Genomic DNA, 144,179 nt, shown 5'->3' with positions numbered 1-144,179 from the left:
TCACAATAATACGAGTAATATGAGATAGTATGAGAAATACTAAGTTGAAATTTGTACATTTGTAAGGGATTATCCTTATTGTTAATTAGAGTTTTATTGTAAATTATTGATGGATTATATATTTTTTTTAATGATAAAGCTTGTAGATAGATATTCGAAAGAAATATGATATGTTTTTTTACATAGTGTATCTATTACAAGTGATTGAATAACTGTTGCTAGTTATTAGTAGTATTAGTAGTACTGATAGCTTTAAAAGTTATTTATTATATATATACTAGCTGACTCGGCAAACGTTGTCTCGCCGCTAAACGATATTTAAAAATAGGGCTTGGTGGTAGAAAAGTGAAAATTTAGAGTTGTATGTATTTTTCAACGCCAAATAATAATAAAATAAATAAAAATTATCTAAAAATTATATTAGATATAAATATTGAAATAAAGTTTTTTAAAAAGTAATTTACTTGAAATCCTAACCAAACAAAATAGTACTTTTTTTGTGTTCATACAAGTAGGTACTACTTTCAAAGGTTGAACAGATGTGCACATTGCATGTATTTGAAGTCGTTATACATTTAGAAATAGTAAAATTTATTATATATAGTTGTTAACAACCCAAAATTTAAATAATTTAAAGATGTGTTAAGGCAAATTTAGGAAAAAGAGAAACCTTTACAAGGTCAAATACGAGAGATAATTTTCAATGTTTATAACTATTTTGTTACTGAAACCGTAAGATTAAAAAAAATATATGAAAATATAAGTAATTATTTTAAAAGGTTCAAGAGCGAGTTTTAAATACTACTGGAATTACAAGAAGAACTTTACAAAATAAGGTAAGTTGCAATACTTCGAAGAAAAGTTGAAGGGGAAATTGGTGTAATTTAGACAAAATATAAAAATTTGTCAATTTCCCTCTATTCTCCTAATAGATATCGGACTGTTAGTATTTTTAATGACATATATATAAAGTAAGATCCAAAACATAAGATTAAACCACGTTAAAATAACTAAAGTTAGTACCATTTTTACGTACATATAAGAGCTAATATTAAAAAATTTATTCTCAGCCTCAGTTGAGTGTATATGTTCACAGAACACACTTCAACTACTATATTTTATACACTTTGTCTATACAAAATAGAAAAGTCTAGCTGAGGCTGTGGGATCATGGACCATAACGCTTAACGAAGTCGGAATTATAGCCGTTTGTCTCTTTCTAAAGGTCCATGTGCAATATTTATCGCCGGGTACTGTATGTTAGTGGTTTGCTTTTAAGCAAAATAATATCAATAACCATAAATACGTTTAGGTTTTAGAAAAGTTACTTAATTAACTAAAAGTTATTTGTAATATATGCTGTCTGCTGTGTGGTTAAGACAGTAAAGAATATAGCCACCCCTCTCTTCCCGTGGGTGTTATAAGAGACGACTAAGGGATAACACAGTTCCACTACCACCTTGTAACTTAAAAAGCCGACTCATGGCTGGATAACCGTTCAATTGCTGGCTCTGAAATACACAGACCGAAGACGGGTAGCAGCGTCTTTGGTGCGACAAAGTCGCAGCCCTGTGGTCACTAACCTACCTGCCCATCGCGCCATTTTTGGCGCGAACTTGTGGAGGTCTATGTCCAGCAGTGGACTGCGATAGGCTTCAATGATATATTTTGTAACATATTTTTACTGAGATAGTAGTTCGGGTAGAGGCTTTAAAACGTGTTTTACAAAGACAGTCCTGATCGGGACCGGACCGGGTCCTGCTCCAGTATGCCTTACCATACTTGATTATATTTTACATCAGGCTATCCTTGACTGGACCAGACCTGGTCCTGATAGAGCTTGCCGGATCCAGCATGCCTCATTGTATCCTGATTCGGTCCAGATACATGATCTGGTTGAGCCTGACCTTTTTTCTAGTCGGGATGTGTTGTGATACCGGAAGTTAAATATATAATCTGGTGTGGAACCAATTAGTCCAATTACTGTTAATATCGTACAGTCTCCGACCAGTTTTGTATATTTAAGTGCTTTTTCAATAATAAGTTCGAGTACTGCTATATCGAGTACTCCCTACTACTACTATATTAGATTGCTTGTATATCGAAAGTTAAACTTAATTAATACCTACGTAGTTGTTATAATCGGCCCAATATTAATAAATTAACTGTGGCTTTAACAACGTTTAATCTTAATGATTGTCAGATATCTATTACTATAATCTGTTTTTTTTTTTAACAAACGAGTATGTCACTCGCACATTTCCGATATTGACAGAGTCAGATGGGTTATTGTTAAGGATGTGGCTAATGCCTTTATTCTTGTTTTATAATTGTAAAAGTCACGAAATCCCACGACAATGAAGTCGCGAGTAAATGCATTTACTACATAAACGTTTATCCGGTATTAGGACACACATCTGCTGATATGCACGTTATTATATCTAATCTAATTAAATGAAGGCATTTATACGTAGTAATTCATTAGTTTCGAAATCATAAACGTATGTTATCTTGAACAACGATTATATGTTGAAAGCGATATAGAGTAGTAGAATTGATACACTTAATTACCTCGATCTTATAAAGGGCTTGTCAAAATATTTACTTAATCCGGTTTTAAAGCAAAATGTTAAAAAATTATTGAAATTTAGCTCTCTGTACTGTGATAGCCTACTGGTCTGAAGTCATGTATCCAACTATTCGGCCTGAAGTGGAAACCTTAAATCAGACTTAGCATCGATGAGTTCCAAAGAGCTAAATTTGTCGTTAATTTTCGTTTTGTTTAGAAAATATCATAATGAAATATATATTATAACCTTATATTAGATTTGATTGTAAGCATTTCCGATTGACAGGTATTTTATCCTAATGGTAAAACTAATTTTTTTTAATTTATTTATCAAATAAATAGATATTAATTATTTATATATATATATTTTAATTATAATACATAAATAGCATTAAAATGTTTATGACAGTGCTATTTAGTAATAACCAATGAACCAAAAAGTATAAAATAGTCACATATTTACCCACCCTCCTATTAGAAGCAAGCTGCGACTGTTAACTCAACTAAAAATATGCACATAATTACTTAATTGATACTTAATTACTTGTACTTGATTATGATTTAATTATTAGTTTGTTAAAAACATTATGATTGTTAAATTATATATGACATGTCAAATCAAAGTTTATTACAAACAATATGATATATTAAACAAAAAACTGTAGTTTCCATTACGTCTTATAATAACATTACTTTAAGAGTGCGATATCCCGAGTGATGATCAATGCTGTGTTTTAAGAGGAAAGGATACCGGCTCTTTCTCCATAGAAACGTGGTCGATTATTTCCTCCCTGGATAATGACACTAGATCAAATACCTTTCTAACATAAATTTTTAACTGCCATGACCATGCCCTTTTGAATATGTCTTGGTTTTTTTCAAATTCTTATTATCATACGGAGTAAGAGACTTCAAGAACTAGAAATATTGCCTAATTTTTTATACATTTTCAGACACTCATTAATAAAAAAAAATACGTTACGTTACGTTACGTTGTGCTTATAATTTTGCATATTATAATTTGTAATATTATTAATATATGATCATAAGTAACGATATTTTAAGTTTTATTTTGTTAGAGTCCTATCTTTTTTGATACTGAATTTTAATAATTTCAATCATTTTTTTATTATTAATTACTTGTGTAGTAAACTAGGAGAAATATATCAAATAACAGCATTCTAATAAAAAATAATGTTTTGGAAACTTTGTGAAAAGTGGGGTTTAAGAGAGACCGCTGAAAATTGCCAATTTTCATCTCGCATTTGTGACCGAACGATTGGTAAATAAAAATAGGTAAAAAAACTTTTTAAGTTAAACGGTTTTATGTTAAACATACATTGCAATGTTTAAGATAAATGTACTAAAAACCAAAAAATAATAAAATAGATACAGTCGTGGGAATTATATACATACGCATAGACTAGACTAAAATAAAACCGTGGGGCACGTCAATTGTCTACAATCGTTGATTAAAATGTTTGTTTTGTAATGTTACACTATAATTAGGCAGTTGTTCAACCGACAACGATGGACGTGTGATAAGTAGGGCTAGAATGTGGAAACAAGCTAGCAAGCTCGATTATAAGCGAGTTTTAGGGTTTCATAGTGGTGAGCGAGTAGTACTTTTATCATATGTTTTGTCGATTAAAGACAAACTACGAGCAGTGAAACGATTCCTCGCCAGCCAGCAGTGTGAATGTCCAACGATAAACTAGTTGAAACATCTCTTTTATTTACATGGAGTGTATAACTATTGGAATTTCCATGAGCAAGAAAATAGTAAGTAATTTCCTCGCCGTCTGTGGGCCAACTGCCTATTTTAACGACGAATTAAACGATTCTTCTATCGCACATTAAGTCGATAATTTGTAGACAATTGACGTGCCCCACGGTTTTATTTTAGTCTAGTCTATGCATATGTTTATAATTCCCACGACTGTATCTATTTTATTATTTTTTGGTTTTTAGTACATTTATCTTAAACATTGCAATGTATGTTTAACATAAAACCGTTTAACTTAAAAAGTTTTTTTACCTATTTTTATTTTCTAGTTTTTAGTTTTTATTTCGCATTCTGTTTAATTCATTTAGTGCTTCATTATTGCAAGGCCCATCTTAAATATTGAGGTTGTATAGTGCACTGTATTCTTCTTGTCAAGCCCTTTTATTTGATACCCATATTGGTGGGATTGATAAAAAATTGTTATCAGACATTTGGTAGCGGCGGCCAGTTTAGATTTCAATTTTGCATAGTAAATTGTATTCTACTTGTTGAGACCTTTCATTTGATACCCATGTTGATGGGATTGATAAAACCTAAGTTATCCGCCATTTTGTAGAGGCCGCCATCTTGGATTTTAATTTTATATAGTACATTGATTATACTGGTTGAGCACTTTCATTTGATACCCATATTGATGGGATCGATAAAACCTACGTTATCCGCCATTTTGTAGCGGCCGCCATCTTGTATTTCAATTTTTTATAGTATATTGTATTCTGCTTGTTGAGCCCTTTCATTTGATACCCATATTGATGGGATTGATAAAACCTACGTTATCCGCCATTTTGTAGCGGCCGGCATCTTGGATTTCAATTTTTTATAGTATATTGTATTCTGCTTGTTGAGCCCTTTCATTTGATACCCATATTGATGGGATTAATAAAACATAAATTATCCGCCATTTTGTAGCGGCGGCCATCTTGAATTTATAATGATAATGAATAAACATAATTGTATTGTCACCAAAATCCAAAGTGTATACAAAATTTCAGATTAATCGGTTAACAGGAAGAGGGTGAAATTTGAATTACTAAATTTGACCCAAGAATAAAAAATAAAACAAACGGGGTGAGCTAAATAAAACCGTTTAAAAAAAAACATATAGTTATAGAGAATTTGAAGTACTTTAATTTCTGTATATAAACCATTTACTGAATTTTAATATTTTTCGAGTTTTAGGCAAAAAAACCGAAAAAAGCATTTTTTGTTTTTTTCAATGTTGCGTCACGAAATTTTGTCCGCAATCATCAGATTCGGATTTAGCACCTCAAAATTCATATATGATTTAAGAAATCAGAAGTACCGCAAAGCTTTCCTAGTAAAAACACAATTTAGCTTTATTAAATTGCTTGTAGATATTATCTATCTAATTGTCAACTCATATATGAACGATGTACAGGACACATACATCGTTCAAGGAAAAATTAGAGTAAACAGAAAAATCGAATTACCTAATACTAATAATATACGTTACGTCTAATCCCATTTCATCATCATCATCATTGCCGGTGTAGGCTGAATGAGGATTGCGGAAAACCGGGATGTTTGGCGCGAACTTGGGGAGGCCTATTTCCAGCAGTGGACTACAACAGGCTGAACTGATGAATCCCATTTAAATGAATGTAAATATTTCAGGCACGTACATTGAATATTGAGTAGCAATCATAATACTTCACAAAATTGCAATTATTTAAAGGTATTAAAATTTTTCTAATTTTCACGAAAGCTCCTTCATTGTTTATATGAGCATCGTTGTTGTTTCGAGATAATGCCTTAAATTTTTTAAAGTTTTAAATTTATTTCCTAACTTTAATCTACTGATAACAGTTATTCAACTTCATACTATCACAAGCTTTTATATAACGTTTTAACTTTAATATTTAAAAATTAAAATGTTTTATTTGAGAGGCAACAGTTTTGTAAAATCACTATTTCTTGTTCCTTCGGGGAAAACTAATAACTTATTCTGCAATAAAATGTATCAAACTAAGTTTTCTTTCAATTTAGTAAATGGAGCTACGAACAGCTATACCATAAATAAGTTTTTGCTATAAGTGGAATCAAACTTGAAGTAAATAAACAAAAGTATATAAATTTAATAAATTTTATTTAGCATACATATTAAAATCAATATGATTGTTGCTGCGAACTGTTTTTTTTATCCCAACTTTTGTTTCCTAAAGACGTATACTCTGTTAGATAGTTTTGCTTTGTATAAAATATATCAATAAGAAGTATTTGGGGTCAAAACCCTCATCACTTCAGCCTATCGCAGTCCCTTGCTTGACATAGGCCTCTCCAAGTTCACGCCAAAAACGGCGTGAACTCATCTGTGTTGCTCATAGTCACCACGCTCGGCAGGCGGGTTGGTGACCGAAGGACTGGCTTTGTCGCACCGAAGAGGTTGCTGCCCGTCTTCGACCTGTGTATTTCAAAGCCAGCAGTTAGATGGTTATCCCGCTATCGGTCGGCTTTTTAAGTTCCAAGGTGGTAGTGGAACTGTGTTATCCCTTATTTGCCTCTTACGCCCACACAGCATATTTTATTGATTATTTATGAGTTTTCCTTATCTGTGCTACTTTTCTGTCCTTATTTCTGGAATAAAAACTTTAAGTTGAATATATTATATGCATTTTTATTTTACTAAATAACAATTCAACTAATTACTATATACACTTATTATAAACTTGACTACAATGGTTAAAATATTGTCGAGGTGTTTTTTATAGTCAGAAATTTAGAACTTTTAAGTTTGGTAAGCTTTAAAAAAGTTTAAGATCTTAGGCGTGTTTTTAATCTAAGCATAGTGCGAGTATTATTATTAAGACGGCTGTAAAATATAAAATCGATGTTATGGAAAAACTCTGTTAGGTAACCGAGTGTAACTGTAGACTGTACTGATTAGAATTTAGGTGTCAATATAAATCGAATAAAGCAATAACAACGAACTACGTATTTCCCATAGGAAAGGCTTGTGGATATTATAGAAACTGTCAACTCGCATATATGACGAATGTTTGTGTAATTGAGATAAATCTGACGAAACGGAAAATAAATTACTTCCAATATACGTTACGTCTTTTCCCTTCAGAATTGAAGTAAACATTACATGCGTGTACATAGAAAATTGAGTAGCAATCTTGATCCAACATCGTAGTAGATATTTAATTGACTTAAAAATTACCTTTTTGACCTATGTGAGTAAACTTTCATTTATTTCTGAAAGCAACGTAATCGTCTCTAGGTGTTGCTATAAATTTTAAAAAGGCTAAAATTTATTTATTGTATACTAATTATTGTTTCTCTACTTCTACTTCGTAATGTCACAATTTTTTATAATATTTAATCGCTAACCTTCTTTTATAAACCGGTGAAAAAACAGAGGAGGTTCTCAAGTCGACGCTTTTATTTTTATGTATGACCACGCATAACTTTTTACAGAGTAGTCTCATTTTGATAATTCTTTTTTTATTGGAAAGAAAATACCACGAAATTGGTCTCAAATAAATTTGAAAATAAAAATCCAACCCCAAGGGTAGGAAAACAGGGGATGATTGATTCTTCACTCACTGATTGTAAGGTATGACCGCGCATAACTTTTTACAAAGTCGTCAGATTTTGATAATTCTTTTTTGTTGAAAAGGAGATATCTCAAATGTGGTACCATAATAAGGAAACCAGGATCTGATGATCGAATCCCAGATAAATCGAGAGAAACCCTCGAAAATCGTAGTGTCGACTAGTGCGTTTGATAATTTGTTTCGTCTCCTTACGTTGTATTACTTATCGATGTTATTGAGGTCGGTTTTTTTCATTTGCGAGCAAAGACAATTAATATCTTAGTTAGACTTCGTCCAATTATTTTACAGTTTTTACTTCTGTAGCTGTTCTCTTCATAAATTATTTTTACCTATCTACCTAGATGTCAAATCAGCTACTGAATACTGTAGAATATTTTTAATTATGATTTAGTATATTTGCTATTGTTATAGATTTTAGTGTTTGTGCAATGTTAACAGAAAAATATTTTACAGTAACGATTGGTACTGATGTTAATGATTACAATGAAACCAACCAGGACTACCTGGTTTCATTGTAATCAAAAAACAAATGAAATCTGTATGGTTGTGTTCATAAATTTAATATTTTATTTTCATATTTTCTTTTACATTATTCGATAACAGACTGTCTGCAAACCGGAAATCAATTGGAAACTAGTGACAAGCGACGCCAATACCAGAGCTTATTCTATTAATTTATCCGCATCCTTTTTTCCTTTCGTTTATAATACTCGTAAATAGGAACCTGAAAGAGTACAACACTAACTTACGAGAAATATTCAATGCATTTTATTAAAATTTAACTGTCCTTCCTCGTCCTGGAAATCTGTCATTAGATGATAGTTATAACATTACTATAACAATATTAGCTATAAAGCGATTACAAAAAAATAGTTTAGTTTAATAGTTTTGTATTTCTTATAACAAGTATTATACCATTAGAATTCCTTGTAAGTTCGAATATTATAGAAAGCCGCAAATTGTGTAATTGGCGCCTGCAAATAATGTACAATACAAGTTCCCGTTATTCTCTTCAGTAGGTACGGAACAAAACAACACATATTCATTAAAACCAAGTGGATCGTAGGCAATTATCTTTTGTTTATTTTTCTTATCTTTTGTTTTCGACTTTTAATTGTTTCGACATGTTAGTTTTTCATGCAGGATGTTTTTATTTTTTTATTTTTATTTGAACACTACACATTAGTTGTATACAGCTTTCATTTTGGATACATCGAGAAGTAATCTGTATGTCTAATAGATTATTGTCTTTTATCTAATCAGCAGAATTCTTAAATCGTATTACAAAAGTCTAAATGTCTTTCTGATCCTGTTCACATAGTCTCGTAGTCTACTTAGTATATTTGTTTCACAAAAAAAGTGTTCATAACATCTGTTAGAACGTCAATTAATCTGATAGCTTAAATCTTCAATCATATCAATGTTAAAAAATTTGTTAGGTTAGGTTAGTACTCAAGAAAGGCAACAGAAACTACGTAAGACTTTTGGTCTGTCTGTAAAATGTTTATACTATAAGAACGAATATAATAAATAGTTAGACACTTTTACGATACAGGAAAGGAATACTATATTGATGATTGTGTTTGCTCGCTTCAGCCTGTAATATCCCACTACTCTTTCCCCATATAGGAGAAGGATCAGAGCTTAATCCACCACGCTGCTCCAATGCGGGTTGGCGGATATATTCCCTATGAGTATGAGTGAGTGTATGAGAGAGAGAGATATTCTACTATGAGTAACGATTGCTATCAGCTGCAGGGTAAAACCGGGATAGATGCCTCACTTTTTGAAATAGCCACCTAATTTTAAAAATATGATTTTTATACGAATAATTTTTATTAATGTAGCTAGTTCAATCCTTTATGTTGAATTATGACTATTTTTTTTCAACCTAGCCAATGCAGATTAAGCAGAAATTAGCTTTTCGTGAACCCTTTTTTTTTGAGGATAGACGCCTACCTGGATAGTTGCCTCACCATGAAAATAGTGAGTAGGATAGATGCCCTTTAAACCATGTAAACGAAAAAACACAAACCAAATGTTAGGTTAGGCTACTCCTAAAACATCGATTGTCTCCAAGAAACATGGGCCATAGCAATGAAAAATTTTTTGTGTTTTTTTATATCTTTTAATTGTTATAATTAGAATATAATTTTTATATCACACAGATTAATATATATATATATATATATATATATATATATATATATATATATATATATATATATAAATTTAATTAAATTTTACAATCATTTCTTCAACAAAAGTATAAATTCTTAATTGTTGGTCTAAAATATTCATATCAAGTGTCAACATGCACATTGATCAATCATACTTTCTCGTCGAAAGCTGACTGTAGGTTTTCTATAGTCCAAGAACATACTCGAACTCGCATTTCTTCTTTTCTTTTATATTTTCGTGGCATAGTTCTGCTAGAATCAGTAAAACATCCAAACATAAATATACCTAAATACATAAAAAATATAACAGACACAAAAAAAATTATACATATAAACTTACTCTGTATATGGTGAATGAAGGCATAGATGCCCAGGCATAGGCCTAAGGGCACCTATACCTCAAAAAATCAGGGCAACAATCCTTTGTGTTTGGGATAGATGCCCACGTATTTTTTAAATAAAATATAAATAAAATCGCATCTATTTACAACTATATGCAGACTCAATGACCCAGTATATAGATGTGATAAAAAATATAACGGAATTTATTACTATTTATAAAATTATACAACCTTAAATACTAATCTTTAAAACTCTGACGTGTTTGTAAATTTCGCCACGGAGAAAATTACACACACGATCCAAACGCGTCCTTGCCACACGAATATCTGTGGATATCTGAGTTACGGGGTGACTTCGACTCCTACTTATGCGATTAATTTTTATTTGTGAGTTCGGGATGTTAGGTTTTTAGAACATGAGGCATTTATCCCACTGCGGCATCTCTCCCGGTTTTACCATACATGATGTGTTTGCTCGCAAACAAAAAAAAAAACCGATTAAATCGACTAGTAATACAACGTAAGTAGACGAAAAAAATAGTCAATTAATACGCGATATCATAGATTACTCAAAAAATCAGATCTCGATTAAATCTCTAAAAAAGCATCAGCTTTTGATTAAAATATAAATCACCAAAATCCGTATACCCAGTGAAAAGTTATGCGGTATAATACAACGTAGGTCGACGAAAAAACAGCCAAGTATATGCGTATAGGTTAATAAATCTTATATATTAATACGTAAGGTTAAGACGTTTGCCTCCCTTTATAGAAAAAAATCTCATAATTACTCCACATAAATTATATATAATTTTATCGATGATTGCTTGTCCTACCGGCATCAATAACTAAAAAATTTATTATTGCTTTTGTTTTTGTAAATTAATCAATTATTTAAATTATATATATATGGCGGCTTTAATTTTGAAACAACGTTAACATGATTGACGATTGGTAAATTTTTTGTTCAATTTCAAATCAACTTACGTACAAATGCTTTTTTGTAATTTTGTAGTGATAATTATTATACTTATTTAGTGCGAATTATTCGAACGGGTCTATTCCCGTGCGAATAACTAGTATTATGAAATAAATGCAATTGAGAATTTAAGGGCGGTTATCATACCAGAAACGTATTTGTTCGACTTTCTTTCTTAGACAATCGTCAATTAGGGGTTCGATCAATAATGTCCTGGACGTCCAGTTGAATGACTATTTATATAGTTTTCTGTAATACTTTGTTCATCATTCATCATCATCAAAGTCCACCGACTTTTTTTAAAAAACTGATATTATGACGTGAAAATTTTCGATTGAAAATTGGGGCGATTTTTCGGTATTGCGGTCAAAATAAGGTGAAATAACAAATTAAATAAAAAAATAAAATACATTGTGATTGGAACATAATGAGGTAAGTTTTTACCAAAATTCGTGAAAAAAATTTTTCTGTAAAAGAAATAAAAAACCATAATTGGTTTTTTGAAATTTTTACATGAACTTTGAGGTTATGTGAAAAAAGTGTAAATAAAAAAGTTGTAGATCTTTTTATTACCTACAACATTGTGCTTTGACTTTTTCCGTAGGACTTGTAGTTTAGCCGAAAATCGAGATACACCATTTTTTATCCTTAAACCACCACTTCCCGACCTCAGATCGCCCATCAATTTATTTTTACTTTCATTTTCGTTGTATTCTCTTCCTTTTCCAATGGGTTTCATCCAACTATATATTTTTTTGGTTCCAAAAATTATAGACATGGTCTAATATTATTCACACGTCACGTTAGGCCACGACACGTCGTACAATTAATTATTTATAATGAAATAGCTTATCGGATTTTATCGCGATTTATTAAGTTTTTAAGATGTATATGACGTATCCGAAACGTCGGGCATTTAAAAAATTTAATAAGCCGCGATAAAATCCGAAAAAGTTGTTTCATTATAATGAGAGAATTCCCGTAAACATTTAACAATTAACTTTAAGAAAACAATTAATTATTTGTTTTTACAATATCTAATAATTAAAATAATTTTGCAACAACGAAATTTATTACCAATAAGCTCCTGTATAATTACATATTTACCATTGTTGATGTAGTCCACACTTATCTGATATAGATCTATCAGTATAAAAAGCATTTCGATAGCTACTTCGCAAGTACTTTTCATCAAATACAATCTACACGATCTCTTTCAATTGCAAGCAGAGGCTTTTATCAAAATATTTATATCTTGTTTGAATATGTATCAGAATAATTCTGAATTCGATTCGGGTTTGTGGGGCCATCGAATTGTGTAAATATTGCGTTTGCGAGTGTTTTTTGTTTTCCATTAATTTTCTGCTTGGTGGGAAAGGAAACATTGTAACACAATCAGGTTAGCAAAAATCTGAGAAATTGATAGAATTTGAATTGTTTTTAATTTCAAAGGTTTTTTTATTATTTTAAATTGGTTTAAAACCCTGATTGATAAAACATAAATAGTTTTATTATAAAGAATACTAGCTGTATCCTGCGTGCGTTGCTGCGCTTTTTTTTTGTCGTACTAACACAGAAGCTCATGGGGGTTGGGCTCATGAACAACACTTAGATGAAGATCATGACATGATCAAATGCATAGTTTACTTATTTATTTATTTATTTAGGATCACCAGTAATTGTTAACACTAATTACACAATAACGTAAACCTAATCTTAATAAATACTTTAGAGCTAAGTGTTACAATTTATTAAGGTGAACACCACATGCAAAAAGAAGCTTTACATTCTAATATACAAAAAAACATAAACATACACTACAATTCTATAAAGGACATATGGAAAAACATTCATTTATATATATATATATATATATATATATATATATATATATATATATATATATATATATATATATATATATATATGTATATATATATATATACAAAAGCTCGGTCGAATAGCAGTGGCCGACAGACGTTGTCCTGCCCGGAAAACAGCTCCCAAATTTGATAGCTTACATACCAATAGCAGAGCCACCTCCCAGGTCCGATCGAAATAAAACATACCCTATCTCCCGAGTGAGAACTAATGACAGATGCTAACAAAATTTGATGAAAATTGGTTCGGTAGTTTCGGAGCTATATACCGAAGCAATGCCACCTACCGGGTCCAATTGAGATAAAAACTACCCTGTCCCCCAAGTTGAACCAAATTACAGATGTATAAAAAAATTTGATAAAAATTCGTTCAGTTTTTTCGGAGTTACATACCGATAGCAGCGCTCCTTACCGGTTCCAATTGAGATAAAAACTACACTATCTCCAAAGCTAGACCAAATTTCAGACGCTTCCGTAGTTTCGGAGTTAGATACATTTAAAATTTTCATTGTTAGCGCCCACCTCCGCAATCCTTACTGGGGATGAGTTATTATAAAATCCGCTTATTAGAGAGTGATTGAAGGCTTAAATGTATAATACATGCGTAATATAATAGAGGAACATTGATAGTTTTTACAACCGTGCGAAGCCGGGGCGGGTCGCAAGTAAAATATAAATAAAATTGCCAATGTCACTGTCAATTTTCGTGATCGGATCAGTATTTGCGAAGATTACCTCCTACAAAGAAACAAAGTTAGAAACTTTACCTCTTTATAATATTAGTGAAGAAAAACTGTAGGAATGAATAATCAATTGTTTGCATTTTGCTATTTAATACTCACTGCAAGAATTGGATGCAAATTTTGATATTCTTATCCCAAAGGTAATTTTATTTCGATAGGTTTGTTATTTTTTACCGTAGTTACTTTTAAAGCCTCACCGGTGGGAGGGTCCGGGTACTTCTAGATACTAGCTGATCCTGGAGGTCTAAAATAAAATTTGATTTATTTACTACATCCTATAGAAGAGGTCTCCATTTAATCTATGAACGAATTTCTTTTTGTACAGACATGAGTTTGCTTGTCTCGATAAAATCGCGATGCAAATGCATCTAATTATAAATAAAAATACTTATTTTAGTGTTGGATCAGTTAGTTATCTTTTAAATATATTATATCTTTTATATATTAATACGTGAAGTAAAAACTGTGTACCCTTTTTTATGAAAATTTCGCGGACTAACGAGTATGAAATTTCGCACACTTATGGCTTATATAGAGAAGAAGTGCAGAATGCTGATATATATTTTTTAATTATGTATAAAAATACATTAAATCGATAAAAAAAACATTACGCATACTACCATCCATGTATTTGGCACACCATGTTAATAACCATGCTATAAGCTAGCTTTGCACTATGAAAATCACGCAACATAAGTAACCTAGGACGATAAACATAATTAAATGAATATAAATAGTATTAAGACAATTTTAAAGCAGCGCCATCTATAAGATTTCAAAAACATCATCATCAATGCCTTTTTGGATATAAATAATTTAAATTTGATCATGTTGGCGAGGTTAATAGTTGTTTTTAAAAGTAATAGATGGAGTTATGCATTTTCTTCTTAAAAATTGTATCGTTAATTCGTTTTATATGAATGTTATTTTAAAAGGTATAATCGTAGGTATTTTTGGTGCCGTATAGCGTTCACGCAGACGACGTCGCGGGCAGCAGCTAGTATACTAATAACACAGAAAATGTCTTAAATTTAACAGCATAGACCCAGTAGTTAGTTGTTCTATCGATAAAACGTGTACTGTTTAATTAAAATGCGATTTAAAATAAAAATTATTCTTGTTTTAATTGAAAGCTGATGCGTGTCATGTGGTCCCATTTAAATTTGATCGTGATCTGATGACTGCTTTTTGAGTAATCTTTGATAATGAAAATCTTAAAATTTTTGTTAAATATACATTAATTACTTAAGACTCAATTTATTAATTGCAGAAGAAGACGAGAAAGTTTATGAACGCACTAAGCTTTATAAATGCTTTTATAATTAAAATGAAATATGGTCTGTTCCAGATTTATAACACAGTTTTATTTTAATTACTAGCTGACCCCGCAAACTTTGTTTTGCCATATATGTTATTAGCCCCCTTGATACCCCCCTCCTCCCTTATAACTTAGGAAAATGAAAAAATAGATGTTGGCCGATTCTCAGACCTACCCGATATGCACACAAAGGGGACTGTCCACTTTGTATGGGGGTTTCGGCCCCGAGTGGACAGTCACTGAGAATAATAATTATATATTATGTTAGTAGTACTAACAAGTAGGAATTAGAAAAATGATATAGTTTTGTGTACAGGTGTTTCTTTTTTGTTTTTTTTTGGATAATTACAAGAAGGTTTCTGAAATAAAAAATCATTGTTTTTGTTATTTTTGTTCTACTTATTGGATTCGTACGTTAACAGAATGTTATCTAAAAACTAGGCAGGTAGATTTATAAAATCTTGAAACCATTTCCAGCCCAAAAACCAAATAATTGTCATGACATGGGCACAACAACCTACTGTACGTCGACCAACCATGCAGTTGCAATAATATTTTTTTTATGGCTTCTCTGCCTGACCTTTATTGTTTACATATAAAATAAATACAAAATATATTTTCCTACTTATAAATATGCCTACTGTGTATTTTACGTCGCAGTAGTGATGAATTCTCGGTTGACGGAAAACCTTTCAGTAGGTTGCTATATCACTATGAAAGAATATGGAAGTCAAATGAATGTATGACGCAAAAGTCTGTAGTTTAGGGTTGCCATAACAAATAATATTTTCAATAAACAAAATAAATCGATTAAATCGATAATCGAATTTAATATAATTAATTGCTTGCTTTTTATGTAGTCAATAACAATGTTTCTAAAATAGTTTATTTTTCATCAAAGTTAATTTTTTTTTACTAAATACACTTTTATAGACTTTTTTTCTAATTACATAATTCGATTTAACAATACTTTTAATCGATTTTAACAAATAATTGATTTAAAAATATTTCAAAATCGATTGTTCGTTAATAATAATTGTTTGTTTAAGACTGGCAACGTGGTATAATCAAATCACCAACCGGAAATAAACTAGACGTATATAATTAATGAATTAAAATACTTATTATATAAACTTTTTATCAGTTTTTATTGATACAACTGAAAATCACGAATAATCATGATATAATATATGAAAATTTTTGGTATATTTGTTTTTTTGTATAAATTCTGTTCACGCTGGGCCGAAAATGGACAGTCCCCTTTCATAATATTTTATTAACACCTTAAATCTCCCCCCACCCTTATAACTGAGGGGTATGAAAAATAGATGTTGTTCGATTTTCAGACCAACCCAATATGCACACAAAATTTCATGAGAATCGGTCAAGCCGTTTCGGAGGAGTTTAACTATAAACACCGCGACACGAGAATTTTATATATTAGATATATGGATGATTTCAAATTAATAGTAATAGCTAATTTCATAATGGAAAGGCTTGCTGATAATAAGTGGAAAAATAATACGCTGCCCCTGGTACCACTGTCACACTTCGAAACCCCATGGTTATGGAGATATCCATGGTTAAATTTTGAGGTTAGAAGAAGAATTTCATCGCTTTCACACGTTATTTTCACATTTCACACGCGTTTTTTTTACATTTCACACGCTATTTTCCCATTTTACACGTTATTTTCACGTTTCATAAGTTATTTTCAAAATAAAAACGATCTCGACTCCAAGATCAACAAACGATACAACTTACGTTACTCATGCTCCGTTCCGTAGTTTTCACATGTTATTTTCACATTCGCATATGATTTTAACGTTTCACACGTTAATTTAACGTTTTCACACGGTTTTTTAACAAACGATACAACTTATGTTTAACAACTGAGAAATAGATGTTTCAATACAATAACAGGCTTATCGTTGTTGTTGTTTTAAAATTTATTTCCAATAGGGAAAGGCAAAGGACTATAATCCATACAGCCTAGTTTGAATTTGTAAGTTTCTGATATATCAAAAGGCCCGAGCCAAGTCTGAAGTAACTTTATTTTTCTTCTGATTCGATGACTGGTAAAGTAAGGCCGAAGCCAAGTCTGTAATTTCAAAGGCCACTTATCGTTTCGCTTAAAAATAATGTAAGCATAGATTCATTGTTTTTGTTTAAATAACTGTAAAGGAAAAGGTCTAAGACCATACAGCCTTGTTTCTTGTTATGTTTTTTACTTAAATATATTTTATTTTTATTTATTTACTGTTACAGACGCGGAGCTCAAAGGTATTATAATAGCTTTAAATTCTTCCTTTAATCTCAAACTTTAACCATGGATATCTCCTTAACTATGGGGTTTCGAAGTGGCAGTGTTACCTTGTATATCTTCCCCTACTCCTTTTCACCATCTATAGAGCATACATTTTAAATTTCAAGTCTCTTACTTCAAAAACATAGGACTTTCATACAAACTTCCAACCCCCGTTTTATCCCCTAAGGGGTCGAATTTCGTAAAATCCGTTTTTAGCGGATGTCTACGCCTATATGGAGCCTATCTGCCAAATTTCAAGTTTGTAGGTGTTATAGTTTCGGAAATTTCGTGATGTGTGAGTCAACCTACCATCCCCCGTTTTAACCCAAAAGGGAGTTGATTTCTAAAGAAACATTATTTGGACACCTTCTCATCATCTATAGGGCATACATTTTAAATTTCAAGTCTGTTACTTCAAAAATATAGGACTTTCATACAAATTTTCAACCCCTGTTTTGCCCCTTAGGGGTCGAGTTTCGTAAAATCCGTTCTTAGCAAATGTTTATGTCCTATAAGAAGCCTACCTGCCAAATTTCAAGTTAGTAGGTGTTATAGTGACCTTTCGCTTTTATATATATAAATAGATTTATAATTCTGCGAACTGAATAGCATTTTTTTTTAAATTTCACGCGGATGAACTCGCGGACAAAGCTAGTTTATTAATAAAGCCTTATTTTGTTTGTTAATTGTATAAATTAAAGTCAAACTACTTGACTAACTAATAATAGAGTATTTAAAAATTAACAAAAAAGAGAAATTTCTTAAATTTTTAGATTCTGAGAAATTTGCACTATTTCAACCTACCTCCATTTTAACTCTCCTTGCTCTCCACTACTATTGTTTATTTAAAAGCTTATGTCTTTATTAAAAATGCTGAAAATCAAAGAAAAGTCTACGTTGTAGTTAAAATTTTGTATTGCAGTTGAATTATAATCTTTTTTACTTTACATATCCTATTATACTTTTCCTACACGAAGAAAAGGCCCATGCCCACCAGTGGGATGTTACAGGCTGAACCGTTACTTTGTATATGTTATTTTTTTTATGTAATTTAAAAATATTTTTGGCCACGTTTTATTTGTAATTATAATTTTTGAGATAAAACGATTTTTTAGACTAATTAAAACAAAAATTTATCAACTTTGATCTTGCAATCTTTAGAACCGAATTAAAAATGTATATTACGACGGCTTTAGAAACTATTATATTGGACGTCTTTATCTACACAAATAAATGAAATTGGAGTGTCTGTTTGTAATATTAAAATAACCGCTTTATACTAAATGCATATGGCTGTATACTGTCTGTCTGTCTGTTTGTTCCGGCTAATCTCTGAAACGGCTGGACCGATTTCAACGGGACTTGTGGACGACTGGTGGAAAGCTGATGTAGATGGCTACTTTTGGCTTATTTATTTTATAAATCTGAGAACTGACCAAAAACTTTGTTGTTAATTTCCACGCAGTCGACGTCGCTGGCACAGATAGTCCTTAATAAATTATTTATGAGATTTCTTCTTATTTTTGCAATATTCATTGTGTATTAAGAGAATTTATCTTGCTATTTTATGCAATTGTTGTTGTTTTATCTACCTCTTCGTTATACCGTCTGTGTCCATGAGCGTGGAAACACACTAGTGATTTGTTAAATTATCATTTTTATAAAGTATTTTTTAAGGGACTTAAAATGTGGGATAAAATTGTTTATATTTTTATAATTATGATAGTTATGTTCCTTTTTAAACATAAATTGCCCAAGAAGTTAAAATGCGCAGAGTATTATATCAAATTTGGCTTTATTTTTTTTGTCTTTCTATTTTATTCTATTATTTTTATTCCGATATTAATATGGAATGGAAGAAGTGTGAATAATGGACGGTAAGTGTAAGTTTTAACTATACTATTAATAAAATGTAGTTACTTTACTCAGGTCATTTTTTTTTGTATAAAACAAAAACTAGTTAATAGGTTAGTAATTGAAAAAACTATTAACAGAAAGTATCACCTACTAAAGCTTAAAAAAAATAAGCAGGAAAGATGAGTATTGTTTTAGGAAGAAAAAATAACGCAAAAAAGTGTTTTTTTTAGAAAACATTCAATTTTATTCATAATGTTGTCAATTTTATATGTTAAGTAAAACGAACCCGTCTGTCTGCCCAGCGTGGTGACTATGGGCAACACATGAGTTCACGCCATTTTTGGCGCAAACTTGTGGAGGACTATGTCCGGCAGTGGACTGCGATAGGCTGAAGTGAGTGATGTTTGACTAAATGACAACAATCTTTGGCTTGCTTTTTTTTTAATATATATATATATATATACAATGACTTTATTTATACAAAATATTATACATATTTACAATTCACAACTTAAGAACTAAATATTTACAGATAGTTTTGGTATAAATCATGTCCGCGTGGAATTGTGCCGAGAATGCTGGCAGCATTTCCCCGCTGAATCGCTATGCCGATTCTCTGGACAAAAAAATGCACCAGCCCTCTTGTCACCAGTGGAGGCAATAAGGCGAGGTGTTATTTCATTTAAAAAAATTTTAGCACTGCTACTCCAAGGTCCAAGTGTTTCGACTGCAAACGGCACAAAGATGTAATTTGGAATTAGTGACGAATATTTGTGCCGTTTAGTCGTTTCAGCTTTTTCCGCTGCGGCTCCCGCTTTTAAGGCTGTTTCCCTGACATGAGACGGAGCAAGTGTGTCAACGCAGGTTGCGTCCCACAAAAGCGCCCGTCCCCTTTCCTAGGGAACCAACGTCAATCCATCAGGTCTCTTGCCATCATTGAGACTAATTCCAGTTGGTTCGATAAGAGCAGGAACGTCGATGGTGGCAAGAGCTCTTTTTATGGTATATTAAAATAAAATCATTTACACATTAAAATCAAAAAGCAGTGGGAACTAATTCTACTTCTAATGAATAATATTAATTTAATTACTAATCAATTTTTTTTAGACTCATAGTGGGTATAGCTAACGTGGTCGGAAAAATTTTAGGAATAACGTGGATTATGAGGAATCCAGAAATTGTATCAGAAGATAGAGGAGCTGTAATAATATCAAACCATCAATCTATTTTGGACACAATGCGTAAGATGAATCTCTAGAAAATTTAATTAGATTTTTGTATTCTATATAAAATATTCAATTTTTATGCAGATTTATGCCAATTGTGGTTTATAAGCAGAAAAATGGCAATAACGCCAAAGAAAGCACTATTATATATGTGGTCATTTGGGTTTTTCATATATATGACGGATGCGATTTTCTTAGACAGAAGAAATCCTACCGTCGCAAATCAGTTGTTATTGAATAAGTCCAAACACTTACTTCAAAATAAGGTACTATCAAAAATAATAAGTTATGTTAGATGTTTATTAAGCGTTTTAACAAAAATAGTAAATAGGAAAAATAACCTTCATAATAAATCTTGATGTATCCATCGTTAAATTAAGCAATATATTCATATATAATATTATCCCATTATCTAGAAATATCTAAGCAGATTGACATTACTAGAATCGGGTCACTTTTTAGAAACGGCAGAGGACGAAGTGAAAAATTTGAATTAATTTGCTACATTTACTGATGTGCTTGTCTCAGAATATCTTCAAATATAAATAGTTTTTTAATCAAGCAGATATTTTTAATGTCAGAATAAATTAATCAAAAAATATTTTGTTTATTCTTAAACTTAGATTAAGAACAAAAAATTTCACATAAAAGAGACTATATTTTAAGGTGTATGCAAAAACAAATCGCGATTAAAAGTAAAAGTAAAATTACTTAATTAATTTATTATACTATTTATTTAGACGTCGCGTTGGCGCAAGATGCCACGTTGGCGCAATGGTCACAGTCATGGATTGTACCTGTTGCGCTGGCGGTTGTGGGTTCGATCCCTGCACATGACAAACATTTGTATTGGCCATACAGGTGTTTGCTGTGGTCTGGTTGTTTGTGCAGTCCTTGTGGGTCTTCCCACCGTGCCCCGGAGAGCACGTTAAGCCGTCGGTCCCGGTTGTTATCATGTACACCTGATAGCGATCGTCACTCATAGTGAAGATTATATCCGCCAACTCGCATTGGAGCAGCGTAGTGGATTAAGCTCCGATCCTTCTCCTACATGGGGAAAGAGGCCTATCCTGGGATATCACAGGCTGAAGCGTACTATTTATTTTGTACACTAAAATCGACCGTATTGATATTTGAAGGGTAACTGAAGTTCAACACCATTAAAAACCGGATAACCCAGAAAAAAAATTTTTGCTTGGTTTGCTGAAGCGTACTATTTATTTTGTACACTAAAATCGACCGTATTGATATTTGAAGGGTAACTGAAGTTCAACACCATTAAAAACCGGATAACCCAGAAAAAAAATTTTTGCTTGGTTTTCTGTATCTAAACAATTTTATTTTTTATTGATTTCTTGCAGGTTAAGATATTAATTTTTCCAGAAGGAACGAGAAATGATAATCCTACAAAATTTTTGCCATTTAAAAAGGGTGCTTTTAACTTAGCGGTACAAACTCAAGTTCCAATAATACCAATTGTGATTTCAAGGTTCTATTTTCTTGATCATCGGCGACGCATGTTTAGCAATGGTAAGTTATTAAGGATATAGGTATAGGTAAATTTTTACACGCTTTTTATTAGCTTCACCTGCATCTTTGTATGTTTGTAACCGATTCCTTTGGATTTCATTTTGACACACTGTAAACGTCCAGATTTAATTTAAAGAAATATCAAAGAATCTTTAAAAGACTTATCAAGGATCGATGACATTAAACTAAATTGATAAGATTATTCCTTTTTAGTTTGGTTTATTTATAACGGCGTATTTTTTTAAATTATTATTATTGATCCCGAATTTGTTTCATAAAATCAAAATCAAAAATAAAGACGTTTGAATCGTCATTTTACAAAATAAATTGTATTTGCCTTTAATTAATTATGTTTAAAAGCGAAGCTACCACCGATTTGAAATGTAGATTCTATAAAGAAGAATAGGAAAGAAACTCCGCAGTCACTCTTAAAATAAAACCATGTTTTATTATAAAATTGGTAAAAATACTCCGTATTCTTATGGATTTACATAATGTTATTATAAATATACTGTAACGCAATTGTACCTTCTGAAATCTTATTATGAAAAGCTTCAAGATCATAAATGCTGTGGAAAACCCTTTTTTTTGTAAAGTAAATACAGTCTCAATATTATTATTTTATTCTCTATAGTAATAGACCGTAAAACATAACGCTAAGGAAACAGCTAAAATATACTAAAATGCTGCGCGAAACGTGCAGTAGTGACGTCAGTTAGTTGACGAACTTTTCTAACTCCGGTTGCTGCGGAGCTGAGTCTACCAGTCAAGGATGACAAATGATAATTTCATTGAAGTTTCGTTAACGAAAACAACACGCACTTGGTTTTCTTGACGTTCAAAACTAAGTTGTTAGTTTTCAATCAATTTTGAATTCGTGATAAACAACTGTTCTCGTTGTCTAAATTTAATTTTTCCTATCAACTTTAAAAGTAAGCCACATTTTATCAGCAAATAATACTATATGATAAATATCCTTAACATACAATGGCAGATCATTTATATATATTAGAAAAAGATAAGGATATAGAATTGATCCTCTCATCGTGGGAACTCCCATTTTTAGTACAGGTCCAGACTACTTAATTCCTTTTATTTATACATTTTGAATTTTATTAGTAAGATATGAAGGAATGAGATTAAGAGCTTTACCATTATTACCGTAACACTTAATAGAATTCCATCGTCCACGCATATTATCAGTACAGACAACAGTAATTAATGTTAAAATAAAATGTTTTTGTGTGGTGTTTGTTTGTATAAAACAATTTTGTTACGATTTCACTAAGCACTTCAAATCCAGCCGAAAGTCTTAATAGACGGTATATCAAAATATCAAGATAGTTCATTAACATTAAAAACATTAAAACCTTGAGCTAAACCTTTTTTAAGTATATCTGCTTATTTATAAATGGTAAAAACTCATATTTTGTGTACAGGTAATGTCATAGCCCAGTGCCTGGAGCCAATATCGACGGAGGGTTTGACTTTGGATGATGTGCCGGATCTTATAAATAGAATTAAAAGTGCTATGGAGAAAGTCTATAAAGAATTGTCGAATGAGGTGACAAAAGATTTGCCACCTGACTACCCCTTAGCAATAAACGAATCATAAATAAGGACAATTCATTAAACAGCAAATAAAGTAGTAAAATATTACGAAAAATCGTAGTAAGACCAAGCACATTACTTATTTATTTATAAAAAAAAATCATTTTATGCTATGTAAAGATATACACATACCTAGTATTTAATAAATATTTTAAAATAATTTCATGTGTAACATATTAATTTATGTGTCATTATACATTACAGTATGGTAGGCCTAGATGAGTTGTGTAATTTTACTTATCGCATATAGCTTTTTAAATTTCACATATTTTAGTTATGCATAATTATTATCTATAATATATATATGTATATATATATAATATTTGTAATTTTTGCTGTTTGTTTGTATTTTGTATACTGATCAACGTCAAATATAAACATTACATGAACAATATGAATATTCAACATAAATAAAAGTATTATTTTATCAACACTTTATTGTTGTTTCATTCAAAATTTCTGATACAAGAATAGTAGAAGGAATAAAGTTACCGACAGAGCCTACAGAATCAGCAAGTTGAGGTGGCAGTGGGCTGGTCACCTACATTGCAGGACCGATATTCGTTAGAGTACACGTATCCTGCAGTTATGACCGCGTGTTGGCAAAACAGTATAGGACGCCCTCCGGCCCGCTGGACCGACCCTCCACCTATAATTAGCGGCGTAGGCTGGATGAGGATTGCAGAAAACCAGGATGTCTGGCGCGAACTTGGGGAGGCCTATGTCCAGCAATGAACTGCAACAGGCTGAACTGACTGACTGACTGAAGAATAATAAGTTTTTTTAAGAATAGTAAGTTTTTGAGTTTAAGAAAATATGATAATGCAAAGATATTCAAATACGCTTAAAATATTAATTAAACCTCCCCTGAAATAATTTACGGGAAAACTATTATAAGATTACAACAAATTGATGTAAGATTATTTCATTTTGGACTCACTATAATTCCAATTATAAAAAAAAATCTAGCTTAATAAGCAATATATATATACTTTATTGCACTTAAAAAAGAAGAAACAAGTAAAAATCATATATACAAAGAAGGTTGGCAAGGGCGAACTTATCTCTGGAAGAGATCTCTACTAGTTTACCCATGGTGGTGAGAATTGCTGTTATCACGGGGCACAGAAGTGCAAGAGTGATTAATAATAATGATTCTAAATCTATAATCTTATTCAGAATAACAGAAAATGCATGTATACTTGACTACATACACACTTACATGAACATGTACACACATACATAAAATAGATACATACATAAAATACATACATATATAAATAAATACATACATACATAAATAAGTACATACATACATAAATAAATACACACATTGAGAGTAAATGCATTATGAGAGGTTGCTGAATTTGGAGAAAAGATGATTTCTTAGCTTGTTCTTAAAAGTATAAATTGAAGTGCTTTCTTGGATCACTTCTGGTAAACGATTCCAAAGCGTTGCAGCACATATAGTAAAGGAATTAAGTAAGAAGTTGGTGTTATGCCTAGAGACTTCAAGCATCGATGTGATGCAAGACCTCCTAGAACGTGTTGGGGTAGGATGAAGATGGAAACGGGACCGAAAGTAGGAGGGAGAATTTTGATCATGGAGTATGTTATAGAGAAAAGAAAGGATGTGCATATCACGGCGAAGGTGAATTGGGAGCCACTTAAGTTGAATACGAAATTGGGAGACATGATCATATTTTCGTAAACCAAAGATAAAGCGTATCGCAAGATTTGAGAAGAATCAGAAGTTTTAGAATCAATACCCTTGATATCAGTGCTAATAGCTCAAACCAACATACATTAGCATATGCCACCATATTACATTTTAAAACACAGTATATGAGTTTACTAAGACTTAGCTCATTAAAAAGCTCGAAATGTATGTGTAGAAACATCTTTTTAAATCGATGTTTGGAGTGCGCATCTTCCAATAGACACAGATTTGTGTAGGGAGTTTGTTTGGTGTTGATAGGAGTAAGTAAACTCATTAATAGTATTGTGACTGGTTTAATTACACTCCAACGGCCTCCAATCTTGGTACTTTTTCCATTTACATCAATTTAAATGAGTACAAAGTTTACCGTAAAGAGTAATATTAAAGTAATATTAACTCTACGTGATCCTCATTCTCCTCCTTTATAAAGAACTATATTGCAAAATGTAAATGTAAATTACAATTAAACACATTTTTGAAGTTATACTTCTTTTAGCGCGTTAGAGAAAAATTATGAGAGTAAATTTTTGTGATGCGCGCACACACCAAGACAACGAAGAAGAAATTAGCAACGTAAAGAGTATAGCAGTATAAGCATGGGTAAGATGCCTCTGAGGAAATTTATGTCAAAATTTTGATAACGTAATCACCGTCTTAAGAGGAACATTTTCCTAAGTTACCACACCTGGGAACGCGCTAGGTTTAAATAAAAATTTTTTTTCAAATTTTGAATTTTTTTTTTCTCTTGTAATACAATATTTATTTTTAATTTTTCTACCAATCGCTAGATACACTAAAGAAGCAATAAATAAGGTACTTTTGAAGTCTTCGCAGTAATTGATATATCGGAATATCACAAATTCAAAATTTTAAATTTTAAATCTCACGTATTTTAAGAGACACTATCATATAACATATTTTTTTTCAAAATTTTCTCTAGGGTAGATCAGTGTTAAAAAAATATTATTACTCTCCCCATATGAATAATTGAGCATCTGAGTAATAATGCTTTTTTAATAAAAAAAAAATTTCAAAATTTGAAAAAAAATTTTTTTTGAAAACTAGCGCGTTCCGAGGTGTGGTAACTTAGGAAAATGTTCCTCTTAAGACGGTGATTACGTTATCAAAATTTTGACATAAATTTCCCCAGGGGCATCTGACCCATGCTTATACTGCTATACTCTTTAGCTAGCCAATGAAGTATAACTTATTTATTTATTTATTTATTTTATAGGCAATCCGACAGCGTTATGTTACAATAGTATGTTACAATATAATTTACAAATATGGCCAAAATAGGATCACACTGATATATAAAAATATTATTCTTTATAAAATACATAACTAGACACTATATTTAAAAAATAACAGAAAGTAATGAAAAGTAAACGGCTATGTTCCGTCTCCTCCACTGCAGTTAGAGGTGAGTGTAAGACATGAAAAGGTGAATGCGTGTTCGTGTAGGTGTGTGCATGTAAGACGAAGGTATGTTAGTGTGGGTTTGTGTATAAATCTGTAGGTGCTGGTTTTGAATATTTTTGATAATACTACGAAAAATGCATCATTTTGATTTCTTTTTTAAGTGCCGTCTTCGTTCTTAGGTAAAACAGGTCTAAGTTTGGATACTGCGTGTTATACGTATTGACAATACGGCAGAGGACCGAGTTACGTGCGTAATTAGTTCTTACTCGAGGTGTATGGAACAATGGTTTAATATGTCTAGAGCGTCTTGATGGTATTCGGAATTCAATCTGGGATAAAAGCTCACTGCAATCTATTTTCCCACTCACGATATCATGCAATAGGATAATATCGTACTGCTTACGACGTTGGGATAGGGATTCTATTTGGTAGTGTTTACATGAATCAACATAGGTGGGACAGATTCTGTAACTTTTGAAATTTAAAAGTTTTATAAATTTTTTCTGGAGTGATTCAATCCTGTCGATGTGTACATTGTATACAGGGGCCCATATACTACAAGCGTATTCCAGTATAGTTCGAACGAAGCAGAAGTATAAAATTTTGATACAACCTATATTTTTAAATGTGTTGCAAACTCGTGATATGAAACCTAGTTGACTATATGCTTTAGAAATTATTGTATCGATATGATTTACAAAAGTCATTTTGGAATCTAGTATCACCCCTAGGTCTCGAACAGAATCGACTTTTACGATGGGGACATTGTTTATAGCATAACTTCTTACGTACATAATTATACACACACTTTTTTCGATATTTTTGTACAATATATTTTACAATCCATTGAAATATTTTAAATCCTAGTAAATTAACCGTATTTTTTATTTAATATTCCCCAAGTAATCAAATTACCTCGGTCACCAACCCGGCTGCCCAGCGTGGTGACTATGTGCAAGACACATGAGTTCACGCCATTTATGTCGCGATCTTGTGGTGTCCTATGTCCAGCAGTTGACTGCGATAGGCTGAAGTGATGAATCAAATGACCTAAAGTTTTTTTTGTTCACATTTCAGAAATTTATTCGTCAGTTTTAGGTCATTTAATTAATTTGTTATAGCCAATGTGGAGTTTCCCCCGATTATGAACGTACTCGTAGATGTGACAGAGAAGAACCAGTAAGTAACTTTTACTACCAACTGTTACTCTTTTAAAAACAGGCATTATGCAGTCATTAAGAATTTATTTACATGTCACGTCTAAAAGTAAGCTACATACATGTATTTGCTATTTATAAAATCTAAGATAAAAAAGAGAGGAAACATAATTAAAGAAGTTTCATTTTCCAAAAAGTGAAACCCAATTAAAATTACTCAATTCTCTATTCGAATTTAGTTTTTCCAAAAATTGAATCCATAATTGCTTTGTTTTTTAAGCGTTTTTTCTCATCGTATCGGATTACTTTTCGTTGTAGACTTGAGAGATTTTATAGGATTTATGAGAATATATTTATTATTTCGTAAAATGTTCATTATTTATTTTACTTGTTACTTGCTACCAAGTAGTCCTTAATTCAATATTATATGGGAACATATCAACTCACTACTTATTCCTTACTTTATAACATGTATTAAGCGGTAGAACGTTTTCCTTGTAAACATACCTTTATTAAAACGTGGTCTTTTTGAGATTTTTATTGATGCTATCAGTGAGATTACACAATTATACATACGTATATTAATATATTTCTTTGAGTTATTTTCTTTAAGTTATATTTTTTTGAGTTCTTTAAGTTTCCTGTGATGTGAGGTTATATAAATTATACTAACAAAATATTATGTATTTACGAGTTTAAAAGCGACGAATTTGAACTTAACAACTGCTCTGGTGTAGTGGTGCGTGTAGGCGTCTAAACACCAACGGTTTTCGGGTTCGATTCCTGCTCGGGATGGATCAAAAATCTCAACTAACAAATATAACAAAAAAAAAATACCAATCCAATGCGTAAAAATGAAAAAACGGGGTGAGCTAAATAAAACCGTTTAAAAACACTGCCGTTTTCGTTATATATCGAATGACTACATATCATTGTAATGTTTGACACATTTTGCTAAAGTTTATCATACGCTAGTTTTTCACTCAAATCAGCTTAGAACTTTAGATTTTGTTAGTTATCATATTTAAATTACTCGTCGAGCCGTTGACTGCACAAAAACAGGCGGCGGGCCGCATTTGACGACCAAGGGCCTAAGGCGTCTGTTTGGTCTTGATAAGAGTTCTCATTCATAATATTGCTTCTTAAATGTCACTAAGATTTGTAAATTTTTGTCTGCATATGAGTATGTTGTTAATAACATATTACGTAGGATACGTAAATTGAGGTTGTAAAAGCTTGGTTTATCGTTAGCTTTTGATGTATTTCAATTATAATTAAATGTTTGTATGAGGTTTTTACTTAATATCAACCCAAGTATTATTTAGCTGTTATCAGCCAGGCTGCTCCAGATTTTAACCAGGAAAGTTTCTGCTGTGCTCTACCTCAGTTAAAATATAAAAATTTAAATATAAAAATTTTAAGAGAATTGAATTGGGTCGTAATTTTGCGGTAGATGACCTTGTGTGTATGTTATAAGATATTTATTAATTACTAGCTGTGACCGCGAGTTCGTCCGCGTGGAATTTAACAAAAAAGTAATTGTTCAGTTTTCAGAGTTGTAAAATAAATAAGTTACTTCTTATTATATCAGCTACCTCTCAGTGAAAGTCCTATCAAAATCGGTCCAGCCGTTTCAGAGATTAGCCGGAACAAATAGACAGACAGACAGACAGATAAATATTGTAAAAAATGTTATTTTGGTATATGTACCGTGTATACATCCATATGCATTTAGTAATAAGAGGTTACTTTAATATTAGAAACAGACACTCAAAAAAAATATTTTTCGAATTAAGAAAAAAAAATGTTTTGAATGTTTAGTGTTAAGTTATTAGTTGATTGATGGTCATTGAAGTGTGTAAAATAATTTACTAGGTTTTACGTAACCTGAAAAAAAAAATGTAAAAGTGTCATGAAAGATTTAAATATCGTTTGGTTTGAATAACTTGTGATTGTTCCTTAAAGTACTCATTTTATCATTAAGTTATTTTTCTTTCTTTTCTGGCTTAATACCAATCATCAAGCCAGCGATTTCATTACTTAAATAAATTCAAACAAATGATTCATTTTTCATCATTACACAGTATAAAACAAAGCCGCTTCCCGCTGTCTGTATGCTTAGATCTTTAAAACTATGCAATGGATTTTGATGCGGTTTTCTTTAGTAAATAGGGATTCTAGAGGAAAGATATGTATACTACATGCATAATATAGTAGGGGAACACCGATAGGTTTTGCAACCGCGCGAAGCCGAGGCGGGTCGCTAGTTTAAATAAAAAGAAAGAACAAATCTTTCTGAATTTGTAATTATGTGTTCAAATACGGTAAATCATATTTAATAAAAAAATATTCTAATTTTAGTCAATAAATAATACCGCACCAAGCTCTCCCTAAAGTCAAAGATAAATCTAAAAAGGATAACCGATCAAGTCATGACGGGTCAGATAGCACAAATAAGTCAAGTAAAAATGTCACGATTCGATTCGAGATATCGGCCATTTTATGAAATATGCAAAGTCAAGCCCGATTATATTCCATGCCAGTTAGTAGTGTTTGACGAGTATTATTTCTTTTAATTTGTGATTCCTTAACATGTATGTGATATATATGTAGTTGCTCTTAATATTTCATATGTATAGTACAATAAATTAATATAATAACGAATCAGCAAATCCAAATCATAATACCGCTCAGTAAATTTAGAAAGATCAATAGCTGTGATATGACATAAAATATCAAAGCGTCTTATATTCATGACTAGACTCATATTAGGTCAACGGGTTATTTATCCAGAACTTGGCACAGCATGCGACAAAAAGAATAAACTTTGAAATATTATAATACGTCATAATAACTATTTTGTGTTGTGGGTTGGATATAATTATATGATACGATATTTAAAAAAATATTGCATAATTTTTGTAAAAATAAAGACAATGCAAAATGTAAATAAAAACAAATAAAAATTAATTTACGTGTGACTAAAGTTTTATAATGTTCACGTTAAAATTGTTTTAAAAGCATGTTTGAAAAACTAAGAATTGACAGAAGGAAAGGAGATGGTGAAATTGCGCACGTCGTTTGGCTGCTTATAAAATGAATAAATGACGAATAACTCCAACATAAATGAAACCTTTTTCCATTTCTACACGGTTTTATTGGCAAAAAAGCGTTATCTTTTCAGGACTCATATATCTCACCGAGTTTTTCAATATTATAACTTCTAAATTTCATAGATTCTAGAAATATCGCATCCATTATCGTGATAAGTTAGTGATGGAGTTAGGTTCTATGTCTACTATTGAATACTATTGTTCGTTAGTTATTAGTTTTATGAATACTATTCGGGGTAAATGAAATGAAATGAACGCCCACACTTAACGAAAGTCAAAAATAATAATTACAAAAAAACCGTATTTTCTCGTGGGACACCAGATAGGAAAGAAGTTAGAAGAAGTTGTATCCGAGGTATAAAGAAAATAGTTCGGGTACACATTTTTTATTATGATTTTTATCAATAAAAATTAAAAAAAACTAGTTTACAAAATTATCTTAACAATTAGTAAAAAAAAATAGTAATTATCGAATAATATAATAATAATACCAAACTGCAATAATAATAACAGTCATCACTAGACTATATATTAGACACTGTATAGCCATCATATAAGAATCTTATGCTTTTATTTAACCTTACGGACATTTTTGCCGGCTGAAAACCTTAAGAAGAAGAGACCTTAGCCCTTTCGAAACGCCCCATAAGGAACTTCATTCCAAAAAAAACTCAACAATAATAAAAGAAAGTTAAGGTAGCAAAAAGTATCAGGCAATAAAATAAAAAATTACATACTAACATTAGGTACATTACAAACTTAGGTAATGTACCCAATGTTATATGCAACTTTAATCAAAATAGTCAAAATATTAAGTTACTCAAAATTTCTAATGGTATATGTGTAAAAAATATGTATTTTTTAAAATCTGTTTAACATACAAACACGGTTGTCTGTTTCTATGACAGGCAATTTAATGCCTATGTTTTAATCAACGGCACATACATTTTTTCTTGTAATAAATGTATAAACAAATGAGTGTTTTATCACACCCAGACATGAGGCATGAATCGATATCATAACCTTGAGGTAAATAATGAAATAAAAAAAGCTAGTTGTTACATATGAAACAAGTGTATCTTATTTGCCAGTAGCAATGTTTTGTGGGGTCATATTAAAATGTAATGCAGTAATTTGCATTAACTTACGTTAGCTCGATTTACATGAAGATTATATTCGTTTGCTTGCTTTGCTACCAAGTCACTATCGATAGATATCTAAAAAAAAATAAGTAACAATTTTTTGAGAGTTCGATTTAACAGGAAATTTATTATTTACGTAAGCGTGAATACTTAATAAAAAAAAAAAAAAAAACTATATACTGGATTTAGATTTTTCATCATACATCATTACTTTATACATATACTAGCTGTGCCCGCGGCTTCGCCCGCGTTGAAATCAGTGTGTCAAAAAGTTTTCCCGGCAAACTTCCAGTGAAACTCTTATCAAAATCGGCTTAGCCGTTCCGTAAACCTTCCTCTTGAAGCTCTCTCTCCATTGGTGAAACCGCATGAAAATCCGTCTAGTAGATTTTGAGGGAATCGATCACATACATTTTTGGGGACTTTGTTTTATAATACACTAACTGTTGCCCGCGACTACGTCTGCGTGGTTATGAAGATATGTATTGCTATTAATTGGTTGGCGTGTTGGAGTGATGACGTGTTGGCGTGTTGGCGCATTGGCGTGTTGGCGTGTTGGCGTTTTGGCGTGTTGGCGTGTTGGCGTATTGGCACATTGGCGTGTTGGCGTGTTGGCGCATTGGCGTATTGGCGTGTTGGCGTATTGGCGTGTTGGCGTATTGGCGTGTTGGCGCATTGGCGTATTGGCGTATTGGCATGTTGGCGTGTTGGACTGTTGGCGTGTTGGCGTATTGGCGTATTGGCGTGTTGGCGTGTTAGCGTATTGGAGTGTTGACGTGTTGGCGTATTGGCGCATTGGCGTGTTGGCGTGTTGGCGTTTTGGCGTGTTGGCGTGTTGGCGTATTGGCGTGTTGGCATGTTGGCGTATTGGCACATTGGCGTGTTGGCGTGTTGGCGCATTGGCGTGTTGGCGTATTGGCATGTTGGCATGTTGGCGTGTTGGACTGTTGGCGTATTGGCACATTGGCGTGTTGGCGTGTTGGCGCATTGGCGTATTGGCGTGTTGGCGTATTGGCGTGTTGGCGTATTGGCGTGTTGGCGCATTGGCGTATTGGCACATTGGCGTGTTGGCGTGTTGGCGTGTTGGCGCATTGGCGTGTTGGCGTATTGGCGTGTTGGACTGTTGGCGTGTTGGCGTGTTGGCGCATTGGCATATTGGCGTGTTGGCGTGTTGGCGCATGGCGTATTGGCATGTCGGCGTGTTGGACTGTTGGCGTGTTGGACTGTTGGCGTATTGGCGTGTTGGCGTATTGGCGCATTGGCGTGTTGGCGTGTTGGCGTGTTGGCGTATTGGCGTGTTGGCGTGTTGGCGTGTTGGCGTATTGGCACATTGGCGTGTTGGCGTGTTGGCGCATTGGCGTATTGGCGTGTTGGCGTATTTGCGTGTTGGACTGTTGGCGTATTGGCGTGTTGGCGCATTGGCGTATTGGCGTGTTGGCATGTTGGCGCATTGGCGTATTGGCATGTCGGCGTGTTGGACTGTTGGCGTATTGGCGTGTTGGAGTGTTGGCGTGTTGGCGTGTTGGCGTGTTGGCGTATTGGCCTATTGGCGTATTGGCGTGTTGGCGTGTTGGCGTTTTGGCGTGGTGGTGTGTTGGCGTATTGGCGTGTTGGCGTTTTAGCGTGTTGGCGTATTGGCACATTGGCGTGTTGGCGTGTTGGAGCATTGGCGTATTGGCATGTTGGCGTATTGGCGTGTTGGCATGTTGGCGTGTTGGACTGTTGGCGTGTTGACGTGTTGGCGTATTGGCACATTGGCGTGTTGGTGTGTTGGCGCATTGGCGTATTGGCGTGTTGATGTGTTGGCGTGTTGGGGTTTTGGCATGTTGGGGTGTTGGGGTGTTGGCGTATTAACCTCAAAAGGGAGTTGATTTCTAAAGGTACGTTATTTGGACACTTCCTCACTATCTATAGAGCACACATTTTAAATTACGAGTCTCTTACTTCAAAAATATAGGACTTTCATATAAACTTCCAAACCCCGTTTTACCCCTTTCGGGATCAAGTTTCGTAAAATCCGTTCTTAACGGATGTTTACGTCTTATAAGGAACCTATCTGCCAAATTTCAAGTTTCTAGGTGTTATAGTTTCGGAGATTTCGTGATGAATGACCTTTCGCTTTTATATACTAGATCGTTCAATAAGTCCCGAGACTAACCTGGAAATGGCGCATATATTAAAAACTCTTTTGATTTTTAAAAATTACTGGCTATCAATACAAGAATATGTGTCAAATTTTTAAAAATGGAACAATAACATTATTGATTTTGAAACATTTAAATGACGCTACGGTTGTAATTTCGATACAATGGAAAAAAACGAGTTTCGCGTGTTGATAAAACATTGTTTTTTAATGGGAAAAAATACCGTTGAAGCACAGCAATGGCTTATAAAATGTTATGCAGGATCAGCTCCCTCTTAAGCATCCATTTGTCGGTGGTATGCCGACTTCAAACGCGGTCGCATGGACACCAATGATGGGGAACGCTCAGGTCGTCCAAATGAAGCAGTGACTCAACAAAATATTAACCAGTCCTATAGTATTGGAAGATCGGAAGGTAAAAGTGCGAGAGATAGCCGAGATAGTGAAGATTTCAGCTGGTAGTGTTTTCACTATTTTACATAAAAATTTGGCCATGAAAAAGCTTTTTTCTAAGTGGGTGCCGCGTTTGCTTACAACTAATCAAAAGGAACAACGTATCAATGATTCAGAGCGATGTTTGGCGCTGATGAATCATAATAAAAAGGATTTTTTACGTCGGTATGTAACAATGGATGAAACCTGGATATACCATTTCACTCCGGAATCCAATCGGCAGGCAGCGGAGTGGAGAGCGGCTGGTGAAAGCCACCCGAAGCGTCCAAAGACTCAGAAATCGGCCGGTAAGGTTATGGCGTCTATATTTTGGGATGCGCATGGAATACTTTTCATCGACTACCTTGAAAAGGGGCAAAATATAAATAGTGACTATTACATGTGCTTATTGGAGCGATTGAAGTACGAAATTGCGGATAAACGGCCTCACATGAACAAAAAGAAAGTGGTGTTTCAGCAGGACAACGCGCCTAGTCACAAGTCCGTGAGAACGATGGCCAAAATTAACGATTTGGGCTTCGAATTGCTTCCTCATCCCCCTTATTCGCCAGACTTGGCCCCCAGCGATTACTGGCTGTTTGCAGACCTCAAAAAAATGCTTCAGGGTAAGAAATTTGACTCAAATAGTGAAGTTATCGCAGCAACGGAGGCTTATTTTGAAGCCAAAGACAAATCGTTCTACACACATGGGATAGAAAAGTTAGAAAAGCGTTGGAGGGACTGTATAGCTCTTGGAGGAGACTATGTTGATGAATAAAAATTAATTTTATAAAAAGACCTTTTTTTAGTACTTAGTCTCGGGACTTATTGAACCACGTGTTATATTATAGATATTATAGATTTACAAAAAACGAAAAGACATGGAATACATACTATTATGTTAAATAAATCAATGAAACTTTAGTAACACACTAGGTAATTACCAGTTATAAATCTAATACTATTAAACGAGCAATTCTTATATATATACGATGAAAACAAATTACTCGAAAGCGTGCGGACCACAGGCAGTAATGAATAAATCAAAACTACTGGATCGATTTTAATGATTTTTTCAGTGAATGACATAGGCTGTAATTATATTTTAAACCCGTGCGAAGCCGCAGCGGGTCGCTAGTATATATATATTTTAATGTATGTTCGGGGATAACTTCGTCGTTTATGAAAATATTTTGATCATTCTATTTTTGGTGGAAAGGAGATATCCCTGGTGTAGCAGCATGATAAGGAAACCAGGATCTGATGATGGGATCCTAGAGAAATCGAGGGAAACTCTCGAAAATCCGCCTAACTTTACATTAACTAGACAATACTTAACATACTACTGGGTGTACTGATTTTGATGATTTAACTTAATCGAAAGCCGATGTTTATCATGTGGTCATATTTCATCGAGATCTGATCACAACTTTTGGAGTAATCTTTGATAATGCGTATTTCTTGACTATTTTTTCGTATACCTACGTTGTATTACTTGTCGATATAATTGAAGTCGGTTTTTTTTCGTTTGCCTGCAAACACAATTATTAATAATTAATTAACGCAAAATTAAAATAAAAAATAACGATAAATTAAAAATTGATACAAAATACACAATTACAACGCTTCAGCCTGTAATATCCCACTACTGGGTATAGGCCTCTTTCCCCATGTAGGAGAAGGATCAGAGCTTAATCCACCACGCTGCTCCAATGCGGGTTGGCGGATATATTCCCTACTAAGCGAGTAACGATCGCTATCAGGTGTACATGATAACAACCGGGGCCGACGGCTTAACGTGCTCTCCGAGGCACGGTGGGGAGACCCACAAGAACTGCACAAACACCCAGACCACAGCAAACACCTGTATGGCCAATACAAATGTTTGTCACGTGCGAAGATCGAAACCGCAACCGCTAGCGCAACAGGTACAATCCATGGCGTAACCGTTGCGCTAACGCGTGTCACTCACAATTACAACGACGCTCTAACAAGTCGTGTTTTTTTGGAAGTCATATTTAAATACGAATTACATATTTATAAAATATAAATAATATTTTTTTTTACCGACAAGAATAAAAAATATAAATAAATATACAAAATCAAAAATAAAAAATATTAAAAAAAAATTATGATAAAATATGAATAATATTTTTCGATTTTACCGACATAATAATAAAAAATAAAAACAGCCTATTTAAATAAAAAATAACGAGTGCAATTAGAAAAAGAAAAAGAAAAAATAATTGATCGGGGACATGGGGATTTGAACCATGATCTTCTCGGTTGATCCCGACCGGCCGATTTCCCACCGAGCTATTGCAACTAAATTAACAGATTCGAAATTTACCTTCATATTCTAACGATATTTTTTTCACTCCCTAAAAACAGGGATAAAACGACATTTTCTAAAAATGAATCCTAGCTATATGGATTTATCTCCCCCGAAACCTCCTGTATACTAAATTTTATGAAAATCGTTGGAGCCGTTTCCGAGATTCACATTCTATATATGTATATACATATACAAGAACTAGCTGTGCCCGCGGCTTCGCCCGCGTGGAAATCAGTGTGTCACAAAGTTTTCCCGGCAAACTTCCAGTGAAACTCTCATCAAAATCGGCTTAGCCGTTCCGTAAACCTTCCTATTGCCAATGGTGGAGCTCTCTCTCCAATGGTGAAACCGCATGAAAATCCGCTCAGTAGATTTTGAGCGAATCGATCACATACATTTTTGGGGACTTTGTTTTATAATACACCAACTGTTGCCCGCGACTACGTCCGCGTGGTTATGAAGATATGCATTACTATTAAGATGTTTAACGCACATTATTTTTTATTTCAGTCACTTGAAATGCTTATAAAACTGAGTAACTTTTTGAAAGGCACAATTTAGTATAATTTAATAGCTATTTTTATAAAACCTCTCTATACACCACATTTTTAGTTTTGTTTTCAGGCTGTATATGTTTAATAAAAACTATCAACCCCAATTAAACCCCCTAAGCGGTGGAATATCGTAAAATCCGTTCTTAGCGGACGTCTGCTAACTATAATCTACCTCCCTGCCAAATTTTAGCTTTGTCCAACCTGGATGGATAGACCATCCAGCGGTTTTTGAGTTCTCGTGATGAGTGAGTTAGTGACCTTTCTCTTTTATATACATATATAAATTACGATGCATTATTTGAACACCTCCCCACCATCTATAGAGCATATATTTTAAATTTCAAGTCTCTTACTTCAAAAACATAGGACTTTCATACAAACTTCCAACACCCGTTTTACCCCCTTAGGGGTCGAATTTCGTAAAATCCGTTCTTAGCGGATGCCTACGTCTTATAAGGAGCCTACCTGCCAAATTTCAAGTTTATAGGTGTTATAGTTTCGGAGATTTCGTGATGAGTGACCTTTCGCTTTTATATATATTATAGATTATAGATTGCTCGCTTAATAGTATAAGATATATATATATATATATATATATATATATATATATATATATATATATATATATATATATATATATATATATATATATATATCGCACCTTCGGTGCAACAAAGTCAACAGCTCATTTCTTAATTTTACAGGAGAGGACTTTTAATTTTTTTTCGCTTTTACTTCCTCATTTCTGGATTACTATTTATAGTAGGTTTGAAACCTTTATAAAATTAATAGTTTACTTTCTTTGTTGTAGTTGTCCTGAATTGTGCGGTATATGTATATATATTGAGTTTCGTTCAGCCGAATTGAGTAACCTCCTCCTTTTTTGAAGTCGGTTAAAAAAGACTTCATCCAAACCGGCAGCGAATCATTTAAACACTCTCTTCTAATACTAATCCTTCACGATTTACTAAAAATACCGAGCTGAGTTCGGTCACCCAGGTACTACAATATTATGTAGAAATATAAACAACACATTTATTGAAAATACGAGATGGGAGCTCAACGCGCATACATTTGAATAAATTTTACTTTAAAATTAAATATGTAAGTGATAAACGGTAGGTACAGAGACCATTTCACAGTCACTCAGTCTAAAAATAATGGAATGTAGAATTCAAACAATAATAATTTAATAATAAGAAAAACAATCCCATCCTGCAGTATCTGAAATCTGATCCGAAACGTGGTCGCTAAATATGGGCCTCATAAGAAGGCTCAAAGTCGCTCAGCGGGCGATGGAGAGGGCAATGCTCGGTATTTCCCTACGTGTTGGAGTCAGAAATGAGGATATCCGTAGGAGAACCAGGGTAACCGACATTGCTCGAAGGATCGCACAGTTGAAATGGCAATGGACAGGCTACATAGCTCGAAGAACAAGTAGCCGATGTGGCGGAAAGGTTCTCGAGTGGCGACCGCGTACCGGGCGCCGCAGCGTTGGCAGGCCCGACGAGGTGGACCGACGATTTGGTCAGGGTCGCGGGAAGCCGCTGGATGCGTGCTGCGTAGGACCGATCATCGTGGAAAGCATTAGGGGAGGCTTATGCTCAGCTATGGGCGTCCGTGAGCTGATATGATGATGAATAAGAAAAAACCATTCATGGAACGCGTTAAATTATTTGCAAAACCAGAGCTAACCAGTAGGAAAATTCAAAGCGCTATTTTATTCTGTTACTACTGATATACAATTGATAAAAAAATTGGAAAATTAAAATCTATAGTTATCTAATGCCAAACACAATGCCACCTATTTATAAACAATACACAACAATACTTAACATTGAGTATTTTCCTTTCTAATGTGTTTGAGATAATAATTTGGATTAATATTACACTACATAATAAAGTAATATTTTTACACCAACTTTTCACAGCATTCTACTCGTATACATTGAAGCTAATTGACTCGACTACTTTTTTCTTTAGTTAACTGACGCCTTTATTCAAATTAGAATATTTGGTACAGTGAAGACAATTTATGATATAAAAACAAAACATCAGTCAACGATAAATTTATAGAATTAGAGATGTGTTTTAAAGAACAACAGTAAAAAATATAATGTGTTTACATTTTTTTTACAAATTTGCAACAATCTATGCTATCCTGTGCAACATATCCTAAAAGACACGTAAAAATTAACATCCCAATTATAGTTAGATATATATATTTACATACCTTCACATCGGGTTGTATAATATTGAGAATCAATTCAATTTATCTCTTTTATCAACAAGCTTTTCGATCCTTTTCCGTCCTTAGAATCAAAGACATCCCTTAACTGAGATAAACGTATTAGGTTAGCATTTTGCATCACCGAGCACCACAAATAAAACCGTCATTGAAAGCACCTGTGAATATTTGCGTTACCTTTACTATACATATTTGATTTGAAGTTGAATTTCGGCGTAGGTGTCGTCGCTTCTTTTCTTTGTATTTGACCTATATATGTTTTTAAGTGTAAACTATAAAAAGTTGAGTATGTGTGTTATAATGAAATAGAATTTAATTTCATTTTAATGTTTGATGATTAATTGGATTGGATAAAATTTAGACTTCAGAATATAAAAAAAAATGGATGAATTATTTGAGTTTCTTTAATTTTTTTTAAATAAATTTGTTTTCACCTTTAGCATGTAATATCCAACTATTAGGCATAGGGCTCTTTCTTTCCTCTTCAACTTTTAAAAATATTTTAGGAACTACGCAGTAACAAAGCCTGTGTTAAAGGTGAGCTTATTTTTAAAGGGCTATTTACGTTTTTTTTGTACATAATCATCGAAAAAGCTGCTTTTCGCTGCTGAACGGTGAAAGGCTCGATCGGGTTAATTCGGGACCGCCGAGTGTATCCGAGCGAGAAAGATACAGTCAGCTGCTCTACGTTGTTGTGTTGCTGTGTTTAGTATATTCAATTAATACGTAATAATAATTATTTTAACAATTATTTGGTTTACATTGTGAGGTAAGTGTTTTATCGTGCTAATATTATATACTGAACAATGAAGTTTTCACTAATACCGTGTGGTCTTTAGCACACAATAATTTTTTTTTTGTCTCATTAGCGTTAGTATTTTTTGAAGAAGTTTTAGTATCATCCAATATTCCGCCCCGGCCTCATTGGTGTGCACGTAGCAATTAAGGTCAACACTTATCTTATTTTAATTAGTTGTGATTTTAGATGTTGTTAGCACAAAAATTTAGAATGTGTGTACAATATTTGTTGACAACAATATTTTTTTGTAATTTAAAATATTAACAACAATGTTTTACATAATATTAGCCTATACTTTCTATATTCATTCAAAGATGATTCAGAAGATAAACGATTAATTAAACTTATTTATAAATCAGCAGTTTCCTATTTATTTATTTATATCTTTGTGAATGAATTATTCTTTTAAAATTATTTATTTATATCTTTTTTTTATTTATATCTTTGTGATATAAATAAAAAAAAGATATAAATAAATTTTTATTTATTTATATCTTTTATTCCTATTTATTTATTTATATCTTTGTGAATGAATTATTCTTTTAAAAAATAATTTTTAATAGGGTTAGGTATATAGTATGAAATAGTTATTAATATTAAAGTTTGATTTTGGTACTTTCTATTTTAATTTTCTTAAATTCTGTTTTGATTTTAGCTATATGCTCGTGGGTAGAAAAAGTCCTGTGATGATGAACTATAAAAGCTTCATGACCCTTCAAATGAGGGCAACCCGAAGGAGCTTCATCTGTAATTCAGATTCGACAGTTCAGGCGTGCTATTGCATGCTTGTTGCCGGTCTTCATGCTTTAAACATATCTCGCCGATTTGACTGCTTTTATTTTACCGTTTTCTAAGTCAAAGAAAAGAGATTTTAATTAAAAATAAAATAAAAATAACGAGTGTGCTTTAGTACACACGACTGAAATAAAACTTACGAAACGTAACTCTTTCTTTCTTCACTAACTTATATCACCCTCTCAACTTCCGTTCGCCTAACCCGATCACACTTTTCGTAACTCTTTTGTTATGCAACCTAGCTTACTCCCCAAGTCAAGCCGTTATACTACCAAAACTAAAATAAAAGTTTATAGTAAGAAAGTGTTTTGGTGAAATTCAAAACATTTTTTAACCGACTTCCAAAAAGGAGGAGGTTCTCAATTCGACTGTATTTTTGTTTTTTTTTTTTTATTTTTATGTATGTTACATCAGAGCTTTTGACCGGGTAGACCGATTTCGACAAATTTTGTTTTAATCGAAAGCTGGTGTGTGCCAATTGGTCCCATTTAAATTTATTTGAGATCTAACCACTACTTTTCGAGTTATATCTAATAATGCGTTTTTACTTGATGCTTTTTTCGTCGACCTACGTTGTATTATACCGCATAACTTTCTACTGGATGTACCGATTTTGATAATTCTTTTTTTGTTGGAAAGGGGATATCCCTAGTTTGGTACCATGATAAGGAAACCAGGATCTGATGATGAGATCCCAGATAAATCGAGGGAAACTCTCGAAAATTCGCAATAACTTTTTACTGGGTGTACCGATTTTGATAATTTTTAATTTAATCGAAAGCTGATGTTTATCATGTGGTCACATATAAATTTTATTGAGATCTGATAACTACTTTTTGAGTAATCTTTGATAACGCGTAGTTGCTTGACTATTTTTTCGTCGAACTACGTTGTATTACTTGTCGATGTAATTGAAGTCGGTTTTTTTTCGTTTGCGAGCAAACACAATTATGTTATTCTTACTTTTCGTTTTAATTTTCTTTTAAACTTTTTTTGATACGTTTATAAACTTTTTATTAACAAAAAAATTTACCCGACATTTAAAGCAGGGTACTGTTTTTCAAGAGTATGTATGTACGAGTATGTATGTACGTAGTTTTCTATGTTTTCCACTCTAAGCTATATTAGCTTGAAGGATTTTAACGTTTAAGGTGTTGTAAGGTTCGCTTTTTTTTTGTCAAAAGGTACATAAAAAAAATTCAAGATGGCCGATTTTGGAGACCATAATTAAAAAAAAAATACTAAACATATCGAGTGGAAATTAAAAAACTATATAAAGATAATAATTTTATTGTCCCAATGTTCTTCCACTTCTTATTTACATTACGTACCTACATATTTTATTATATTAGTTCAAATTCTTTATTAAAGTATGCCATATAATTAACGTAATCATAATGAGATCTATGAGTAGAAATTACGTCGATCAGATAGATAGCAGTTTTTGATAATAAAATCGCAAATAAGTTGAGTGGGCCGTTGAGGTAAACAATATTATTGCAAAGAGACCCTTTGTTGAGTGTCCCTTTTGAATATCCGGGCTTTGTATAAGGGACAGTGGTGTCGGCAGAAGGCCACCTACATAAGCTATTATTTAGTTAACGGCATGACTAGGGAATTTACGGATGAAATACCCTATCAATGTAAAGCAGCGAAATACACGACCCTATTCTCCGGTCTGTAATAAGCGCAATGTCATTGCGCTAGATTAAAATGTCTGCGAAAGTCTTTGTAAAAAATATTATCATTGTTAATTGCCCATTTGATGTACTTAAAGTTACACATCTAGTCATGGTTATTCATTGTTTTCTTTATAATCGAAGTGTTTTTGTAATAATTGTTGACATGATTTTCAACAATTAAAAAAAAAACAGTTTGTGTAATTTTTATGTTGTGATGGTAAAAATGTAGAACAAACAAGTTTTAGTAAGATAATCTTTAAAGTCATAATAAAAATGAATGTTTACTTAAAATGTTTACAATATTTATATAAATCGTCGTTATAAAATAGTGGAGTTAAATTTTAAATTTCCTTGTTTAATATATTCCAGTCATAAAATGTTATATTAATAAGCCTTAAAATAATTTTTGTAAATGGTTTTTCTTTTGTAGTCAAGACGATTAGCGCGTTGCGTTAGCGATTGTGGCTTCGATCCCATATAGCACATAGCTAATACTTGTATAGGCCATATTTATGTTTTTTTTTGTGGTTTTTGCTTTTGTGTTTGTGTGTAATTTCTGAAACAGAATTTATATTCTAGTGTTATATATAGTTATTAAGTTAGTCGCAAGCAACTTTAAAAAAGGAAAAGGTTCTCAATTCGACTGTGTATTTTATGTGTGTTACCTCATAACTTTTAACTGAATGTATTGATTTTATGATTTTTTTTTATCGAAATCAGGCGACTTTCGTGTGATACCATTCAAATATTATTAATTTTAATAGTAATTTATTGACTACCCACTTCGTATTAATTGCCGTTGTAATTGAAGACGTTTTTTTTAGCGTTTACGAGTAAACACAATTATATTATTTTACTAGCTGTGCCCGCGACTTCGTCCGCGTGGAATTAAAAAACAATATTGTTCAGCTTGCAGAGTTACATAATAAAAATATTTCTAAAATAAAAGTAACCTAAGTTACTCCTTATTATATCTGCAGTCTGCCAGGTCCTGCTGTTTTAGAGATTAGCCGGAACAAACAAGCAGACAAAAATTGTAAAAAATGTCATTTTGGTATATGTACGGTGTATTATCCATATACCTACATTTAGTAAAAAAGCGGTTATTTTAATATTACAAACAGATACTCTAATTTTATTTTTTGTATAGATAAAGAGACAAATTATGATAATTTAAACAGAATTAAAATATAGCAAAGATCGTAAAAAAACTATTTGATAAAGGAATTTTGTTACAAAATAAAACAATTTGTTACATTTAGACCATTCAATGATTCTTTATTTACATGGTGGTGAGTTTTACAACAAAATGTACTGATCACAGAATATTAAACTAACAGATTTACCTTGTTTATACAAAAATACTAACTGGAATATCTTAAAAGCAAATAAAATTTTATATTTCTGTTGAAAAAAACCTAATTAATAATACATAATTAAAACTTTAAATAAATTTACATTTATCATTGTTCGCTTTTATCGTTTTTTCACATATATATGTTATACAAACAATAAAAATTACGCAACGTGTGAATTTTATAAAATAATATTCATTAATATAATTTTATGCAGTCAAATCTTCGAACAATGTCATGTAAAATAAATGTTAATGAATGAAATTGAATGAAAAAATTTAATGGAAATAATAATTATTTAATTTTTAGAACATTTCAGATGTTTATAACAATTCGATAGTGCCAACGAGTACTTAATTTAGTAATTTGACTGTTTGTAAATAAACAAGCGTTTGAACCAAAACCAAGGAGATACACTAATCTACTTCTAATATAGTAACTCTTTAACTTGACATAGTTGGCAGTGCTGTAAATTGTGACATTATCTAAATTACACATTTTTCTTATACCAGGTAACTTTCAATAATGTATTCTTATTTCGTCTACACGATAAAACGAATTAAAGAATATTTAAGAGATATATTGTTATTTACAGAAGTTTCTTTTGGCATCTGTTATCACTTGAAGAGAGCCATAAGATTCAATTTACTTATTCAATAATACTCGTATAATGATGAGAATCAAATGCACATTTTGAGGAAGTATGCACATTGGCGGCACGGCAAGTTATTCTTACGTGTCGAATTATGAATAAACATTAAAATTTCAATGATGATCGGCGTAGATAGATTAATAATCTTTGTGTCCATACACCATGCTTTTAGATCTACTCGAAATGCTTTCAAGAGGCTAAAAGAACGTTAACTAGCTTACCTCCGTGCCAAGTATTGTTACCAATAACTCGGCGCCGTTCTATAGTCGTCTTAAATATAAACATGGTAAAGTTATCGCGCAACCATCCAATTGGCCTGAAGTGGAATTGAATAGTCACGTGCTTGTTTGTGGGGATATCGATATTCCCTGTTATGCTGTGCCGCCAATATGAATGAACACATAAAGACCCGCTAGTAAATGTACCGTACCTGCTTTTCTCATGCAATGACTCTCGGAGAAAAAAAGCTTATACGTTTTATAGCAGGAACAATTTTAGATGCGACTCAACGTGCGTACAAACTTAATTCACTCTAGTGGACTTCTTATTTACTTTGATATGTTATATCAGATCGAGTTTGGACTGTAACTTTTATACTTGTAAATGATTTGTTACTTTATATTTTGTGTTGATGGTGTTATCAATTCCATTGAAAATTTTATTACAATTAATAAAAACATTCATGACAAAATAACATTTTGCTTCGATTTAACATTTCGAGTTGGTAATCATGAAATTTTATCATTTACGTATTTAAGTTCGTTATGATATTAAATATTTGATGGCCTTATTACCTATTTTTATATTATCGTTCTATAACATACAAAATAAATAAAAAAAAACTTCTGTCAAAGTTAATCGAGCACATCTATCAAATTTTTCTCAACTTACATTTTTCGATTCTTTACTCTACAAATAATGCTTTAGGTAAACGATAGTTGCTTGTCTCTTCAATAGCAATATAAGCGTACGTATTTATAATAATTCAGTATGAATCAAATTGAAATACAATGTAAGGTCATAAGAAATCCATTTAACACTCCTAAAAATATAACACATGCATAAAATAGCAATTTAATTGTTATATTTTCTTTTATTTATTATATATTATATATATTGTTATAAAATATATGAACAATAAAACAATGTCTAATGCACAACTTATACTGAGCAACATTCATCAAGTTATTACAACCTGAATAAAACTATTTGATATCTGTTCTCATACTATGTTGGATGTGCCTTGTTTATAAATAATTAAATATCATTTATTTCACATCTTACCGTTCATTCTTAAATACTCTTCTAATATACATACATAGCTGTCATCTTATTCAACTAAATTAATAAGTAAAACTATTTTTATAAGAACACTTTAATTTCATATATTTAAGTATCATCTTCATAAATGAAAACTCTACGACAGTAATTTTAAAACAATTGAGTCTTATTAACACACCATATTTTAAACATTAACATTAACATAAAAGAAGGGAATATTTCTCATGATGAAAATGTTGAAATATATTATAATTAAAAAAAATTAACGCACAAAGTTTTTGAGTACAGTCATATACTTTTAGAAAATGGTCACTAAATATCGAAGAGTCAAATTAATATAAGTATCTCTGATTTTTCTAAGCTATTAACCGACTATGGAAAAGGCAAAAAGAGGGTGATAATTTTAGCAGACTATGTATGTTTGTATGTATGTTTATCTGTTCCCTCAGATCTCCCAAACTAATTACATGTTTAGACAAATGAGATATCATTAGAAGCGTCTTGATTGTCTGCTGGTTATAGCCCTCTAAAGGACATAAAGTGACAGACATTTTTTTTGTCGTAGTTAGGTTTTAGTTTTTATGCACGTCTAGGAAAAAAATAAGATAATACTTGTTACGAAGTAGTATAAATCGACTGTAAAATAATGTGGACCGTTTATATCGACTGTAAGACAACATATTCAGTTAAAGATTTTGGTATAATCATATTAAATAATAATTTATGCTTAGCAAATGAAATGTTGACATCGTATTACGAGTATAATCATGTCATCCCGAACAGTTATACAGAAAGAGATATAATTGTCAATCAGCTATGAGATCTATTGATTTTATATGAGAACTATGTCAGACAGGAGTAATAATTGCAATGCAGAAAATTTCTCTGCTCCGCACAACATCCATCTGTTAGGGACCATAGACACTGACTTTGATTGCACAGGTAAATCGGCTGTGGACAAGTCATCTGGCATTCTAAGAGGACGTCCGTATTGAGAACTGGCTATATTGTGGAGAAAAAGTGCTATCAGTTCGATTTCCATTTTTGCATGTAATAGCGATCGATTCGTAGCTATTAAGGTGACAGTTATGAGAGCTTTTTTTTTTGTTATTCTCAGTGTACATTCCCTGTGGCGGACCAAACATCTAGTCGAGTTTTCGCAATGTTTAGGAGAAATGAGTGCTGTGATTGAGAGTTGCGATGTTGAATATGTGTATATGCTTAGAGATTTTAATCTAATCTGGGAGCTAGTTTTGGTAATGAGCTTAAACAATTTTGTATGTTCGAGAGCTGGGTTTATGCTGACCTTGAAATGCTTGGTGTAACTAGCTGGATTGATTTTATTGCATAGTGACACAGGCGGCTAGAAGTACGATTGCTAAAATTCTTGTACGCAATAACTCATCTACACCGGGCCACTTGCCACTAGACGTTCAGTGTAACCTCACTGTATTAAAACCCGAAATTGAGCCCCCTAGTCATGCCAGCATCTATGTTAAAAACTGATGATAAATGTAACCATCAACCAATATTGGTCAGGACCAACAACGGAAACATGTCATTTTGTTTGGCTTTAGACCGGGCCTTTCAATGGAGACTGCAGTACTGCGCCTCAAGCAGACTGTCCAGTACTATACAGCTAGAAATACACGCTTTTGCTCTATTTCTGGAGTTGTTCAAAGCCTTTGATTTAGTTCAGTATGTATCATCACAGCTTTGGGAAATGTTGTATGTAAACACTAACATACCACCTGAATATATGTATTTATGTTAAGGTACTGTTATTTAAATCAGCAAAGTTATGTAAAATAGTCTGGTGAGTTCTCAAGCATATACTCGTACAGATTAGAATGCGGCGTGAAGTAGAGAAGGGATTTAGCTCACCAACCCTTTTCAATTTGTACATGAACGGGCTGATCGAGGAACTCAATGGCGCTGGCGTCAGTTGTTTCATTGACAGAATTATTGTCAATACTATTAGTTATGCTGACGAAATAGTACTGCTGTGCCTCTCGGTCAGCGCTCTCATCAGACTTATTAGTATTTGTGAGCGATTTAAATGAAATCTCGGCTTTAGGTAGAATACTGCTAAGAGTGAGTTCTTGGTATTTAAGTCCAAAAATAAAACGCACAGAGTTCTACCAGTAAAGCTGAATGGCGTTACCTTCAAGCAAGTTTATAGTTTTAAATACCTGGAACATTGGGACACTGGGCAAAAAGATAAAATGGATTTGTAGCAGGAGCGAAGTGCCATGTCGATGTTAAATGATGCCTTTTTAAAAGTGTTTTGCCATAATCTTTACACATGTAGCCTATGTGTTTTAACGGCTCTTCGTACCTCTGTATAACAACGCCTTAGGGGGCTGATGCATGCACTGCATCGGGGATGTTAGCTGAAGCTGGATGTGACAGTTATACAGCTATTATTAGAAAACGTATTACGACCCTGTTGAACCGTGTCCGGGGCAGCGTCAACAGCTTCCTACATACAACAGCAGCGAGACTGGACATGGTCGGTGCTGTAATGCAGCATTGGATCCGTATCTAGCTCGAAAAAGATACTAAAATTCATTATGATCAATTTATTTAAATTTGTTGTCAACAAAGGTTTTAGGTCTTTTTACTAACACCTGTGGATTCGGAATGTTTAATTTTTTTTTATAAAATTATAATTAATAATTTTACATACATATATGATATAATAGAATTGACTAGCGGTTTGTGAATTTCATTGCAAAATAAAACTGTTTACATTTCATTAGAAAAATGTAAATGTACCAAATTAGTTCGATATTTTAACTTTTAATATTTTTATGGTGTGTTAATAAAATTATCATTTTAGTATTATTTTTAACTAAAATTTTTATGCAATATTATAACCAATCGCAGTCGACGTCAGCAATCATATTTGTTCGTCTTGAACATCTGTAGAGAAAAACAAAACATTTAGTATGAACACTCCAGTCACCCACGTTTACTTCAACAAAAAAAGCATATTGTAAGGCTACGAGCAACATATTATATCAAAGCAGTAAATTTTCCCTGAAAGCTGAAAGTAGGTATATTCATATTATTACAAGCGCTGTAAAAACAATACAATTTTTATAAATCTTGCGAAATCTCCAACGGAATTAAGCCAATAAATTATTTACAACCTGTAACATTCATGCAAGGAAATCTCGTTACACAGCATCTTACATTATTGCTAACTTTTAAAAGGAGGTTTATTAATAAAAGAAAAAGTTTATACGTCTTTTTTATAAGAAGAATGTATAGCGATGTGTTGTAGGTACAGTTGAACGTCGGTGCTTAGCATCAGTGAAAGCTAAATATTGGAATCTTGCCAAGATTGTTGTAAGTACACTCGTTTTTGTTTTTTATTCGAAATTGAAATACCTTTTAGAGATTGACGAATATTACGTTTTTTAATGTACGCTCTGACTGACTTAAAAAAAAAAATTAAAATAAAAACAACATAAATAAACGCGCGTTGATATAGTCGATTTATTACGAAGTAAAAGTTAACATTCAATAATTTTACTCACCACGTAGATGAATAGGATATGATAAACCAGTCGAATGAAGCGGTAAAATGTATGTACAATAGGTGTCGTTGGCGCTAGGGCTGTGCAGTGAGGGTGCCATGCTAGGACAAACACGAACAGATTGCTACGGGATACGGAACAACATCTCCAGCTATACTTATATACTTACACACTATCAGCTTAAACAACTTCGACACATCTCTAGTCGCTATGTCCATTGCAACTATCTTTCTCCTCATTACAAGTCAATTTTGAAAAGAAAAGATTACCAATTAATTTAATTATGTATTATATTTTTATATATCAATATAAATAATATTTACAGCATCTTTAGTTCAATGTTTTATATATGCATTTAACGAGATTTGACTGCATGAATTTTATACAACTACGCGTCTAAAAATAAAAAAGGCTCCAAATTATAAAGTATGAAATGTGATCGTGTTACATCTATAAATAAATAACATTTACATAAATTTCTGTCTTAGACAACGTTACTAATTTAAATATATCTAAAGTGTGCCAATTAAATTTAAAAGTGTCGATTTTAAAGATAATCGCGTATTTAGTAAACATTTAAAAAGCACGAAGAAATATCGTTGTAGTTACTTAATTCTATTTTACTTTGTCGCTCATACAATGTATACTTAATTAAACCACAAGAATGGTGACAGCACAATAGGACTAGAAGAGATTTTCCTTATAAACAATTATTATTTTGTGTAGCCATTATCTAATAGTAAATCTAAGTCAGTCTAGTGAGAGTTATAGGTAGGGTGTGTGTATATAGCAACACTTGACAGTCACATAAGCAAAGTGCAGTCACGATTTGAGAGTCAGGATGAGATCAGAGACTGAGTGGGTAAAAGAGAGCATGAGAATCGGAAAATAACTCACAATTTTTATATGATTCCCGAGACGATCGATTAGTATTGTATATACTAAGCAATAAGTAATTTCAGTAAAATATTTTTGAGTGCAAATTATGCCATTGTCAGAATAATAATAAACTGAATTTGTCACTGAAAAAAATTTATAAGAAAGCACATGAAAATTTAATTAAGGACTCATCAATTGTCAGGTAATATTATTATTGAAGGTGCCAATACATGGATTCATTGCTTGATTGTGTTATTAACAAAAAGTTGCCATGGCAACCGAAAATACGTTAAATTTATGTGATAGTCTCGGGAGCTTTTTATAACTAATTTTAATAGAATTGTTATTAGTTTGTTTAATTTCTTTGCAACAAATTTAAATATTTTATGAAAACAACATTTCCTAACATAAACTTATGTAAGAATTATTATTAAGTTTTAGTCATTTTTTTACTTACACTACTATAATTGCAACATTATTTTTTTTTTCTTAATAAAATAACAAATTAAATAACGGATATTTTCTACAGGTTCTACTTTTTCAACCAATTATAATATTTAATATAAGAATTCATTAGCTCAATACTTTAACGTCTTATTCGAGCGAACTGGGTCCGAAATAACTGAGATTTTTAAGACTTCATCTTCTTAACTTAGAGACACTTACTTATTTAATAATAAATAATTATTTATTCATTTAATTTGTGTTATCGTCAAAATATCTGTATAATTATTTAATAAGTAGTTTCACTGGAAGTTAGAAGTGAAGTATATTAAATGTACTGGTTCTCGAATAAATATACCAACTTTGTTAACACTATTTTATTTCAATTATAAATAATTAAGAAATTAATTTATATTATTTAAAATGCGTAAACGTCGCGCACGTGATAGTAAAATGCATAAATAAAGTCGGGTTTAATTTTAATTAGCAAATGATTTATGTTATGGAATAAAATTTAAAGTGCTTTAAATGTGACTTAAAAGTCACGTTAGTTAAATGAGAACCATTTAATAATTTGGGAAATGAGTAATGAAATTAATTACGTAGGATTAGAAATAAGCGGACGATTCAAAAAACATTTATAATAACATTCCATGATATTTTTTTACTACTTAAAAGTTTAATCTTAAAAATTAATTTAACAGAGAAACATTAACGTCATTCGTTATTAAAAGTCGTCGTTGTTAAATTATTATCAAGTTTCAAGGTTGCTATTGATGTTTTACTTTTCAGATAACACGTATATATTTGAATTTATAGAGCAAATAACAATCGTGCGTTGCCACTCGTATTGTGAATAAGCAAAAGTAATATTATATAGTCATACTATTATATTTGCAGTAAACATAATCCGCAATAATTTATGCATTGCAAACACAAAAAAAAAACAGAAACAGTATTTATTGTTTTTCCTATAACATCAACAACGTTCGCTTATTTCCTCACTTGTAATATAGGCATAGGAGTTTAGAGGTAGCTTTCTGAGAAGTCTAAGTCAGATACGGAAGCGCGGGAAGATCTAGTGTAGTTTGTGGATGTGCCGTAGTCAGAGGTGGCGGTGGCGAGGTCAGCTATTACCGCCCCCGTACCTTGCGTCACTCCGTCAGCGGCCGCTGCTTCTCGGTCTGCCAGCTTCTGTTTCAGCACTCGAATTCTTTCCTCCTTCTACAAACAAGACTTTGAATGAGAAAATATTATACAGGCTATGGATGGTCGAACAAGTGAAGTAGGGGCTGAAATTTTGTATGAAATTTCATTATTTGTGATGTTGAAGATATGAAACTTTGTTATGAAGGCTACTAATCAAAAATAAGTAAAAAAGTCTTTATAGAAATCCGTCTGATTTTTTGATGTTAGAGATATGAAACTTTATTTTTATTTTGGGCTACTGATCCAAAATAAATAAATAATCGTTTTCAGCGTTTGTGGAAATTCAAAAGAGGGTGTAAATATATGGGTTGAAAATTCCTATACAGGTTGGAATTGAAGTCCATCATTTCTGGAATATCATAAAACTTTATATTTGGGCTTTTGGTCACAAATAAATAAGTATGTATTTCAGGATCTAAACGGTGATTGACGAATTGTATGAAAGTGCTATTTTTGCATGAATATTTATTTTGGATTGCTTCTGAAATTATAAATATCCACCTTTGTTCTTAAATTCGGATAGGTAAAAGTAAATAAGCGAATAAGTATTCCGGTCTCAAAAAAATATTTACGCCTCAATATGTCTTTGAGTTTTTCTGTTATATCGGAAAGTAGAATTTTAGAAGCATGAAATTTTATTTTAAGCCTTTGATTTCATGAAATATAATATAATATATATAAAAACACAGTGAAAAATTTTATTGGTATAAAAATAAACATTTGACTTGTAAACAATAAAATTGTCAAATAAATTAATAAATTTTCTTTTTTTATATACGATTAAGTCGACAAACAAGTGTAAAATATTATAACATATACGTTTGTATTAAATTTATTCGCAAACGCGTTACTGACCCTACCCTGGACCATGTCCAGGAGATTTGGCCACAGTGCTCACCACAGGAATACGACACTACCTGATAGAAGAATGATTTAGCTGTCATCTTGTGTAAAGTCGAAATACTTCCGCAGTCGGGCTGCACCAGATTTTGAGCAGGATATATCCTACTGTGCCCTAAACTCAATAATTTTCATAATATTAGCGTGGATGATATGATTAAATATTTAGTACATTTGAATAGAATATGTGGTTTCGTTAAGTTTATCGAAACTTTTACGCTTACGTCATTTGAACACAAAATCAAAAGAAAACGATATGCTCTAGTAGAAGTTATTGGAAAAATGATTAATAGATGAGGATATAATTGTGTTTGCACTATACATTTGCATTTGTGTTTGCACTGGTGATATAGTTGTGTCTAAAATGATTAATAGATGAGGATATAATTGTGTTTGCAGGCAAACGAAGAAAAACCGACTTCAGTTATATCGACAAGTAATACAACGTAGGTAGGCGAAAAAATAGTCAAGTAAATACGCATTATCAAAGATTACTCCAAAAATTGTAATCAGATCTCGATGATATTTACGTGTGACCACATGATAAACATCGGCTTTCGATTAAATTAAAAATCATCAAAATCGTTACACCCAGTAAAAAGCTATGCGGATTTTCGAGAGTTTCCCTCGATTTCTCTGGGATCCCATGATCAGATCCTGGTTTTCTTATCATAGTAATAAACTAGAGATATCTTCTTTCCAACAAAAAAAAAAAGAGTTATCAAAATCGGTTCATAAACGACGGAGTTATCCCCGAAAATACATAAAAAAATATATATATACCATCGAATTGAGTACCTCCTCCTTTTTTTGAAGTCGGTTAAAAATACATACATAAAAATAAAACAAAAATCAATACTAAGAATTCGAATCTCCTTCCCATTTATGTTGGGATAATTAATACGCTTTGAAAGTGGAATAAATATTAAGTTAAGATTTACATATATCCAAGACCTAAAGCTGTTTGGCTTATGCCCAGAAGAGTGTATATTTCACAGCAGTCACACCAACACCACTGGCGCTAAAACTTTGTTAAAACATATTGTCTAATATATAAAAACCGCCGACCATGTGCCAAAATAGTCGCACTGTAAATAATAGACGAAATTGTGTAAAACGCATATTTTAACTTTAATGATGATATGATTATACGTGATGCAGATATATATATAATACTATAAATTTAAAAACATTTGGATATTAGGTAAACCTGTAACTTTGTTTCTCGTACCTTCGCTTTTACTTAGCTTTCAGCTTAAAAAAATTATAAACTAAGTTTAAAAAGTTTAATATTTCCGAACGTAAACGTTCAAAGATGTCTGAACATTTCGAGTTTTTAGGTATTTGGAATTTATATTGATAGTTATAGAAAATCCGATATACGCAGACAGAAAAAAAAAATACATCACTTAACTTCGACAGTAACTATGGAATATCCTCCATTTTGACTAGTTACGATTTTATTATAAATGCCAGCAAATAAATAGGGTCTTTGTACTATAAACGTATTATTAGCTAGAATAGGTAGAAGTTAAATTATTATTCAGTACAAGATTACATAAATTATAAAAGTCAAATTTAGTAAAGCTGGTTCGAACTCAGACAATCTTATTAGATTAATAAGTCAAAAAACTCGCTCCAGAATTTGGACAGGATTTTCTTTAATATCTTATAAAATGTAAATTTCGTAAATTAACGATGCAAGAGTTTTTAGTAGAATTTATGATTCCTAACTAAAATAAATAGCAAGTCTTACTCAGACACCATTAGCAGCAAAACGATTCAATATTTTCCCATTTGTACCAACATTATCTAGATCTTTGTATCATAGGCTATAAATCCTTAGATTACGACGCGACGTAATGAAACAATAGCCGTAAACGTCACCGCATGTGAAACCATGACGTCGTATTCAATAATATATTTGCCATTTGGCATATGAAAGATGGTTCTTTTGGTATGCTTCCTCAGAGAATGCCTTTAGTTTATTGGAGAAAGGCTTTCTTGCCAGCTGTCAGTCAGACAGTGTTAGTTCGCCATAGGCAATGTAATCTGAAGAACATTAAAATATTGATCGTAATAGCCTGTAAAGTGCTCATTGCGCTCTCCACTCTATATTACTTCAATAAAGCATGTACTGCACGATCATATATTACATTCGAGTCATGTGATCTATATGTTTTTATTGATCTTCAAGTATTTTAATACTATTTAAAAATATATGATTGTCAACGACTCTATTTTAAAATTAGTCATCACTAGCCTGGTTTAAAGCGCAAGATGTTTTGTTTGACCTATAAATATCAAAACGTAACAGCTAAAAATAAATTTCACGTGATTTATGTTTTGCTATATACAATATTAAAAAAAAAACAAGTTTGTATTAATTCAAATGTCAGTCACAGTCACTGAATCGTAAAATTTTTGGGCGTAGCTTTTTACGACTCACGCGAGTATTGCATCGCAAATAAAAAAAAACTAATTACCAAAGATATATACAATTTATTTAACTAAATTGTGTCAATTATGTACTTGAATGAGGTTTAATAACAATTTTTTAATATTTTCGTTGTTTGCAATTTTTTATTAATTTGTCTTTTCAGTTCCGAATGTCTATAAGATTAGCAAAAAGGGTTTTTGTTTAACACTATATTTGCATTCAAAAATGTTTAATTATTAATATCTAAGATTTTTATTTTTGTGTTACCCACATTAGGAATTCTAAACATTTTTGAATATCATATCAAAAATTGACCGCTCCAGCGGGGTTCGAACCCGCGTCTCCGACGTACCGTGTCGGCGCTCTAGCCAATTAAGCTATGGAACGATGCACCCGCTCGAGCGAAATTTTCGATATGATAACTTTTTATTTCGGTTTAAGCGAACCGTGGCGCCGTCTATAGTGAGCTCTTTACAGAAACCCGTAACTATTCAAAGTTTCATATTACAATGAAAATCTTTGACAGGAGACGACACCGTGCTATTTTTAATATCTAAGATTTTTATTTTTGTGTTACCCACATTAGGAATTCTAAACATTTTTGAATATCATATCAAAAATTGACCGCTCCAGCGGGGTTCGAACCCGCGTCTCCGACGTACCGTGTCGGCGCTCTAGCCAATTAAGCTATGGAACGATGCACCCGCTCGAGCGAAATTTTCGATATGATGATGATGATTTTTGATATGATATTCAAAAATGTTTAGAATTCCTAATGTGGGTAACACAAAAATAAAAATCTTAGATATTAAAAATAGCACGGTGTCGTCTCCTGTCAAAGATTTTCATTGTAATATGAAACTTTGAATAGTTACGGGTTTCTGTAAAGAGCTCACTATAGACGGCGCCACGGTTCGCTTAAACCGAAATAAAAAGTTATCATATCGAAAATTTCGCTCGAGCGGGTGCATCGTTCCATAGCTTAATTGGCTAGAGCGCCGACACGGTACGTCGGAGACGCGGGTTCGAACCCCGCTGGAGCGGTCAATTTTTGATATGATATTCAAAAATGTTTAATTATTTTTACAAAATAACGATATGACGCTATATTTATAAACATATAACAAAAGTATAACGGGTTCAATCTGTATTTTAATCTCATTTTGAAAAAAAATCAGAGCTTTATAATTGATACCAAAAATGCAAATTTTACTGAGGTAGGGCACAACAAGAAATTTCCTGATCAAATTATGGAGTAGCCCAACTGGGGAAGTACCTCGACAGTACAGAAGATCACAGCTAAATAATACTGCTTTCAAGCAGTGTTGTGTTTTTGTTGGTGAGTAACGTGACCAGAGCTCGTGGGGGGGAATTGGGGATAGGGTCGGCAACGCGTTTGTGATGCTTCTGGTGTTGCAGACAGCCTATAAGCTACGGTAATCGCTTATCATCAGGTGAGCCCTACGCTTGTTTGCCGACCTAGTTTTATATATAAAAAAACATTTACTTTTTCATTCATATAATTATCATAACCCTCAGTATACATTAAGACACGGGTGCTAGTGCAAATACGCTAAGGATACTTCAAAAAATACCTGAGCAATAAGTTTCTGCAATTCCTCATTTTCTTTCACGAGCTCTCGGTACCGTTCCTCATCAGCGGGTGCGGAGCCCGAACCCGACCCCCGGCCACTCTCCGCGCGTTCCGTCGGGTGACGTATCACCTCTATCACCTGTACAAATGTCACATGAGTACAATGTTTTATATTTTTATCTTTCATAGCTCATATCTTCGTTCAAATTAACTTTAAAGTTACTATTATTATTAAACATATTATAATGATGTTAGTAGCTAAGTAAAAAAAATGCAGAGTATAATTTATTAAAAAATAAAAATAACTTATTTGTCTTTTTTTTTTATTTCTTTATCTGTTTATTTTCCTTAAGAATCGGTTATCTTAATAAGTATTGGTATAAAAAAAATAGGAGTAAAATCTACTGAACGAATGACCTCGTTACGTTTCTCGTAACGCCATCTGCATTATCACCATCTGTATTAATTTTTTTCTTAGACTAGTAAGTCTTTTTTGAGCCTCTTTAGACAGTCGATCTGTCGATACACACTTTTTTTCTGATGAAGAAGTTGGAGTTTCATACACTAAATTGTTTCACTAAGAATATGTTTATCAGGAAGATGACATGGGTTGACATTAAACAAAAAAAGGTTGAAATGTTTTAGAACTTTAAAAGAAACATATATTTTCATGAAGCTTTCGTCTCTTTTCTGATGAGCACGAGATTTAAACACATTTATTAATTAAAAATTAAGAGGTGGTGTATAAAATTTAAGCTCACAAGCCTTTTGGTTAAGCCACATGTATTATGTAAACTAGAAAATCTGAGCTTTGGGAAGCAATTTTGATGTATTGTTCTTTAATATATTTATTAATATTTCTCAGCACGTGTATTTTAATGAAATATGAAATTTATTACAGGTGGTCGCTGCTTGAGAGAAATTATCCCACGTTGTAGTAGATGATATACGCAATTAATATAATATATAATGAAAAGTTGACAACGCTTTAGCGTAAAGGTCACAGCACCGGTTTGTGGCCGTTGCGCTGGCGCTTGCGGGTTCGATCCCCGCACATGACAAACATTTGTATTGGCCATACAGATGTCTGCAGTGGTCTGAGTGTTTGTGCAGTCCTTGTGGGTCTCCCCACCGTGCCTCGGAGAGCACGTTAAGCCGTCGATCCCGGTTGTTATACACCTGAAAGCGATCGTTACTCATAGTAGGGAATATATCCGCCAACTTGTATTGGAGCAGCGTGGTGGATTAAATTAAGCTCTGATGCTTCTCCTACAAAAAGAGGCCTCTGTCCAGCAGTGGAATATTATAGGTTGAAGCGAAATGTTTCAGTAAATTAAATTGTAGGGTGTGTAACATTCAATTTACGAGAACGAAAATATTTTCATAAATGACAATCACTGATTTGTTCTGGTTTTTGATATTTATGTTACTGTAAACATCTATTCATCAAGGATTTAAAGAGTAGAGAGCGTAAATGTAAGTTTTTTTTTAAATAAAAACAAAAACCTGAACTTTTACGAATTTAAAGAGTCACTACGGAGTTCTTGCCAATTCTTAAAAAGTTAGTTAATTTTAGTTTAACAAACATAACGTAGAATTTACATACACGTAAATATATACATGAGTAGTGAAACTTTAAATGATAACATAGTAGGTTGAAAGTAGATTTTAACAATTAATTTACATACTTATCGCTCCCTTAAAGCCAGCCTATGATTTAAAATGCTGAATTTGTTTTAAAGGACGATTTGTTAAATTTACAAAAATTATATACGAATTCTGAGATATACATAAATTATAAGCGGAATCTTACTAGGTTAAGGTTTAAATGTTCTATTAGTGCGAAACGAGGCTTTTTTCTAGTAACGGGTAAATACTGCTGCTCCTTTTATAGGTAGTTAAATTACTAGAAAAGAACGTCAAAATTCTTGAACTATTAGCAATTTATTTCTAAGGTTATAATTGACACGTAAAAGCCGGTATAAATGCAGGAAATGATGATTGAGATCGTTGCAGCAAATTTGGCGGTAAGTGCCAATTAAATTGTTCGAACAATCGTTCAAACATCCTCCGATTTATTACAGCCATCGATGAGATCGTAACTTTAATGATTTTTAGATACCCCTAATATGACAAAATGGGTTTTAAATTTGATTTTGATGAAGACCCCATTTATCCCTTTTCGACCTTTCTAAATTTGTGTGCTAAAAATATACTATTTTTTTATCGACAGGTCACGGCTAGAACAAAAGAACCCTAGTTCCTTTTATGTCATTAACAAAACCGACATTGTAAAATAACAATAGAAAGAGCGTTGAATTAATGTGACGATTACAAGGATCAGATAGGGCTTAACTATTGTTTTCCGGAAATGTTCCTATGTCGCATAAAAGTGTGTGTGAAATGTTACCTTCATTGTATAAAGAAATATAGTGATGAAAGATAAATAGGAAGTACAAGATACTAAGGCGTTTTTCTAATAATTATGTTTGCAGGCATACGAAAAAAAACCGACTTCCATTCTATCGGCAAGTAATACAACGTAGGTAGATGAAAAAATAGTCAAGTAAATACGCATTATCAAAGATTAATCAACAAGTTGTAATCAGATCTCGATGAAATAAGACCACATGATAAACATCGGCTTTCGATTAAATTAAAAATCATTAAAATCGGTACACCCAGTAAAAATTATGAAGATTTTCGAAAGTTTCCCTCGATTTCTCTGGGATCCCTTAATCAGATCCTAGTTTCCTTATCATGGCACCAAACTAGGGACATCTCCTTTCGAACAAAAAAAGAATGATCAAAATCAGTTCATAAACGACCGAGTTATCCCCGAACATACAATAAAATATATATATATATACGGTCGAATTGAGTAACCTCCTACTTTTTTTGAAGTCGGTTGAATATTGCAATTCCTCAACTCTTTGTGACAGAAATCAAGTGAATATATTTAATTTAATAAAAATTGTAATAATTATATCTCAAAATAAGCTTTTCAGAAATATGTGTGTGAGAGTGATACGTTGAGGTATTAAACTAAAATGACTTGTTTTTGAACTCGTATCTTAAAGGGCTACACTATCTCAGCTCGAATTCAGATTTCACCCGTACTAAATACACATGAGAATTGAGAGCGCATGGTTGTTCATCGCGCGAATTATATGTATTTTCTCCCCACAAACATAGTTATTTTTTTAAAAACGCAACATGTAAAATGTTCTTCATACTTATTTCAATTACCATGCTTAATCTCAAGTCCATAACTTCTATATTTACTGAGATATTTATATAGTTTTAATACAAAAATAGAGGTAACTTTGCGATTTTTTTTTGTATCGAGAAAATTTTATGGAATCGTGTTTTCGAAACATATGAAAGATAGTTTATGGCCTGAACTTTACCATACATAAATTTCAAACTTAAATATTCAGTAGTTTGGAAGATATGGACATCCCGCTGAGTGAAAAATAAGCAATTTGAGGTAGCATACACTCTTAAGTCACAAGATAATATACGAGTACTTCCACCTACCATATCCTCAGTAGATCTTTACCACATGGTAAGGATCGGATCAACGATTACTTCACTAACCACAATCTCGTTTATCCGTGAAATGATGATGTAATTCGAATCGTTGATTACAAAAATGTAAGTAAAAAAATTAGGAATGTTAAAGGTAAATATTTTTAAGTACGAGTATACTTGTTGTACTTAAAAATATTTGTCTCGGCAAGTATACTTGTTGTACTTAAAAATATTTGTCTCGGCAATGTGCAACTTGTAGTCGATATTACAGTTTACATTGCGCTTTCTGATTAGATGATCACCAGTAACTATTTTCGTGAGAACATATATTTTGATAAAATACACCTAGAATTTTGAATACATATATTGTAAATTCCTGACAAAGCATACATAATACCACGCTTTTACGAAAATGGTACTTGGGTTTAAGAATGAAAAGAACGAAGCTTAAACTTATTATTATTATTATAAAAGTAAACGTGCTGTGTGGCTACGGCACTAAAGAATTTAGCCACCCCCTCTCTTCCCGTGGGTGTCGTAAGAGGCGACTAAGGGATAACAAGGTTCTACAACCACCTTGGAACCTAAGAAGCCGACCGATGGCGGGATAACCATCCAACTGCTGGCTTTGAAATACACAGGCCAAAGACGGGCAGCAGCGTCTTCGGTGCGACAAAGCCAGTAAGTACTGCGGTCACCAACCCGCCTGCCCAGCGTGGTGACTATGGGCAAAACACATGAGTTCACGTTGTTTTTGGCGTAAACTTTTGGAGGCCTATGTCCAGCAGTGGACTGTATAGGCTGTAATGATGATGATGAAACGTATGCAAAATGTAGTTTAAAGACGAACAATCTAGAATTTAAGTATTTTCTTTCTAAAATTACAGCAGTTCTAAAATTTACAACTTAGGTCATATAATATCCACTCCTAAGTTAGCAATTGGTGATACTAACAAACAATCCACTTCAATTGACATGTATATATATATTATTCTATGTATGTATTCTTATATATATGGTTTAGGGCTAGGCTCCTCAAATAAGTTATTTGTAATATTAAACTTGATTGTCAAATGTATAAGGATGTACTTCTCTTTTGAAAGACTATTACTGTATTTTATATTTTGATGCTTTACTTGATTGCATAAGAAACGGGACCGTGAATAAGAGTTCGTTAAGATTTTGAAGTCTTTTTATTCAGATAAATAAAACAGAAGTGTTTCTTTGTGACGCCATAATAACATTTTCTGCCAAATTGAACATTTGTTTAGACAGTTTTTATATAAATCCTATAACTGCTTACTCAGGCTAATAATAAACATATCTGGTCCCATATTGATGATAAAAAACCAGCAGGTATTTAATGGTACAAAGAAATAACTATGATAATTTTTATTACAGAAAAAAGAAATTAAATAATAAATATGTACTAGCTATTGGATAACGAAGTTCTAATAACTTTAGTATACCTAAGAACCATGGTTTCTTCTCGCATGGTTTTTTATTATGCATTTCATTTTTTTTTAAGTCACTTTACCAAGATATAGTATATAATTGTGTAAGATAAGTATGAAATTATGTTCATATGGGTATTTATTTGTTAACCTAAATTTTATTATTTTGGTTCTTTAATATATCAAAAATATTCAGCGGTTATAGCGAGAAAATCTACACTTTCAAAATATTAATTACACAGTGGGATTTTTGTATCATAGAGTAACAAATAGAATTGCTCAAAAATTTACTTATTTTATTTAAAACCATAGGACTATTGGGATAACAATAATAATTAGCTTGCTTACCTTGGGTATAAATATAAGCGCCATGCTTAGAAAACAGCAGAATACGATGGCAAGCGAAACAAACGCGAAGGCTGCATCTTGCTGGCTCGCTATCACCAGTGTCACAGGCGCTGTTATGAGGCACAGTACCACAACGTTGTAGATACTCATGCCGACATATCGAGAATCGTTAATTTGCCGCACTTTAACTGAGCGAGTTTCATATGCAAGGAATAGTCCAAAAACTAACACCAGTCCTTTGTAGCCATACATAACTCCTGAAACAAAAATTTCGATTATTACATTAGATTTACATAAATTATTAATAACATATTTACAGCTATTACTGGATAATGCTATTATTGGAAATAAGGGAAGCGCTTACTATTAAACCTCTATATTTTTATAATATGCTATAAAATACACATTTTTTTATACAGAATACATATCAAATAATAAATTAAATATCATTTGAAGACTTAAGACTATTATTATAGTAATAATTGTGTTTGCTCGCAAACGGAAAAAACCGACTTCAATTTCTTCGACAAGTAATACACAGACAACGTAAGTAGACGAAAAAATTAACAAACGCACTAGTCGACACTACGATTTGCGAGGGTTTCCCTTGATTTCTCTGGGATTCTATCATCAGATCCTGGTTTTCTTATCATGGTAGTAGTACCCAAGTGTAGACTTGGAGTCCTTTCCAACAAAAAAGAATTATCAAAATTGGTTCATAAACGACGAAGTTATCCCCGAATATACATTATATATATATATATATATATATATATATATATATATATATATATATATATATATATATATATATATATATATATATATATATATATATATATATAAATTTTAAAGTCGGTTAAAAACGTCAAAGTTTTGGATGGATGTAAGAGTGATAGCAACATAGCGGGAGAACCACTTGACGAAATAAGCTGTTTTAAATTGTTATGTTACGAAGCTATTAATTAAGTAGTCTATTAAATATGAAGGCTGAAAAATTCTTCAATTTTTTACAATTAATATTTTTACATTTTTATCACAATAATATAGAATCAGAGCCATATGTTATTATGTTCAAGAACCAAATCAACTAATCGAACTTATTATCGAGTATGGTCTACTCGTATCATTAGTTCCTAAATAAGCTACTATAGAGCGCTGCTAAGTATAAGTTGCAAACAATAGTTCAAAAGGAGTGCGCAGAGGCGTGCGTTTGAGATTCCCCAAATATTTTTGAATAGCGTTAACGTTTCAAAGTTTTTTTTTTAAATGTTTTTAGGCGTTGTAGTAATACTACGTTTATTCTGTTAATATTCTAACTAAACATTATTGTCTTAGTTCGAAAATATTCTAAAATGTTATTTGCCAAAGAAGTAAATATTATGCTACTTTAATATAATGAAAACATTTTCATAATAATTCTTAACACGTTTTAGAACCCTTTTTCCCCCTTTCGGACGCAGATATCGGAAGGGGGGAATATTCAGCCAACCCCTTGTCAAGTATTATTAGAGATCTTTATCAAAATTACTAGGAAAACACGATGATAAAAGAAAAAATATTTCTGTTATTGTCGAAAAATTTATTCGAATAAATATTTCTCTAAGATTTTACTAAGAATTTTGTGATTGTTATGACATTTCAAATTTATTTTATTAATCTTTTATAAATATAAAATAAAACATATACCAGGAAAAGATGTACAAAGTCCTTAGCAAATGTCCTTAACCCTAAGCGTAAACCGTTCTTTAAGGTATTGAGGCGCTACGGGTGCCGTGTAGATACGGCATCAAAGAATATAGCCACCCCCTCTCTTCCCGTGGGTGTCGTAAGAGGCGACTAAGGGATAACACAGTTCCACTACCACCTAGGAACTTAAAAAGCCGACCGATGGCGGGATAACCATCCAACTACTGGATTTGAAATACACCGGCCGAAGACGGGCAGCAGCGTCTTAGGTGCGACAAAACCAGCCCTGCGGTCACCAACCCACCTGCCTAGCGTGGTGATTATGGGCAACACACATGAGTTCGCGCCATTTTTGGCGCGAAATTGTGGAGGCGTATGTCCAGCATGAAATGATGATGATGATGATAGTTACCTCATTTTTTAAATAAATGGCCTAAAAGCAATAAGCAAATTAAATGATACGGCAGAGATTGCAAGCTTTGTTTCTAAGTAACAGAAGAGGCATTCGTCCCGTTGGTTTATTATATATTGATAAATACAAGTTTTAAAATTTCTTCAAAAACAGGTTATCTTATTATGCTGAACTCAAATTTAAATAACAAATTAAAGATTAAAAACACAGCGGCGTGGATACGAATGTTACAAAAAATTTACTAAACTTTCATGTTAATAATATGATTTGGCACAGAAAATTATTATCATCGTTTAATAGCTAATGGAGATGTAACTTTTACCATAATGGAGTAAGATATGTCGATGTTACCCTACAAACCAATGCGGTATGTCGGTGTTTGTTGAAACTGTAATCAAGTACAGTTGTCAATCGAGAGCACTCGATAAAACGCTTGGCATGTTTGACATCCAGTAATACTGGATAATGGCGAAAAGGCAATAGCAATCAAACCACCAAAGGCGCAGTTAATTCAAATTAAGTTATAATTCGTTGTAGTGCGTTTTAAGATACAATTTTAATGTCGGAAATTAGAATAAATATATTGGAAAGATACGGTAAGAAAGTCGAGAGTTACAGTTACTGTAAAAAAAATCTTTAAGCTGTAGATATTATATATATATATATATATATATATATATATATATATATATATATATATATATATATATATATATATATAACACACAAAACAGCATTTTTATTTTAACTTGAATTCATATGAAAGTAGATTCATTTAAAAGGAAATTCTCTTTCTGTTGGATACTTTTTCCATTGTTATTAGGTTCATTTAAATTAAAACTGTTATATGGAATGTAAAAATGTTCCTGCAAAATATAAATGTAAAACAGCGTAATGATGAGGCAGATGTGATTAATAATTTAAGTTGAAATTTTGTACCAAAGTTAGCGACGCAAATGAGACGCGGTGGATTTTGACGGGGATTTATAAGTGTTCCCTATTGTTTACGAGTTAGCGAATTATGTTTATCTCATAATGATAACGGAATGAAGTTATGTTAGCATATTGATTTCAAAGTTTAATTGGTTTTATTTAATTTTACCGCTGTCATTATCGTAATTATTTAATAGTTCAACGGATTTTATAATGCAAGCTTTGATCCTTTTCTTAAATGGGAAAACAGGTCTAGGCAGTGGGATATTACAGGCTTAAGCGTAGCGTAGCATAGCTGAGAAGACTTTTAATTTTAAACAATAAAAAAAAGTTGAAGCGAACGACAAATTGAACACTTAATGAAAACATGCGATCTCCTTAAATTGTTGTGTTCGGTGTTTATAAAGGTCTATGTTACACCCTCATATATTTACAAAGTAAAAATTTACGGTGGCCTTGCACCTTAGAAGTTATTTCAAATGCCGCTTCGTGTCATTACCACAAGGTTGTTATACATATTTACCAAGCCTTTTATTAATTAGCCAGTTGGTTGTCCATGTGCTGAATATATAATTATACTAGCTGACCCCGCAAACGTTGTTTTGCCATATATGTTATTAACCCCCTTAATCCCCCCCCCCCCTCTTATAACTTAGAAGAATGAAAAATAGATGTTGGCCGATTCTCAGACCTACCCGATATGCACACAAAATTTCATAATATTTTATCAAACCTCTTAACCCCCCCTGTCCCCCTTATAACTTAGGGGTATGAAAAATAGATGTTGTTCGATTCTCAGACCTACCCGATATGCGCACAAAATTTCATGAGAATCGGTCAAAAAGTTTTTTTTTTTTTTTTTTTTTTTTTTTTAGTTATGTGATATATCCACAGGCTTATTATGCCCGTGCTTTTGTTATTCCATATATTGTTATTATTTTTTTTTTTTTTAACATGCATCGGTACTTCACCGCAACCTAGAATCTAGAAGCCTTAATAACTAGTCTTAAAATTTCAAATTTCTAAAAGTCGACGCGAGTCCACTGACCAAGACTATTCTACATATTGCTTATTTTATATTCTTATATACTAATTATTTTTATTATATTTACACTTATTTGCTAACTAAAATATATGTACACTTATTTTCTAACTACAATATATGTACACTTATTTGCTACTTACAATGTACACTTAACCTATGTTATTGTTAGTAGTTAAGTACTTTTTTTTTTGTGGTTAGGAATCGTTTTGTCCATTTAAATTTAATTTTTTTTTTTAATTTTTTTTTATTAATATATTATATGACTAATCCTATCTTATTAAGTAAATATATAAAGCCTTATCATTACAATTGCATTATCCTATTCCTATACTATTACATTCAATTTTATTATTTATATTACTTACTTTACACTTTTATCTACGCATAATTTATACTTACAATACAATAATGTCTTCACACCTCTACATTTTTCAACATTTTGAGCACATTCTCAATGACGGCAGCATCTCTATGGTGAGGTCAAAAAGTTTCGGAGGAGTTTAACTACAAACATCGCGACACGAGAATTTTGTATATTAGATAATTATTGCTTGATAAAATAAGTAATTATAAATGTTTAAGACGTTCTTAGTTTAAAACGTTCATAAGTAAGTACTAAAGTTCACTTTTTCAATTTGATTTGTGCGACAGAGAAAGGTTTATGTAAATTATATTATATGTATTTAAGTTTCATGATATTTAGCAACGAATTTTAAACTATATTATAATTTAAATATTAATGGTATCCACTTTAATTTACGTGTCCAAAGAGATGGTATGGCAACTTAAGTTCTTTTCTTTCGCGCAGGCCCCAGAGGATTGCTCTGAGTTGACGATATCGTTGGATTATTACACAAAGGAGTTGTTTAAACTGTTTTTACTGTAATATATATATAATTAAGAGAATTATTTGGAAAGCCAGCACAATTTTTATCTGCCCAACTATTCTACTACACCATTCGTAGCATAAAGGTCAACCGTCAATACCTAATTCTTGTAGTAGTGCAGTAATGCTTTATAAAATACTAGCTATGCACGGCGGTTTCACACGGGTTGGTTTGAAAAAAAAATGGCAAATAGCCTTCCTCGATAAATGGACTATCTAACGCTGAAAGAATTTTTCTTATCGTTCCTGAGATTAGCGCATTCAAACAAAGAAACTCTTCAGCTTTATAATATTAGTATAGATAAAAAGTTATATATAAAAAGTTTGTATATGTGTGAAAACGTCACACTACTTGTACCAATAAGTGTATAAGTCAGTGTATTACTCATTTCATGTTTTTATTTTCATTAAAAATATATTTTTAATACATGTCAAGAATTTACATTTTTTAATTTTTGCTTTACAATTTATTAATTCGATTATATATTTTGCTACGTGAACATTGTTTATGATTCTATTATTCTTTAATAAAAAGTCGGTGGAGATGTCGAAGATTCTATTATTACTTCATCCGTTAAGTAGCTCATTCGCTGAAGTAGGACGCGAGTCCTATGTCGGTGGTATAAATCATAAATATGGATGAAAGTTCAGACCACAAAAAACATTCTACAGTCTGTATAGCCTGATCTGATGTGGAAAGTGTGCCGAAGTAATTAATACGCTATCGAGATAGTAAAATACCCAAACTATTAGTCAAAGTTTATGTTTGTTTCACGACGGTTATTAAATTCGGAGTGTCGGCATATCGGCTACCGGGAGCAAGCGTGAATGATTTTAAAAGGATTATTTCGACACTGACGTATCGTCAACGATAGGATATCGTTGATTTGGAATCGGTGTCAAGTGCGTCCTTACATGAGTATCGATAAAAATAAATCAGAATAATTATGTGTTAGTGCACGTGTATAGTTGTTATTGTTAGTAATATATTAAAGTATTAATGATTAATATTGTTAGTTAATTGTTCAACTTAGTGACAAAAAAAGTAGAATTAAATTAGTAAAAATAAAACTAGTTAGTAATATATTTTATTTACGGACAACTTTAATAGTTATAAGGACTTCAATTTTAGGAAATCAATAGAAGCTTATAACAATTCCTTTTAATAAATCAAGTTAATCCAGTAATAGCCGTAATTAAAATCTTTTTGTCTAACTTTTAAAAGGAGTTTTTAATTTTAACATTTGTTTCGAGAACGTTCAAGTCTTGTAGTTTGTTTTTAAAGTCCATTACAGTGCCGTGATCACTTACACCAGCGACTGACCTTTAAAAAAACTCGGACTTAAGTACCCATTTATTCAATTTTTTCCCTAATTATGGTACCACCCTTGGGATATCTCCTTTCCAAAAAAAAAGAATTATCAAAATCGGTTCATAAACGACAAAGTTATCATCGAACATATATATGTATAAATATATATATATATATATATATATATACGGTCGAATTGAGTAATCTCCTCTTTTTTTGAAGTCGGTTAAAAAGGACCCTACATCCTTTTAAAGGTAAATCTTTTCTAAGTTAACTCTGATGAGACCTCTTTAACGACCTTTTTAGCCGAGATAAGCAGTTAAATATTTTTCAATAGAATTCATATACTTAATATACAAAAAAATAAAATTGGAGTGTCTGTTTATAATATTAAAAAAACATTTTTTAAAAGGTTTGTATGCCTGACTGTTTGTTAATCTCTGTCAACCGACAATCTCGCAAACGGCTGGATCGATTTTGATGGTACTTTCACTGGTAGATAACTGATATAATAAGGAGTAACTTAAGCTATTTTTATTTTAGATTTTTTTTATTTTATATGCGAACTGAACAATAACTTTTTTGTTAATTTCCATGCGGACGAAGTCGCGGGCACAGTTAGTATAAATATATATAATTTACGTAAATATATGATCGTCTGTTAAGACGTCCATTATCTCTATTACGAATGGTTAATTTTGAAATGTACTCAATATCATCAATATGTATTGCAATCACAAAAATTGTGAAGCGGTTGGAATAAAAGCCGTTACGAGTGCACAACAATTTTCCTTTGATTGAAAAAGTTATCGAGTCACGTATTGTCATGACCTCGATGTTATTGTTTAGGGGAAGTAGATTTTTTTAGCTATCGTCTTGTAAACAACACAAACTTTGTCAAATGTTTTTTTTTTTAAGTTTATATCTTCTGACTCTTCGAAACGTATGTTGTTTTCTGTACTTGAGAAATTTGTAGCTCGAGGATATATTGTCAAGCAAATCGTGAAGTGGCCTAGTCAATATAATTACCATAAACATATTCCAATACTAGCATCCCGCCCCGGCTTTGCACGGGTATTTAACAAAAATTTCAAAATATTTTTTTCCTAAATTTTAAAAAAATATATTGTTAATATAGCTTATGTCACCCGCGGATAGTATAGCTTCCCAACAGTGAAAGAAATTTTCTAATCGGTTCAGTAGTTTCGGAGCCTACTCAATGCAAACAAACAAACAATCAAATCTTTCCTTCTTATAATATTAGTATAAATTAACTCACCTAGCCAAACAGTGTTATGCTCGCTTTCGCAATGTTCCAGTTCGGGTCGGATGTGGACGTCGTCATCGTGGTGCCTCGGCGCTTCCAGAGGAAATATTTCTACTCGTCTCTGTAGAGGGTCACGCAGCTGCCAGGCAGTCAGTAGTGCGACGTCAACAACGAGTAAACCACCTACCATGGTGTACAGCTTCCATCCGTGCATGCGTTTCTAGACAAACAATTTATTATACATACTTTATTTTATTATTCTCACAGTACGTATTAATGAAATGTATCGATGAAAATTAATAATACCCAGGTCTCTCAGTGCTCAATATTTATTATGTTTAAAAACTTTAAAAATCAAAATCAATTAGATCAAGTTATTCACTTGTTACTTAATTGATGATCCAAATAGGTAAATCTTTTAAGCTATATAAGTAAATTTTTAGCGTGGTGTTTAATAATCTAAAAATTATAAATTTTCTGTGTGTGTTTGTAATGGAATTTTACCATGGTTTCTGGACTGGTTTCGATAAAATATTTTTAAATTTATTTAAATGTGCAGGGCGGATTTAGTGCATAAATGTGTTATATTCCATACTTTTTTCTGACTCGAGAAAAAGATCTACAATAATTAAAATTAAAATAGCATTGCGTTGATCATTATAAAAAGCATTTCTTTGTTAATGGATGGACTTCAATTAGTCGATTTCAAAAGCTTTATTACTGATGGAACGAAATACTACCCATAAGCATCATGTAATCTCAAAGTAAGTCTTACTTATTAGGATTGAGAATTTTTGATATTGAATGATGTATACTGAATGATATGATGATGAAAGGGTTTGTCATCATATACACTTTACAATGATCGCTACGCTTGATAGGAAAATAATCTACCTATCTCAGTACAATGGTGTAGCGGATTAAGCTTAATATTTCTAGTATATGGAAGAATAGGCCTTTAAAAAGTAGAGGACATAAAGGTGTATCAGCTTATGTCAGCTCAGTAACAAAGTTGAAAGCGCTTTTAGAGTTATGGATATACACGGGTTTTTGTACATAATCCCTATAGCCACACAATATAAATGTTTATTCAAAACTCATTGTGCCTGTAATACAAGAAATAAAAGACTTATATACGGTAAGTAAAAGGATTCTCATGGGATAAACGAGAAAATGTATCTTTTCATACAACAAAGCTTGTTACAAAATCCGTGTATAAAATTGAAGCCATAAAGAATTAGCGACACAGAATTCTCGTTAGTATTTTTTATTATTTGTATGTAAATCCCGCCGAGCCACTAACTTTACATTTCAAAGGTAATACCGCTCCGTCTTTAACATTGAGCGTTGTTTATTAGCCTCGAGAAGAATAGCCTTTCCGATCCAGTGATTTTAATGAGTGACTAAAGGAACACGGTTCGGATGAGTTAAACGTAATGACTATAAAACTTTATAGTCTGACATTATCTGTTGTTTGTAATGAAAAGTGTGACTTTTCCCATTTCAGTTACTATGCGGTAAATGTATCTATCTGTTAAATTATGTGAAACGGATATTCACTTCTAGATTTATGGGGTTGGTTTGATATGAAAACCGCAGGTTAACCTACGTTGAGTTTATTTCAATGTACCTGAACAATGTTAATTGCTACGAAATTTAATTCACCTTGAGCGAGAATTTCGAAAACTGAATGTCAACTTTTTTGAATAGGCTTTTTAAGACGACGTAGCACGAACACATTATATAAATGTAAGCTTTAAACAATTTGTTCCACTTAAAGCGGCACATATATACATTATGCTGAGTAAATAGATAAGAATTTAACGTGGCTTGAACAAAATAAAACAATGTAACAGGAAACAGGGCCTTGTAAACGTTTCAAGTCCTTCCATTTCATAGATTTAACGGAAAACAAGCGACGATTTGTCTTTCTTTTGCGAGCTGATAAAGGAGTGTATTTTTTCCGGTGAGTTACTTTTGTTTATTTTTTGTCCTTGTGGTGTATTAAAATAAGGTCATTAATCATATGAAAACAATTTGTGATTTGAGATTTGTTTTTTTACTCAATTGTGATGTAATTTATGTGTCTGTTATTTACGTAAAGTTACCGAGGATTAACTAAAGAAATGTGACGAACGTAGGTAACAACAGAAAATTTATGCAACTGATTATAGCTTTCATTGTTTTTTAGAAACTGTATGGTTGATAAAAGCTGTATTTGTCATTTAGAAGGTTTAGAGATTTTTATTAGTCAATTTGCTGTTTAGGGAAAAGACTACATATTTAACATACAAATACTGAGGCACTTGGTGTTTGTCACCACTTATAGGTCAGATTGTAAAAAAAAAATGAAGTCTTCACGTCCTAACATATTTCTTAAGCCTGATATTTACTACGTAATTTGTACTATTTTCGTATGAGAATCTGTTTTATTGACTGTGTTAGTTAATGTCAAATATTTTGCATATATTGCAAAATTTGTTATTAAATTACATGTTAATTAAATGTTATACAGAATTAATTGTAAAATTGGAAATTGATTGAAACAAGTGCCAATAACAGACGATAAGCGTTTAACATTTTCGCTTACTTCATATATTTCATATAAAGGGATGATGCCCTTAATTTAAAATTAATTATCAAATTAATGGTCTACAGAAAAACAACTCGCAGTTTCACTCGGCCTATATTATCGTCAAATATAATAAAAGTATAAATCGTAATATCGTATCGTATAAGTATAAATCGTCTTTCGTTTGCCGCTGTTGTTAAAGACTTCTATAAATTTTATATAAACTCGTTTTTTTAACATAAATCAATAATGAGTTGTTTTTTTTTAGCCAAAAGAACTCCAAATTCTTAAGTCCGAACTATCCTATCCTATTTGGGGTACAAACGAAGACGATATAAAATGAAGAAACAAATTACATGAAGTTTATTTATTATAAGAGTATTGTTACACTTACACATTTTGTCTTTTAATTTAATTCATTCAGGTGATATAACTGTGAAAGCAGTGCAATGCAGTTAAACGCTATAAAAATTTTCTATTGCCTTCACTAGTGACTGGAAAGTCGATTTATTTTTCACCGAGAGTATCGGAATTGCAATTTAACTATGAGATCCTGCTCGCATTTTTTCAAGATGCGGTCATAATTTCCGTGATAACAATTTTTTTATTTAAATTGAAAACTGAGCTCCGAACTGATAATTTTGTTTGTTTTTATTATTATTTTTTTTATAAATAATTTGCCCACTTATTAATATCGATATTTCCATAAAAATTTCCATTTAAATATCTTTATTAGCTAAATATTATTTATTTCTTTTTTATATTTGATGTAATTGATAAGATTGAGGAACAACCCCAAGTTATTGATAAATATTAAATCAATTCACAATATCGAAGTAACACAATATAAATTAAAAAATAAATAAATGAGTTACCTTAGTATCTGGCTTTGGTTTGGTTGTATGTCGATGTACTCGCCATACTTTTGTAAACATTGCCCCATATGCCATGGAGAAGCCGGTCGCCAGAAGCCATGCTCTGGCAGCGCACAGGCCTGGGAAATGTTCAGGCTGAACCCATCGCCCGTCGACTCCGAGAGCTATGGCAGCACCGAAGCAGACACAACAGCCACAGAGCATAACAGTGTTGCACGCCGGATGTGACCATTGGATCACTCTACAATAAAAAGTATTATTTTAACAACTTGTCGGTAAATATATCTTAGTATGGCAGAGATCTAGACAAACTGCAAGCGTTATATTTCATGAGCAGATTTAAATGTATTTATTTATATTGCATGAGTATACGAGTAGATCGACCTGGTCACTATTAACTAAAGGTGGTTACTGTGTTCACGAACACAACGTATCGTCAAGAGACTCTCTTTCAATATAATAAAAAATAAAATCATTTAATACATAATTCCTTTTTTAATATTTCAGCTTTTGGCAGCTCTATAAAACACCTATTTCAACTAGAAACCAAAAAGTCGTTCATAGCTTCACATAGAATCGTTACTTTTTTATAAAATAACGACTTTATTATTTTTTAATCTGTCGGGAAAGTTACTTTTTTAACTCTTAATTTTCTCTGGTGGAAAAATTCGAACAAAAACAATTTTTTTTAAGTTTACGACTTGAGTTAAGACGTGTTTGGAATTCAAAAAAAAAAAAAATTTAAAATTTTGTTGACAATGAAAATATCGATTGATAACTTCACAGATAAAGTTCACAAATACGTTTTTCAGAGATAGCACTTTCTTTATCTTTGTTTTGCAAAGAAACTTAAACGTGGATCATAATTGGATACTTGTGCTCAAACTTTGCTGGTATACCAACAAAGCTGTATAAAATATTTGTTAGAACTTCTGAGATAGTATATTCGATTTTATATTTATTAGTTTTGTTTGTGCTATTGGAATGATTACAAACTTTTAAGTGGTTGAAAAATGTTACATTTGATACAAAAACAATACAAGAAAACGATATTAGTAAAATAGTAATGTCTTTATTACAGCCCGGTAGGATTACTACATTCGCAGATATCAAATGGCTTGTATCAAAATGATTGGCAATAAGTACATAGTAAATATATTGTCTCAGAAGTATTTTACTAATTTCTTTGGCCTGTTTTTGTGCTTATATTGAAATGGAATTATTAAATGTTGATTTTCTTTTCATCAAGATGTATTAAAATGAATCACCGTTCGTTAGTCTCGCGAAAATTCCAAAACAGCTTGATCTATTTGAATATTTATTTTTTCCTTTTGTTCGTTTTAATATAAGTTACTTTAGAAAGAGAAATAAGAGGGAGAAGTTAAAAAAATAAATAACAATTGTAATTTTGTTTCACTTTTTTATATATTTTTAACCATTTTTTAAATGAAACAGGTTTACAAAAATTTGGACTGGTATTTGGTAATCAAAATAATAAAAATAAATTTAAATCGGTAAATTCGATTTGCTGATTTAGTAAAAACAAATGAACAGCGACGCTAAGTGAGATATCAGTTCATCGAATAAGCTAGTTTTCAATAATGAAACTTTATGTTTATTATTTACATAGTACAGTTTAATCTCTATTTATTCAAGTTATTCTGCATTATACCGAACTTTTTACGTTAAATTTAGCACATGTTATTTTTCACTTCACTTATGTAAATATGAAAGCCGTAAAGAGATGCGGTAACTTTGAAACAATGCTGTACAAATAAAAAATAGAAAAATACGCTGGTAATGCTTTTACATTACATTAAAGGCTACTTGACTACTTTTGTTTATTCTAGCTTAAAGAAATAATTCAAATTACATTTAAATTTCATTTGAATTGTGCATTTAAGGAATTAAAAATATATTTTTTGCAAATTGTTCGCCTTTGCAAAGTTATACCGGTTGACCGCGTCCGACTTGACATGTGTCCGGCACACATGCTCATAAGCATGCGATCGCCCGCGTTATTGTAGCTAGTTTCTTTAATTAAGAAGATTTTTTTAGTTCTCTTTTTAGCAATTAGAAAGAATCGACTTACCGTCTATGTCTGTGAAAGATATTGAAGACAATTAACCCGATGGCTGCCAGAATACCAGCGATGCACAGTGCTGTCATGCAGGCGAACAATGACAAGGAGACAGTTCGCAGTTCGTTCACCACCACCGTGCGGTCGGGTGGTACTTTACCACCTAGCAACAGAACATAAGCTTAATACTGGTATGGTTTGTAGTCGAATTATAACTATAAAATTTAAAAGTATATTACGTAAAGATGTACATGAATGTTAACGAATACGTTAAATTTATATCAATAATAGCTGTGCCCGCGGCTTCGCCCGCGTGGAAATCAGTGTGTCACAAAGTTTTCCCGGCAAACTTCCAGTGAAACTCTCATCAAAATCGGCTTAGCCGTTCCGTAAACCTTCCTATTGCCAATGGTGGAGCTCTTTCTCCAATGGTGAAACCGTATGAAAATCCGCTCAGTAGATTTTGAGCGAATCGATCACATACATTTTTGGGGACTTTGTTTTATAATACACCAACTGTTGCCCGCGACTACGTCCGCGTGGTTATGAAGATATGCATTACTATTAAGATGTTTAACGCACATTATTTTTTTATTTCAGTCACTTGAAATGCTTATAAAACTGAGTAACTTTTTGAAAGGCACAATTTAGTATAATTTAATAGCTATTTTTATAAAACCTCTCTATACACCACATTTTTAGTTTTGTTTTCAGGCTGTATATGTTTAATAAAAACTATCAACCCCAATTAAACCCCCTAAGCGGTGGAATATCGTAAAATCCGTTCTTAGCGGACGTCTGCTAACTATAATCTACCTCCCTGCCAAATTTTAGCTTTGTCCAACCTGGATGGATAGACCATCCAGCGGTTTTTGAGTTCTCGTGACGAGTGAGTTAGTGACCTTTCTCTTTTATATACATATATAAATTACGATGCATTATTTGAACACCTCCCCACCATCTATAGAGCATATATTTTAAATTTCAAGTCTCTTACTTCAAAAACATAAGACTTTCATACAAACTTCCGACCCCCGTTTTATTCCCTTAGGGGTTGATTTTCGTAAAACCCGTTCTTAGCAAATGTCTACGTCTTATAAGGAACCTACCTGCTAAATTTCAAGTTTGTAGCTGTTATAGTTCCGGAGATTTCGTGATGAGTGAATCAATCTACCATCCCCCGTTTTGACCCAAAAGGGAGTTGCTTTCTAAAGATACATTATTTGGACACATTCTCACCATCTAAAGAGCGAACATTTTAAATTTCAAGTCTCTTTCTTCAAAAACATAGGACTTTCATACAAACTTTCAACCCCCATTTTACCCCTTTAGGGGTCGAATTTCCTAAAACCCGTTCTTAGCAAATGTCTTCGTCTTATAAGGAACCTACCTGCTAAATTTCAAGTTTGTAGCTGTTATAGTTCCAGAGATTTCGTGATGAGTGAATCAATCTACCATCCCCCGTTTTAGCCCCAAAAGGGAGTTGCTTTCTAAAGATACATTATTTGGACACCTTTTCACCATATAAAGAGCGAACATTTTAAATTTCAAGTCTCTTGCTTGAAAAGCAGAGGACTTTGATACAAACTTCCAAACCCCGTTTTAGCCCCTTAGGAGTAGAATTTCGTTAAATTCATTCTCAGCGGATGTTTACACCCTATAAGGAACCTACGTACAAAATTTCAAGTTTGTAGCTGTTATAGTTTCGGAGATTTCGTGATGAGTGAGTCAACCTACCATACCCCGTTTTAATCACAAAATGGAGTTGATTTCTAAAGATATATTATTTGAACACCTTCTCACTATCTACAGAGCATAAATTTCAAATTTCAAGTCTCTTACTTCAAAAACATAGGACTTTTATACAAACTTCCAACCCCCGTTTTACCCCTTTAGGGGTTGAATTTCGTAAAATCCGTTCTTAGCGGATGCCTACGTCTTATAAGGAGCCTACCTGCCAAATTTCAAGTTTGTAGGTGTTATAGTTTCGGAGATTTCGTGATGAAGTGACCTTTCGCTTTTATATATATTATATATAGATAAAATATTTAAGATAATCATTTAGTTTGTATCGAAAAGAATTGAATAAATGAATTATAATTGTGGTCATTTTTAGTTTTACTGTAAAATGTTTATTATCTATATATTAATACGTAAAGCAAAAAGTTTGTACCCCTTTTTACCTTGCCTTTATATGTCGAACGTCAACGCAACCTATCAAATTAGTACAAAAATAAATAGTTAGAAAAACTCGAGCGCGTCAGATTATTATACTACGAGTATACAAACGCTTCATCTGTATGTGGCGCTGTTGTCTGACGATGTTGTCGTCGTACTGACTCAAAATCTGACAACAATATGTAAGAAATTCCTTAATCTGACGTTTTGAAAAAAAATATCTTTCGTTTTGTACGGTCACACCCACTACCCCCAAGGCAGATTAATATTTCGTATGTATCAGAAACACGTAAAGCGCATTTACTATTAATATCTGACGCGCTCGAGTATATATTTCTTTGTGACTGACTAAAAGCTCATCATTATCATCATTACAGTCCATACAGTCCACTGCTGGACATAGGCCTCCACAAGTTTACGCCAAAAATAGCGTGAACTCATGTGTGTTGCCCATAGTCACCACGCTGGGCAGGTGGGTTGGTGACCGCAGGGCTGGCTTTGTCACACCGAAGACGCTGCTGCCCGTCTTCGGCCTGTGTATTTCAAAGCCAGCATTTTGATGGTTATCCCACCACCGGTCGGCTTTTTAAGTTCCAAGGTGGTAGTGGAACTGTGTTATCCCTTAGTCGCCTCTTACGATACCCACGGGAAGAGAGGGGGTGGCTATATTCTTTAGTACCGTAGCCACACAGTACTAAGACTAAAAGCTCACCCCACCACTATACCATCCTCATACATCATATAAACTTTTTTCTATTTAGTATCTAATCTTCACAATCCAATAGGTTGCCGACGCACAAGTAAATTTTCATTTAGCATTCTGACCTCCACTACCATTAGAAGCAACATGAGTATATCTAGTTAAGATTAAATTTCTAGTCCATATATTGCCGATAAAATAGTTTGAGATTAAATATAGAATATAATACAAAATTGGATCTATAAATATTGAATTTTAATTGGAAATAAGTATTACACAAATAACGAGACAGATAACAGACTTTAACCTTTACGGGCTAGTTACAGAAAAATAAGTAGATTACATCATTTGATAAGATAATCAGATAAGTAGATAGATAATCTCAATTTAGGTTTTTTTGTAGTTTACTTCTTAAGAATTGATTTTCATTTAAGACCCCCGGTATAAACAAATTTGAGGAGTAAAATCTACTGAACGAATGACCTCGTTACGTATCTCTAAAGACGTTTTCTAATAACGCCATTTACCCTAGTGGGTTCCGATAGATGGCGTTATTTGATTCGTTTATTTACTAGCTTATAGACATCTGCAACGTCAGTGGCATCGCAAGTGCTTTGCCGACCCTATCCCCAACTCTTCCGAGGAACTCTGGTCACATTACTTAATAACAGGAACACAACACTGCTTGAAAGCAGTATTATTTATCTGTTATCTTTTAAGTTCGAGGTACTACCCCAGTGTTACCAGACCCCCGACACAGAAGAAAATCCTAGTGGGGGCCGTTGAGTGTGAGGCGTTCATTTTTTAATATGTATCTACATTATTTAGAAAGGACTGAACACCGCAGAAATCACACGATAAATTTCACCTACAACACAAACATCTAGTTTAATATAAAACCAATCCTTCCTTTACAAACATTTTTATTTGTGTTTCATAATTGTGTTTGCTCGCAAACACAAAAAAAAACGTAGTTAACGTATTACTTGTCGATGTAAATTTCAATTACATCGACAAGTAATAAAACTTATGTAGACGTTAAATAGTCAAGTAAATCCGCGTTATCAAAGATTACTCAAAAAGTAATAATCAGATCCCGATCATATTTAAATGGAACCACAAAACAAGCAGCAGCTTTCGATTAAAACAAGGATCATCAAAATTATTTATAAAGAACAAACTGCTACTACCTTCTAGTGGATAATATAGCTGACTACGTTATAGTAGATCTTCGCCATGTAAAATTATTTGATCAATAGTCCAAACCGAAGTAGTTTTATTGGATTCCGATAGACGGCGTCGCGACATGCGTCATCAAAGATTACTCAAAAAGTACTCATTATATCTTTATAAAATTTGAATGGAATAAAAAGGAAAGCGTAAAATTTCGATTTAAACAAGAATTATCAAAATCGGCATACCCAGTGAAAAGTTATGCGGTATAATACAACGTAGGTAGATGAAAAAATAGTCAAGCAAATACAATATCACATATAACTCGAAAAGTTCTTGTTAGATCCTTATTACATTTAAATGGAACTCTATAACACGTACAGATTAAAATAAAATAATCATTGAACGCGGTCCACCCAGTAAAAAGTTCAGAGGTAACATACATAAAAAAATTACAATCGAATTGAGAACCTCCTCCTTTTTTGGATGTTGGTTGAAAAGTAGGTTCCAAACGTCGCTTTGAATTTAATTTGCTACATAATCCATTCTGAATTCGTTTTCATTGGTTCTTTTACTTAAAAACAGATGTCGTTACGCTGCAACTTTCGAAGTGACACTATCCATAAAAAAAACGTCTCCATGTCCGTTGATCGTAAAAGTTCAGCCGTAAAACTATTGTACCAGCAAAGAAAATAGGGGTTTTTTTGTTTTTTATTAGATTTTCTTTCTTTCTAGTCTATTTTGCCTTCGAGATTATTAATGAAATATTTTCTTGTTTTAATCACAAAATCAAGTCATATTATTCGAAATTATGCGAAAAACGCTGCAACTAAAGCAAAATAAGTTGGATGAAACATCGTACCCGTTTGTTTTCGAAATTTTAACATTTCGTTCTTTGTTTTATATAAATTACACGTTTTTATATACAAGTAAAATTCTACTCGTTTAACATTGCCAAAGCCTGCTGTTATTATGTATTCACCTTTTATTTACACAGATCTTTTTATTCAACACTGTTACCATAATTGCATTTTGTGAAAACATTTGTGGGTCGCGTAATATATATCGTCATAAAAGAAGTTTAATTATTATCTCACAATATGTACACGGAAAATATTCTTTAATAAGTATAAATTTTACTGATTGTATATTCCTTACTATATGTATATATTAAGGTAGTAAAGATATAATTATGTTTAGGATAAATTTGAAAATAACAAGTAGGTATTAATCAATAAAAATTGCGCGCTACAAAGTACACATGTCATAAGTGGAACTTCTTTGGCAAACTAATAAAAAAAAACTAATTAAAAAAACAAATTGAAAAAAAGCCAACGTCACGCAGTGTTCCCAAGCGGTCACCGATCTAAGTACTGACCGCGCCCGACGTTGCCTAACTTCGGTGATCGGACGAGAACCGGTGTATTCAACGTGGTGGACGTTTAAAAATCGTGACGTCGTGACACGTGTGATCCGTAAAAAATTTACACCTCATGCGCCTAAAGAAATTTAACTTCAAAAATATTAAAGAGTTAAAAGTATTTTGTCAAAAGAATATATAATTACAAATTATCGTCACAGAATTTTAGTTAATGCTTATTAACTACACTTACAAAAATAGCACAATGTGCTTGTCATGTTAATATTAGTTGCAATATAAATTGAACGAAGCTAGAAAATAAAATGTTCTGTGAGCCATTTGGCTAATATCCACCAAAATTTCACAGAGAAGTTTGGAGGGGGAAGGGATGTAATTACTCTTCCGAGTGTCTCGGCAAAGTCGTACAGTTTTAACTAAAGATAAAATCTTGAGATGCCAGCACGTAAGTGAATTAAAAAGCCGTCGTTGACTGGTCTTTCTCACTTTAATTTATTTAAGCTTTGTTTACAATTTGTTTCAGTAAAACTTAATGCGAAACCTCGGTTATTAGTGTTAAACGTTGCTTTGTGGACTTCGTGGTTTCGTAAACAAATTAATGACGTGGCTCGTTTGTTTAGTTCTATGACTGTTATACGGAACATTTCATTTCGTAAATATCCTTTTTAATTTGTTTTTTTTTATTATATTACATAATTTTTTTTTTTACGCAATTTATTAGTTGTTATTATATATAATACATTGTATAGTAAAATTTTCCAAACTACATACAAAAATGTATCGTTATATTTGAACATCTTATCGACGTCAGAAAAAGTAGTAGGTAAGTTATAATGGATCGATTATAGCCGAGTTAACAACTACATATTACACTAAGTGTTTCATCGAGATAGTTTTTATTATGCTTACATGTATCTGAATAATACATACATATTTAAAAAATAGACACTGACACGAAGAGTTTTGAATTATTTAAAATAGTTCAAACTTATATAAAACCTGTCATATTCTGTAAGAATAGGTATATTCCATACTTTGCCATCGTTATAACTTAACGTAATATAAGCCCATTTTCACTTATAACTTTCGACCTACAAGGACCTCAATAGAAATAAAAGATGCGACCTGTTATGAATATCAATTGTACAATGTACTTACCAACCCATCGTTCCCGGTCAAGCCATGTGAGATTGTCTGCTTGAGTGTCATAGTACCCAAGCTTCACGTAATGGTTGTCCGTTAACTGCTCTATCTGAGTCAGCGCTATACGATCGCCTTGAGATGAAAACGCCACTAAACCCTGTAATATTTTACAGTAACAGCGAGCGAACGTTGAAGATTTACACCCATTACTTTCTATGTTACCGATTTTATTGCAGCCAATTAAGGCTTATTAGACTAGTTAAACCACTCATTTTTAATTTAAAGAATAAATAAAAATAAGGAGCTCTGCTCACTTATGAGATATATTTTTATGAATGTACTGTCTATACATTTCTACGTCATATAATTGTATGTAAGATTAAATATAATATGAAATATATAGAAGATATTTTTATTTGCTGGCCTTAATCTATTTGTAAAAGCGAAATCAAGGACATATATGTATAGATGTATTGTGATATTTCAACCGATTTTGTAGGATAATACTTTATTTTTTACTTTGTTCGAGTGAATGGTTTTGAAAAATTGTAACAGTTTACTAGCAATAAAAATGGAAACAGCACAGAAACTTGTTTTCGCAGTTAATTTCGAAAGACGTCACAATACGAAAGTTTGATAGGATGCTGAAAATAGAGTCACAAATGGCATAGCTAAGATATTTGTACAAAAACTGTTTTTGGATTGCATTAAAGCTCTGTTTTCGTCGTGGATAAACATTTAAAATATGGGTATTTTGTTAAAGGTCATTATTATACAGTTACTTATACACACTAGACTGCTAATACTATTGAAGAAATCTCTAACTTATGCTCATAAAATTTTATTCAATACGATATGCAAAATCATAAAGGTGATGAGGGAAATATAAATCTCTTTTAATCAATACAAAATATACATAGCACGCTGTCAGACATAAACTTACCGACACGCCTAGGAAGGACGTTGAGTTTATAGCCTCGTAAATGTCGTCCGCAATTTTCTTGTTAGTGTAAGTAAAATTCTTCAAACTCAAGCCGTTCTTTTCGAGTTTTTCCATTGTTTTGTTGAAAGCTGAAAAAGATTTTTCGTTATATGCTACGTTTTCTCTTGTAAGCTAAAGAGATTTCTTATTCATGAACTTTACCCAATGCCACGGCCCAAACAGCGTCGTAAGCTAATGGCGCTTCCTGATATCCCTCTGGAAATCTTTCCCCATCGATGTTGTAGCCGGCTTCGCGTAGTGCTTCGTTTAAACGTGATCTGTATATTATATAACCACTTGATTTTTATTCCATTTTAGTAAAACATATTAAAGAAAATTTGAGGTTTTTTTAAGAATACGGGATTTTCATGAATTAAAGTAATTATGGTAATTACTGTCATTATGAGTATTATAGCATTTACTATATTTCAGTAGAAAAATATTTTCCTATTTGACCATTATAACATCCATGTATTATTAAAACAAAGGAAAGCGAAACAATTTACTATTTCATTTTGTAATGAATGTGTACGGTATCATATATAAAGGCTTTGTAAACTTTCCCGGTATTTGGGACGGTTGAAAAACGTGCGCAAAAGGAATTTTCTACATTTTGATGTTAGGTGAAACATTATGTATACAAAGGGACACTTCAGGAGAATTCTTATTTGATAAAGTAACATAGCAATGAAGACACGTTACGAATTGAGGTATCGTCTACCAAGGCATTTTCTATTGAATGTCGTTGTCGAAAGAATAGAATATTATCTCTCAACGCGTAAAAATTGTGACAAGCGGTTTTATTCTGGATTTCATCGCACGAATGTCTTTCGCCTCCATTTCTGAATGTATACAAAAGAAATTGTTATCATAACACAAAATAGGGTTTCGGCGACATTTTTCGGATAAACGAAAACGCTTATAATAAAAATCATTACAATAGAAATCTAACATACGGGATAACATAAGGGGTTATTGAAATTAAAAAAAAACTGACTACGTTGGAATCGTAATCACAATTGATTCTTTACTCGGTAATAATTACAACAATTACTATGACAATATTAATTAAATACTGCGTATTTTTAAAATGCAACTTAATACTAACTTAATATCCATATTTCTAACAATACTAACAATTCAGATATGGTTTTCAATATAACTAAATAGTCTAATTTTTTATTATTTTGCGTTAGTAGACAAGATAAAATATATTTTTAATACTAATTAGTAAGTAGCATAAAAAAGGGCAGACATACCAATTTTTGTTTTTGACAAATTTGTTTAATATTTAATTAATAAATAAATAAAATTAATTACTTAAACATAGACAAATGTCATAACGAAATTATATAAGAATAATAATCATAGACGTTTACAAAAAGAAAGCGAAGTTTTTTTCAGTAACTAAATAGTCATACCTAAAGTCTTCCGACGTCATGCCAGAGATAGTAGTTTGATTGGCATTTTGATTCCACATAAGCGCTTCTGTAGTCAGGTGGCCCTCAGCTGCCTCTCGCATTTGTTCCGCTGTGCATTCTAAGCCTTCTCGTTCCAAATTCGTCTCAAACCAGTTGTCCTCATACCAACCTGTAATAAATATACACTTTAATACTCAAATAGGTTCTTATTTTAGACGAAATGAGTATTTTTAAGTGCATTTCGATCTTGTGAAACTTATCATTTGTAATGCATGCTCAGCTTTTTTAATTACTAGCTGCAGCCCGCGATTTCGTCCGAATGGAACTATTACTTTTAAAGGGGAACAATTCTGTCGTATATGATATTTGCGAAACATTAACAGTTTACGCAGCGCACGCAGCGGAAGCTCTCAAAAGGAAAAAAACGCCGATTTTGAAATATTCTTCATTGGTACTCCGCTACTAATTGTCTTAGCGCAATGATATACAGCCTAGCCTTCCTTGATAAATGGACTATGTAACAAGGAAATAATTTTTAAAATCGAACCGGTAGTTCCTGAGATTAGCGCGTTCAAACAAATATATGCCAAACTATTAATAGACAATAAATTATGAGAATCTGTTTGACGTTTTCTCTATAAAATTATCATAACACTGATAAAAGATGACAGATGTTTCCAAATTTTTCTAAATCACCACCAATAAAAACGCTAAGATTATGTCACCCTCCATAAGAATACTAACAAGTTTCTTTTATAAAAAATATTTCTTTTGGTAGCGTTTTCTTCCCCACTAGTGTTGGAATACGTAATTCGATAAATGAATAAGAAATAAAAAAGGCTAAGTCATTCCGATTTTTGTTTCACTCTTTACAAATGAAAAAAATTATAATTCAAAATATTAGGCAAACAAATTTAACAATATGGCTAGAATAAACAATATAGACGAAGTCGTCGAATAGTGTCAAACACGTACTCGAATTTAATTTCTAAACGTGACAAACAGGTACGTTTTATTTCAGAATAAAGTTTATTTTGTTGCATTAAAAATTCTATTTGACTTATTAAACGTTGACGAAATGATACATTTTTAAGCGAATCATTTCTGATGACGAGAGGTTGATTATTTACAAAAGTATTTGATACATGAGATCATGGGAAAACCGCTCTGGTGTTTTCATGCCTGGTGCCTACACCGGTGGTCACGGGCTCAATTCCGCTCGGCTGAATTCCCGCTCGAGGGGCATATTTGTGTTTGTACTAGTATTTGTTTTTGGTTTGGGTTTGTCCTTGTGGATCTCCTGAGCACGTAAAACTCGTCGTCGATCCCGGTTGTTATCAAATTTTATATATACCTGACAGCGATTGATAGGTACTCATAATAGGGAATTTATCCAGCATCTCGCAGTGGAGCAGCATGGTGGATTAAGCTCCGACACATCTATATGAAGAAAGACGTCTGTGCCCAGTAGTGAGATATTGCATGCTGAATCAATCAATCTAGAGAAAATTATTTGTTTTGTAGGATTTGCAAGGGGTCGTTTTTTGAGTCTTTTATCGAACAATATCATAGTTAATTTTAAGTGTTTGTGATAAAGCGAACAAACTGAGCTATTCACCAAACGATAAAGGCTACAGTTGATAAATGAACAAGGTAGAGCGTTCCTCCACGACAATGCGTGTCCTTATATAAGTTTGGTAATTCGCCAAAAGCTTTACAGCATGAAAGGGAGTTACTACCACACCCACCATATTCATCACATTTTGACTCCGACCATTGCAAAACTTTTTGGATGGAAATACCTTGTTTTCAAATCGAAACGCTAAATATACTTGTACTTTTTGTCAAAAAAGATCGCAAATTGAATAAATGTAGAATCAATTTCCTGATAAGAATGTTCAAAAAAAGAAAAAAGAAAAAAAAATAGCTTTTCGAATAATATTAAAGAAGTATTCATTCAAATTCACTTGCTCAACTTATTAACGTAATAAAAGTTCGAAAAGACATAATTTAATTTAGTCGACAGATTATTCATGAAATACAATAAATGTATACTTAGGGAGGGAAACATTCCACTTAACTTGAAAATTTACTTAATGGAAGGAAAATATTTTAAAATTTATAAAAGCGTTCGAATAAGTGTTCGTGGTACTTTATTTGTACTTGACTTGTCGGTAATTTCGGTTGAGTTGGCAACCGAAACGCGGCGGTTCACGAGTTGTAACAAGTTGTCATAAACAGATACGTGGCTTGTAATTGTGGTGAATGGATTAAATGTAATTTTTAAGCAGATATTTTGCTCTTTAAGAAATTTCCCTTAAGATAACCCTTTAATTTTAGTGTTTCTCGGGGCAAGTTTATGTTTTTAGACGATCCTGAGATTCTTTTATAAGAATTATTTTTTATGCATTTTTAAAGGTCGTATGTAGTTCTATACGAATCTAAATTAAAAGTGCATTAAATAAGAATATATCGCTTATAAAGCAAAGTATATGAATAAAGGTTTTTATGATAAAATTTAAAATGCACGTAAAAACATACTTTCATGTTAGTGCTTCTAAATTGGATACGAAACTTTATCTTGAAGTGTAGACATACGTAATAATATCAGACATTTTGCAAACATGGTATTGAACTTAGGAAATGTCGATTATATTTATAAAGAGTGATCTTTTAGTGGAAAATTTTATAGGCGTAATAAAGTTTTACGACGGAGGAGCAAGGATTTTCGAAGGTCTATATTCGGGTCAATCGGACACTTATTTGTTGTTATATACTAACAATTGAATGTGCTGTTGCTTTGTATTTTACTAATCGACTGATAATTGAGATAAGGTGACGGAAACAGGCTTTTGTTACAGCTATGACAATTATATATAGGTGTAGTAATGATTCCAAACAAAACAAATTTAGTGTAAATTCTAAGAAAGTATAATTTGAAGGAAATATAATTTTAAAATATTATATTTGTATTAGAAAAAAAAATTATCAGATATGTTGCGTATCCATTAATCCGTAAATCTGTGTATTCGTGAATAGTGTTCTTTTGTGACCTCATAGCTCACCAACACGTATTTTGATTTTTTTTCATTTCATTGAGGAATAAAAATCTCTTTCGCTGTTTGAATTCTATTAACTCTCTTATTTGGACAACTTCCACAGGTTTGATCAAATCGAAATTTAATATTCTATTGAAAATAATAAGGGAGCAGGAAAGATAAATGAGAATAGTTTGATGAAGGATTTTAAGTTATTTTCAGCGAATCGACATATAATTACGAAGTAAGAATGTAGCGTTTCTATAAAATTTGTTCATGAATGTGCAAAATGAACTAAAATACAATTGATCAGTCTAATAATGATGATCTACCACTTCAGACAAAGGCCTGCCACATACCTTCTTCTCTTTCATCGTCTCAAGGAAGTTTTTGTTTCACGTTGCCTTAAATAAGTAAATATACGTCAGTAGTAGTCAATTACGTGTTATTATCTATATAATAAATAAAATTGCAGTGTCTGTTTGTAATATTAAAATAACTGCTTTTTACTAAATTCATATGTATGTTCATATATATTTTTGTCTGTCTGTCTGTCTATTAGTTCTGGCTAATCTCTGAAACGGCTTGACTGATTTTGACGGGACTTTCACTGGTGATGACAGACAGCTGATGTAATAATGAGTAACTTTTATCTTATTTTTTTTTAATTTTATAACTGCGAACTGTACAATAACCATTTTGTTAAATTCCACGCGGACGAAGTCGCGTGCACAGCTAGTTATTAAATTTTTCTTTTTAATATACAATAAAAATAAAAATATAGTAGTAAAAAAAAGTAGTACAAATAATGGTAACATATATAAAAAGTATTATTAGAGTTCGACGTTTGTGGTTTAAGGGTAGAACGAAAACATTTTAAGATAACACAAAACTAAATATCCACGAAGTTGAATTTTGGTTACATTATGTGTTTGTTCTGTTTCCAAGTATTTTATGTGGTAATTTCATTATTATTCTACATGTGGTGTACTTGAATTATGATTAATCGTAAAATAATTAAGTGTAAGATTTATATGTTCAGTTTGTGGATACAGTTCGTAAATTAATATTTCGTTGCTCAATGTCTTTGTATTCTTTAAGAGTAGATAAGTTTCAAATACCTCAAATAAGTAAATAGCTTTCACGGTTTTATTTGCTCATGTTTACTAGTCAGTTCTAACGAATTATAGAATATTGTTTTACTATCTTCAATAGTTAGTTTAACACAAAAACAATAATATATATTTTTTATTTCAAAATTATTTCGTGTATCGAACGCACTAAAACAGTTTCAGCTATATAACATACGTGTTCATACTACACTTAAGTAAAGAGTTGTTAATGTTAAATTATATTATTTACTGTTCATGGAAAACTGTCAAGATAGTTTCGTGTTAATCGTAATATTATAAAGTAAAGAATATGGGTTTTTCCGCTAAAGGGCGGAAAATTTATACATTAAATGTATTACGATATTTACTTATATTAACATTGCACTGATTTAAAATGTAAATTTAAAATTTTAATATAGGTTAATTTTATTCTAAGTTATATAGGAAACCAAAATTAGATGTTACAAAAGTAATATAGAAATAAAAAGGCACATAAATTGTAACGAGAGCATAGACAAATCATATCATATGTTCCCTGTGTGTTATGGTATTAATACAGTTTGATAAAGTTGACATATTTCGTACACAACAGGGATCTATGGGGCTTGAGCGTGACCAGAATATGTAATGTATAAATGCGGAAATAAATTTAATTACTATCTACTCATGAATAATCAATATGTTTTTGTGACGACCACCAAATTGTTATTCATTAAATGTTTGTAGTAGGCAAAGGAAAGGTAAAACAATAAACTGTCTCATAATTGGAATAAATATGCTTATTTTGAATATTTTACGGTTTCTTTTAATTATATACAGTAAAAATCATCAAATATATATATAGTCATTTAAAAACCCTCATTCATTAAAAAGCCTTTAAGTTCTGTAAATCTTAAAACAGTTGTGGATAAAGAATTCAATAAATTTCTGAAACAATTAAAATTTTCTTCAGTCTTTTGACTATTGAGATTGGCGATACTTATAATGCAATTTCTATGATAATAAGTGGAAAATTACTTGAACATCGAGGCAAAGATATCGTTTATCGTGATTGGCAATATTTCCTCAGTAATCCCAACAAGTAGAGGTAACTTATTTTTTTATTATGTATTATTTGAGTGTTCTATACAATTAAAAATACAATTATAACAAAAAAAGACGATGAAAGGACCCTTGAATATCTCGAATGCGTCTTAATTAATTAAAAATAATACAGCGTCGCAATTTTCATTTTCTATTTTACCTCTATTCGATTCTGAACTTTTGCCCCATTTATGTCACACATGTCCAAAGAATACTTTACTTTTCTTGATTGTAATTCCCTAACTCTATTAAAACTTATTCCCCAAACTGATAATTAGCTGTAATTTGTCGTCGTAGCCCTAAAAAGTGCTTTATTTTGCTTAGGTTCTTTACACCATGTATAAGCTAAATATATAAAAATATAAGATGTATATGAATCTTATAATGTACCATTTCATATTTTTTTATACATTGTGCGGTGAGGTATACGACTATATACGAGATATTCAAGCAAGACATGACTGATTGACAGATTTTTAACAAAGTAACAAAGGCGTTTCTTCTCAATTTCGCTCTGCAGAATTTATAATCCGATTTCTAATAGCATCACATTAACGATAATTAATTTATTAAGAAGTAATACAAATTTAATTTTAAAGAGACGATATAAGAGTGCTTTGAAGCATACTTGGATAAAGTAATTTTTGATTTTGATTTTCATCGTTAGAAACTCAGGTTAGAAAGAAATGATTAATTTCAAAATTATTATATTTGCGAGGACACATGAATGACAGTGGTTTAACATTTACTTCTTTTATAAATATACGATCGATAAGTGTGTCATTAGTGAGGCGATTTGACGAATTCGATATGTATTTTTGATGTCAGTATCTTTTTTATTTGATACTAGCTGTGCCTGCAACTTCGTCCGCGTGAACTTAATAAAAAAGTTATTGTTCAGTTCGCAGAGTTATAAAATTAATAAATTTCTAGAATAAAAGTAGCCTAAGTTATTACATCAGTTATCTGCCAATGAAAGTCCCGTCAAAATCGGTCCAGCCGGTTCAGAGATTATCCGGAACAAACAGACATACAGACAAAAATTGTGAAAAATGTTATTTTGTTATTTGTACCATGTATACATCCACACGCATTTAGTAAAAAGCGATTACTTTAACATTACAAACAGACACTCTAATTTTATTTATTTGTATAGATGTATAGATAATTGTAGTGAGTTTTGTTATTTTACTATTGAATAACGCGTCGTAGTAAAAACAATTAAATTAAACTTTATTTCTGTCTATATATATTATGACATACATAATTCTAATATATAAAATTCTCGTGTCGCGGTGTTTGTGGTTAAACTCCTCCGAAACGGCTTGACCGATTCTCATGAAATTTTGTGTGCCTATTGGGTGGGTCTGAGAATCGAACATCTATTTTTCATCCCCCTAAATGTTAAGGGTAGTCCACTCCTAATTTTTTTAATTCTTAGATAAATTTTTTTTTATTTCTTTTACATTAAAGTTACATACAACCCAAAATTTTCAACCCTCTATGATCAACTCCTATTTTATATAGCGTTTAGCGGCAAGACAACGTTTGCCGAGTCAGAGACTTATAAAATAATGAATATATATTAAAAAATGAATATATACACAACACACATAAGTTCACGCAATGTTTTGGCGCGAACTTGTGGAGTCCTATGTCCAGCAGTGGACTGCGACTGCGAATAGCCTCAGTTCTGATCATATTATTGAGAGTGACTCCAAGTATAGCTCGTTCCATTGCACGTTGAGCGACTTTGAACCTGTGGATTAGTTCCTTCGTCTGTATCCACGACTCAACACCGTATGCCAAATCAGGTAGGACGTATTGCTCCGAGACTTTTATCTTCAAGCATTGCGGAATCTTCGAAGTGATGACTCGGCGAAGACTGCGAAAAGCGCCCTGCCCAACCTGTAGATATTCCTGAAAAACTTCGAGAATGGTGCCATCAACCGATACCTGTATGACTTGTTTGTCAAACATAATTTTCGTTTTATACAAGTTCATACGGAGATCGACTCGTCAGCAGGACTCATTTAAGCTGCCCAGCATTTTTGGCTCAACTCCTCCAACGTCTCCATAAAAATAACAATATCATTAGAATCAGAGAATCCAGGACAGTCCAGGTCTCAACAGAGTTAAAGGCTTTCTCGTAGTCGACTATGCCATACACAGCGGCTGTTTATACTCTTCAGTATTTTGTATAATCTGCCGAACAGTATTGATGTGGTTTACGGTTCTGTAGCCATTTCGAAAAGCCAAGACTCTCGAAAACTTTTCGAAACAGGTTCAGAAATGAGATCGATCTGTAATTCTTTTCAAGAGACTTATCGCCTCTTTTATAGAACAGCACCACCACACTCTTGGACCACGCCTACGGTGTGGGACCCCGGTGGATGACGGCGTTAAAGAGTTCCGCCAAGATTTTTAGAATAGATCGCCCTGCGACCTTAAGGAGCTCAGTCGTAACTCCATCAACCCCCCGGGCCCTCGATTGTTACTTTAACGTCACTTATGGTTTAACAGGTGGTAATGGTTTCATATGATTAATCATAGATTTAGTGACCATTAAAGTAACATAATAATAATTGCACTCGTTACTACGACGCTTATAATAGTGTCAGAATATTGGGAGCTCAAAGTAACCTAGAACAGACATGGTAAGTATTACGTTTTATATATAAATCGAAGTGTTCGAATTGTATTAAGAATCCAAATTGTAATGTAAATACAGAAGAGACGAATTGAAAATAATAATCACATGGTTGGTGTCTTTTTAGAGACTAAAAAAGGTATTTGCCATTCAATTTCATTTCAATAGAACGTAAGAACGAAAAAGAATAGCTTCAGAAGATTAATGTGTTATTAATCGCGTCATTTGAGCGATAGAATTGAAAAATAGCTTTATTTAATGCAAAAGCGAAAAGGATTTTTTTATTGAATACTAACGATTAACGATTTGTTCGGTTACAATGTTACAACTTTTAGTATATTTTGGACAATTGATTACGTAGAAAATATTGTGTCACTACAGAATCGATAAAACGATAAATATTTGTATCGAAAGTATCAGATTATTTGTTGAGGAAGGCAATGTAACATCATATTACGATATTAGAAAAAATATTCTTGCTCAAATTCCTTATTAAGTTAGGTTAAAGATATTGAATTGAATAATTTGCAATGAATTTAGATGTCTGACCGTGTCGGTGCTCTAGCCAATTATATACTGATTTTATATTCGGTTCTAAGCGACCGCGGCGCCGTCTATAGTAAGTTCTTTATAAATCATCATATAAAAAAATTTGTTCTAACGGGTACATCGTTCCATAGCTTAATTGTCTATAGCACCGATACGGTCAGTCGGAGATGCAGGTTCGTTTGTCGCTGGAACGGTCGATTTTTGATATGATATTAAAAATTGAATAGAAACAATTTATTGTTGAGTCTACATTTCACATTCTAAATAATAAACGATCTCCTGAGCAAGTCCTAAATACTTACTTAATTTTTCTTTTTCCGCCTTTACGAGACAATCATTACGTAAAACGGCAATATCAACAGTAATATAACAATACTAAGATATTATTATTTATTCTTGTAAATTTTGAATTAATGAACTTTGTAAAAGTGAAAGCAATCGTAATTGTTTGTATTTTTTCAGTCAACATCAGTAAATACTGTTTAAATAATAGACGAGTGTACAAATACAAAGCTCTGGGAATATTTGACTTGAACCTCAATTATTACGGTCATTCGTATTCGTACATACACAGCTGGACACAAGCGAGAGGCGTTAAATGAAAGAGCTAAACTACATTTAATACGTACACCATTTTATGAGCTATAAAAATCAATTGGTTCAAAATATATATCTTCTATATATATTTAATAATTTGTTAGCAAAGATTTTTAATCAACTGCAAAAAAGAGAAGAAATTAATTCGTCTGTATGTTTCTTTTGGTTGATTTGCATAATTACTTTCTTTTTTCCTATAATGTACAGTATAACTTTTAATGAAAATGAAGACTTGAAACTATTGCTTTGAGATGAGCTAGAAAAAGTTTTTGTAAAGTTTACCGAGAGACTTTAGAAAATTCGTGGGCCATTTTATTTTGTAATTGTTATAAACTTTTTATATATTCTATATAATATTTTTTTAAGATTTACTTATGTCTGTCTCCAATAATAGAATTTTAGAAAAAACGAAAAGAAATACATTAACAACATGCAAATAATACACGAAAAATTAAAATAATACTTCTTAGAAACATTTTCTAGTGATATTCTAACTTAGAACCTGAGCAATTATAAAAACATAGGAATGTGACGTTCCCATACATTACAATGCCATGACCCTAACAATGAAAAAAAAAAACATTTGTTTAGTCGTTCCTTGTTAGCTTTCGTGATTACTGAATGTATATTGAACACGTGTCTGCACAGTCGTTAGTATGCATCAAACAATTTGCTAGTTTAGGTACCACGAAGATGTCCCTAATTATTATCCGAATTCCCTTATATATATTCCAGATGATTCCAGATGTTCACATAGTGTTTAAGTAAACTTTTGTTTTAATTGTTCGCTGACGTAGATACTGCATTTATGACTCAATGTTAACAACATAAAGTCTTAAGTGTAGATTAGAGAGAAACAATTCATTATTGTTTTAGTATGTCTAACAATTGAATTAAAAAACAAATGTTACAAAAATCTACACTATGTGGATGCAATTAGAAAATACAGTACACTTAGTAATGGTTACCTTCTTATACTTTTTTATTCGATTCCACGTTTATAGTTATATAACTAAGTAATAGTTATATGTGAACGTTATATCCTTTCGAACATATGGGAATAAAAATGCCAGACATTGAAACAATTTACGGCTCTGCTCTACTGCGTAAATGCAAATAGTATTCGACCTGTAATAGTCATTTGTCTAATGCGCTTCACAGCACTGCATGAAACCGCTCTAATGGCGAATGATGATCGCAACTGAAAATAAAAAATATGTTCTGAAATAATCAAATTCAATTTTTTTTTCATTGTATACTTAGTGATAACAATAAGGTACTTTACACATGAGTCACAGGCTAGAAAAGGTTGTCCTCTACAATATTTCTACTTGGGAATACCTACTGCTATTGTTTAAACACTTAAAATACCTCAAAAGTAAAAATTAAACTCAATATTAGTTTCTATTAAAAATGATCGGACCTTTATGAATTGCTGCGTCGATAAGTATGGCATAGAGTTTTATTTAGGGAAGAGTTAATTAAAATTGGTTCAATAGTTCTAAAAGTTATGTATGATAAATAAATTCATAATACCTATCAAATTACAAATATAGTGTTTTATAAAAATATCTCCTTATAATATAGGAGGAAAAATGTTATTGCTTTTGTACCTCTATTTTTAATAAAGTAGACTAGTGTATCCTACTTTTATAGCGAATGAAAAAAGACATTGCTATTTAGCCGTAACAGGTTTTCGCCGTACTAAGTTTATTGAAAATTCATAAAGGAGTTTTCTTGTAAAGCAAATACAAATAGATATATTCAAGCTGAACATGTTATAGAAAATTATTACAAAAGTATCTTGAAATATTTATAGAAGTTTTTTATTTCTTAACGTACGTACTGAACATATCTTTTTATTTTCAAAAGGTACAAAAAGTGTTATATCTAAAAACTATAGCCTCTAGTACACTAAAGAAATTGTACAACGATGCCTGAATATTTAATTATAAGTAAGTTGTATTTCAGCAATTGTAACGGACCATAATTTGATAATAAACGATTTTAGTACTTGTCTTAAAAAAAACAGACGATTCGGCAGCAAAATTGCAGCAATATCCGCGCCAATCGATAACAAAAGCAATCATAACAAGCGTCGCGACCGTTCAGCGGAACGAGATTCATGAATAAACAAACCGTTTTATTGATGTCCCATTTTATATACGATTGCAGAGTCAAAGATAAAATACGTTGAGGCAGACATCTGCAGGTTTGGAACACGAGTCTCCGCTTTTGAATAATTTAATACCAGAGGAGGTAAATGTTGTTTTATAATTAAGTATTGTATGAACCTTGCTTCATCTTTGTTATTAACTACCTAAAAAGTTTATACTTTCCAGGTATTTTTTTTTTGTTTATTATTTTTTTACAAGTAATGTCATTATTCATTTTACTGTCATAGTGATTTGTATGCCTTTTTTAGCCTTAACTGTAAAAACTTGACTGGTTTTAGATGGAAACAAGCAAGACTTACCAAATATTATTTCTTTTAAATAATACCTATAGTTTTAGACTTTTCCGTAGTAGTAATTATTAATTTATGTTAGATTTAGATTATACGAGGAAATAAATTTTTATCTATGTTACATAAATAAACTAGAACAATATGAAATGTACCCGTAATAACTTTTTATTGATTTGGCATGACCTTGCACACGCAATGCACGACAGTTGACAAGTTAACGACACTATTTCAAATATAGATCTTAAACGTTGATTGTATTCAAGTACGTACGTACGTACTTAATATAATAGAATTCTAGGTATAAATAATTGAATTTCTTTTTATATAAAAGGAGGAAATTATGATAAAAAAGATGAAATAATATATTCAAATAAAATTAATAGATAGATATCATACCATTTTCGATTGAAATTCATCATTTATACCTTAAAATCTGTTTTTATCAATATATCTTCTGAATAGAGAAGACTCAAAGGAACTATTAATTAGTTCCTTTGAGTTCTTTTCCGTAAATCCAAGGAAGTCTTGAGTTTAGAAGTTCATTCAGAGTATTAATAACTTTAATAACAAAAGTAAAATGCATTTAGTATAAAGCGTTCCCTACAAACGATCGTTTAAAGTCAAGAGAAAAAACTCCGGTCAAAATATGTCAAGATAAACGTTTAATTAAAATTTTCTACGTTTGTATTTAAAAGCTTCATTGTAAATTAATTTTAGTATAGTAATAATGTATCCATTTTAATTAAAATATAAGTACATATAATGTTTCACAGAAAAGAAAAAAAGAAGACGATTAATAATTTTCAATCTATCAATCTTGATAGTCCTTAAAGGGCTATTTAGTTTTGTAAACAACGATGAGATCATTTTAATTATTTCATATACTTTTGTTTTATCTAAAATCAGCTTGTATAAACAGCTTTTCTTAAATTAGATTACAGAGGAAGAAGATATTAAGTATTTTAACGGTATTTTAGATTTTTAGGTATAATAAATGCTTCACATATAATTCTGTCACCTTCTATTTCTAAGGATTACATTAGAAGAACTTTATTGATCACGTCATAATTAATCGATTCATAAATTAACGGAGTAAATATTTTAAATATTTCTTAATTCAATAATCGTATTATATTAATTTTCTACAACCCAAATAAACAGTACATCGAACAGCTTTTCCGCAATCAAATTAAAGGGATCTAATGATTGCGTCGGTCCGGAATATTATCACTTATATCTGATAGCAATCGTTGACCCTTCGCGTTATTAATTTAATCCGGCCAAATGTTAACTGATTTATCGCTGAAGTATTATAATTTGTTAAATTTGTGATTTAAAGTAATATGATAGGAGGTACGTACTACTTTTTAAATTTCCGGTTCATGTGACTTTATCGAACTCATGACGCTTACTGCAATTTCAATTGATAAATTGTAATACAATATTAGCAATATATACGATATGTTTCAGGCTGTAATATCCTACTAATGGGCATATGCCTTTTTCTCCATGTAAGAGAAAGATCAGAGCTTAATCCGCCACGCTGTTCCCATGCGGGTTGGCGGTTATATTCCCTACTATGAGTAACGATCGCTATCAGGTGTATATGATAACAACCGGGACCGACGGCTTAACGTGATCTCCGAGGCACGATGGTGAGACCCACAAAGACCGCACAAACACCCAGACCACGACAAACATCTGTATGGTCAATACAAATGTTTGTCATGTGCGGGGATCGAACCCGCAACCGCCAGCGCAACAGCCCCAAACCAGTGCTGTGACCGTTGCGCCAACGCGTCATCGTGTAGATGGTATAAACACAGTAAATTCTTGTCATACTTGATTATTCGCATCGCAACGTATCGCGCGTCGGGCTACCGTTTTATGAGTATTTAATTAAGATTTGAATTGAAAATGTCATTTTAAAAATACCGGGGTTAACACGTTTTAAACAGATACGAAAGAGTAAAGGTAATGTTGGATAAATTTGACTTAAAGATTTTTTTTCTTATCTACACAGTTAAATTTAATATAATCAATTTCTAAGATGGTCCAGTGGACAGAACGCATGAAACGTGAGCGATAATTGCATGTGAAAATTGTCGCCTTTTTAAGTGCTTTTATTTCAAATAATCTCTAAATAAATGTTTATTATAATTAAAGTGTATGTATGCCATGGTCGCTTAGAACCGAATCTAAAGTCATCATATCAAAAATTTCGATCTAACTGGTACATCGTTCCATAGCTTGATTGGCTAGATTCGATCTCCGCTGGAACGGTCGATTTTTGATATGATATTAAAAAATCTTTGGAATTCCCTAATGTGTGGGTAACACAAAAATAAAATCGTACAAATTATAATTAAAGTGTATGTTCCGGAGAAATTCCGGGTAGTATCTATAATACATATTTGTCAAACTAAAGAGGACCGGTAAAGCGGATTAAGCTTTGCACATTAGTATTGAGGCGTTTTCAGACTGTTGTAGATACTGGCTATTATATTTAACTTCAGGAGGATGTAATAAAAGTATATCAGAAGATTTTAAAAAGATTGTTTTTCACTTATGCTACATGTTTCTGAGGATTGACCTACAAGGAAGTTTCTTTATTATTTTTTACGCTTGAATAAACGATACCTATTTTAATTAAATAATGTTTTCCCGTTTAAATGGAATATTACTTGCTATTTATATTGAAATATCAATAGCATCGCTAATTACGGACGTCGTAATTGAAAAGTATGTGGGTCGTTAATAATGAGTTTGTTTGCCAATTACTATTATTATTATTATTATTATTATTATTAAACTTTAAATATTACATATATAAATTTTATTACAAATCATATCAATTAAAAATTGGGATCATATTTTCATCGCTCTTTGATACATATGTTGATTTTTGACTATGCCTTTAACCAAATAATCATATAAGTGTAATTTACACATATTAATGACCCCAATATACGGTTGGTAAATCAAAATTAATGTATATTACGAAAATTTATTTTGCAGGAAAGAAAATTGTATCCCTATATACTCATTAGTTTCAATGCCAGATGTAATAGATGTAATTGTATTAAAACATAGAAAATTGATCTTTATCGGAATGTTAATACTAAAAAAAAGGACATGACATCTAATATAAAAGCATTGGCCTATTTTGCCTTCAGCCTCGCGGGAAACGTATTATGGTTATGTTATGCGCTACACAACTACATAAAATCACTTTACAGTGTATAAAATAGAATACACGTAATAGCTTTTCGCATATCAGTCACGCGTTTTCGTCGTATGCCTTTGTTTCAATAATACCTTGTTACAATGTTATCTTGGAATTAATTTCAGTCATAACGATGCGAAATGTCATATAGTTATTCCATTTTGAATGTATTAGTCGTGTATACATTTGCAGTAATGATCTTGAGCATTTTATATGGTTGTCTGTTCATAAGGTAGAGAACTTTATATTGTGTTTTTGTAATAAGCGATTAATATATACAAAAGATATTTCAAAAGACTATAAATAATACGTATTTATAGTCTTTTGAAATAAAGTATGTACATAACACACTTATGTACAAATATTACTCGTAAGCTCATCGTTAGAAACCACAATCCTGGAGCGCAAATCAGGGTCACTTCCAATCATACCAACAGGGCAGTCAAATTAAAAGCTAAGGAGTACATCATTCTTTTATGTACGTATTCTAGTTTGTTTCTTAATACTGTACAGTAAGGAATATTACTATTATTGTGTGTTTTTAAAAAACTTACCAATAAAGAACCAGACGTAAGATTTTCCATAAAGCTTGTGCTTATAGACTTCACAAAGGACTCGTCTGGCTGCAACCACGTAAAATAGACCAACAATAACTCTTGCATCTTGCCTACGTAGATTTCGGACCGCGTCGCTAGGATCTGATAGGAAGGATTGCCGCGTTACTATTTCGATACCAGACTTCTTGCAATGTGCTTCCAGGTCTTCAACAGTCTGAAACAAAATTGTAAATCTTTTATTAAAATTCTATTTTATGCATCATAATTATTATATATCAAAACTAAAATTTATGTAACATATAACGGAGTATTTAAACAAAGTGTCCATATTTGAAAGTATGTTTCAGAGTGATTAGAACTAGAATTAGAAGTTATTTTCAGTATTTACTAAAAAACTTACTAAATTTAAGATTAAAAAATGAAGATTACAGTGCTTTAAATCACTACATAGTATAAGACAACGTTGCTTTCTCTGTCCCTATGTATGCTTAAATCTTTAAAACTATGCAACGGATTTTGATGCGGTTTTTATAATAGATAGAGTGATTGAAGAAGAAGGTTTATATGTATAATACATGCATAATATAATAGAGGAAAACTGATAGTTTTTGCAACCGTGCGAAGCCGGGGTGGGTCGCTAGTGTTTTTATAAATTGATATTATTCACTACTATCACAATTTATTAACGTAAGGTAACATTGAAGGTAGCTTTAAAGACGCGATTCTATTCAACTAGGACAAGTATATGTATATATACAGTCTCTCAAACCTTATAAAAAGTTTCATTGCATGCATCCCACGATAAATGGATTTTTACTCACATCAGTGCGGAAAGTTAAAGCCTTCATACAAAGCTATGTGATATATATGAAAAGGAAAATATCCACGGTTTTCGCTTTTAACACAGACGGTTGAGTCTCGTTAATATATAAAGTTGATGAAAGGTGCTAGCGGAATCGCGTAATGTGTTTGCGGAAATTAACAATTTAAAGTTTCAATTATTGGCTTGTTTTGTTAGTTATGGATTACCATACATTTTTAACTACTATGAACACTTCCTTTAATGAATTATGATATGATATTGAACGAATTTTAAGGTTATTATTTAGATTATAGTCACTAAATAAGTTGTATAGCATTTGTAAATACTACTGGTACTGGTGCTTGAAGGAAACTATAGCACTTGAGATACAATAAATGGATTATGAAATTAAAATATGAAATTACGAAAAATTTTTAAAATGAAAAAGAAGAAAGACGTGAAAAGTTTACTACTTTTTAATAATATTATCTATACAAATAAATAAAATTGGCGTGTCTGTTTATAATATTAAAATAACCGCTTTTTACTAAATGCATATTGATGTGTACACGGTACATATACCAAAATAACATTTTTTTACAATTTTTGTCTGTCTGTCTGTCTGTCTTTTTGTTCCGGCTAATCTCTTAAATGGCTGGACCGATTTTGACGGGACTTTCACTGGCAGATAGCTGATGTAATAAGGAGTAACTTAGGATTTTTTCATTTAAAAAAAATATTTATTTTATAACCCTGCGAACTGAACAATAACTTTTTCGTTAAATTCCACGCGGAAGTCGCGGACACAGCTAGTAATCTTATATATTATTAAAAGATTCTAAAAACTTTCAATATGCGTATAGCGACACGCAATATAATTATATATATAATGGTTAATTGTATATGGACGGCGCATTGGCGCAATGGCCACAGCACTGATTTGTGGCTGTTGCGCTGGCGGTTGCGGGTTTGATCCCCACACATTACAAAGATTTGCATTGGCCATATAGATGTTTGCTGTGGTCTGGGATGTTTGTGCAGTCCTCGTGGGTCTCCCCATCGTGCCTCGGAGTGCACGCTAAGTCGTCGGTCCCCGTTGTAGTCATGTACAACTGATAGCGATCGTTACTCATGGTAGGGAATATATCCGCCAACTCACATTGGAGCAGCGTGGTGGATTAAGCTCTGATCCTTCTCCTACATGAGAAAAGAGCTTTATGCTCAGCAGTGAGATATTACAGGCTGAAGCGATATATACATGTACAAGATTATTTAATATACGCCTTTATTAAGAACAATAAAAAACTTTTGCTGTCCGACTTCGCAAAGTAAAGGTTTTCTTTCTAGGCTAAGGTAGTCGCATATGTAATAAAATCCCACAAGCGATTCTTCAAATGCCAATAATTTATTTTAAAGTTTATATTAAAATGGTTTATCGTTCATTCGATATTAAAAATCGTCAGTTTGCTTGATAGTAAGTGGTTACTAAGTGGTAGCCTATAGATGTCGGCAAGATGAGGACTATCACATTGCGATCCTATCCCCGCTGTTAACACAGCGCAGTTTCAGGAAATTTGGTTATCTTACTCATCAGAACAACATAATGCTATTTGAGAGCAATGGTTGCTTTACAATTTATATTTTAAAATATAATGCATTATCAAATATAATTACGAATTTGTGAAACAAACGACTCTTAAACGAATTTCTTTTGAATAATGAATAAAAATTATTATTTTAAAAGCAAATAATTAAGGGTTCAAGCATAAATACGATAAGTAGATATTATGATTTGAAAATATTCTATGCCTTTTTGATTATAGACCCTTTGGGTCGTCTTGCGGATATTGGTTTCAAAAGGTACGAGTATCTATAAAATCCTGTCCTTCCAGCTTTGAAAGAGAAACGAAAAAGTAATCGAAACTATATTTTTTTGCACTTCTATTAAATGTTTGGAGAATGTTTTCTGTATATTTTTTTTTTTTTTTTACTTTATTACACAACTTAAAATAACATTTTTCGCAAAAGGTAGGACCCATAAGGCCTTATCTACTTGGCAACTTTAAGTCATACATATTTATAGTAACTGAAGTCATTGGCCTAGATGATTTTACTGGTTTGCTTCTTACATTTTTGACATAATCTATAATATGTTACCATTTTTTATGAGAAGGCTGTTTTTTTAATTGGACCGGTACCTGTAAAGCGGTTACAGCGGTTCACTATTTTTGGAACATTTACAACATTAATATCGCTTCAGCCTGTCATATCCCACTGCTGGGCATAGGCCTCTTTCCCCATGTACCTTATTAAATTTTTAAATAATTTATCTCTTTTTTTGTATTTTTGTATCCTTCTGATTATGAATATTCACATAGTAATTGTTATGAGAGCAAAGCAGAAATGAGTTAACTTTAAGACAGCAGAACACAAATTAGAATGAACATTTACTATGGAAGAAAATACAGTATATGTAATTCGTTGATATAAACTTGTTTACACTTCATAAAAACAAAACTTTTTGATTACTAATTAGCGTTGTGCTTATCGCAGTTTCTGTGCTAAAGTTCACTCATCCGTTCTTGACAAATATTTGCGTATTTTATAGAGGTGTTTGTCGTTTTGCCGTTGTTTGTGTTTTGTGCGCTGTTAATATTTCCGTTCCTTAGCCGCGATGTATCACACTGTTAACAGTGATAGATAATTAATTTAAATAAGATAAATTAAGTTAAAAATGAATTAATATTTTGAAATTCGTGCGTAAAAGTTGCTTAACAATCGTGAATCCATAAAAGGAAAAGTGTTGTCATCTTAAATGATTTGTAATGTAAAATTCATACCGTTGAATTTATGAGCTCGTGTCTATGGTTTATAAGAGAATAGATATGGAAATCGTTTCTCTAAAAAGGTCAGACGTAAAAATTTTGTGAATAGTAAACCTAGCTTTTGTCGTGTCGAATTCCACTCAATATTGATAAGATACGTAGATTTAGGTATAGATACCATTTAGTCACGCGAAAAAAATATATCAAGAGCTGAGAAAAAAATGGAATAAAATGTTCTATGAGAAAAAATATACAATAGTAACGAAAAATTTAACTAGGAAATTAATTACATATATTTAAAATTAGTAGATAGTTTTTAGCTTATAACCTAAATCTTGACATATAATTAATCATTAAATTGGAGTTGGCGCTTAGCAACTAGCAAACTATGATATCATGACAGATGTACTTTACTTCTACATACAATTTTTATCATGTTTTTTATTAAAAGAACAAATTTCAGAAATCTTAACGATCATTTATCCGTTTTTGTGAGTTTAAGGTTACAAAAAAAAACAGATAAATTGGAGAGTATGAACACAACTCACTGCATCTGAAAAGGCGTCCAGGTAAAAAAAACCTTTTAACCTTAAAAAATACATAAATACGTCAAATCCTTATTTTTTATGATAAGATTGTGAACTATAGACGTTATGTTACGTACTTCTACAGCGTATCCGATTGATCCATAAAAAATGAGCGTAGCGAAATACTCCAGCGTAACCTTATATGAAAAAGGATTATTGCACTAGAGGTGAGAGCCCACAAAACTATTCAAACACGCCATGAATTCAGGCTCGTATTTCTTAATTTTAAATAATATAAATATTTTTATGTATAGGCCCTTTTCTCCATTGAGGAGAAGGATTGGAGCTTAATCCACCACGCTGCTCCGTGCGGGTTAGGGGATATGTTCCCTATTACTATGATTAACGATCGCTATCAGGTATTTATGATAACATCCGGGACCGACGGCTTAGCGTATTATCCTAGGCATGGTGAAGAGGCCCATAAGGACGAACATCTTTTTCTTTGTTTATATAAATTCGCAGTGTTGCTATTTATATTGCGACAATTTTTAAATCATTATCATTAAGGACAGATATCTGAACCAGAAAGAAATATTTATACAAATACAAATATCCATCCCGAGCGGGAATCGAATCCGTAAACCGTAGGTGTTTTAGGCGACTACTCGCACCACTACACAAGAGCGGTTGTTATAATTAATTTCATATCTAAGAAATTTTTTTTAAACTGAATGCCACATTAAAAAAAATGTCAAACATGCGAAAACAGAACTGGTATCAATGAACACGATAACAAAAAGAATCAAAAAGGTACGAGCGGTCTTAAGGTTTTTTTCACGGGGGAATCGATTTTATGTACACACGTAAGACCCAAGTACTCAAAGCGTAATTCAATCGTGAGATCAGAACATTTAAACACAGATGCAAACAGGCGAATCACTATGAAAACTTTTGGTGAAACCATCGGTGACTCAGTTACCCGTGACAAAAACGACTCCAACGTCATCAAAATATCAGGAGTTTCAAAATTACTATCGCGGTTAGTCCCGTAGACTCAAAAGTTTACAAACAAGCTAATTCCTTATCAACTTAGCACTGATATAAATATTTAAACTCAACTCGACGTTAGTTGCCCGCCTCTGAGAATTTTACGTTCATTAATGGCGTAGAGGTACTATCTATCGAATGTTCACGGTATTATAAATACAATTTCTTATCAACCCTCTGTTCTAACGTGGAATCCATAATCGTTTAGAAATATAATCGCTCTCTAAGCGGAGGTAGTTGATGGAAACGATATATCCAATATACAGAATATTGAATTAGTGGGAAATAGCGTACCGAGGAGATACGTTATTGTGTTACCTTTGTTATTTCCTCATATTGACACAACTTGATAACGATATTTTTGTATAAACATATCTAAATCTTTATTAATATGACAAAGCTAAGTTGTGAGCTGTATTTGTTTGTGCGCGCTAATCTGCGGATCGTGAATGTGAAAAGGCTTGGGATTTGGAAAGCCAGCTGCGTCTGTAAATCTTTGATACCTTTAAAAACACGTTTTCGTATGTGGTTAGGTGAGGTAAAATTTTAAATATTAGATAAGTCAACGTGAATTCTAAATGTGTAAAAGGACATTATTTCAACCGCTTTAAATTTAGGACGAGAAACTTGGTAATTATATATATATATATATATATATATATATATAGTAGTTGACGCGGAATCTATGATTAGCATGTAATTTTTATTTAACAAACACTCTGGTGTAGTAGTGCGTGTAGTCGCCTTGAACACCGACGATTTGAGGGTTCGATTGCCGCTCGGGATTGATGTTTGTATTTTTATAAATATTTCTTTCCGGTTTAGATGTCTATCTTTGTGGGTCTCCTTACCTTGACTCGTAGAGCACGTTAAGCTGTCGGTCTCAGTTGTTATCATAAATAAAAAGGCCTCTTTCTCCCTTTAGGAGAAGGATTGGAGCTTGATCCACTACGCTGCTCCACTGCGGGTTGGCGGATATGTTCTCTACTATGACTAACGATCGTTATCAGATATTTATGATAAAAATCTAGACCGACAGCTTAACTTACTCCCCGAGAGACCATGGGAAGACTCACAAAGATATACATTCAAACCGGAAAGAAATACTTGTTAATACAAACATCCATTCCGGGCGGGAATCGAATCCGCAAACCGTCGGGGCGTAGACGCCGACATGGCACAAGTCACACCACTACACCAGAGCGGTTGTTGACATCACAGTTTTCATATTTAATACCTTTTTTATGCCTTATCACGCTATTTGTTTGGTTTGTAATATTTTAGGAAGATAATATATACATATAAAATATATGTAATTTTTAAATCAATGATTTTTTAAGCAATTTAGTAGTTGTAATTTATTTATCATGATAGAAATAATTCTTTAAATACTATGACATAATTAGGCACTTTAATTCAATTCTTGGGTTTAATGGCTTACAGTTGTGCCAGATATAATTAGTCGCCAGCAATTTCATCTGCTGAGAAACTAGTTCTCCAGCTCATTTCTACGAATAATAATTAAATGAAAATGGTATTATTATCATAAATTATCAAAGTTAAAAGTATATTTAAATCAGTTTATATTTCAAAAATATTTTTAAAACTTTTAACTAAACCATTTTCTTTGTTTAATAATAATAATAAAAAAATATTTGTCAATACCAACATTGTTGAAAAAACTTCAAACACATTGAAACTGTTAAAAAAATTTACACATAACAACCATACTGTAGAATAAAAAAATAAAAAAAAACTATTGTTTTGAACCAGCAGGTACAAAAGCTACGCTATGCCAACTTGCAAACCTTAATATTATTATAAACTCTGCATTTCTAATCTTTCTCTAGGGTGCTGCGATTAATTTTTTCCCTCAGTCATTTCGTATTAGTAAAAAATCATCATCATTTCAACTTATCACAGTCCACTGCTGGACATAGGCCTCCACAAGTTCACGCCAAAAATGGCGTGAACACATGTGTTTTGCCCAAAGTCACCACGCTGGGCAGATGAGTTGGTGACCGCAGGGCTGGCTTTGTCGCACCGAAGACGCTGCCTCCCGGCTAGTAAAACACATAAAGAAAAATAACAATTATATATTTTTGAATATCATATCAAAAATTGACCGCTCCAGCGGGGTTCGAACCCGCGTCTCCGACTTGCCGTGTCGGCGCTCTAGCCAATTAAGCTATGGAACGATGCACCCGCTCGAGCGAAATTTTCGATATGATAATTTTTAATTTTCGGTTTAAGCGAACCGTGGCGCCAATTTTTGATATGATATTCAAAAATGTTTAGAATTCCTAATGTGGGTAACACAAAAATAAAAATCTTAGATATTAACAATTATATAGTCAAATCGGCATCCTTGAAAAAAGTGTTTATTTCTCGAAGTAGCCACAAGATAGTCATGTATATAATAAGTTTATCTTTATTGATTTTGAATTACATTATTTTCAGACATTTTTTTTTAATATTTAGTAATAATTGGTGTGGTTACGGCATTAAAGAATATAGCCACGCCCTCTCTTACCGTAGTTGTCGTGAGAGGCGACTAAGGGATAACACAGTTCCATTAACACGTTGGTACTTATAAAGCCGACCGATGGCGGGGTAACCATCAAACTTCTGGTTTTGAAATACGCAGGCCGCAAACGGGGAGCAGCGCCTTCAACGATCCGTCTGCCTAGCGTGGTGACTATGGGCAACACACATGAGTTCGCGCTATTTTTGGCGCGAACTTGTGGAGGCCTGTGTCCGTTAGTGGGCTGCGGTAGGCTGAATTGAGTGATTTAGAAATAATTATAAATAAAACTATCACTAAAATAATGAGGTCTCAAAAATGTCTTCACTAACAAAAATGTATACACATATACAAAAAACCTTTATTGACTTTAATCTTGGCAGCTCCTGTTGCTTAATGTATTGAAATTGTGCAAAGAAATATATAGTTGACACTTAGCCTTTTTATTTCTCTAGCTCGATTTATCTGGGGAGACTTTTAGCACTCTATTCTCTCTAATGTAAAATATGAGCTTATTGAAAAGAAACCCTCTTTTTTACCCTCACTTCATACGTCGGGACCTTAAGCCTAAAATATATAATAATACACACGACTTCATTTTAAATTCCTAACAAATTATTGAAGTGCCTGTGCCCGCGACCTCGTCCGCGTGGGATTTTATAAAGAAAATATTTTTCAGTACGCAGAGTAGTTCGCAGCAGTATAAAATAAATAAATTTCTAAAATAAAAATAGTCTAAGCTACTCCTTTAGATCAGCTATCTGTCAGTGAAAGTGTTGTCAAAATCGGTCCAGCTGTTTCAGAGTTTAGCCGGAACAAACAGACAGATAGACAAAAATTGTAAAAAAAAACATTTTGGTATATGTACCGTGTATACATTCATATGCATTTAGTAAAAAGCGGTTATTTTAATATTACAAACAGACACTCCAATTTAATTTATTTGTATAGATAATATATTGTTACTTTTATTTGAGACGAAAAGTTAAACCATGTCCCTTGTGTTAAAATTAAAATAAATATTCATATAAACATAATAGAAACAAAAATTCTAAATAATTTTGATAATATGCCAGGAAAAATAAAATGTAGTATAAACCAAGGAAATATTACAAAGAGATGGATGGTCGTAACACTATAATCTCGCAAGATAAGCAAGAAGCGCAGATACTCTGTCTCTCTATTCCGACAGCACAATTTCTTAAGCAAACCAATTATAAATTATGACCCCAAAAGCAACATATGATATTTCTTCTCTATTATCTCATATAATTTATATGAGAGTTTAAACAAAATTGAGAAATAAAAACAAGGCTAGAAGTGTTAAATTTTATCGTAACTTTAAAAGATTCTTTGATGAAGGAAAACATTGTGAGAAAAAGAAGGGACAACGAAGATTATTTTACTTTATAAAAAATTCCTATGCCGTTAACTGGAAAAAAATGTACTTTCTCTTAATTACTTATAGATACAATAGGTACACTTAAACAAGTATTTATAAAAAGCAATGTTAATGTTAGCAACAATGTAATACAATATAAAAATAACAATTAACGGCCGGTTTCAATAATCTATCCGAAATGTCCCTTGACAATAAAACAACTAGTTCGGGTAGCGAAATAAGCAATCTTTTTGCAGAACATTTCTCTTCCCTATTCTGTCATGCTCAAACCAGCAATCAGATAAACAATGATAACAACTTTACAGAATTTTTTACTCAGAAATCACTCTCTAGGATCTATATAACGGAACGAGATATTGATAAAGTGCTCAAGTCACTGGATCCAAGCAAAGGTGCAGGACCGGATGGTATACCCCCAATTTTCATCAAAAAATGTCATAAATATCTAACCCTACCTCTTAAAATAATCTTAGATCAATCTTTAGAATCTTCAACTTTTCCTGATGCATGGAAGGCTGCAAATATCTTGCCTATCTTTAAGAAAGGAGCAAAGCACAACGTTCGAAATTACCGACCTATTTCCATACTTAACGTATTCTCGAAAGTCTTTGAAAAGCTTCTATGTCCCATTTTGTCTCATTATTCGAACAATATGTTGTCAGTTCGCCAGCACGGTTTCTGCCGCAATCGGTCCACAGTCTCAAACCTTATAGCCTACGTATCGGATCTGTGTAAAAACGTCGATAACAGGCAGCAAGTCGACTCTATCTACACCGATTTTAGTAGTGCCTTCGATAAAGTAGACCACTCCATTTTAATCTTAAAGCTAGGGGCATACGGGATCCACGATCCATTGCTCTCGTGGTTTAGATTATATCTTGTAAATAGAACTCTTAGCGTAACTGTAAAAGGCTACACTTCCGATCCCTTCATCGCTACTTCAGGAGTACCTCAAGGCTCACACTTGGGGCCAATCTTATTCTTGCTCTTCATTAATGACATTACCCAAAGCATAAAGTATAGTGAGTGCTCCATTTTCGCTGACGACCTGAAAATCTACCGGGTTATAAAGAACGCTGAAGATAGTTGCTTACTCCAGAAGGACCTAAACTCTATCCAAGACTGGTGCACCAAAAACAAAATGATATTAAATGCCTCAAAATGTGCTCACATAAAATTCACCCGCAAGAAGAACATAGTACACTCAAAGTACTTCATACAAAAACAGCAGCTCGAAGAGGTCTCTGTCATTAGAGATCTCGGCATTATCCTTGATAGTCGGCTCACATTTAAAGATCACATCGATTATATTGCCAGCAAGGCCTGGAAATTGCTGGGTTTTATCAGGCGTAACACCGCCGATTTTAAAAGAACCGACTGCATCACCAGGATCTACAATGGACTAGTACGTAGCATTCTAGAATACGCTGTCTCGGCATGGAACCCGCACTACAGAGCGCATGTCAACAGGCTAGAGCGGGTGCAGCGCTCTTTTACGAGGTACCTAGCCTTCAAAGACAATACAAGTCCCTACAGAGCCAACTACGCCGCTCGCCTAAAACATTTTAAATTACATCCCCTGGAAAAGCGAAGACAAGTAACTGATCTCATAACCCTGTTTAAAATTGTTCGAAATAACTTGGATTCCCCCGACTTGCTCTACCAGATATGCATCAGTGTTCCACGCCGTACACCTAGAAATTCTCAACAAAAACCCTTTAATTCAAATTTCTCTAAGACTAATCTAGGACAATTCTCCCCAATTAATAGAATGATTAATGCTTACAATAACTTAACTAACCCTGACATTGACATTGACATTTTTCATGACACTTTATTTAGTTTTAAGAAAAAATTATATTTGTATGTATAGTTATGACTTGTGTTCCAAATTAAATTATTTCTATCATTGTTCAATACATATCTCTTTAAATGATAATCTATGAAAGTAATAAAATTATAATTTCATCTCATCACAATTCTGTATACAATTTTTGATTAACTTTTTGCTATTTATTATATTTTTTTTATTGTGTAATTTATCTAAACAATGCAATTTTACTGTTTTATTTTAGTTTTAACTTTCAATTTGAATTTTGTTTTTACCGGACAAATTGTATCTAATGTTGTGTACACCTGTAATGGTAACTGTAATCGGACTAGATAAAAATGTAATAATAGTTGTAATGACTATACAGTATATCGCTGGTGTATCTTATGAAATAAAAAAAATAAAAAAAAAAAAAAAATCTATCTAGCTTTGTTTTTGCTTAGTAGCGATAGGTTTTTGACACAATTTGTATGGAGCTTAAAATCCTATCTTTAGTAAGCAAATAGTTTTGAGATAGAGTATTGAAACTGGCCATTAAAGGCCAAATTTTTTCTGTCAATTAAAATAATTTGTCTAAAATAAGACTTCTTTCTATTAATGACTAGCTGACCCGGCGAACTTCGTATCGCCTAACACAAACTTTATCGTATGGTATTAAAGTTCAAATTGACTTTTAAGTATTATCACAAATCTTTTGTATGGGAGTATAGAAAAGTGTTGTTTTTAGACTTTTTCAGGAAATTTATTTTTTTTTTTTAGAATTTTTCTCTCCGTAAGAACCATCCTCGTACTTCAAGGAATATTTTAAAAAAAGAATTAGCGAAATCGGTCCAACCGTTCTCGAGTTTTGCGCTTAGCAACACATTCAGCGACTCATTTTTATATTATAGACAAGTGGAGTTTAGTTGTGTAATTCTGCTATCACGTAATTTGACGTCAAGTGACTTTTTCATTTTCTTTATTACTAAAACAAACCTTAACGTGCAGGAGTATGTCACTAGTTCATCAAAAAGTATAATTACTTGAGTGTTATGTTAAATTAAATTTTAGGTATGAGGCGCTAACAAAAAAAAAAAAAAAACATTCAATTACTTAAACCCAAGAAAAGACAGGCATTTTATTTTTGTTTAATCTAATTGTTAATAGATTTTATCTTCCTTAATTTCTTTCTTTTTTCTTCTTCTTTAATTCTTTAATTATCTGAGTTATCTACAGTTTTTTTTGTTATATTTTATTTGCAAGTTATTACAAATTTAATTTTTATTATTAGTATTAAAAATTCTTTTGAATCAGAAAATAATCTTTTTTTATCGTGTTATATCAGTTTTCTATCCTAATTTTAAGGTTTTTTATTTTTATACTTCATTCTAAACGAGTTTGCGAGAAAATTAGTTTAAAACGTCGTGAATATATTGTGTTTTATTTTTAATGTTTAGTTGTGTATTAAAATTCATCGCATTAATATTAGTTGTTTTTGCTTGAAAACGAACATACACACACGAATTATTATAAACCTTTATATGCGTAACATTTTAATACAGCGAATTACCTTCTAAATTTGCGTAAAAAGCATCTTGAAATACGTAGGATCACTGTAATTCACGTAAGTATATGTACATATGTAATTCTGAAAACAACACTAAACAAACTGTTTGTGCACAAAGTAAATAGTGAAGGGTTAAGGCGCTAAAGCTTGGCAACAGCACATACAAACAACCGTTTGCACATCGCCTACGAATATTTGCGGTCAATCACGTCACCAGTTTTCTTTACAATAACAAGAAGTAGAAGACAATGCGTAAATATAATGGCATAATGTGCTTTGATCTCGCCTCGGAATACTTCGGACAGCGAAAACTTTTGTAGTAATAAACGCAGGTTACTACCTCAAGATTCTAATGCCAGCTTTTAAGTATGTTAAAAAAAAGTTGTGTGATTAGTTCCACCAAATAATAAATAATGAGAAGGTTTCTTTATATAAGGTTCTAATTAATATTATAATAACTGCTAAATATAATACACGTAGTTACATGTTAGTCTATTTGTAGGTAAGTTTTGTAGCGTGTCAAAATCCACTCGATGTCGATACAAATAAGCATCTTACTGCAAATCGACTCGACTGAGACATGCACGAGCGCGAGCGGTGCGACCTATATACATTACAACAGTAACATTAGGTTTTTATTACATTCAGCACCTTATCGATTTAGAGGTGGTTAATAAATAATAAATTTACTTTTCGCGGAAAGCCTACACTTTTATTAGCAGTAATTGAGTAGTGAAGTTCTATTATGTTTTCCAGATTTTTATTTCTGAAATTACTTCGGTAGGTTCGCTATACCTTTTAATATTTGACTTTGTCGTTAACGCACATTTCTTTTACTGTAGATACTATTTTTTTTTGTTTAGTACCAAACAAAATTAAATAAATTTTATCTATATATATCTTACCAGACCTTTCCTAAAATGATTTGTTTAGTAGAAATGTGTAATTCTCAAAGTTGTGATGAAGCTTACATAGCGAAAACAACAATATCTATTGCTACATAATTGTGTTGGCTCGCAAACGAAAAAAGACCGACTTCAATTACATCGACGTAGTAATACAACGTAGATCGACGAAAAAATAGTCAAGTAACTACGCGTTATCAACGATTACTCAAAAAGTAGTTATCAGATCTCAATAAAATTTATATGTGACCACATGACAAACATCAGCTTTCGATTAAATTAAAAGTTATTAAAATCGGTAAACCCAGTAAAAAGTTATTGCGGATTTTCAAGAGTTTCCCTCGATTTCTCTAGGATCCTATCATCAGATCCTGGTTTCCTTATCATTATACTAAACTAGAGATATCTTCTTTCCAACAAAAAAAGAATTATTTAAATCGGTACATCCAGTAGAAAGTTATGCGGTATAATATAACGTAGGTCGACGAAAAAAGCGTCAAGTAAAAACGCATTATTAGATATAACTCGAAAAGTAGTTGTTAGATCTCAAATAAATTTAAATGGGACCAATTGACACACACCACCTTTCGATTAAAAAAAAATTGTCGAAATCGGTCCACACGGTCAAAAGTTCTGATGTAACATACATAAAAAAAATACAGTCGAATTATGAACCTCCTCCTTTTTTGGAAGTCGGTAAAAAAGTGTATATTATGTATAGCTATACAAATAAATAAAATTGTAGTGACTGTTTGTAATATTAAATAACCACTTTTTTACTAAATGCACATGGATATTTTATACACGGTACATATACCAAAATAACATTTTTTTTTCATATTTATCTGTCTGTCTGTCTGTTTGTTCCGACTAATCTTTGAAACCGCTGGACCGATTTTGACGGTACTTTCACTGGCGGATAGCCGATGTAATAAAGAGTATAAGTTACTTTTTTGGCTGCTTTTATTACAGATTTTTTATTTTATTTTATAACTGCGAACTGAACAATAACTTTTTGTTAAATTCTAGGTGGACTAAGTCGCGAGCACAGCTAGTATCAAATACAATGTAATTTCATCTCACCGCAAAAAAGCAAAAAGATTGTTGTAACCTATCTATCTAAATGAGTTCAAGGCCTCAGAATTTATGGTGGTATTAGACGACTAGCACAATTTCACCTTATTAACATTTGCCTATGCTCTGTTTTCCACCATTATAATCGAAACGTGAGATTGACTATCGTATGGTTTTCTTTAGTAAGTAGACGGCAATATATGTTTTAGGTTTGGTAATCCTATACAATATTTATAATTTACTAGCTGACCCCGCAAACATTGTTTTGCCACATATTAGCCCCCTTAATCCCCCCCCCCCTTATAACTTCAGCTCAGCCTATTGCAGTCCACTACTGTTCTCCACTCCAGGACCCGTCTGCTCCAACGGCCATCGGTCCTGCGACACAGATGACCAGCTCACTGCCACTTCAACTTGGTAATTCTGTGGGCTATGTCGGTTACTTTCGTTCTCTCGCGGATAGTCTCATTTTTAATCCTATATTTGAGAGAAACTCCAAGCATAGCCCACTCCATTGCTCGTTGAGCGACTTTAAACTTGTGGACCAGTCCCTTCGTCAGTGTCTACGTCTCGGCTCCGTATGTTAACACAGGCAGGACGCATTGCTCGAAGACTTTTGTCTTCAAGGATTGCAGAACTTAGGTGTATAACTTAGGTGTATGAAAAATAAATGTTGCCCGATTCTCAGACCTACTGGATATGCACATAAAATTTAATAAAAATCTAACTAACATTTTATATATAAGTCTAAAAGCATAACTTGGATATTTAAACAATTGTATAGTCATTTAATAAAGTATCATTATGTATTTTATAGTATAAACAAAAAAAAAAAATTTAGTGTTCTAAAAATTAATATAGAAATATCACAAGACATATTTTAAAGTTAGATATTGTACGTTTGCGCTCAAGCGATCTATTTTTTATTTTCATAATATTAACACAGTTTCTCGTTGAAATGTATAAAAAGTTTTTATAACCCCTCGTGCGTTCCGTTCAACTGCCTGTTTACTTTATATTAATTGCAGGTTAATAATGTTTGTGGTATTCGATAAAATAAACGTTTTAGTTAGCTACCAATAGTTAATTTGCATGATTAATATATACAGTTAATAATCGGCTATTTCGTTTAACGACTAAATTTTTTTACAGTAATTTTATTTTATACTAGCTGTGCCCGTAATTTCGTCCGCGTGGAACTTAAAAAAAATAGCTTAAGTTACTCCTTATTATATCAGCTATCTGCCAGTGAAAGTCCCGTCAAAATCCGTCCAGCCGTATGAGAAATTAGCCGGAACAAACAGACAGACAGACAGACAGACAAAAATTGTAAAAAATGTTATTTTGGTATATGTACCGTGAATAAATTCATGAGTTTTTAGTAAAAAGCTGTTTTTTAACCGAGTTCCAAAAAAGGAGGAGGTTCTCAATTCGACTGTAATTTTTTTTTTATGTATGTTAACATCAGAACTTTTGCCCATGTGGACCGATTTCCACAATTTTTTTTAATCGAAAGGTGGTGTGTGGCAATGGTGTAAATTTAAATGGGACCACCCATTTAAATTTATTTGAGATCTAACAACTACTTTTCGAGTTATATCTAATAATGCGTTTATACTTGACGCTTTTTTCGTCGACCTACGTTGTATTATACCGCATAACTTTCTACTGGATGTACCGATTTTGATACTTCTTTTTTTGTTAGAAAGAAGATATCCCTAGTTTGGTACCATGATAAGAAAACCGGGATCTGATAATGGGATCCCAGAGAAATCGAGGGAAACTCTTGAAAATCCGCAATAACTTTTTACTGGGTGTAGCGATTTTGATAATTCTTTTTTTGTTGGAAAGAAGATATTTTTAGTTTAGTAACATTATAAGGAAACCAGGATCTGATGATGGAATCCCAGAGAAATCGAGAGAAACTCTTGAAAATCCGCTATAACTTTTTACTGGGTGTACCGATTTTAATAATTTTTAATTTAATCGAAAGCTGATGTTTGTCATGTGATCACATATAAATTTTATTGAGATCTGATAACTACTTTTTGAGTAATCTTTGATAACGCGTAGTTACTTGACTATTTTTTCGTCGATCTACGTTGTATTACTCGTCGATGTAATTGAAGTCGGTTTTTTTTCGTTTGCGAGCAAACACAATTATTCAATATTACAAACAGACACTCCAATTTATTTATTTGTATAGATTATAATCTAGTCCGTTAGTCTATCCAAGATGCTAAACGGAGATAAGGAAGCGAAGTAATTATTCTCTCATCAGACGGACAATAAATTCTAATTGGTAACGAGAAACCACTGACTTCTTGAAAATTGATTTAAATATGGATTTAAAATACTTTCAATGCCAGTTTTGAGCATAATAAGCACAGTGACAACTAAAAACGGTTGTACCTACGTTGAGAACTTTACTATAGGAATGTAAGTAGAATCGTAATACTTACTGATATAAAAACTTCTTCAGCTTGTTGCAGGATAGCGATGCGTGACCAACCGAACTTTTGCATGAGTTTAATCCTTGTTGGGTTATGAACAGTCGCAGATGGATGTGTTCGGAAGAGCGTTGGAAAGCGCGCGCGGTCCGAAAGGGCCGGCGATGACGCGCCGTAACATAGCTGCAAACAAAATACTAAGTAAATACTAGATTTTAAAGCAAATGTTACAATTTGTTAAACATAATTTTGTAACGTATGTGTATCACAACCGTTGCGGTGTGGTGGTATGAAAACCTTTCATGTGGTCGATTCCTGCATTCATAAAATGACTTGCTTTGTTTATGAAACGTTAACTTTCGAACACAAAATGTCCATGGATGTGGACTCCAGAGCAGTATGATATTTTTAATTATGCTATTTCATTTTAGTTATATGACTTGCATATTTGAAGAAACATTCGATATTACTCTTATTTCCACCGCTTTTCTCACATCGGATCATGTACGGAGTTGATGTATATCATATGTAACATAGATTAACATTTTCTCAAGAAGTATTTCGCTGCCTCGCAATATGTTACTGCGAAGCTCGAGATCAATTTAAAATACAAATGATATCATTATCCTGCTTGTATATCAACTTCACTGTAATTTAGTGTTGTAATGTAATATGTCGATTTTGGTAGTATAAATTTTTGTAGTATCTCGATAAGCTTTCAAAAAAATCAGACTTTATTGTAGTATAAATTTATTATAGACCAGTATCAAAGTATTACTTTTTTATTAAATTTTAAACTTTAATCGTTTTTACTATTTTTATTTATTTTTATTTATTTTTATTTTTACTATTATTAAAAGTAGAACGGTAACTAAAAGTTATTTTTTTAGGCAGTTTTAAAGCATTAGATTACATAATGTTAGTTCTAACTTCTATTCAAACTTTGACAAATACTTGGATTAAAAAAGAGGAATAGATTGACATACCATACTTGATTAATTTCTTGGATTTAATTTAAAATGAATCAAACTAAAAGAAATTGTCCGATTTTATCTGCCGCGTTGTGGGACGGACACACATTACTCACCCCGTCTAAACCACTATCTCTTGACTTGTACAGTGGAGTTAATCTCTCACAGACGCAGTGGGTATTTCATTAGTGGTGAAATGAGCAGTCATACTTATTTTTGTGCATATACTCAAAAATCGTTAGCTATGTCTTCTCGGTAGATCAAGGTTTAACATTAAACGAACCCGTGGGTGACGTTAGAGGCGACTAAGGGATAACACGGTTCCACTACCATCTTGGAACTTAAAAAGCCGACCGATGGTGGGATAGCCATCCAACTGCTGGCTTTGAAAAACACAGGTCGAACACGGGTAGCAGCGTCTTCGGTGCGACAAAGGTGACTATGGGCAACACATATGAGTTCACGCCATTTTTGGCGCGAACTTGTGGAGGCCTATGTTCAGCAGTGGATAATTTTGATAATTTTGGTGCCACCGTGCCTCGGAGAGAACGTTAAGTCGTCGGTCACGGTTGTTATCATGTACACCTGATAGCGATCGTTACTCATAGTAAGGAATATATCCGCCAACCCGAATTGGAGCAGCGTGATGGATTAAGCTCTGATCCTTCTCCTACATGGGGAAAGAGGCATATGCCCAGTAGTGAAATATTACAGGCTGAAGCGTTGTTGTGATCTGATGACTTTTTGTGTTTGAGACTTTACGTATTGTATTGTTTGCAGCCATGTTGAGTGTGAAGCGTATTGTGTAGCTTAATTTATGTGAACGACAACATGAAATATGTATATGTTTTGTCAGGTATGTAATGTTAAGGAATATAAAAAAGCTGGTTTTTATTACCTATCCAAGTTTATTTTGTATTATGATCTAATGTAACTCATCAATTTAGAAAGACTACCTCGTTGTAACAGCTTTTTGAATATGACCTACACGAAACATTTTGTAAAACCCTATACAGCTGTGAATTTTTCTCACACATTCAATGACACTTATTTTTCAGGCGATGGGGCGACAGTACTAACAAAAATATGTACTCCAAATGCTTACTTTTTAATCATACCATTGAATGGAAAACGACTTTCGTACAACCGTAATATTTTTCTACGATCTCTCCAACGATACCGACATCACTGCATAACGAAATAGACGCGAAACAAAATCAAGTATACGGTTACCTTGTTATTGTGACAAATATTTATAGTCATGCCTAAATGGTCGGTGATGGTCAATTTCACCAGTTATATGTTCCGGATTATTATTTGATATGGTACGCTATCCAACAGGTCCAAATTAAAATCTCTTTTATAGATTGTTAGTAGCTTATTATGTAACTTTAATTGCGTATAGATAGAGAGATATGTCCTGAATTGACAAAACTGCAATTGTTTCTTGTTGACGAAATTCAACTGATGTTTCTTAAACTACGCAAATACTTAACAGTTTTATTTACCCTACTATTAAATAATTTTAATAACACTGTTTTCAAGCAGTGTTGCGTTCCTGTTGTTGAGTAAGGCGACCAGAGGTCCTGAGGGAGGATTGGGGATAGGGTCAGCAACGCGCTTGCGATGTGTCAGGTTTTGCAGACATCTATAAGCTACGGTAATTGCTTACAATTAGGTGAGCCGTACGCTTGTTTGCCGATCTAGTTCTATAATAAAAACATGTTTAAAATGTTTGAACATATATTCGCTTCGAAAATACATATATTCTTAGATCTGTCACTTTTCCTATTTATAAAATTTTTATATACATCAAAGGCTGTGAAATTTCATGTTCCTGTTAACAATAATCCAATCAATACCGAAATCTTATTATCCAAACAATAACTGGGAACAAATAAACATAGACATTAACACAATTCCATAACTTAACCTAGAACGTATAACAAACAAACGGACAATATCTGCATTAGTGGTATAAGTGAACTTGACACAGTTCTGCGGAGCTCGGTGCTTTCGAAATGCATTCTATAGTACTATATTACATTAAATCCTCACTTTGGAGTTACTTCAACTGTGAATGAGCGACATAAAAAATCTTTTAAGACTTTAAAATCCAGTCTTGTCCCTCATCTGCGCCACAAGAGTACTGTCAGCTTAATATAAATAAGGTCTAGTTTAGCTGGGTATTGATAAATAAAACCTTTCTGTATTTTATATTATTATAAACGACTTTCTGCGCACATTTAGAGGTTTTATTAAGAGGTACGTATATATAAAAATAAATATAGGCAAGATTGTAAAAACACTAAGAATTATCAGTGGAGACAATGCTACAAATGTGAGTCTATCTGAGGAACAGTTGTAAGCTTATGAGGGAGCTCTAGGACTTATGAACAACTTCATACCCTAAATTATGATCATTACATCATTATCTTACTAGGCTGTTTAGTTAACATGCTTTCAGAGTCTGGAAATATTAGCTTTTGTTTGTAAAGTAAGAAGTTTTTACAAAACAAAATTTTGCATCATAAAAATTAATCACTCACAATTTTATTATTTCTTCAAAATTATTTTGATACTTATAAATTATTTCGTCTCAATTTATTAAACTTTCCTTATTTAAGTAACAACAGGAAATGTTGACATTATTAATGGTCGTCATAGAAACCACAGACAATATTAAATATTCAAGCCTAAGACGGAAAACTTTTTCTCGTCACGTCACTCTCAAAAAAGTAGTCGTAAAAGAATATCGCTGATTGGTTTTGTGTAAATTGGTTTCAATGGAATGAAATTTATTACTTTTAATTGCTTCTGTTATTTTTGAAATCGAAAAAAATAATTTTTAACAAAAAAAAAACCGACTTCAAAAAGGAAACTAAAAAGTGAAAAATAAATTTACTTAGTACAAAGTAATTCGTATTTTGATTTAGTTAATCAGAAATGATTAAATAAATATTTTATAATTTTGAAGTCGGTGCCAAGTAAAACAATAACTACTCTAGTATCTACTCGTAAGTTGTATTCAGTTTTTTTTCATAATTTGTTTCATTGACTATTAGGTTGAATACTGTTATTATTCTGTTATTGTTTTGACATATCTAATAATATTTTTTGTACTTGTTTGTTGTGTGTGTGTTGTTTGTATTTGTTATTGTAGCCAGGTTGTCGTAGTATTTACTTGCATTGCACTCATACAGGTGCAAAGTTCTCATCAATAGAAACGAATTAAGTTCAAAAAAACAGGTAATTGCTATAAATTGTTGAAGAGTTCCCTCGACTATCTTTCTTCTCCATCATCAGATCGACTCCAGACCTTTATTAAATAGTAGTGCTTTATAGTACTTAATGAAAACATGATTAAATTTACTAGTCACCCTTACAATTTTTGAAAGTTTCCCTCGATTTCTTTGGGATCCCATCATCAGATCCTGGTTTCCTTATCATGGTACCAAATTATGAATATCTCCTTTCCAACAAAAAAAGAATTATCAAAATCGGTTCATAAACGAAGAAGTTATCTCCGAACATACATAAAAAAAAAATATATATATACGGTCGAATTGAGTAACCTCCTCCTTTTTTGAAGTCGGTTAAAAAATATTGGATTGCTTAATTTCGTGTATTGATTTATTCCTGAAGAGTATATTAACAATATAATTTCTCTAATAAACAAATAAATAATAATAATAAATTTCTTTATACGTGACATTGGCGAAATCATCTTTCAATTGTGCTCATTTGGCACTATTGAAAGCAATTTTAACGTGAAGAAGAAGAAGAAGACAGACGCATGTGACTGTTTTTTTTTTTTTTTTTTGGAAGTAGGTACTCAAAGGCTAACATTGATAGTTTCATCTTTCGGAGTTAGATGGCGGTTTTCACATGACGCGGGTTTTGTAAAGTCACTTCTTTGTGTGCATTTGTAACTTTTAATTGGCAACAATAAGCTAGCCTCGTCAGCTTATTAAGTTTTAAGTAGACTCTATTTTGATAATTTGAAATACTATGAAAAGACTACTTAATGAAGATATATGTTATTTGAGTTATTAATTTAAAAAATTGAGACATACATTATACTGAAAAGTATGTAGAGGTAGCCATGGCAAAGTTCCGACCCTCTTGTTGTAGTCGCTGCGTATCTCTTTTATATAAGAAACAGGTTATAATTTATTATACAAAAGTGTTTTTCCTTCTTTCATTGTTTAATTCGAAGCCTCTCCAGAAATAAAAAAAATGTTTTTTTTTTTTGTTTGGTACCAAATAAAAATTAATATCAAACCTAACTGCGAAGGGTGCAATATATATTTTCTTTTACTCAACATCTCAATTAAGTGAAAGAGCAGTATGACCCCCATAAATATAAATTCTGTCAAATCTATAACATAAAAATACACAGTATAATATTTTAATACTAAAATATTTTTGAACCAATTTTTTTTTGTTGTAAGATATATTTTTTTTAATCTATAAGATACTATTTTCAAATGAAATGTTAAGACATAATTATATTTATTTATCATCAAAGGTCGTAATTTACGTGATTTGGGAAACAGTTTTCGTAGCTGTATGTTTTTCATAAAATCATGTAAGAGTATTAATGATATTTTTTTTTATTATTTCGAGCAATACATGCCTGTATTTCAATTTTTCGTGGTTGGAGACCTCACTTTCCAGAAGCCTCTTCTTACCTCGGCTTAGTTACGATTCGCTTGGGTACTGATATCTAGTCGCTAGTCGGCTTTTCATTAGCCAATGTTTAGTAAGTATTTCTTTTCAATATTTCATTATTTTATTTTTAATTTTTTTTCTATCAAATAATTTTTTTGGCAATATTTTCCTATATAAAAAACGATTCGTCGAAATTTATAATAGCTCATAGCCATCGAACGGCTGTAGTAAATTATATTATTCTTCAATTTCTGTTATATTTTATTGTCAGAATAAGATTCTTGTAAAAGAAAATTCGTCATTTTCACGAAAAATAAATAATATAAAACGAAATTCTAAGAAATAGTAAATAGCTGATATCTTGTGAATCGTGTCAACGTTACAAAACTCACATAATAAACAAAACTCTAGCAAATAGAGTAGAAAATAGAGAGTAGCCTCTACAAAATATCGATACTAAAATATGCGGTTTATTTAAAATGGTATCAATGTCGGAGAGAAAATGCGACATGAGATACCTTTTATTCTTTCTGCGGTGTTTTATTCTTACACAATGCACTTAAAAATAAACTAATACACTATGTCTTGAAAGCTTTTTATGTGTCCTTAAGTATTTGAGTAGCTCAAGACAGCGGATAGTGCTAATGGCTACATTAAATACTAAAACAAAGTTCAAGTAAATTACATTACTTTATACATGCTTCTGAATTTACAAGGATTATCTTAGCGATATTTATGACGATAAGTTCGAATTCCATAATATTAAGTAAAACAAATTAATATATTTCGTAATTATTAATGTTAGTTATAATCAAACAAAGTAAACGTGCAATGATAACTTAAATATTGTCACTAATAATGTCTCTACGTCAATTCAGCTGATAACTCCATTATCATTAATTCATATTGTAGTTGCGTAGTGTATGCTGATATTATAGTTTTTATTATTAGGAATACCTATTTGTATATCGTAGAACAATAAACCTATGTAAACAAATAGATTGAACTGATAAATTTTTATTTATTTAGTATAACAAATGAAATCCTTTTATTTGTCATTCTTTTACCACTTTCTTTAAGTATGGAAGTAAAATTTTCTTCCTAAGCGTACTTAAAACTAAATTGAATATAGTCTAAGTTTTCACAGTGGTTCGTCTTTATGGCTACTCACGTTTTGCTAGAAATGTTTATTTGAGAAATTTTGTTTTCTGCTTTCTTTTAACAAAGAGTATACAATGGCAACACCGCTGTTGTAATATACGTAGATGAACAAATCTAGAGGGCAAAAAGCTTGAAATACAATAAATATAAATTAAATCTAAAAATGAATGGGATGACTACGAAGGTGCTTACGTTGTTTTTATTTAACCTCGACACTCGGGATTTTATTTATTTTTGTTGATGTTGCTTCGTAAATATAAAGTACGTTATTTTTTCATGAATTTTTCAGTACAATATTTTATAAATGACATATGTTTGACGTTTGGCTATGATGTAACCGGAGTTATAAAGTATGCTGTTATTTTAATACTTACCAGATGGCGACGTTTCAGTAAAACTTAAAATTAGTTACAAAAAGTGAAAAGACCTCAACTCAAATTGAATAAGTTTAGAACACTTTTAATATACCCACATAAATTAATTATTAATAAACTTCACATAAATATTGTAGAAAAATATAAAGAGACGTATGTTGGTGTGAGCAGCAATTATTAAACCATTGTCATTCAATAAAGATTAAGTAGAATGAAATCCGACAGTTTCAAGTTTTCTCTTTTCGAAATCCAGATATAGCTTAGCTTCCGAGTATTGAAATTAATATTACTCTGAAAAGTTTTGTTCTTGTCATTTAAGGAATGGAATGTAGTAACTGCTCTGGTGTAGTGGTGCGAGTAGTCGCCTAAAATACCGATGGTTTGCGGGTTCGATTCCCGTCGGGATGTTCAGTAGATTTTACTCCTCATATTTTTTTTTCATACCGAGGGCCTTATATGAAAATCGATTCTTACAGAATAAACTCAAACAAACCAAATGTATTCTAGTTTAGATAAGTATAATAAACATTTATATCATTGTATCGTTTCAGATTGAAATAGAGTACGTATTTCTTCTAAAAATAAATAACATTTAAATGATTTATTTTAATTCATGTATTGGATTTGCCCGTAACTATAACGCAACGCAAGTAATTAGAATTAAACTAACTAATATTAACGAGTATTGTACAATGATTTTAATCTAATTTTATATGAAAGTTAATAAAGATATGTATATCGGAGGAGGTAGATCTCTCTCGCTCATCGTCTCTGAGTACTCGGTCTACTGTGGGCTTCAGTGGTCAATGTTGGCATAAGTAAACACAATTTATGATATCGCCAATCAACAATTTCTTATAACACAGGAAATTTTAGTAGAAAGGTAGGCAGCACGGAACGCGGGATAGTTATTTGTTAACGGGGCGGAGGCTAACTTTTTAGCATTCGATGGTTTCACCGTGCGGGCGCCGACTCCATCGTGTGGCAGAGGGAGAAACTCAGAGCAGTTTCTAGGACTTGCAACCTAGGTGTAGGTTTAAGGAGCCCCCTTTGAGATGATCATGACATTAGTACTCACTTTCACTACTCGAGTTGTCCACCCTGCCAAGCCAAGTTATAGATCGTAATATGATATGTAACAAGAAATTCGTTTGCACAAATTAATTACTAAAGGAGTCTAGGTTAAGCTACTAGCAGGATAAAACAAGTGCACCGTTCCAAGTCAAGACTGCCTTAGCCACGGTTGCAGCGATCGTTTTAATTGAATACGACAGCACAAGAAGTGCCGACATGACTGGATATCACGATTGTGGCGCGGCGGTGGACTCTACCCAGCACACCCTCGAGGTGTGCCCGAGATGGGCGGCACTGCCTCGCGATCTGACGACAGTTCTCGGAGGGGACTTGCCACTGCTTAGCGTCATCACCGCGATGCTCGGCGACGACGAGTCCTGGACGGCGATGGTCTCCTTTTATGAGATAGTAATATCCCAGAAGGAGAACGACGAGCGGATGAGAGAGGAGGCCACCGACGAGGCCTCCATCCGCAGGCGACAAACGGGGGTGCGTAGGAGGCGCCACTTAATGCGCCTCCAGTTACGCCCCTGTGCTCGTGTCGGGTCGGGATGAGAACCCGGTCCTGCTAGACATGGCGTCGTCGGGATTATTCAGAGGTGAGCCGGATAGTCCCCCCGGCAGGAGAAGTCTTGCCTTTTCGCCGAGGCCAGCTGGTCGCTGGAGGGATCTTGTTGCCTGCAGATCCAGAACCCTCCAATTAAAGCGGCTGAAGGCACCCGCAGGGGTTTGGTCGGTACTGCACTCCCAAGTGCTGAAGCCGACATACGGTCTAGGATTGCCTACCCCGGCGTCCTGGATATCACCCGTAAATGGGTTCCCCTGCGATGCCAAAAAAAAATAGAAGTGCCGACATGTATTATATATGAATGACATTAATAGATTTCAAAAGAAAACAAAAAGGAAGATCGTGCTATTATAGTCTTCAGTAATAAAAAAGTAATAGACGATTGAATTATTTTAAAATTGTTTAGTAACAAACAAGAAACGTGGTGAGTCTCCTAATATGAAAGGATCACGGCTATCCACGATTATACCACTAGAGAAAACATACGGGCATTGTTGGCTTAAGCATGAAAAAATTGTAATAGGATACAGAAAGTTGAAGAAATTGGAGTTTAAAACTTAAGGATTTTTTATACCTTTTATAAAACGCTATAGTAGTTACATCAAGCCGATTTCCTTTGAGAATTTTATTGCTCAGATCGAACAAGCTGTAATCAATTAGTTATATGTTTTTTTAAAAGCTTGCTATGAATTGTTTTACTATAACTAATCAAAAACAAAAAAAAGTACTTACAACCATGAGGTTCCACATTTTCGCAGCCTCCGCAACTGTCGTGCACACTGTCGAACAACCCGCAAGTAGTAGTAACTTTTGTGGGGGATTGTACAGTAAATTGTACATCACACTCGCTCCGAGGCCAGGTTCACACTGTTGGAAATATTATTTTAATTTATTGGGAAGTATTTAAAATAAATAATAATAAATATTTGTATAAAACATGTTATTTTGTGATTGAGTTATTAAACAGTTTTTAAACTTAATATATATTACTAGCTGTGCCCGCGGCTTCGCCCGCGTTTAAATCAGTTCGTCACAAAGTTTTCCCGGTAAACTTCCTATGAAACTCTCATCAAAATCGGCTTAGCCGTTCCGTAAACCTTCCTCTTGAAACCCTCTCTCCATTGGTGAAACCGCATGAAAATCCGTTCAATAGGTTTTGAGGGAATCGATCACATACGTTTTTAGGGACTTTGTTTTATAATACACTAACTGTTGCTCGCGACTACGTCCGGGTGGTTATGAAGATATGCATTACTATTAAGATGTTTAACGCAATTTTTTTTTATTTCAGTCACTTAAAATGCTTATCAAACTGAGTAACTTTTTAAAAGGCACAATTTAGTATAATTTAATAGTTAATTTTATAAAACCTCTCTATACACCACATTTTTAATTTTCATACAAACTATCAACCCCAGTTAAACCTCCTTAGCGGTCAAATATCGTAAAATCCGTTCTTAGCGGACGTCTGCTAACTATAATCTACCTCCCTGCCAAATTTTATCTTTGTCCAACCAGGATGGATAGACCATCCAGCGGTTTTTGAGTTCTCGTGATGAGTGAGTTAGTGACCTTTCCCTTTTATATTTCTAGATTACGATGCATTATTTGGACACCTCCTCACCATCTATAGATCACACATTTTAAATTTCAAGTCTCTTACTTCAAAAACATAGGACTTTCATATAAACTTCCAACCCCCGTTTTATCCGCTTAGGGGTCGAGTTTCGTAGAATCCGTTCTTAGCAGATGTCTACGCCCTACCTACCTGCCAAATTTCAAGTTTGTAGTTGTTATAGTTTCAAAGATTTCGTGATGAGTGAGTCCACCTACCTAACCTCGTTTTAACCCCAAAAGGGTGTTGATTTATAAAGATATATTATTTGGACACCTTCTCACCATCTATAGAGCATACATTATAATTTCAAGTCTCTTACTTCAAAAATATACGACTTTCATACAAACTTCCAACCCCCGTTTTATCCCCCTAGTGGTTGAGTTTCGTAAAATCCGTTCTTAGCGAATGTCTTATAAGGATCCTACCTGCCAAATTTCAAGTTTGTAGCTGTTATAGTTTCGGAGATTTCGTGATGAGGGAGTCTACCTACCACCCCCGCTTTAACCCCAAAAGGAGTTGATTTCTAAAGATACATTATTTGTACACCTTGTCACCATCTAAAGAGCGAACATTTTAAATTTCAGGTCTCTTACTTCAAAAACATAGGACTTTCATACAAACTTCCGACCCCCGTTTTATCCCCTTAGGGTCGATTTTCGTAAAATCAGTTCTTAGCGGATGTCTACGTCCTATAAGGAACCTACCTGCTAAATTACAACTTTGTAGCTGTTATAGTTTCGGAGGTTTCGTGATGAGTGAGTCAACCTACCATCCCCCATTTTAACCCCAAAAGGGAGTTGCTTTCTAAAGATACATTATTTGAACACCTTCTCACCATCTAAAGACCGAACATTTTAAATTTCAAATCTCTTACTTCAAAAACACAGGACTTTCATACAAACTTTCAACCCCCGTTTTACCCCTTTAGGGGTCGAATTTCATAAAACCCGTTCTTAGCAAATGTTTACGCCCTATAAGGAGCCTATCTGTCAAATTTCAAGTTTGTAGGTGTTATAGTTTCAGAGATTTCGTGAAGAGTGAGTAAACCTACTATCCCCCGTTTTAACCCCAAAAGGGAGTTGATTTCTAAAGATATATTATTTGGACACCTTTTTACCATCTATAAAGCATACATTTTAAATTTCAAGTCTTTTACTTCTAAAACATAGGATTTTCATACAAACTTCCAACCCCCGTTTTACCCCCTTAGGGGTCGAGTTTCTTAAAATCCATTCTTAGCGATAGTGTACGCCCTATAAGGAGCCTACTTGCTAAATTTCTAGTTTGTAGGTGTTATAGTTCCGGAGATCTCGTGATCAGTGAGTCAACCTACGATCCCCCGTTTTAACCCCAAAAAGGAGTTGATTTCTAAAGATACATTATTTGGACACCTTTTCACCACCTATAGAGCTTACATTTTAAATTTCAAGCCTCTTAGTTCAAAAACATAGCACTTTCATAGAAACTTGCAACCCCCGTTTTACCCCCTTAGGGGTCGAGTTTTGTAAAATCCGTTCTTAGCGGATACCTACGTCTTATAAGGAGCCTACCTGCCAAATTTCAAGTTTGTAGGTGTTATAGTTTCGGAGATTTCGTGATGAGTGAGTGACCTTTCGCTTTTATATATATTATATATAGATTATAGATGAAGTTAAACTCAATTACTAATTCTTAAATAATACTTTTTCATTTAAACGTTACAACTAAATCTACACAATTTTGATATTGAATAAAGATATATATATACTTTTAGGGTTTCGTGTGTAACGAATAGTAATCTACGCCTTCAAAGAAGTATACAATTAATATTATACAAGTTTTGTAAGGCTTGATTCTTAACTTTACATACCTAATCCTTAAAATGTTGGCAATATATTCTTTATGGAATTTTAAATTTTATTTATTATAATCATTAATATAGCCAATATTCATTCTTAGATATACATTTTTAATGCAAAATTAGTGGTGTCCGCAATTACAGTCTTTGATTAATAATTTCTCAGCCAGTATAACGTTGTTCTAGTGATAGGCGTGGTTGATTACATGTTAAATAATTAAGCTGGTATCACTGTTAGCTAATTATAATGTACCAAATATTACAGTAATTAAATTTTAGCAAATGAAACTATCATCACTTTTAGCCTAATTATTTTTTTTTATGTTTTTATACTACAACCTGGTCTTGGCCTTGAAGAATTCCAAAAAGCCAAACTACAGTTTATCATCTGACCTAGATAGATTGAATAGTTCCAATTTTGCACGGAACAGCGAAAAACCAGACAATGGAGCTTTATTAAAGGGTTTCCGCTGCAGATGAGAACCAAAAATTGGGAAGGTCTTAGTTCAAGCTCTTAAATATTATCTGATCTTGCATATAAATAGATTTTAAATACTTTATTTTAGATTATAGAACGAGTGCTAGTGGATTCTATTGGATCTTATCTATCTTTAAAAGGTATTTGACTACAAAAACGTTGTATTGGCTGAAACATAGTAGAGAATACATATTCTTTATATTGATACTCAAACAATAATAAAAAATCATTAAAAACTTTACTGACTTTAATATAGATTATCAATTGTTGTACAATTTGTCACTAAGAGGCTTTAAAATATGTATAGTAATTGGTAACTAAGAACAGAGATAAATATTTTAATAAACTTTGGTAGGTATCATTTAACTGATAGTATCATATATTGTTTCATTTTTTAAAAAAACTGAAACAAAAATAACACATTAGGCTTTATTTTCGTATCATATTGGGGTAGCGTACAACAGTTCAGCCTTACCTTTCTCTTGTTTACCACTCAAGTGGTAAAAAAATAATAATGTAAATGTAAATATTCTGTAACGCAAATGGATCAGATATCTAAGCAACGAAATTGATGAAATGAAACATTCCATTTCATTCAATTCAAATAAAGATTTTTTTTACTTTGTGGGAAAAAAATAAATGTTAAAAGATTACCCTGTGAAGAGCCTCGCAGAGAGTGATTTATAATAATCTATTAAGAATTAGAAAAACACTTTAGCATCATAAGAAAATTAAAAAGATGTTTTAATTAAAATCCTTTGTTTACTTTACATAAACGTACATATTAATTGAACTTCGAAAATTCAGTTTAACTTGTCAGAACGAGCCGTCAAACCCTTAAAAGGGCCCGACCTAAATAAATTAACGGTAGCTTATTATAAAAGAATGACAAGCGATGTCAGTTTGTTTATTATATCACTTAGAAGGTTAACTACTAAAGGAGTGTGGGTATGATATAAGAGATTATTCGCATCATTTTATATTGTATGCATGTAAGCTTTTAAATCAAATTATTTCTTAAAAAAGAACCTAAATAAATATAGCAAAAAAATATATATATTAAAGGGTAACGTGTAAACTTCAATAACTTAGTTCATAACTAACTAATAGCTCTAAGCTGACCACACAAAAATCATAAAAATAATAATCATTGAAAATACATAAAATATAGTTCGAACGTTCAGAAGAATGTGTTAAATTTTTGTTATCCTTATTATCGTTTCACCTTCGATATTCAATATTAAAACGGTTGAAATCGTCAATTTTGTCCTAAAGTTAAAATATATAAATTGGGAAATCACTTCCAACAGGCTCGGAAATTCAATCCAATGAAATTTTCTTCCGTGAGCGATTCATAAATTTTCAATAATTGAATCGAATGTCAAGCTCACCCTCGGCTATATCGCGACCCAAGATTTTAGTTTCTTAGCAACCCATAATAGTATCTCGTCTAAAACACGGTTGAAATTTTGTCGCTTTCATTAATCTGTATAGTAGCTTATCCCAGGATATCATCAAGGTTAATGGATTAGTTTCGGCATTCCAACGGCCCAGGCACAGCCGTGAACATTACGTTGATTGAAATTGTAGTACGAATTTATGAGACAAAATTTTATGAGGACCTATGATAATCGTAGCGTTAAAGATGACTTAAATAAAGCGTAAGTGGTTTAATGATTACCTTGCTATCGTTGCTGTGCAAAAGTAGTTTGAATCCCGACAGAAGGTCTGATCTTGCGTTTACATCGAGTAGAGCAAGCTCAGCAGCTGGTTTGCACGCTTGCCCGCCCTGCCAGCCTCCTTCACCCTCCATGGGAAAAATTCCGCCAATATGCAAGTCATTATCACGCTTTCCGTCGCTGTACTTACAGAGTCCGCTTAACGTGAGCAACAGGATTATTATCCCACAACCCCGAACACGCGTCACGCACACAACACACTTGGCAACAACGAATAATTGCACTATAGCATTTATTAACAACGATTTAATATCGCAAAACAATGTACTAGTTCGAAATGCAAACACATTCACAACCGCTTTTAATTTGACAAGCGGACGCTTTGGAAAATTTAAGTTCGCACGCGCCTGCGGTAGTAAGCTTTTGCGTAAATATGATATCACTCGTAGAAATAGTAGATATAGCCTAATAAGCGTGATTTTTTTTATAAAACGTGGTATCAAGGGCGGGTTGAGGGGCGCGTGGTGCCGGGCGGGCCCCGCCGGCGGCTCGCGACCCCCGGCGCCCAGCAGGGTCATCGCTCGCGGCGGGGACATGCTGTCATTGTTCACCTTTCTCATTTTCCATCCTCTGTTCTGAAACAAGTGACGTTAATGGCTTTAAAACTTTTAAGTCTGATGTAACAAAATTGTTTAGATAATTAATTTAAAAATGATTACTCCATCATTACTCCAAATTATTTATAGACTTGTAATATATTATCGTAATTTGATAGTCCATTATAAATTTAAGTCGTTACCAAATTGTTGCAAAATTGTTGTGAAGTTTTAATTAAATACCACCTGAACCGTTTCCGTCTTCAAATTATATATTTATCTTTTACGTTGACTCAAAATAAACTTTATACGGCTTTTATTAGAATAGCGACAAGTTTAACTCGACCGCTATCGGTTTCCCTTTAAATAATTCAAGTGGCTCACATGTTCGGCTTCAAAATAAACTCCAACACTTTTAGTTTAAATTAAATATAGAAACCTTACATACGCTTAAACAGAAACTAGATTTGAGTTGAGTTAACATTTCCCATATATTAACAAACTTCAGCCATTGTCAAAGCGAACAATCACAAAGTGAGTCCGATAATATCTATGTTCGCCAATAACAAGATATTCTAACCGGAAACTCGATTTTCTCTGCTCTGGCAATAAAGAAGCTTAACATAGATGCTCGGTATGATAAGGAATGTGCTTGTTTTTGAGTAAACACATCACTACATAGTATAAAACAAAGTCGTTTTCCGCTGTCTGTCTGTCCTTATGTATGCTTAGATTTTTAAAACTATGCAAGGGATTTTGATGCGGTTTTTTAATAGATAGAATGATTCAAGAGGAAAGTTTATATGTATAATACATGCATAATATAGTAGAGAAACACTGATCATTTTAGAGGCTTCTAATGTGATGATATAAATAAACGCCTTTTTTATGCGCTTACATTGCAAACGCTGGCTGCACCCTACGAGATAAATCAAACCAATGCACTACAGTATTGTACTCCTTTACAAAAAAATCCGCATTGGTATATGTTTATCTCTTAGTGATAAACCACAATAATCATTTTCTATCCTTTACTTTTTATGAGAAATAATGGCTTATTTACGAAGCGATTTTAAGCAATACAGCACTAATTCTTTTCCAATTAAGTACCTTAAATATATTGTAAATTTGATATAGATCAATATGGCCCTTTACTGCCCCCCCCCCTTAAGGGGGAGCAGCAAAGGGATCCCCTGCCCCTCTGGGTCTCAGTACCCGGCCACCCCACCCGGTGACGCTGTCAAGGCCGCTAGGGCCAACAACACTAGACACTCCGAAAAAAAAAGCGAGCTTCGCCCTATAGCACTTTATGATTAACAGCTATTGCACCCGTTTATCGGAGATTTCTAGTGAGTAAAATAACAATTATTAATACAAATAAATAAAATTGGAGTGTCTTTTTGTAATATTCAAATAACAGCTTTTTACTAAATGCATATGAGGATGTATACTCGGTACAAATACCAAAATAATATTTTTTACAATTTTTGTCTGTCTGTTTGTCTATTTATCTGTCTGTTTGTTCCGGCTAATCTCAGAAACGGCTAAAGCGATTTCGACGGGACTTCGAAAAACTTTTTTGTCAAATTCCACGCGGAAGAAGTCGCGGGCATAGCTAGTTACTTAATAAAAACGTGCTTTTCAGCGCGATAACGTAGTCCGTACTTATATCAGTATTTCATTTAGTATCAGCATTGCACCCGTGCGAAACCGGGACGGTTCATTAGTATTATATATTATATACATATGGTACGTGTGCCAAGTACGCGCCTAAACACTGGCGGTTTGCTGGCTCGATTTCCGCTTGGAGTAAATATTTGCATTGGTACAAATACTTCTTTTCACTTTGGGTGTCTGTCCTTGTGACTATCTACACGGTGCCTCGGAGAGCACGTAAGACCGTCGATCACGGTTGTTCTCATATACCCCTGACTGACTTGCAGTAGAGCATCGTGGTGGATTAAGCTCCAATCCTTCTCTTACATGGAGAAAGTGGCCTATTTCCAGCAGTTGGGATGTTATAGGCTGAATCGCTAATTATGAAACGCAGGATTTTTCTTTGTTTTTTACGGTTTTATGACAAGGATGTTTTAATAATATGCAGATGACTTAACGCGAAAGTCATAACCTCTATTAACAACGGTGGCGATAAGTCGCATCACTGCACGTTCTATCGTGGCTAGAACAGTGCTTAAAAAATTAGTTCTTAACTTTTTCAGTTTCAGAGTATATTTTCAATAGTAATCTAATTTGAACACAAAAATGATCAACAAATTTAATGTAATAAATCCACCATAATGTGTGTATGTCTATTGCACCTCTCAAAGCAACCTTTCTTAAAGTTGAACAGTAGAAACCAAGTCTAGCAAACAAATCAAAAACTCTATAATGTGAGTAAAGACAGCGACAAAGATACCTTATTAAAAAAATATGTCATAGGATGACAGGCGATATTAAAAATTCTAAGACGAAAGATGTGTATGACTAGGGAATATTTATCGATAAAAGGAAATTGCTTTTACCAGCACTCCTTCATAGGTTTTTTTATTAGACTTTATAGTTCATTATTATTTTATAAAATATCTTTTTAATAATAGAACACGAAAGCCTGCATCGTAATATACTAGGGAGAATAATGTCTATGAATATTATTACTTCATTTTATAAATATTCAGATATTAATTAAAGTTATTGAAGGTTTCTGTCAGTTGGCGGATCTCATTCGTGCGATGACAGCCTTGATTTTATACCACAATCTTTCTGTTGAAGTCCACTTGAGTGATCTAACCTCAATTATATTACTGAACATAAGTATTATACTAGTTATGTTTTACGAAACAACGCAACACGGACAATTGTAGTAAATATTGATACATTACAGTTTTATAAAATCCATCAATACCATTTATAATTCCCAGATTCATAATTAAATATTAACGATATTTAATATCGCGCATATAACTTACTATCAAATGAAATTAGCAGCAAGAACAAAGGGTCGATATTCGCCCCTCTAGGGCATCGGTTGTAATGAAATGAGCGCTTAATGATTCGTAGATTATTTCCCTTAATACTTATCGTTGTTCAGGGTTTTACTTAATGAAATGAAAATAAGTATTTTATTTATTTTATATTATTACTAGCTGTGCCCGTGTCTTCGTTCGCGTGGAATTTAACAAAAAGTTATTGTTCAGTTCGCAGAGTTTTAAATAAATCAATTTCTAAAATAAAAGTTTCAGAGACTAGCCGGAACAAACAGACAGACAAAAATTAAGTATATACCTACCAAAATAACATTTTTTACAATTGTTGTACCGTATACATCCATATGCATTTAGTAAAAAGCAGTTATTTATTTGTATAGATTTGAGGATGATATCTAAAAATTTTCAAGTAATGAAAGTAAATATTTGGTAACGTATATTTGAGATACGTTATATAATATCTAGTAATATCTATTATTGAGTTGAATATAATATATATAAATTAGCTTTTTAAAAAAAATATGCATTAATAGCTTTGTCAAATTCTAAGTTGGTCGAATTAAAGTATTTACTTCTCCGTAATCTAGACTCCTGCAGTAAAATGCTAGTAAATCTAGCTGGATAGTGCATTTTTAGCAATGGAACAGTTAGATGTAATTACAAGCACTGAAATAAACGCAGATTCGCTAAAAGTTTCCAGTTTCATTTTTACGAGCGAGAGTGAAGCGGATGGGCTTATTTTAAATTGTAGCTTTTGCAGTAGTTTGACATTGATCTAAATCCGGTAAAGCAATGGCGTTACAACGACTTATTGTCTTAAAATGTACTATAAAATAAGAAAATTGTATTCTTGTTTAACTATAAGGCACACGAAATAAATGAAATGAAAGCTATTTGTATCAAATTATATAAATTTATACATATGAATAGACATTTTATACATATTACACATATTTCGTGTGGTATCAAAACTTGATAGGTGAAGTATATTTTTATAAATGGAATCACAAAAGTTACCCATTGGTCTGACAGAGAAGTTCCTTTGTCGGTTAGTAAAACAAAGCTTCAAATAATTTTTAGTTACGATACAGTTAACCGTAGGTCAGCTATTGCAGTCCACTGCTAGACATAGGCCTCCCCAAGTTTGCGCCAGACATCTCGGTTTTTTGGAATCCTCATCCAGCTTACACCGGTAATCTTATGTAGATCGTCGGTCCACCGTGCCAGAGGATGTCCCTTACTGCGTTTGCCAAGACGTACTTTATTATACACAACAGAGTTGAAAAATCGACAGTAATATATAAAATGTACCAGGCGAGCTTTTGTTGTAATCTTCTGTAACTCCTCAGAAGCATAAATTAAAATTAGGTACATTCAATTCATATTTTATATATTATATCTAACTTTTTTAAGGTCGTTAGCAGCACTTATACAAAAATTGTAATACATTAAATTTGACAGACAAAACCACAATCAACACATAATTCCCATTTTCCTTATAATATTTGCATACAATTTGAATAAATTTTCCGCAAAAGATTAAGCAGGAACTAATTACTACTCAACTTTTAAAACTGCTGACGGTTCATTCATCCGAAAATCCACTCGAATCAGACAAAAAGCATTAGAACCACAAAGGGTTGAAGAAATTTACGACTAGTTATTGGATGTGGAAATGAAAAGTATTATAAAAACTTCCACTTGAATAGTTTCCTCGATAGAATTTATTGAAGGGAAAATATTAAAGAAATACTGTTCAAGCGTGGTCCGTCCATAATTTAACTTATTCAATGCAAAGAAATAAGCTACGATCTTTTCGCTGGATAAAAACTGCTTTGATTTTTTTTTACTTTCAATATATAACATTTTTAGGTTTGTTGTTTTTAAGTTAGCTTATTAGTTTTGATGTTAAGTTATCTTTAGATACACGTGACCTAACAATGTATTTTGTCTTTATAAATTTAAATAAACATTAGATTTATAACTAATTTTAACCGAATTCCAAAAAAGGAGGAGGTTCTCAATTGAATTGGATTTTTTTTTTTGTATATTACCTCAGAGCTTTTGACCGGATAGACCGATTTCGATAATTTTTGTTTTAATCGAAATTCGATGTGTCATGTGGTCCCATTTAAATTTAATTGCGATTGCTTTTAGAGTTGTATCCAATAACGTGTATTTACTTGACTATTTTCGTCGACTTACGTTGTATTATACCGCATAACTTTTCACTGGGTGTACCGATTTTGATGATTCTTATTTTAGTCCAAAGTTGATGTTTGTCATGTGATTTCATTTACATTTAATCGAGATTTTACAAGTACTTCTAGTTATATCTAATAATGCGTATTTACTTGATTATTTTTTCGTCACCTTACGTTGTATTATACCTTATAGGTTTTTACTGGGCGCACCAATTTTGATGTTTTTTGTATAAATCAACTTGTAATGTAGTCTCATTTTCAATATGTTCGTGACATAATGAGTACTTTTTGAGTGATTTTTGACGCGTATTTGTGAGACGTTGCATACTTTGTTGCAACGCCATCTATCAGATATCCATTAAAACTACTTCGATGAATATCGATCAAATGATGTCTACTAATAATAATAACGCAGTTTATTCTTTATAAATAATTTTGATGATTATTGTTTTAATCGAAACATGATGCTTGTCTTGTAGTCCCATTTAAATCTGATCAAGATCTGATGACTACTTTTTAAGTTATCTTTGATTACGCATATTTACTTAACTGTTTTTCGTTTTACCTACACTGTGTTACTTGTCGATGTAATGGAGTTCGGTTTTTTTTTCGTTTGGTAGCAAACACAATTATTCAAGTATTAAACATATTATTTTTTAATCAGACAAAGAATACTTTGTTTCACGGTGTTGTTGCGAACGATTTGTTATGTTACAAATATATAAAACTGAATTAATACACTCAAATAGTCCATTGTTTTAATAAATTATTAAGATTATTACGTTTTATAACAAATGCTTGCGTAAACCACGTAGTACTAGGCTGCAAATTATAACATTGAATAATAGGAACCCTAAAATGTAGCAATCGTTTACGGTCATACCACCCTTTCAATGGTCAATGTTCATTCATTTGGAAAGTCTAATAGCTTCGTAAAAAGTGACATTGGACGTAACGTTGATTCCGAACATTTGGCGATCTGGGAATTAATGCAATAAAGTCGACTGTTAAGGTAATTTTCGAGAAAATCACACAAAGGAATCATCGTTTTGAGTCTCTTATTACGACTAGTGGTCGAAATTTGACCATAATTAATTTAAATTATATGTTTGAACATTAGTAAGTTTCTCTTGTCAAAGACTATACTACTTCTATTTATTTATTTAAAAAAAACCACCAATAGAATTACATGTAAAAAAAATACATTGAGTTATATGCCTAGGTATTAAATATACAATTAATTCCTCTTAAAGGTAGTTACAGCATGCGCTTTAGACAATGAAGTCGTCTGCCTACTATTATCATTTCTTTAATAATTAACAAATGATTATATATTATGCGCGTGTGTGTTAAATCCTGTGAGTCTGTGTAATGTTATTTTTATTGATTTAATGTATTTTTATACAAAATTTTAAAAAATATTCGCATTGTGCACTCCTTCTCTATATAAACTGTGTTTTTCCTTCTCGATATAAAGTGTGCGGCATACTCCTCCGTTAGATTTCAAAATTAAGACTACTTGACACTATAATAAAATATATAGTTTTTGTTATATTGTTATATAACAAAAATAAAAACTCAATGTTTCAAATAATCGTAGTAACAATATATGCCTTTTTCGATAATATTTATACACGCCTTCACATTAAGAAAAGTAAGTAAAAAGAGATATATTTTGTGTATAAACATAATTTTAAAATTGCATTTTGAACTGAACGTAGGTACTTTGATTGTATCCCTGTTATTATCTGCTTAATGGCTTAAATATAACTTCGTTCATCCCTTAAGACGATGAGTAACATACATATATAAAGTGGGATTAAAATACTGGAGCCATAAATTATATCCTAAGAGAGGATGGCTATATTCAATATTAATATGCCATCGTCCCAGCATTACTCCTGTGTGAAAATACATATCTATATAACTTTAGCACACGTGCTGAAAAGCTATTTGAATATTAATTTGTCCTAGCGTACCGATCGTTTCTACTGATCATACTTGTTATTACGGGATTTGTTTCCACTCGTTTTCGTTTCGTACTGGCTACGTTTAAGAAGGTCAAAATGTATAAAATGGAGTACATTGTATTTCTTAGTATTTAATATGTATGTCGGCATTAGCGCTGTCTTACGCAATTAGAAAGGAATTATTAAACAACAGATGCAACGATCGCGCCACCTAGCACATCGTTCGATAGTCACCTACCCTCATTTATTATATTACTCGAATTGTTCTGAAATGTATAAAACGAACGGTGTCACCTCGGCTAAGGCAGTCTTGGCTCTGGCTTGGCACGATACATTTGTTGTATCCTGCTAGTAGCTTAACCTAGACTCATTCGATAATTAATTTGTGCATACGAATTAATTGTTACATATTATGGCGGATAGCTCGAGCAGTGAAGGTGAGCGTTGATGCGCATCTCAAAGGAGATCTCCTTAAACCTACACCTGGCTCGCAAGTCCTAGGCACTGCTCTGAGTTACTCCCTATGCCACACGATAGGCTCGATCGGAACGCTGAAGAGCGCGCACGCATCCACGTGTTCGGTGGACGTTACAATTTCGTTATAATCTTTTTAAGTACTACCTACATAATATTGTAAAGAGTGCGAGTATAACCTACGCCCGCGCCCTGCAAATATAGAAAAGGAGCTTCCAATTCAGTCGAAAGACTACATCAGAAGTGGGATAGTCGTAATAATTGTAGTCTTTCGACTGAATTGGAAGCTCCTTTTCTATATTTGCAGGGCGCGGGCGTAGGTTATACTCGCACTCTTTACAATATTATGTAGGTAGTACTTAAAAAGATTATAACGAAATTGTAACGTCCACCGAACACGTGGATGCGTGCGCGCTCTTCAGCGTTCCGATCGAGCCTATCGTGTGGCATAGGGAGTAACTCAGAGCAGTGCCTAGGACTTGCGAGCCAGGTGTAGGTTTAAGGAGATCTCCTTTGAGATGCGCATCAACGCTCACCTTCACTGCTCGAGCTATCCGCCATAATATGTAACAATTAATTCGTATGCACAAATTAATTATCGAATGAGTCTAGGTTAAGCTACTAGCAGGATACAACAAATGTATCGTGCCAAGCCAGAGCCAAGACTGCCTTAGCCGAGGTGACACCGTTCGTTTTATACATTTCAGAACAATTCGAGTAATATAATAAATGAGGGTAGGTGACTATCGAACGATGTGCTAGGTGGCGCGATCGTTGCATCTGTTGTTTAATAATTCCTTTCTAATTGCGTAAGACAGCGCTAATGCCGACACGGCCATCCTGCTAGCACACGCCCTCGTGTGATAGTCAGCCTGGAGTAGAAGAAAGAGCCACAACAGTGCCTTGTACCACTCAGTCAAACTCAACGTAAAAGGGGAAAGTAGACAAACTCTACGCTCTAAACTTAAGTTATTCGAAGAACTTTACAAGAATCTCAATCATAACTAATCACTACAGATAAATACCACAGCCATGTACCATCGACGTCATCACAACCAATACTATAGACTTCGACAACAAGTTACAACCAAACTTACAGAAATGCCCGAGTAAATACCTCTAACACCATGGCTCTCTAGCCGAAGAGCAATCAAATTACTATCTCACAACAACGGTCTCCATTGACCACGACCTCCGCCAGAGTTAAACTCACATCGCTCACCGTGTTTATCTTTGTGTTGTAATGTGCCCTTCGGAGGTTGAACGCTGCACACGTCCACGCGCCGCTCGCTGCGTGCTGCGCCGGCTTCACTGTTGATAGAAGCGGTCGACAATACAAGCGGCTAACTGGCAACATCAGCTATGTAACGTCTAAAATAGCTGGCTAAACCCTGACAATCGCATGACCTCGTGCGTCCATGTCGTGCATCCGCCAACTCGGCGTTACTCCTCCCGATCTATACAACAGTAACGAGTGACTTTAATAACTGTTCGGCTATTCCTGACCAAAACGCTGAGACCGTAATGCACTAGCGGGTCGGGCGTACTAGGCCCCTTCATCCCTTCCTAACATAGCGTGGCACGGGCGTACGTGGCCCCTTCGACCAGCTTACCAACCGTGGGTCGGGCGTGCTAGGCCCCTTCGCCCCCACTCTATAGCGTGGCCCGGGCGTACAAGGCCCCTTCAACCAGCTTACCAACCGTGGGTCGGGCGTGCTAGGCCCCTTCACCCTCACTCTGTAGCGTAGCCCGGGCGTACAAGGCCCCTTCAACCAGCTAACAACCGTGGGTCGGGCGTGCTAGGCCCCTTCACCCTCACTCTGTAGCGTGGCCCGGGCGTACAAGGCCCCTTCAACCAGCTAACAACCGTGGGTCGGGCGTGCTAGGCCCCTTCACCCTCACTCTGTAGCGTGGCCCGGGCGTACAAGGCCCCTTCAACCAGCTAACTAGCCGATAAGAATATTACAGAACGACCGAAAAGAACTAAAATACCGATGTACCCACTAATAAAAGAAAATAAAACGATGATCGATGTACCCACTAATCACCACAAAGTAATGCAACTAACTGGCACACTCGCTAAAAACAGATGTATCGTCAGGAGGTGGGCCTATAACTTCAGCTATTTTCTGAAATAGCTTCCATACCGGAAGCGAAGGGATACATTTCTTCGTTCAATGTAACTAACTGAATTAGTTAAATTTTGAAAGTGGGGGGTGGATCTTATCCCGCTTCTGATGTAGTCTTTCGACTGAATTGGAAGCTCCTTTTCTATATTTGCAGGGCGCGGGCGTAGGTTATACTCGCACTCTTTACAATATTATGTAGGTAGTACTTAAAAAGATTATAACGAAATTGTAACGTCCACCGAACACGTGGATGCGTGCGCGCTCTTCAGCGTTCCGATCGAGCCTATCGTGTGGCATAGGGAGTAACTCAGAGCAGTGCCTAGGACTTGCGAGCCAGGTGTAGGTTTAAGGAGATCTCCTTTGAGATGCGCATCAACGCTCACCTTCACTGCTCGAGCTATCCGCCATAATATGTAACAATTAATTCGTATGCACAAATTAATTATCGAATGAGTCTAGGTTAAGCTACTAGCAGGATACAACAAATGTATCGTGCCAAGCCAGAGCCAAGACTGCCTTAGCCGAGGTGACACCGTTCGTTTTATACATTTCAGAACAATTCGAGTAATATAATAAATGAGGGTAGGTGACTATCGAACGATGTGCTAGGTGGCGCGATCGTTGCATCTGTTGTTTAATAATTCCTTTCTAATTGCGTAAGACAGCGCTAATGCCGACATGTATAATACGTAAATATTTATAAAAAAATTATAATTAAAGATCTTTAAAAGTTCCTTAAAGCAAAGTACGAGTATATTGGGTTATGTTGTATATAGGTTGAAGTGTAGTTTTAATGTGATCATATTAATTATGATAATAGTACTCACTAAACATCCCATTAGCAGGAATGGGTATATTTTCTTGCCAAGTTGAAGAGTCGGAGCTTAATCTATACTAAAATTATAAAGCTGAAGAGTTTGTTTGTTTGTTTGAACGCGCTAATCTCAGGAACTACTGGTCCGACTTGAAAAATTCTTTCAGTTTTAGTAGGCCATTTATCGAGGAAGGCTATAGGCTATATATATATATATATATATATATATATATATATATAAATCACCGGCGTGCAGGCGTTTACTCGACATAAGCACCACTAAACCTAAGCGGTTCTTGTACAATGTTGCACCACTACACCTGAATGTTCTGTTACTTCATAGTATTGTGCTGAAAGGTATCATGTCTATTGAAAGCTTAGAATATAAATAAACATTGACTTAAGACTTATTATTTCTTAGATATTCTAGTCATCAAATCAATATTATATTTATACTAGCTCACCCAACGTTTTTTGCCATGTATGTTATTAACCCCCTTAACCCCCCCTCCCTGTAACTTAGGAATACAAAAAATAAATGTTAGCTGATTCTCAGACATACCCAATTTGCACACAAAATTTCATAAAAATCGGTCCAGCCGTTTCGGAGGAGTATTTTAATTAACATTGTGACACGGGAATTTTATGTATAAAATGTTTGAATATCGTAATTATTTAGAAACAATATATCTGCTCTATCTACAAAATATTTCTGCTTATTTTCTTCAGAAACAATTATATTCCGTGTCAAAGAAATACCGCCTTAATTTTCTCTATACGTTTTCCTCTAATAGCAGGTGCGTATTACCGCCTACATTATGTTACTACGAGTAAGTAACGTTATGGCTTAATCCGGTTTTACTTGGTTCAGTGTACTTACTTCATATAACAAGTTCAGTTAATAAAATGTGGGAACAAGGAACATTGGAAAAATATGAGTTTACAATTTATTTTTGTGTTTAATGTATTTTTTATATATTTTCCCTCAACCCTATTTAATTATATTTTGCTATTTAAGCAAAGAACAAACATTTTTTGGCCATATATTAGAGGTTTTACAGAGACAATCAAATAAAAAAAAATGAAATTTGAAATGTTATGCTTCTTTTGTAAAAAGAAGTGCATTAAAACAATACGCAGTGTGTTATAATATTAACGCATATTCGATGACCTTAGTATACTTATAGTGAAAGTTGTGTATTTCTGCATAAGAAAGCAAAACTAAAA

The 144,179-nt window shown here is 32.7% G+C and overlaps 2 protein-coding genes and 1 pseudogene across 2 annotated transcripts; 1 reads left to right on the top strand and 2 right to left on the bottom strand.

Moving 5' to 3' along the window:
- The first annotated feature begins 11,863 nt into the window (after nucleotides 1–11,863).
- LOC123661706 (1-acyl-sn-glycerol-3-phosphate acyltransferase beta-like) lies at nucleotides 11,864–23,913 on the top strand. The gene is made up of 5 exons (XM_045596656.1): nucleotides 11,864–11,868; nucleotides 20,650–20,783; nucleotides 20,853–21,034; nucleotides 22,130–22,298; nucleotides 23,738–23,913. Exons 1-5 carry the CDS (start codon nucleotides 11,864–11,866, stop codon nucleotides 23,911–23,913), a joined length of 666 nt encoding a protein of 221 aa, XP_045452612.1.
- Nucleotides 23,914–52,256: 28,343 nt separating this feature from the next.
- LOC123660691 (gamma-aminobutyric acid type B receptor subunit 1) lies at nucleotides 52,257–132,401 on the bottom strand. The gene is made up of 14 exons (XM_045595744.1): nucleotides 131,784–132,401; nucleotides 126,902–127,036; nucleotides 117,360–117,530; nucleotides 100,409–100,625; nucleotides 85,133–85,301; nucleotides 83,874–83,989; nucleotides 83,673–83,800; nucleotides 82,745–82,886; nucleotides 76,170–76,320; nucleotides 74,078–74,318; nucleotides 70,643–70,850; nucleotides 63,087–63,343; nucleotides 57,752–57,889; nucleotides 52,257–52,831 (listed from the first exon to the last, which is right to left on the bottom strand). The coding sequence occupies exons 1-14, from the start codon at nucleotides 132,399–132,401 to the stop codon at nucleotides 52,634–52,636; spliced, it is 2,889 nt and encodes a 962-aa protein (XP_045451700.1). The 3' UTR covers nucleotides 52,257–52,633.
- LOC123667388 lies at nucleotides 81,538–81,654 on the bottom strand (annotated as a pseudogene).
- Nucleotides 132,402–144,179: the final 11,778 nt, after the last annotated feature.

This window comes from Melitaea cinxia, chromosome 2, assembly GCF_905220565.1.
Source record: "Melitaea cinxia chromosome 2, ilMelCinx1.1, whole genome shotgun sequence".
Taxonomy (NCBI): Eukaryota; Metazoa; Arthropoda; class Insecta; order Lepidoptera; family Nymphalidae; genus Melitaea; species Melitaea cinxia.
Note: the sequence above shows the minus strand (reverse complement) of the source record. Positions and strands in the feature narration are given on the sequence as shown.

Coding starts and splice junctions, on each gene's coding strand:
- LOC123660691 (XM_045595744.1), bottom strand. CDS start 132,401: ATGAGAAAGGTGAACAATGACAGCATGTCCCCGCCGCGAGCGATGACC. Junction 100,626..117,359: donor CTGAAGAAGTTTTTATATCA/GTAAGTATTACG, acceptor ATTTTGTTTCAG/ACTGTTGAAGACCTGGAAGC. Junction 74,319..76,169: donor ATCTTTCACAGACATAGACG/GTAAGTCGATTC, acceptor TTTTTATTGTAG/AGTGATCCAATGGTCACATC.
- LOC123661706 (XM_045596656.1), top strand. Junction 21,035..22,129: donor AACACTTACTTCAAAATAAG/GTACTATCAAAA, acceptor GATTTCTTGCAG/GTTAAGATATTAATTTTTCC. Junction 22,299..23,737: donor GCGACGCATGTTTAGCAATG/GTAAGTTATTAA, acceptor TTTTGTGTACAG/GTAATGTCATAGCCCAGTGC.